General features: G+C 48.5%; 1 protein-coding gene across 4 annotated transcripts; it reads left to right on the forward strand.

The window, feature by feature from the left end:
- The first annotated feature begins 36,658 nt into the window (after positions 1–36,658).
- PRKX (protein kinase cAMP-dependent X-linked catalytic subunit) lies at positions 36,659–96,833 on the forward strand. Of its 4 annotated transcripts, XM_061408235.1 has the most exons (10): positions 37,252–37,313; positions 56,291–56,344; positions 59,258–59,426; positions 71,145–71,408; positions 79,546–79,665; positions 84,735–84,830; positions 86,633–86,690; positions 88,552–88,629; positions 90,474–90,622; positions 91,621–96,833. In XM_061408235.1, the coding sequence occupies exons 2-9, from the start codon at positions 56,323–56,325 to the stop codon at positions 90,597–90,599; spliced, it is 933 nt and encodes a 310-aa protein (XP_061264219.1). In that variant the 5' UTR covers positions 37,252–37,313; positions 56,291–56,322; the 3' UTR covers positions 90,600–90,622; positions 91,621–96,833. The 4 variants fall into 4 exon arrangements, with proteins under 4 accessions (XP_061264218.1, XP_061264217.1, XP_061264216.1 ...); XM_061408233.1 differs by lacking the exon at positions 56,291–56,344 and having other exon boundaries at positions 36,667–37,313; positions 91,625–96,833; XM_061408232.1 differs by lacking the exon at positions 56,291–56,344 and having other exon boundaries at positions 36,669–37,313.
- Positions 96,834–143,745: the final 46,912 nt, after the last annotated feature.

The raw sequence follows: 143,745 nt of genomic DNA on the forward strand, positions 1-143,745 counted from the left end.
GAAGCTACTCTGGTCCCTGATGCTTCCTCTTCTGCTCACTCACCCTTCCTACTGGTAACGTCAGAGTCAAGTTCAGTACCGTTTTTCTAGATTCCGTTTATAATGGGACTGAAGAATTTATTTGCAGGGCAGCAATGGAGAAACAGATGTAGAGAACACACTTAAGGACATGGCCAGAGGGGAGGAGTGGGGGAGAAAAAAAGTCAAGCTCATCGTCAATTGCGCACACCAGAAAGTGCTTTCCTGGCCGGTTCTAAAGTGTCTTTCAAATGGCTCCCATATTTAAAATTGGCTTTGTCACGGGACATCAATCCTGCATAAAAGGTTTTGTTTCATGTTAAGCTTGAAATGGGATTTGAGAAATGGAACATTTCCTGCCGTATCTAGACAGCGTATTAAAAAGCAGAGACATCACTTTGCCAACAGAGGTCCGTACAAAGAAGTCAAGGTTTTTTTTCAGAAGTCATGTATAGATGTTAGAGTTGGACCATAAGGAAGGCTGAGTGCCAAAAAATTGATGCAGTCAAACTGTGATGTTGGAGAAGACTCTTGAGACTCCCTTGGACTACCAAGGAGATCATACCACACTATCCTAAAGGAAATCAACCCTGAATATTCACTGGAAGGACTTATGCTAAAACTGACTCTCCAATACTTTGGCCTCCTGATGGGAAAAACTGACTCATTGGAAAAGACCCTGATGTTGGGAGAGACTGAGGGCAGGAGGAGAAGGGGACGACAGAGGATGAGATGGTTGGATGGGATCACTGACTCAACGGACATGACTTTCAGCATGCTGCTGATGGACAGGGAAGCCTGGCGTGCTGTGGTCCATGGGGTCGCAAAGAGTCCGACACGACTGAGCGACTGAACTTACTGACTGTGTGTACATTAAATGCAAACTCTTAAACTAATTGCAATTCAGCAGAAACCAGCCTTTTTTCCTGTCATTTTGCCCAGATGTTAAAAGCAGACCCATGCAGTCCCTAAGTCATTCTTTGTCCAGAGATAAGCCCTGATATCTCTGCCCCAGATCATTTCTAAGAACTGAAGAAAAAAAAAAAAAGATCTCAGAAAACTGTTAAGAGCTGAAACACCCACCCCCAAGAGCAGGAAACAAGATCCCCAAATGGATAAGCACCCTGACTCCCTCCCTTATTCAAAATATAATCACTGTGGGTTAAATGGTAGCTTTAAAAAAAAAATTAGCAAGCCTCAAAACAATGGCATTTGAAGCAGTCGTTGAGTGACAGTGGTCACGGATTGAGCATCTTGTCTCTCTGGGGACAGAACAATGTTGAATTCACTTCATGGCCCTGGAAGACCTAACCAACCCAGGACATGCTGGAGGAGGCTAGTGGAGACTTTGTGTTCGGTCACTCAGTCGTATCTGACTCTTTGCGACCCCAAACAAGACAGGGTCCTTCACTATGTCCTGGAATTTGCTCAAATTGATGTCCATTGCATCGGTGATGCCATCCAACCGTCCCATCCTCTGTCGTCCCCTTCTCCTGCCTTCAATCTTTCGCAGCATCAGGGTCTTTTCCGATGAGTTGGTCCTTCTCATCAGGTAGCCAGAGTACTGAAGCTTTAGCTTCATAGTTTCAGTCCTTCCAATGAATATTTTATTATCTGAAGCCTAAATATACCTTAGGTGGCCATCTCCCTTGCTTATAGACTAAGACCCGTGGTCTCTCGCTGTACAGCAGGGTCTCTGATGGTGTGTGAACAGAATTTGTGGGGAGACTGGTCCATGAAACCTTCTGAGCCTAGAGTCCCTTTGGTCTTCCGTCTCCAGCGCCTCGTTTTTTTCCGTTTTTGTTTGTTTGCTCGTTTGCTCTAAGTTTTTATTTACTTTATTGACGTCTGGCTGATTTACAGCTGAGTGATTCACTTTTATATGCACATTTGCTTCTTCACATTTTTTCCCGTGATGCTTTATCATAGGATATCAGATACAGTTCCCTGTGTGTATGTGCTCAGTCGCTCAGTCGTGTCTGACTCTTTGTGACCCCTTGGACTGTAGCCTGCCAGGCTCCTCTGTCCATGGGATTCCCCAGGAAGAATACTGGAGTGGGTTGCCATGCCCTCCTCCAAGGGATCTTCCTGACCCAGGGATTGAACCCACATCTCTTGTGTCTCCTGCATTGGCAGGCAAGTCCTTATCATGAGTGCCACCTGGGAAGCCCAGCCTCAGGTGTAGCTTGAATCTATTTCGTTGTTTCCCTCTTGTTTTCATTGAAACCCAAACCCCAAATGAAGGTCTCTCTGTCCCTGGGACCGTTGCTTGGCTTCTTGTAGTCAAGGAAAGGAGACATAGAGAATCAGGACCAATTACCTTGGTGAGAAATCCTAAATGAGAACAACGCACATTTTCAAAATTTCATTGAAAATCTGTGTCTACGGCATACCTTCCGGTTGGTACAAATGCCGCTCTGTTTATAACTGGAACAGTGAAGAAACCCAGATGATTACTTACTCATAATACACTTTAATAGCGACAGCTCTTCCTGGCAATTACAGAGATGCATCGAGTTGAGGGCCGGTTTGATCTATCGCTGCTGCTTCTAGAGAGAAATTTAATTTCTCCTGTGTTTTTCAGAGCGCACGTCAAGAGAAATTCTCTTTCATCCCTTTAGTGGAGTCCAGCCACCCTGGGCACCAGGGAAGAATTGTGGAGGCAAGGAGGGTCCTCCACAGGAAGCAGATGATAATTAAGATTTCCTTCACAGGAGCACTTGATTGATTTTTCTATGTATTGTGCTGTGGGGGAACATAGTCTGAACCAAATGGAAGAGGAAGAGGTTTGTGGCAAACATCGTTTCATAAATGCTCCCTGGGCGGTTCTGCCTTTTTCCTACTGAGAATTGTAACCTTGGAGAATCATGACTGAGAGATTAAAGCACCCTTCATGTCTTCTGTACACGATGTTGCTACTCTTCCTTTTTTTAATCAGTAGATTTTTTTCTTTTCTTTTCTTTTTTATGATAAACCTTGACTGTATTAAGAGAAGGCAGTGGCACCCCACTCCAGTACTCTTGCCTGGAAAATAACATGGATGGAGGAGCCTGGTGGGCTGCAGTCCATGGGGTCGTGAAGAGTTGGACACGACTGAGCGACTTCATTTTCACTTTTCACTTTCATGCATTGGAGAAGGAAATGGCAACTCACTCCAGTGTTCTTGCCTGGAGAATCCCAGGGACGGCGGAGCCTGGTGGGCTGCTGTCTGTGGGGTCGCACAGAGTGGGACACGACTGAAGCGACTTAGCAGCAGCAGCAGACTGTATTAAGAAGCAGACACAGTACTTTGCCAACAAAGGTCCGTCTAGTCAAAGCTGTGGTTTTTCCAGTAGTCATGTATGGATGTGAGCGTTGGACCATAAAGAAGACTGGGCACCAAAGAATTGATACTTTTGAACTGTGGTGTTGGAGAAGACTCTTGAGAGTCCCTTGGGCAGCAAGGAGATCCAACCACTTAGTCCTAAAGGAAATCAGTCCTGGATATTCATTGGAAGGACTGATGCTGAAGTTGAACCTCCAGTACTCTGGCCACCTGATGGGAAGAGCCGACTCATTGGAAAAGACCCTGATGCTGGGAAAGATTGAAGCCAGGAGGAGAAGGGGACGACAGAGGATGAGATGGTTGGATGGCATCACCGACTCAATGGACAGGACTTTGAGCAAGCTCTGGTAAATAATGAAGGACAGGGAAGCCTGGTGTGCTGCAGTCCATGAGGTCACCAAGAGTTGAGCACGACTGAGCGACTGGAAAATACCAAACGAGGCATTGCCGTCTTACCTTCCAGACCAGAGGTAAGATTCCTTTAGGAATCTTTAGGAATCATTTCCTTTAGGACTGAGTGGTTGGATCTCCTTGCAGCCCAAGGGACTCTCAAGAGTCTTCTCCAACACCACAGTTCGAAAGCTTCTTTCAAATTGGTCTTCTTCACGCTCTTTCTGCAGCGGAAATCAGAATCTTAACCCCTGGACAGCCAGGGAAGTCCTCTCCAAGTCTTCTTTCATCTCTTCGAGGCAAGTCATTTGTCGGTTCAGGCAAGCTTTCGACTGCTTACGACAAGAACGTCCTCAAGCAGCCATCAGCTCCTGAATGAAACGTGCCCACAGGGGGCATTCTCTGTTTTGCGTTCTTTGATATCTACACACCAGTATGAGTTGCTGAGAAATTTGTTCTTTTTTTTTTTTAAGGTTTTTTTTTTTTTTAATGTGGACCATTTCTAAAGTCTTTATTGAATTTGTAACAATACTGATTCCGTTTTATGTTTTGGTTCTTTGTTCTTAAGGCGTGTGGGATCTTAGGTCCTTGACCAGGGGTCGGACCCACACCCCTGGCATTAAAAGGTAAAGTCTTAACCACTGGACCATTGCCGGGGTCCAGCCCCGGCTGATCCAGGGTACTCGAAGGAGAGACGGCGTCGGCGAGGGTCAGGATACGATAGTTTCAATTAGATATTGATTAGAGATATAAAGAGTAATAGAATAAGGATAGCTCAGTAGGAAAATTCAGTGGAGAAAAGAGGCTGAGTAGCTTGGTTTACGCGGGGGACCAATAAAACTTCAAGACAAGAAGCTTGCACCACTTACGTAGGCCGCAGGCGTCCTTCCGTTCTCCCGAAGGAGAGGAGACACTGAGGCCTCCCCGGTCGGATCTTAGAAGCCCAGGCAAAATTAGTAAGCTTGGTGGGTTCCGCGCTCCAGATGGAGACTCAGCCAGAGGGAGAGAGAGACATGGGGAGACCAGTATTTTGAGAAACTGATCCCATTCTTTATTTTCCAGAGTCTGTTTTTATACACTAAGATGTTATACAAAAGTCACGTGGGGACAGCAGTCCTGACTTTTATTAAAGTCAGGTGCTTCACACAAATGTATACAGAGGTCTTAGGGGTGTTACATCATCTTCTGGCCAGGGGGGCCTGCTGACAATTTACGACCCTCTCCTTGTGACAGAGGTCAGTCAATCAGGACACTTATTTCTCTAGGGCTGATTATTCTCAAAACAGACGCCACCCAAGTAAAGTTACACTCCTACAGGGTGAGGGTGTAGTGGGTTTTAGTTAAGGAAAGAATTTACTTAGCCTAAGGTCTAACGTGACTAATATCAAAGGTCAATTCTATATATTCATTAATGTGTGTAAGGGCAGGGGATATGGAGACTTAGCAACAAACATTGGCTCAACAAATGAAAAACCCTTCACCAACACAATTTCTAATTAGCCCATTATACTTATACTAATAGTTTTCTAACTTCTCTAAAGAACCTGTTTTTAGAAGGTTTAAAGCATCTCGTGCCTCTCACGGTTGGGAGGCTGTGAGCAATCACATGTGGCCGGACGAGCCTGTCAGGCAGGCCAGAGAACCTTCAGAGGAGTTTGTAGGTTAAAACACTCTTATCACGCCCAGGAATTATTATTAACTGGAGCTCTAGGTTAACTCTTTCTCTGAAAGAGGTGGTGGGGGACAGCCCCCCGTAAAGTCAGAGATGTAGGTGAGAGCACAAAGTAGTAAAGTAGGCAGGCTCTGGTTATGGGGGTAGATGCTCGAGGAGTTCCAGGGGGACTCCTGAGGCTCGATCCCGCCTTTTCGTATGTCGAGCCTCCTTCCTCATGACCTTTGTCACGGGCGGAGTACCTGACTCTGGCCCCCAACAGACCATGAGGCAAGTCCCTCCAAAACCATTTTAATTCACCCACAAGTTCACAGGGAAACATGTGATATCTACCTTCCTTGGTGTCTACACACCAGTATGAGTTGTTGAAAAATCTCTTTTTTTTAAGATTTTTTTTTTTATGTGGACCATCTGCAAAGTGTTCACTGAATTTGTTACGATATTGCTTCTCTGTTACATTTTTGGCTTTTTAGCGGCAGGCCAAGTTTGATCTTAGCTCCCTGACAAGGGATGGACTCCACACCTCCTGCATTGGAAGCACAGAGTCTAACCCCCGGACCAGCAAGGAAAGTCCCTGAGAAATCTTTTTACTTCACCCAAATGTTCACAGAGGAACACTGAGTCACATACACTCCCATAAAGAAAAAGTGTTAAAAGTGAAAAAAGACTGCATAAAAAGAGAAACGTTTTCTAAGCGTCACCAGAGTTGGCAGCGCTGAGCTTCTCCGAATAAAGCCAACGGAAGACCCGGTATCTATTTAGCAAAATAATAATAATTACAAAAAGAAAAAACATTGCAGTTTAAAAGAGCATCAGCGGAACTCCCTTGGTGGCCCAGTGGTTAGAGCTTTGTGTTTCGAATGGAGGGTGCAGTGGGTTCAATCCCTTGCCAGGGAACTAAGATCCCACATGCTGTGCAGTATGGCCAGATAAATTAAAAAATAAAAATAAAAAATAGCACCAAAAAAATTACATCAATGGGAATAATTACAAACAGATACATAAGATGTCTATGAAAAAAACATTGAAATATTATTGATAAAGATAAATGAGAAGACAGGTTTATGCAGGATCAGATTCCGGTACTTCCTCCAGCTGCTGTCATCCGTTCATCATTCCTCCTCCTCTGACCTCTGGGAAATAGATGACATGGCCGAAACATGTTGTCTGAACGCACGGCAACAGCTCATAAGCTGCTTCCACCGCTGAAACATAAACGTGGAGGAAACTCAGTGACTGACCCCTCCAAGGAAGCAGTTACGTTCTTGCACAGTCTGGGGTCTTACATACTCCCAGCTGTGCAGGTCACAGGATGAAGCTTCCATCCAAAATGATACCAATGAACTGATTTACAAAGCAGAAAGAGATTCACAGACCTAGAGGAGGAACTTAGGGTTGCTGGGGGAAAGGATAGGGGAAGGGATACTCAGGGAGTTTGGGATGGACAGGGACACACTGCTGTGTTTAACATGGAGAACCAGCAAGGACCTGCTGGACAGCACAGGGAACTCTGCTCAATACTCTGTAATAACCTTATGGTTCCCAGGGGGAAGGATGGGGGAAGGGATAGTTAGGGAGTTTGGGATGGACATGGACACACTGCTGTATTTAACATGGAGAACCAGCAAGGACCTGCTGGACAGCACAGGGAACTCTGCTCAACGTCATGTGGCAGCCTGCATGCGAGGGGAGTTTGGGGGAGAATGGATACATGTGAATGTATGCCTGAGTCCCTTTGCTGTCCACCTGAAACCATCACAACATTTTTAATCAGCTATACCCCAATATAAAATAAAAAGTTAAAGAAATAAAAGCTCAGATTCTAGATGTGAGTTTGTTGTACCCAACGCTGTAGAGAACAGACCAGAAGGGAAACACAATATCAGTACCATCAAACACTGTCGTTTGGGAAACCTTGCTGTCACAGATTGGGTGTATTTTCATTATCGGTGAGAATCAAAACCCACCACAGTCCATCCTAAAGGAAATCAACCCTGAATATTCACTGGAAGGACTGATGCTAAAACTGAAGCTCCATTCCTTTGGCCACCTGATGTGGAGAGCTGACTCATTGGATACGACCCTGATGCTGGGAAAGATTGAAGGCGGGAGGAGAAGGGGACGACAGAGGGTGAGATGGCTGGATGGAATCACTGACTCAATGGACGTGAGTTTGAGCAAGCTCCGGGAGATGGTGAAGGACAGGGAGGCCTGACGTGCTGCAGTCCATTAGGTCTCAGAGTCAGACTCGACTGAGCCAAGGAACAGCAACAACAAAACCCACCCAATCATGAGCTCACTGAACAATCCCATCAGAGTGCTTAAATAAGACTCACAAATGCGTCTAAGACCGTAGTTTTCAAAGCCGGTTCTTGTATCAACAGCATCAACGCAACCAAGGAACTTGATCCAAATTCAAGTCTTCAAGCCAAATACAAACCACCCCACAAGACCCACTGAAACAAAACCTGTTTTCAGGGCTTCCCTGGTGGCTCAGTGGTAAAGAATCTGCCTAGCAACGCAGGAGACAGGTTCCATCCCAGGGCTGGAAAAATCCCACATGCCTTGGAGTAACTCAGCCCGTAGGCCACGGTTACTGAGCCTGTGCTGTAGAGCCTGGGAGTCACAACTGCTGAATCTGGTGTGGCCTAGAGTCTGTGCTCTGCAGCAACAGAAGCCACTGCGATGAGGAACCACAGCTATGAGCAATGAACCCACAACAATGAACCCCGGCTCATCGCAACTAGAGGAAAGCTTGTACCCAGCAATCAAGGCACAGCGCAGCCAAAACCAAACAAACAAGTAAACAGCCAGAAATAAGTAATTAAAATGACTTAAAAAAAAAGCTTTTCACACATCCCGCATCTTTCTGAACCACCTTGAAGTTCAAGAACCACCGCGTCAGGCATCCCTTTCTCGTAAGTAGGTTCATATCATGTTTTGGGGTCTGGTTTCCGGAATCACATTACTGTTCCAATACAGTCAAAACCACAATGAGCAGAAACCATTCTGGAGATAATGGCTCAGACGTCTGTGTGTCTAATGAGATGAAGAAAAAAAAAACAACAAAACAAAACCCAGACTGCCAGCAGGGAGCCAGCGTGTTTAGGCAAAGATGGATGAGCTTGTCTCTAATCCTGAGACAAGAGAAATTGCCTTTCTGGTACGGAGCATCATCTTGAACATGACATGTTTGTCTTGAACTTGCCTATGAGGGGATTTGGAGGGTGGAGGGTTATCAGGTACGGTCATGGATATGACCTCCTGTATACCATTTTCTTCCTGGGTGCTAACCGTCAGACCTCACCTGGTGTGGTTATCCTAACTTGACTTGGGTGACCGTCCCTCATTTTAAATGAATAAAATGCATGTGTCCCCAAGGAAGGGCTTCCCTGGTGGCTCGGGTGGTAAAGAACCTGCCTGCCAATACAGGAGACCTGGGTTCCATACCTGGGTCAGGAAGATCCCCTGGAGATGGAAACGGCAACCCACTCCAGTCTTCGTGCCTGGAGAATTCCAAGGACAGAGGAGCCTGGCGGGCTGCAGTCCACGGGGTCGCAAAGAGTCGGACACGACTGGGTGCCTAACACACACCCGCACATCCCCAGGGAAAATGAAACGTGTGTCTCAAAGAGATTTCTGCATTCTGATATCCGCTTCAGCATCATTTCTTTGTTTATTTTTGGCTGCTCTGGGTCTTCCTTGCTGCCCTTGGGCTCTCTCTAGTTTTCTAGTTTCTCTAGTTTTTTCTTGCAGAGGCTTCTCTTGCTGCAGATCACAGCCTCTAGGGCATGAGTTGTGGCTCTAAGGCTTAGCTGTTCCGTGGCAGGTGGAATCTTCCCGGACCAGGGATCGAACTTGTGTCCCCTGCATTGGCGGGCAGATTCTTATCCACTGTCCCAGCAGGGAAGTCCCCATTGCATTATTAACATGAGTCATTAACACATGGAACAGTCTAAGTGTCCACTGATGGATGAATCAATAAAGAAATTTTGGTGTATGTATGTATGTGCATATATGTGATGCAGTATTATTCAGCCTTAAAAAAGGAGAAAGTTCAGACATTTCCAACAACTAGAATGAACCTGGAGGACAGTATGCTACAAGAAGTCAACTTATGACCAACTTAGACAGCATATGAAAAAGCAGAGACATTACTTTGCCGACAAAGGTCCGTCTAGTCAAAGCTATGGCTTTTCCACTAGTCATGTATGGATGTGAGAGTTGGACTATAAAGAAAGCTGAGCACCAAAGAATTGATGCTTTTGAACTGTGGTGTTGGAGAAGACTCTTGAGAGTCCCTTGGACTGCAAGGAGATCCAAGCAGTCCATCCTAAAGGAAATCAGTCCTGAATATTCATTGGAAGGACTGATGCTGAAGCTGAAACTCCAGTACTTTGGCCACCTCATGCGAAGAGTTGACTCATTGGAAAAGACTCTGATGCTGGGAGGGATTGGGGGCAGGAGGAGAAGGGGACAACAGAGGATCAGATGGTTGGATGGCATCACTGACTCAATGAACACGGATTTGGGTGGACTCCGGGAGTTGGTGATCGACAGGGAGGCCTGGCGGTCCATGGGGTTCCAGAGAGTGGGACAGGACTGAGCCACTGAACAGCAACAACAGAGAGTGACCTGAGTGGATAGCTTGGAGCGATTTCCTGCCCTCTGGTTTCCAGTGAGTCAGAAAGGAGGGGTTTCCCAGCAGCAGAGAGGAAGGTGAGAGCAGATTGTGGGGGGTGGTGGGTGTTGACCACACAGCCCTCTAAGCCTCCAGGTTCTGGGAACCCTTCTTCCTCCCAGGAAGACATGGTCCTTAATGACGCTAATTTGGCATTCTTTTTTTTTTTTTAATAGTTGGTTATTCCCTGATATACATTTACCTTTTTCTTTGACAGGTCTCATGAAAGTGAAAGTGAAGTCGCTCAGTCGTGCCAGACTCTTTATGACCCCATGAACTGCAGCCCACCAGGCTCCTCAATCCATGGGATTCTCCAGGCAAGAACACTGGAGTGGGTTGCCATTTCCTTCTCCAGGGGATCTTCCTGACCCAGGGATTGAACCCGGGTCTCTCACATTGTAGGCAGACGCTTTACCATCTGAGCCACCAGGGAAGTCCACGACAGGTCTCATAACTCATTTCAAAGCTACATTCAGATTGGATCATCTACGCCACTCCTTCCTTTTACTGTGACTCCTTTTTTTAAAATGTATTTGGCTTTCCGGGTCTTATTTGCACCTCGTGGAGCCTTCATTCATCACCGGCGGGAATCTTTGCTTGTGGCACGTAGCCCTCTAGCTGTGGTACACAGGCTTCGCTGTTCCGGAGTATGTGGGATCTTAGCTCTCCGACCCGGGATTGAACTCGCTTCCGCTGCGTTGCAAGGCAGATTCGTAACCGCAGGACCAGCAGGTAAGTCTCGTGCGTTCTTGCCTGTGTCTTTCCCAGACTTTTCAAATGAATTTCCTGTTTACAAGTCATCCTCAGATCGCAAAACTCAAGGCTCCTGTGTATTCCAACCCGGGCCCACCCGCTTAAGCGTCCCCCACGTTTGGAAGCAAACTTGCTGGCTGGCTTCCGTGCTCAGACGTCGACTGCTCTACGTGACCTTAACCCCGAAATATGAAACCCGCCCACTGTCAGCATGTTCATTTTCTGCCCCGTTTGCGGGTGAGCCTGTTGACCGCGGTTTCTTTCTGACTATCTCAACGACCACAGAAACGCCGTTAGGTGATTTGAGATGATGTTTGAAGAGTGGATTTCAAATGACTGACGGGAGACTCTCGACGAGAAAACGACTTAATGTCTGATGGACGCGGACAGCCCCGTGCCTTATTTACATGCTGTGTGAAACCTGTCATTACGAATGGACTTGATAGTACAATGCTCACTGCAGGGAATAAAGAATAATTTCTACAGTCATGCTCTTGTAATTTAGTTTGGTTTTTAAGACCAATGGGTCACAGGCAGGGAGTCGCAACTTTCTTTTTTTTTTTTTTTAAGATTTTTTTTTTATGTGGATCATTTTTAAAGTCTATTGAATTTGTTGCAACATTGCTTCAAGGCTATGTTTTGGTTTTTTGGCAGCAAAGAATGTGGAATCTTAGCTCCCTGACCAGGGATCAAACCCACACCCCACTGCATTGGAAAGCAAAGTCTTAGCTACGGGACCACGAGGGAAGTCCCAGGACTGGAAATTTTTGAACTAAGCTGAGGGTACCTAGGAGAACTCTTGCTGTATCATGAGATATTTCAGACTGGAGAAATTAGTGCAAACTGAAGCATCGTCCTTTAGTAGAAAAGCTGCTATTTAAAGAGGCTGATTTGGGAAAGGAAGCCTTGCATGTTGGCAAAAATTAATGGCTAGTTCAGGTATTTCCGTCTGGAATGAACCACTGAAACGACTCAGTCCTTGAGTTGCACTTTCCATGTTTCATGGCATTTAACCACTGCATTATAACAGCGTCTCATTGCAGTCAAGTAGCTGTGGGAAATATTGGGAGTGGAGTGGGGAAGGTGAATATACCTGTCCAAGCTTTACACACAGAAAGGGAAGATTTCCCAACTGCTCATTTTTACCTCCAAAGCCGTGGACACAGAGGGTTCTGTCTGAAAGGCAGTGAAGTTAGATCAAATAGAGAAATGTTTTCTTTTTCTTGTTGTTGTTGTTCTTTTAAGTCTTTTTTGAGCTTGTTACAATATTGCTTCTGTTGTTTATGTTCTGGTTTTTTGGGCAGTGAGGAAGCTGGGATCTTAGTTCCCTGACCGGGGATGAAACCCATACCCCCTACTTTAGAAGGTGAGTTCTCAGCTAGTAGACCCCCAAGGAAGTGCCAGCAGATGTTTTCTGCAGCAACAAAATGAACAGCAAAAAAAAAAAAAAAAATGGAGAATAAACGCTTTGGGCTTTGTGGACCATACCATCTCCTTCAAAAATACCCAACTCCGTCATTGTAACAGGAAATAGCCACAGGTTATTGCATACCCATCTACAAATGAATGTATGCAGCTGTGTCCCAATAAAACTTTATTTATAAAAGCAGACCGAGGGCCGGACTTGGCCCACAGTTCATAGCCTGCAGACGCTTGACCTAGAGTAATGCAACCACTCCTAAGAGTTTACTGAGAGCTTACAGCTGATATGTGAACTTCATGTAGATCATCTATTTCCCACTCAGTTACACTTTCCATTTTATTTTCAAAGTACGAATCTCTGCCTCACACCAGAGCTTGATCACAAATCCATTTAAATTCTTAATATGGAAAAGTCTGGAGATTCTCAAGCAAGCACTTTGCTGTTCTCTTTGCCTTCTGCATTACTGACCACAGAAGCCTTCCAAGACAACGCCCTGATCATCACCAGCAACTGAACTTTCCAGCTCTAAGCTTTTCGTACTGAGCAATTAAAGTAAAACCTGTCGAAGGGAACTTGCCTGTGCTCAGGTATGCTTCCAATATTTTTTTTTGTTTAAGATGTGGAGTGTTTTTTTTTTTTTTTAATCTTTATTGAATTTCTTGGGGCTTCCCAGGTGGCTCAGATGGTAAACAATCTGCCTGCAATACAAGAGATCTGGGTTCAATCCCTGGGTTGGAAAGATGCCCTAGAGAAGGGAATGGCAACCCACTCCAGTATCCTTGCCTGGGAAATCCCATGGACAGAGGAGCCTGGAGGGCTACAGTCCAGGAAGCTGCAAGAGTCCGGCAGGACTTAGCGACTAAACCATCACCACTTACTGCATTTGTTACAATATTGCTTCTCTTTTAGGTTTTGATGTTTTTTTTGACTGCAATGCCTGCGGGATCTTATTCCCAGACCAGGGATCAAACCCCCACCCACCTGCTTTGGAAGGAGCAGTCTTAACCACTGGACCTCCTGGGAAGACTGCCTGGGACTCTGCTTCTTAAAATCCATACAGGAAGAATGCATATAGGTATATGTATAACCGATTCACTTTGCTGTACAGCTGAAACTGATAAAACACTGTACATCAAACTCTGCTCCAATATGAAATAAAAATTAAGCTAAAAAAATGCATACACAGTCTGGACCAATGCAGTGTGTGTGTGAGCTTAGCTGCTCAGTCGTATCCGAGACCTTGTGACCCCGTGGACTGCAGCCCTCCAGGCTCCTCTGTCCATAGGATTCTCCAGGCAAGAACACTGGAGTGGGTTGCCATTTCCTCCTCCAGCGGATCTTCCTGACCCAGGGATGGAACCCGCATCTCCTGCACTGCAGAGAGATTCTTTACTGTCTAAGCCACCAGGGAACCAACACAGAGGTCTCAGCTAAACAGCCTCTAGGAAACTCCCAGATAAAACTGTTTGATTCTTCCAGTCTGATTTGCCTCAGTCTCTCTCTTCCTCCCCCCTCTTTTTTTTTTTCCTATAACAAAGCCACTATGGAAGGAGGTCTTAAAAAAAAAAAAAAGGAAAAAATCAGTTTTGTATTCCAGACAGAGCTTTAAAGCCAGGGTAAGAGGAAAAAATTTCAAAAGCACAAATGAACAACTCATCTTAGCTGTCTTTAAGGAATCATCCGTGATGCCCTTCTTTCTGGCTTGTGCTGAAAGCAAGTCATCAGCCCAGCCCCACCCCCACTGCCTGGTTCTGCCAGCGGGTCAGAACCCTCCAGATGAAACCCACTCTCTCTCTCCTTGAACTTCGTCACTCTGCAAACCAGGGCGACTCTTCCCTGCACCATCTCTTGGCTGCTCTTACAGCCCTGCGTTCTAGAACCTTGGACCTTAACCATCAAGGTCTGCAGAACCAAACGAGCCACTGCCTGTTCCCTTTCTACGATGATCACCCCGAGCAGATAAGCCTCTTTGCCAGGCTTCTTTAACCCCATGATGTTGTTCAGTCGCTCTGTTGTGTCCGACTCTTTTTTGACCCCATGGACTCTAGCCCGCCAGGCTCCTCTGTCCATGGGATTCTCCGGGCAAGAATACTGGAGTGGCTTGTCATTTCCTCCTCCAGGGGAGTCTTCCCGAACTCAGGGGTCAAACCCACCTCTCCTGCATTGGCAGCCAGATTCTTTTCCACTGAGCCACCAGGGAAGCCCATCAAGCAGTGTACCAAACATGAAATTTGTAAGTATTATTATTATTATTCAGTGTGCAAAGTACCACAAAACAGATTATTATCGTTATTGTTAAGCAATGTTTATTTCTGGTTACTCACTACACATCAGACGTTATCATAAGCTCTTGACAGGAAATATCTTGTTCTGTTTGCATCACATGGGTTTGTAGCCAGGAAGCAACGTCAGGCTGGTTGGGCTTGAAGGCCAGTTTTCTTAGCCTTGACAGTCTGATAAAAACATACACATTCAATGTAAAACATGCTGCTATTTGGGACTTCTCTGAGTCCAATGGTTTAGACTCTGAGCTGTCAATACAGGGGCCACAGGTTCGATCTCTGCTCAGGAAACTAAGATCCTGCATGTCAAAAGATTAAAAAAAAAAATGCTATTTATCCTGAGTTCGATCCCTGCGTCAAGAAGATCCACTGGAGAAGGAAATGGCAACCCACTTCGGTATCTTGTCTGGAGAATCCCATGGACAGAGGAGCCTGGCGGGCTACAGTCCATGGGGTTGCGAAGAGTCGGACACACACGTATGCATTTATAACTACACCTATTTTAAGAGGTTGTTATTGTTCAGTCGCTCAGTCATGTCTGACTCTTTGTGACCCCATGGACTGCAGCACGCCAGGCTCCCTTGTCCATCAGCAACTCACAGAGTTTACCCAAACTCATGTGCACTGAGTTGGTGATGCCATCCAACCATCTCATCCTCTGCCGTCCCCTTCTCCTCCCACCTTCAATCTTTCCCAGCATCAGGGTCTTTTCTAATGAGTCAGCTCTTCGCGTCGGGTGGTCAAAGAAAAGGGACTCTCCCTGAACAGAAATCTTGATGTTATTCTGGGTCTTATGAGGGATTTGATATGTGCCTTGGGGAGAGCAGTGTAAATTTGCAGAATCAGTGGAAAAGGAGAAGAACTTTCAGGAAGCCAGAGGATATGTTTACAAACAGGAACTTTCACCTGGGAGAAAAAGTGTTTGCATTTCTCCATCGTAAACTATCTCCACCTTCCCTGGTCAGCAGAAAAGAAAGGAGCATTAAATTCAGTTTTGGCTTCAAGGTACACAAAGACAAACAGAGAATAAAAGATGGATAGATGAATGGATGGATGGATGGATGGGTGGGTGAATGAGGGATGGATGGATGGATGGATGGATGGGTGGGTGAATGAGTGATGGATGGATGGATGGATGGGTTGGTGGATGTATGGATGGGTGAGTGGATGGATGGATGGATGAAGGATGGATGGATGGATGATGGATGGGTGGATGGGTGGTGGATGTATGGATGGGTGAGTGGATGGATGGATGGATAATGGATGGATGAATGGATGAGTAGATGGATGGATGGATGGATGATGGGTGGGTTGGTGGATGGATGGATGGGTGGATGGATGCATGGAGGGGTGGATGAGTAGATAGGTGGATGGATGGATGGATGGGCTGGTGGATGAATGCATAGATGGATGGATGAGTTGGTGGGTGGATAGGTGGATGGATGGATGGATGGGCTGGTGGATGAATGCATAGATGGATGGATGAGTTGGTGGATGGATGGATGGATGGATGGATGGATAGGTGGATGGATGCATGGATGGATGGATGGATGGATGGATGGTGGATGGATGGATGGATGGATAGGTGGATGGATGGGTGGATGGATGGATAGGTGGATGGATGGATAGGTTGGTAGATGGATGGATAGGTGGATGGATCAATGGATGGGTTGCTAAATGGATAGGTGGGAGGATGGATGGATGAATGAATGGATGGATGATGGATGGATGGATGAGTAGATGGATGGAAGGGTGGATGAATCAGTGGATGGATGATGGATGGGTTGGTGGATGAATGGATAGATGGATGCATGGATGGGTGGATGAGTGGATAGGTGGGTGGATAGATGGATGGGTTGGTGGATGAATGGATGGATGATGGATGGGTTGGTGGATGAATGGATAGATGGATGCATGGATGGGTGGATGAGTGGATAGGTGGGTGGATAGATGGATGGGTTGGTGGATGAATGGATAGATGGATGGATGAGTTGGTGGAAGGATGGACAGGTGGATGGATGAATGGGTGGATGGATGGATGAATGGACGGATGGATGGATGGATGACGGATGGATGGATGGATAGGTGGATGGATGAGTTGGTGGACGGATGGATGCATGGGATGGTGGATGGATGGATGAGCATCTATCCATCCATGGATGGAATAGCACTATCTAAGAAAAATCATTCAGTCTGTTTCATCAGGGCGTGTGACAGTCCAAAGAGAACCCCAGAGGATGGCTGTGGCCGGCACACAGGTATGGGCCCCTCGCAGTCCCAGCTGGGAGGCTGATGGCGGAGATTAGGGGAGAAAGGTTTCCATCTGAAGGACCTGATAAGACCACAGTCAACAGGATGTGGCGATGACCCGCGTTCAGAAAAAAGAGAACAAAGGCACAGATAACGTCCCCTTTAGGACCCGGCAGGATTGAACGGAAATGTGCATTATTTTTTTTTAATATTGAGAAAAGGGAACTACCAGCTTGAATGGTGGGGGCGTGCGGTAGAAATGAATTCACTTGTTATTTTTGTGATCCTTACTCTAGGCCCCAGGAAGTAATCTACAAGGAAGTAACAAGAAAGAACAGATCATGCTGACTTTAAGATACGTGTGCCTGTTTCATTTATTGATCTGCATCATCTGACATTGCCTTTACTGTTATTATTTTCTAATTTTATTGGAGGGACTTCTCTCGTAGCGCAGTGGTTAGGACTGTGTGCTTCCAATGCAGGGGTCTCGGGTTGAATCCTTTTTTGGGGAACTGAGATCTTGCAAGTCCTATGGTGCCACCAAAATAATATATAAACAGATAAAACTCTAAACGAATGTGTTACAAGTGCATTCTTAAATAACAGTAATTTTAGCAAAATTCAATGTTCACTTTCAGTGGATTTTAGTAAACAATTTTAAAGGCTTTTAATGTTGACCACGAGGATCATTTGTCTGATTATTTTTTAAATTTACTTATTCTTTATTGAAGAATAATTGCTCCCCAATGTTCTGTTGGCCTCTGACATACGTCGGGATGAGTCAGCCACAGCTATACGTGTGTCTTCTGTCTCTTGAACCTGCCTCCTACCTCCCACCCCATCCCACCCTCTAGGTGGTTACAGAGCTCCTGCTTGAGATCCCTGTGTCAAACAGCAAATTCCCATTGGTTATCCGTTTCACCTGTGGGAGAGTATATGCTTTCAAGTTCCTCTCTCCTTCAGTCCCGCCCTCTGCTTCCTCCCTTTGGTCTTATTTTATTATTATTTAACATAATGTACACTGCTGTTCACTTTCCTTTCTGTTCCCAGGATGTGTTTTCTGTTGTACTCTTTGCAACCTCACAGGTCAGACTCTTCTCTTTTCTTCTTTCTGACACCAGTTCTCCCTTCCTGATACAAAGCCTGGACCTTTCCACGGGACCTGTGTGCGTCCCACGGTTTCTAAACCGTTCACATGGGCACCAAGTAGCCGAAAATGGAACTCCCAGATGTTTTCTCAGGAAAACGAGATTGTCCCAGGAAAGAGATGGGCGCAGTTGAGTTCCAAGGACAAACATTTGCCCCATGTGAAGGTCACTCTCTTCTCTCTTCTCGGCGGTAAGTTTGGAAAGAACAGATACTTTTTTTCATTTCTATAATAGAGAGGCATCACTATAAGAGACGTGTGGTTGTTCAGTTGCTCAGTCTTGTTCCGACTCTGCGACCCCGTGGACTGCAGCACACCAGGCTTCCTGGTCATTCACTATCTCCCAGAGTTTGCTCAAACTCATGTCCGTTGAGTCGGTGATGCCATCCAACCATCTCATCCTCTGTCGTCCCCTTCTCCTCCTGCCTTCAATCTTTCCCAGCATCAGGCTCTTTTCCAATGAGTCGACTCTTTGCATCAGGTGGTCAGAGTATTGGAGCTTCAGCTTCAGCCTCAGTCCTTCCCATGAGCATTCAGGACTGATTTCCTTTCGGATTGACTGGCTTGATCTCCTTGCAGTCCAAGGGACTCTCAAGAGTCTTCTCCAGCACCACACTTTGAATCGACAACATTCCCGGAGCCCCTTAGGGGAGACCTGTATTTTTTGAACAAAAGAAGCAGGCAGGCAGATCTCCCTTCCTTTTGCCCTTGCTAAAAGCATCTGTGACCGTGTGACTAGGTGACCCAAAATAGCACAAACAAGACCCAGAGGGAAAGCACGGAAGGGAATTCGTTTTCACGCCTGTGTCTTTGCACGTAGATGGCATGATTCATGAAAGATGCTACAAGCTTCTGAGAATCTTCTGCGTGGAAGAGATGGTGGCTTGTTTGTGCTGATTTTGAAGACGGAGGGTGATTGAGACAGTGTCCCTCCCTGCGCAAGCCCCCTTCTCTTTAAATATATATATATATATATTTTTTTTTTAATTGAGGTATAGTTAATGTTGGATGGCGGATTCAATAGACACGAACTTGGGCAAACTCAGGGAGATGGTGAAGGACAGAGAAGCCTGGCGTGCTGCAGTCCATGGGGTCGCAAAGAATCGGACGCAACTGAGTGACTGAGCAACAACAACAAAATATTCATGTACAATCTAACTCTCAGACGTACAATATGAAGTGACGAGAAAGTTGCGAAGTTGTGTCCAAGTCTTTTGTAACCCCCTGGGCTCTAGCTTGCCAGGCTCCTCTGTCCATGAGATGCTCTAGGCAAGAATACTGGAGCGGATTGCCGTGCCCTCCTCCAGGGGAACTTCCCGACCCAGGGAGCTAACCCACATCTCTTATGTCTCCTGCACTGGCAGTCAAGTTCTTTACTACGAGACATAAGAGACACAAGTTTGGTCCCTGGGTCAGGAAGATCCCCTGGAGGAGGGCATGGCAACCCACTCCAGTATTCTTGCCTGGAGACTCCCACAGACAGAGGAGCCTGGCGGGCTACAGTCCACAGGGTCACAAAGAGTTGGACACAGCTGAAGCAACTTAGCACACACGCAAAGTACAACAAAACCCACCTTCTTTTTTCCAAACCACTGTAATAGCACTATAATTACTAATGCAAACACACACACAGACACAGACACACACATACACACACACATTCCTTTCCTTGCAAAGAATGTGGTCCCATTAGCTGGAAACCTTCAGATTATACTTAACTATATAGTAATTAGGCTTGTAATGGCACTTTTATTATGCACTGGATTAGATGGTTAGCATAATTATAGCAACAGGTTCAGTCTGTATCAAAACCATGTAATTGCTTGGTGGGGCTGAGTGATACAACACAGAGCCGATGTTCCTTGAAAAACATAGATGTTAAATCAATTCTCCCCCATGTCCTTAAAAAGTCCTTTTCAAGCATGGTTGTTTCTGAAAAAAACAAAAAACAAAAAACCAAAAAAACAGCTATTTAAAAAGAATTGAAAGGTAGCTCAGAGTTCCCTTTCTTGGTAAAGCATGTTGTTGTTCCGTCACTAAGTCACACCCAACTCCATTTATCCATATTCTTCCATCCATTTATCCATCCATCCTTCAGAGTAAGGCTGAAAAACCCCAAGATAGCATGAGAGACTGTCGAATTGTCTATCTAGTTATTCTGGTGACTCAGATGGTAAAGAATCCACCTGCAATGTGGGAGACCTGGGTTCGATCCCTGGGTTGGGAACATCCCCTGGAGAAGTGCATGGCCATCCACTCCAGTATTCAAGCCTGGAGAATCCCCTGGACAGAGGAGCCTGGCGGGCTACTGTCCATGGGGTTGCAAAGAATCAAACATGACTGAGCAAGTAAGCACAGCATTTATTCTATCCATCCATCTATCCATCTATCTATCTATCCATCCATCTATTCATCCATCCATACCTGCACCCATCCATCCATCCATTTATCCATCCATCTATCCTTCCACCCATTCATCCACCCATCCATCCATCTATCCATCTATCCATCCACCCATTCATCCACCCATCCATCCATCTATCCATCCATCCACTAGGATGAAGTTGAGAAATCTGGAGTTAGCATAAGAGACTGTCTCATTATCTACTTATTCTACCCATCCATTTATCCATCCATCCATCCATCCATCACAGTGAGGTTGAGAAGTCCTGAACTAGCATAAGAGACTGTCTGGTTATCTATCCACTGAGTCTATCTATCCGTCTATCTGTCTATATATATCCATCCATCTATGTATCCATCCATCCACCCATCCATTTATCTGCTATGGATGTGGTTCTCATCCAGGGACGACTTTGCCCTGAGGGGACATATGACCATATCCGGAGGCATTTTTAGCTTCCAAAACTGGGGGAGGGGGTGCTCCTGACACGTGGCGAGTGGAGGCCATGGACACTCCTCCACACCCCACAGGGCCCACTGACGCCCCACAACAGAGACTCATCCAGCCCCAGACGTCAGACAGGCTGAGGTTAGGGAAGAGTGATTTCACACGCGGTCACATCAGTGTATTTTGGTTTGGGGGCAGGGGGAATGAGCCACAGACAGTTTCTCTGGGCTCACGTCTCATCTCTTAAGCAAGCACTCTGTTTTAGATCTTCTTGTCCAGAAATAAAACGTTTGCGAAATTTTCTCTATCGCTTGCCAGAGAACAAACACGGAATCGTAAAACACCTTTCAAATGGACCATACAAGCATACTTCACATTTCAGTTCTTAAGGATGTATCCTTCCAGTTCAGTTCAGTTCAGTTCAGTCGCGTCTGACTCTTTGCGACCCCGTGGACTGCAGGCTTCCCTGTCCTTTACACTTTAGACCTTTTAAAATTATTTTTGGCTTCATTTGTTTGAAGCATTTTATTCCACTCCAATATCCAAACTATATTTTCAGTTCAGTTCAGTTCAGTTCAGTCGCTCAGTCGTGTCCGACTCTTTGTGACCCCATGAATCACAGCACGCCAGGCCTCCCTGTCCATCACCAACTCCCGGAGTTCACTCAGACTCACGTCCATTGAGTCAATGCCATCCAGCCATCTCATCCTCTGTCATCCCCTTCTCCTCCTGCCCCCAATCCCTCCCAGCATCAGAGTCTTTTCCAATGAGTCAACTCTTCGCATGAGGTGTCCAAAGTACTGGAGTTTCAGCTTTAGCATGATTCCTTCCAAAGAAATCCCAGGGCTGATCTCCTTCAGAATGGACTGGTTGGATCTCCTTGCAGTCCAAGGGACTCTCAAGAGTCTTCTCCAACACCACAGTATTTTAGGAAATGCATTTGGGTTTGCCAGTGTGTTTTTGTAATACAGGTAAGTGCCTCGGGAGTAGAGCTCATGACTGTATTTCTCTAGCTAAAAATAGCAGATCAGACCTCTTAGGAGAATCAGAGGCTATTCGACCGTATGGAATAAACACAGGAGTCTCAGGTATCTCAGGAAAATTGAGAGGATGAAAGCTAAGCTCAGCACTGAAATGACAGCATATTTCAATTCCAACTTAAATCAATAAAGGAGGTTTCATTTTAGCTTCTAATTCTACTTTGGCCACCTGATGCAAAGAACTGACTCAGTGCAAAAGACCCTGATGCTGGGAAAGGTTGAAGCCAGGAGGAGAAGGGGACGACAGAGGATAATTGGTTGGATGGCATCACCAACTCCCTGGACGTGAGTCTGAGCAAGCTCCGGGAGTTGGTGATGGACAAGGAAGCCTGCTGTGCTGCAGTCCATGGGGTTGCAAAGAGTCGGGCATGACTGCGCGACTGAACAACAGTAACGACAATGGTTAGGAAAACATCCAGCTCACCTGTGTCTTCATAAAATTCCACTTAAATAGTACAGATGTACTGACACATTGTCTCATGTTTTTAAAAACCCTTTATGAAAACAATCAACGTAACATAGCTGATTCCTCTTCCTTTTAAAAACTATACACATCACAGTGTATAAAAGAGAAAGCCAGTGGCATTTTTCCCTTGTGGCTCAGACAGTAAAGATTCCACCTGCAATTCAGGAGACATGGGTTCGATCTCTGTGTTGAGAAGATCCCCTGGAGGAGGGCGTGGCAACCCACTGCAGTATCCTTGCCTGGAGAATCCCCATGGACAGAGGAGCCTGGCAGGGCTCCAGTCTATAGAGTCAGATAGAGTGCAAAGAGCCAGAAAGACGATATAGTCCATGGAATTCTCCAGGCCAGAATACTGGAGTGGGTAGCCTTTCCCTTCTCCAGGGGATCTTCCCAATCCAGGGATCGAACCCAGGTCTCCCGCATCGCAGGCAGATTCTTTACCAGCTGAGCCACCAGGGAAGCCCAATAAAACTGGAGTGGGTAGCCTAACCCTTCTCCAGTGGATCTTTAATGAACATTTAAGTTAAATGAATATCAAATTAATTTAATATTCATTAGAATATTTACTCTTAATAAAAGATTAAATGCATTCATATTAAATGAATACAGCAGCACCTCTCTGTTCATACAACTGGACTTTCTCCATTTTTTTTTTTTTCCATTGTTAAAAGGACCTCCAGGTCAATCAACAACCTGTGAGTCAGACTCCTGATCCTAGATTTTTCCTTCTGAGTCACTGTGAGTTTAGCCCTAATGTCAGGAACAGTAAGATCAGCTGACATAAACCCTCTCAACCCCCAGGAAAGGCAGAGACTCGTCAGACAGATAAGATTAGAATTCCATAGACGGAGCACCCTTTTCCTTCTAAGTCCCGGTGGCTCCGTTTAAACCAAACACCACGAACCAAGAGAATATGGGCGTATCTATGGATGCCTTAGGGGTGCTCAGCTCCAACATTTTAAGTTTTCGCATTTAGGCCTCGAGACATGGGGGAGTCTTAGCTGCCCTACCCGGGAATCGAACCTGCACTCACTGCCTTGGAAGGTGAAGTTCTGACCACTGACCTTGCAGGGAAGTCCCGGAAACATTTTAAAATGCCTCAAAAGTCAGTACCAGTGTCTACGTATTTTGTAATAGTCATCGTTATTTGGCTTCAAACTCATTTTAAGCTGTTCACATGAAGGGAAAGTGAAAGCGTTAGTCACTCAGTCGTGTTCGACTCTTTGTGACCCCATGGACTGTACCCCGCCCAGCCCTTCTGTCCATGGGATTCTCCAGGCAGGAATACTGGAGTGGGTTGCCATTTCCTTCTCCAGGGGATCTTCCCAACCCAGGGATCGAACCCCCGGTATCCCACTATAAAAAGGAAAAAAATGGATGGATTAAGTGCTTGTGTTTGTTGGTTTTGGTCACTGTGATTTCCGACTGGATTTCTAGCTGTACTGTCTTCTATGGAAATATTTCAGCTTCCCTACATGGAGCCTCTTTCAAACTGGAGAGTCTCTCAGAGCATGAGAAGTCTGCCCGCCTCCCTAAAACACCCTAAATAAAATATTTCATTGAGTTTTTATTGTCTGAGGGCAGATACGGGGCTACTAGCTAAGTCAGTAGAATCATTATTTAAGAATAAATGGAGACAAATAAATTTTACAGTTTTTTTTTTCCCCCAAAATGCCAATTGCAAGGCACTTCCCTGGAGGTCCAGTGGTTAAGACTCCATGCTTCCAATGCAGGGGGCCTGGTTTTGAGCCCTGGTCGGGGAATTAGGTCCCGAAACCACAACAAAGAGCAGGTGAAACCCAGGAAATAAATTAAAAAAAAAAAAAAAATTAACAGAGAGAACACTGCAGCCAAATTTAAAAAGACAACTTTGGGCTCCCCACCCACCCTCCCCCCGTCACTCCATCTATCTACCTATCTAATTTGTCTTATTATTATACAATAAATGTCTGAACATAATTTCTCTCTATCCACCTTCCCAGATGGTGCTACTGGTAAAGAACCCACCTGCCAATGCAGGAGATGTGGATTTGATCCCTGGGGCTAGAAGATCCCCTGGAGGAGGGCATGGTAACCCATTCCAGTATTCTTGCCTGGAGAGTCTCATGGACAGAGGAGCCTGGCGGGCTACAGTCCATGGGCTCGAAAAGAGCTGGACACGACTGAAGCGACTTAGCACACGCAAGAACCTTCCATCTATCATCTATCTATTCACCTATCAATCTACCTATCTGTCAAAGCCTATTTAACACAGGCACATACAGAAACTACAAAAAACATACAAAAAATACTTGCTCCTTGGAGGGAAAGCTATGACAAACCTAGATAGTGTATTAAAAAGCTATCACTTTGCCAACAAAGGTCCGTACAGTTAAATCTGTGGTTTTCCCACTAGTCACATATGGATGTGAGAGTTAGACCACAAAGAAAGCTGAGTGCCGAAGAATTGATGCTTTTGAACTGTGGTGTTGGAGAAGACTCTTGAGAGTCCCTTGGACTGCAAGGAGATCCAACTACTCCATCCTAAAGAAAATCAGTCCTGAATATTCACTGGAAGGACTGATGCTGAAGCTGAAACTCCAATACTCTGGCCACCTGATGGGAAGCACTGAGTCACTGGAAAAGACCCAGATGCTAGGAAAGATTGAAGGCGGGAGGAGAAGGGGGCGACAGAGGGTGAGATGGTTGGATGACATCACCGACTCAATGGGCATGAGTTTGAGCAAGCTCCTGGAGATGGTGATGGACAGGGAGGCCTGGCGTGCTGCAGTCCACGGGGTCGCAAAGAGTCAGACATGCAAAGAGCAACTGAACAACAACACCAAAATTGAGGTATAGCTGCTGTACAATACTGCATTAGTTTCAGCTGTACAACATGGTGAGTCACAGGTTTTTAAAACTGATACTCCATTTATAGTTACTATAAAATATTGGCTATACTTCCTGTGCTGCTGTGCCACACCACACATCCTTGTAGCTTATTTGTTACAAAGATAACACTTTGTACGTCTTCCTCCCCTCCCACAGGGGCCTCTTCCGCCTCCCCTCTCCCCACTGGTCTCCACTACTTTGTTCTTTGCTTCTTGGGCTTCCCTGGCGGCTCAGTGGTAAAGAATCTCCCTACCATGCAGTAGACCCAGGTTTGATCCCTGGGTCGGGAACATCCCCTGTGACTCAGCTTCTTTTCTTGTTATAGTCACTAGTTTGCGGTATTTTTTTAGATTCCACATATAGGGGATAGCCTCAAGTATCCCCTGAGGGATACCCTCGGTCTTTCTCTGATCTGTTTCACTCAGCCTCCTCCAGGTCTATCCCTGTTGTTGCAAATGGCAAAATGTTGCTCTTCCTTTTTTTTTTAATGGCAACAAAACATTTTTTTCAAAAGCCCCTCCCGAACCCCTCCAACTTCAGAGCACACACTGTTGACACATCCAGATTTAGAAACACATCCCGATAGCTTTTGATTGCAAACCAAAGCTGGGAACGTCAGGGGCGGGGCTGGGTGTGGGTGGTCCGAGTGGTCTGACAGGTGAGGTTGTCGCTATGAAGAAGCAAAGGGTATCAGATGCCCGCCGTGGCTTCCCTGGTATGTCCTGGTCGACGCGATGCATCTCAGTGGACTCCTTCCAACGGACGACCTCATCTTTCTCCACGGTCCCTGAGAAACACCCATGATTGAGGTCTGCAGTGGGTTGCGTGCTCCAGAGGTGACCCGACACCTCCTGTGCTCCTGTTTTTATCTCCCCACGCCTCCAAGAAAAAAGTGAAACGCTTAGTCGCTCAGTCGTGTCCAACTCCTTGCGACCCCGTGGACGATAGCCCACAGGTTTCCTCTGTCCATGGGATTCTCCAGGCAAGGATATGAGAGTGGGTTGCCATGCCCTCCTCCAGGGGGTCTTCCCGACCCAGGGATCAAACCCAGGTCTCCAGCATTGCAGATGGATGCTTTATCATGTGAGCCACCAGGGAAGGCCAATATACACATATGTATACCCCAGAATGTATATATGTGTTCTTTCTGGTTACGGCTTATCCCAGGCCATAGAATATAGTTTCTTTTGGAAATGTGAAACTCTTTGCTCCACCTCTGGACAAGCCCACACATCTAGTCCTCACTTTTAAAACTTAAAGAGCTTGGGAAGGAGGTTCAAAAGGGAGGGAGATTCAAGACGGAGGGGACATATGTATACCCATGGCTGATGCATGTTGATGTTTGACAGAAAACAGCAAAATTCTGCAAAGTGATTATCCTTAAACTACTATATATATATATATATATATATATATATATATATATATATGTAAAACTAAAGCACTATGTCTGAAATTCAGTGAACTCCAGGTCAGCCTAAGTTAACACAGCACATCAGATTCATTTCTAACTTGTTGTCGGTTCTGTGTCCCTCAAAGCTTCCACACCACTTGAGGTCCCTATCCCACGAAGGTCGTTTTCTCTCTGTATTTACCCTCAGGCTTATCAGCCACACTTGCATCATCTCTGTGTTCCACTGAGAGTTCAGGTTCAGTCGCTCAGTTGTGTCCGACTCTTTGCAACCCCATTGACCGCAGCATGTCAGGCTTCCCTGTTCTTCACCAAGTCCCGGAGCTTGCTCAAACTCATGTCCACGCAGTGGGTGATGCCATCAAAGCATCTCCTCCTCTGTCGTCCCCTTCTCCTCCTGCCTTCAATCTTTCCCAGCATCAGGGTCTTTTCCAATGAGTCGACTCTTTGCATCAGGTGGCCAGAGTATTGGAGCTTCAGCTTCAGCCTCAGTCCTTCCCATGAGCACAGCAAGCCAGGCCTCCCTGTCCATTTATTCAAACTCATGTCCATTGAGTCGGTGATGCCATCCAACCATCTCCTCCTCTGTCATCCCCTTCTCCTCCCGCCTTCAATTTTTCCCAGCATCGGGGTCTTTTCAAATGAGGCAGCTCTTCGCATCAGCTTCAGCATCCATCCTTGCAATGAATATTCAGGACTGATTTCCTTTAGGATGGACTGGTTTTTTCTCCTTGCTATCCAAGAGTCTTCTCTGAGAGGGCAGCCATCAACTGAGCAAAATTCTAAACACTGGAAAACAAACTGTTGTTTTGTCATAAAGTTCCATGGTTCATTATACACTTTGTCGTGAAGTGGTTGTGCTGGGGACGGTGGCCCCAGACAGACCCCATCTGTGCGTGATGGATATGACCTGGGGTGTCTTTTATCCTGCACACAGATCTTTCATGTTAACTCCAGGCATCAGGTGTTGCTGGCATTCTTGATTTCTGGAGACATGTAGAATCAGTCCTGATTATTCATTGGAAGGACTGATGCTGAAGCTGAAGCTCCAATCCTTTGGCCACCTGATGCGATGACCTGACTCCTTGGAAAACGCCCTGATGCTGGAAAAGATCGAAGGCAGGAGGAGAAGGGGACAACAGAGGATGAGATGGTTGGATGGCACCACCGACTCAGTGGACATGAGTTGGAGCAAGCTCCAGGAGTTGGTAATGGACAGGGAAGCCTGGCGTGCTGCAGGCCATGGGGTGACATAGAGTCAGACAGGACTGAGTGACTGAACTGAACTGATCCAAGACTCTGTTCCTCCGCATTATGGGATATGATGTCTGAATGTTTCTTTTGGAGTACATTACCTGTTTTTATTCAAGTCTATGCACATTTTCTGGGCTTCTCTGGTGGGTCAGATGGTAAAGAATCCACGTGCAGTGCAGGAGACCTCAGTTCGATCCCTGAGTCGGGAAGATTCCCCTGGAGGAGGGCATGGCAACTCACTCTGGTATTCTTGCCTGGAGAATCCCATGGACAGAGGAGCCTGGCGGGCTACAGTCCATGGGGTCGCAAAGAGTCAGACGTGACTTAGTGACTTACCATTGCAATGCAGAGTACATGGGTTCAATTCCTGGTCTGAGAACTAAGATCCCATGTGCTTTGTTTGCAGTGCAGCCAAAAAAACCACCAACCAACCAGAAACAAAAGCCAAGACTTCTCCTTTCACAGAGAGTTCCAGAATCCCATTCCTGTCTCTTATCTGGCTTCCCTGGTGGCTCAGAAGGGAAAGAATCTGTCTACAATGCAGGAGACCCAGGTTCGATCCCTGGGTAGGGAAGATGCCTTGGGGAAGGAAATGGCAACCCACTCCAGTCTTCTTGCCTGGAGAATCCCTTGGACAGAGCAGCCTGGGGGGCTACAGTCCAGGGGGTCGCAAAGAGCTGGACACGACTGAGTGACTAACACACACATCTCTTATCTGGCAGCTTCCAGAAATCAGCAAAGCCCTATTCTAATGGAACAAACATTGGATACTTTCAAAAGTTTCCCGTATCTTCTCGGTTCAGTTCCACATCCCAGAAATGGCACAAAGGGTTCAGTTCTTGACTCTCTTTCCCAAGTGCAGAGCTGGGTATTACCTTAAAAACCAGCCACATATATTCCTTAGAAAGACATGAAGAGCCCCCAGTTTATTTATTTCTCTGTGAGTGTCTTCTCTCCCATCCTCCATCTCAAGGCATCTTATGTGCTGTGCTTATAAATTAAAAAAATAAATAAACAGCAATTAGTGGCATGATTTTTTATAGCCCATCATTTTGGGTCTCAAGTGGGTTGGCCTAATTATACAGGAGAAATCATAAAAAATACAAAATTAGAGCCACAAGAGCATTAAATGCATCCAGTATGGACTAGGTGGTTTTATACCCTGTCTTTATTTCAGGTGTTTTTTTTTTTTGCCTCCATCTAATTCATACATACAAACCAAATCGTAGGAACAACACAAATTGTCCTAATTATGGGTCTGGGTGTAGTTTTCTTGTTCTTCTTCAGTCGCTAAGTCCTGTTCAGCTCTTTGCGACCCCATGGACAGCAGCACGCCAGGCTTCCCTGTCCTTCACCATCACCCAGAGTTTGCTCAAACTCATGTCCATCGAGTCGGTGATGCCATCCAACCATCTCATCCTCTGTCGTCCCCTTCTTCTCCTGCCTTCAATCTTTCCCAGCATCTGGGTCTTTTCCAAGGAGTCAGTTCTTCCCATCAGGTGGCCAAAGTCTTGGAGCTTCAGCTTCAGCATCAATTCTTCAGGACTGATTTCCATTAGGATGGACTGTATTGATCTCCTTGCAGTCCAAGGGACTCTCAAGAGTCTTCTCCAGCACCACGATTTGAACATGCTGCTGCTGCTGCTGAGTCTCGTCAGTCTTGGCCAACTCTGTGTGACCCCCATAGACGGCAGCCCACCAGGCTCTCCCGTCCCTGGGATTGTCCAGGCAAGAACGCCGGACTGGGTTGCCATTTCCTTCTCCAATGCATGAAAGTGAAAAGTGAAAGTGAAGTCGCTCAGTCGTGTCCGACTCTTCTCGACCCATGGACTGCAGCCCACCAGGCTCCTCCGTCCATGGGATTTTCCAGGCAAGAGTACTGGAGTGGGGTGCCATTGCCTTCTCTGCAATTTGAACATATTATATTTCAAATATGAAATATGAAAACTTTCTTCATATTTTATTTTTTAAATTGAAGTGTATTGATTTAGAATGTTTATTTCTGCTGTACATCTGTGACTCAGTTATACATGTGCAATGTATGTATAACATATAATATGTATAGGCATAAGTTGTATATTTTATATATGTTATGTGTGTTCAGTCACCTCAGTCATGTTTGATTTTTTGTGACCCCAGGGACCGCAGCCTGCGAAGCTCCTCTGTCCATGGGATTCTCCAGGCAAGAATACTGGAGTGGGTTGCCATTTCCTGCTCCAGGGGATCTTCCCAACCCAGGGATGAAACCGGAGTCTCTTATGTCTCCTGCATTGGCGGGCAGGTTCTTTACCACTAGCACCAAGTAGGAAGCCTCTAGTTCACCTGAAGGAGTGGCAGAGATGGCAGATGACTGCTTCTTCCATCTTACCCTCCCCCCTGCCCCCTGGTCATCAGCAATCACTTTGGGGAGGGCAGGGCTGGGGGACAGCATTCGTTTGGTCGAAGGCATTGTGTAGCGTTTTGGGAGGCCTCATTCACGTTTGGAGGCCAGGAATCACTCATGGCTGTGACCTTTCTTGCTCACCAATACAGCAAGAAATAGTTTCATTTCATGGACTTCCCCGGTGACTCAGTTGGGGAAGAATCTGCCTGCAATGCAGGAGATCTGGGTTTGATCCCTGGGTCAGGAAGATCCCCTGGAGAAGAGAGAATGGCAACCCACTCCAGCCTTCTTGCCGGGAGAATCCCATGGACTGAGGAGCCTGGTGGGCTACAGTCCACAGGGTCTGCAAGAGTTGGACACGAATGAGCAACTGACTCTTCATTTTCATTTAACCACCAAACCTCTGAGGGATTTACTGTGGTGGTCTGTGGCATTGGCCTGAATCATGCATGAAGGGAGAATTCTAGCCACAGATGCCTTCCTCCAAGGTCTGGGGACTGTTTCTACTTAGTCATATCTTCCTCACATCCTTTAGGAGTTTTCAAGTTTCGTCTTTGTACCCATTAAATACTGATGACCAGTGACAACAATCTTTCTCAGATAAGGATTAATAAATGTTCTTGATGTCCCTCCTGGAAGTTAAGATAAACTACAGAACCACAGTTTCTGAAAAAGACCTGAAGATAACTCTAATCCATCACTATTTAAAAAAATATATAAAAAAGCAGGTTTCCAAGCATTTTCCATCTGTATCTCCTGTGAAATCTTGTGTATTCCAAAACCTGTGTCCTCAGAATCAGATAATCTGCACAATAGAAAATTTACTGTAAAGGTTTTTCTAATCCAGATAAAACTTTTTGGATATTTTCCTACTTTTTGGGTGGGTGAGTCTTCTTGTTATACAATGAAGATCAGAGTCTGTTAGAAAATGTGGATGACTATAATACTCCATGAGCTTCCCTGGTGGCTCAGACAGTAAAGAATCTGCCTGCAGTGTGGGAGACCTGGGTTCAATCCCTGGGTTGGGAAGATCTCCCGGAGAAGGCAATGGGAACCCATGCCAGTATTCTTGCCTGGAGAATCCCACGGACAGAGGAGCCAGGTGGGCTGCAGTCCTTGCCAAGTTGCTTCAGTCGTATCCGACTCTTTGTGACCCCATGGACCAGGCTCCTCTGTCCATGGGATTCTCGAGGCAAAGACTACTGGACGGGGTTGCCATTGCCTCCTCTAGGGGGTCTTTCCAAGGCAGGGATCGAACCCAGGTCACTGCAGGCAGATTCTTTACCATTTGAGCCATCGGGGAAGCTCACTCAGTCTCAGGGCTGCAGTTCATGGGGCTGCCAAGTGTCAGACAAGACTGAGCAACTTAGCATGCAGGCCATCCTGAGAGAAGTGTCCAGCTGCACTCCCAGACCACCCGTTGTCTCTCTCCTCTCTTCAACACTGCCTACACCTGTTATGGTGTTGAATTGACACCTCATCCTTGCTAGAGGTGGCTGTCATTCCTTCTTGATTACAAAGCTCAGTAACTCCCTGTCCCCGATCACAACCTCAAGCTCATCACAAAGGTGGTTATGACTGTATAATGCCTTGCTTAAAAGGCTTCCCCCCCACCCCCTCTCTTTTTGCTGTGGTTGCTGAATTTTTATGAACCGTGCACATGACAGCTGCTTTGTTTTCAAGGTGTGATGAGACCCGCCCAGGATATTTATAGCAACAGGTAGGTCCCTGATCACTCCCCTGGACCGGAGAGCAAGGGTCAGATCCAACCCGCAACCCAGACTTTAATCCTCAAAGTGTCTCTGTTAACAGTTTTCCTCCTGGGATATCACTGCTGCAGGGAGAAAGCCAACTCTGACTCCAGGTTGGAAACCTGTTTGTCTAACTTGCTTTAATTATTATAATCATACTCAGGAGCTTGCCTGGAGGACCCTGCCCCTCTGCTGGACTGGAAAGTAAAGTGCTTTTGTTCAGCTCAGCAAGACATGGTTTGTCTCTGCCCACCTGTGAATACGTGAGATTCAGTTCAGGTCAGTTCAGTCACTCAGTCCTGTCTGACTCTTTGTGACCCCATGAACTGCAGCACGCCAAGGCCTCCCTGTCCATCACCAACTCCCGGAGTTCACTCAAACTCATGTCCATTGAGTCAGTGATGGCATCCAACCATTGCATCCTCTGTCATCTCCTTCTCCTCCCGCCTTCAGTCTTTCCCAGCATCAGGGTCTTTTCCAAGGAGTCAGTTGTTCACATCAGGTGGCCAAAGGATTGGAGTTTCAGCTTCAGCATCAGTCCTTCCAGTGAATATTCAGGACTGATTTCCTTTAGGATGGACTGGTTGGATCTCCTCGCAGTCCCGGGGACTCTCTCAATAGATGAGATGAACACACCCCTCCCTTGGAGATGTTTTTGCAAGACTGAAGACCCTTTCTCTTGACTTCCCCAGTGCCTCTCCCTCCGCGCTGCCTTCTTACTTTAGCTCCTGATTGCTTCTTTTTCTCGGATCTATAAAAGAACCTGGCATCCAGACCCCAATAAGATGCTTATTTGGAGGCGCTAGCCTGCCCTCCTCTAGATCTTCCGGCTCCCAGATTTAAAGTCGCTTCTTGCCTCAACACCTCCTCGCTCGGATTCACTGGCCTGTCCTGCCGTTGAGCTGGAGAAGGAGATGGCAACCCACTCCAGTATTCTTGCCTGGAGAATCCCAGGGACAGAGGAACCTGGCGGGCTGCCTTCTATGGGGTCGAATAGAGTCCGACACGACTGAAGCGACTTGGCAGCAGCAGCCGTTAAGCAGAGAAAGCTTGGACTCAGAAGGGGAAGGCGTGCCTTTCCCGGGGTGTAAAACCCCAGCCTTGACCACCGACATTCATCAGCCAGTCAGACCCCCAGGCGATCCCTCTGCGGGACAGAACCTGGCGGGTGGTCTGAGCTCCGGGGCACCGGCTTTTGTCTAAACCAGCCGCGGGGGCGAGCAGCCCTTCCCCTCGCCCCGCCCGCTCCCGGAGCGCATTCTTTGCATTCCAGCCCAAGGACTGGCAACCTGACCAGAGCAGGCGTCACGCCCGGAGGTAAAAGCCACCCACAAAAGGAACAACAGGGCTGAGGTGAGGCCGGCAGAAAAGCCACACCCAGAGTCGGTTCTGATTTCCTGCCTCGCGCTCCCAGCGGGCCCACGCCTCCTTTCTGAAGTTCTTGCCGCTGCGATGGGCGGTCCCCATCCCGACCCCTGCGATAGGCGGTCCCCACCCCAACCCCCAGGACGCAGGGGCAGGACACTCCCTTCCTAGGGCGGAAGGGCTGGAACTGCGCCAAACTATACACTGGCACGGTGCTCAGATTGTGGGCCGCGGATTTGCGGCCGGCTGAGCCGGGTTGGCGGAGGCCTGGGGGTGAGGGTGCGGCGGGGACGGCTCAGAAAGGTTCATTCGAGGCGTTTCTAGTTGGGCCAGCCGAGCTGCAGCTGGAGAAGACTCCTCAGAGTCCCTTGGACTGCAAGGAGATCCAACCAGTCCATCCTAAAGGAAATCAGTCCTGGATGTTTATTGGAAGGACTGATGCTGAAGCTGAAACTCCAATCCTTTGGCCACCTGACACGAAGAGCTGACTTATCGGAAAAGACCCTGATGCTGGGAGAGATTGAAGGTGGGAGGAGAAGGGGACGGCAGAGGGCGAAGTGAGATGGTTAGACAGTATCACTGACTCAATGGGACTTGAGTTTGAGTAAACTCCAGGAGTTGGTGATGGACAGGGAGGCCTGGTGTGCTGCACTCCACGGGATTGCAAAGAGTTGGACAGGACTGAGCGACTGAATAACAACCAGAGAAACTGGCTGGCTGGTACAAGTGGTATAGCTATAATCACAGATGGCCTGAGACAGACTTCCACTAGGGAAAAAGAAAAGAGAACAAAAACTATCCTTGTGTGTCTGAAATTTTAATGTATCTGATCATCTTGCATGTCTTTCCCCAAATCATCTCAGGTGTGTTTAAACCAGCAGCCCATCAGCTCCCATGCACTGCTCTTGCTTGTTCTATTATCTGCCTCTTAGTATTTTTAAAAATAGTTCTTTTGAAATAATTAAAGATTTATCAGGGATTTCCCTGGTGGTGCAGTGGTTAAGACGCTGTGCTCCCAATGCAGGGGACCAGGGTTTGACCCCTGGTCAGGAAACTAGATCCCATATGCTGCAACAAGGACCTGGAGCAGCCTAATAAATTAAAAAAAAACAAAGATTTATCTGAAGCTGCCAAGAAACCCTCAAGAGAGGTCCCTGTGCAGCTCCGCGTTTCCCCCACTGTGCACATCTTTATAACATCACTTTTGTCTGGCAAGGCTGGGCTGAACTCACCCCAGTCCCGCTGATTACTCGCTGGATCTGTCTACTGCCTGTTGTGGACTAATGGGCATGGCGTAGTCAGCTGAGCACTTAGTCAACTCCAGTTTTATTTTTTAGTGTAAAGTGATAGTCGCTCAGTCGTGTCCAACTCTTTGCGAACCTGTGGACTGTAGCCCACTAGGCTTCTGTGTCCATGGACTTCTCCAGGCAAGAATACTGGAGTGGGTTGCTATTCCCTTCTCCAGGGGATCTTTTCCATGCAGGAATCAAACCCATTGTCTCCTGCCTTGCAGACAGATTCTTTACCAACTGAGCTATAAGGGAACGCCAAGGGAGCCACCAGGAAAGCTCTTCAAAAAAGTTATTTTTTTTAAACTTTGAACCACACCCTCAGACTCCTGGGCCGGTGACACCTCTCACGCCCACGAGTCTCCCAGAGGAGCTTGGCAGGGACTCCACCCTTGGGGTCCCCCGGGATGTGGAGGCCAAGTACACACCTCCCCCTATGAACACCTGCTCTCGCTTGCTCCTTGGAAAAAAAGCAATGACAAAACAGACTTGTAGACAAAAGCAGAGACATTACTTTGTCTGGAAAGGTCCGTACAGTCAAAGCTATGGTGTTTCCAATAGTCATGTACAGATGTGAGAGCTGGACGATAAAAAAGGGCTGAGCACCAAACAATTCATGCTTTGGAGTTGTGGTGCTGGAGAAGACTCCTAAGAGTCCCTTGGACTGCAAGGACATACAACCAGTCCATCCTAAAGGAAATCAGTCCTGAATATACATTGGAAGGACTGATGCTGAAGCTGAAACTCCAATGCTTTGGCCACCTGATGTGAAGAACTGAATCACTGGAAAAGACCCTGATGCTGGGAAAGACTGAATGCGGGAGGAGAAGGGGGCGACAGAGGATGAGATGCTTGGATGGCATCACCAACTCGATGGACATGAGTTTTAGCAAACTGCTGGAGTTGGCGAGGCCTGGCTGCAGTCCACGGGGTCGCAAAGAGTCGGACATGACTTAGAGACTAACATAGGTACATGGACGTAAGCGGCCTTTTCACTGGTGTGGAGGGTCGCGTGGGCAGCGGGGGAGGGAGTGGTATCCAGCGTCTGGGCGGGGCGGAGGCGGGGTGTAGAAGAGGCGGGGCTTAGCTGAGGCGAGCAGCGGCGGAGGCGGGGCTTAGCAGAGCGCCGGGGACCGGGCGTGGAGGAAGAGGGGCGAGGCGGAGGCGGGGTTTAGGGGAGACTTGTCGGTGGCGGAGAGTCGTGGAGGCGCAGGGGAGGCGGGGCTTAGCGGAGGCGGGGCCTGTCGGGGGCGTGCCGTGGTCGAGGCGGAGCATAGCAGAGCGCAGAGGGGGGGACATAGCGAGGCAGAGGCGTGGCTTAGCGGAGGCGTGGCGGAGACGGGCCATAGGCGAGCGCAGACAGGGGACAGGGGCTAGAGAAGGCGGGGCTAGCCGAGGTGGGACGGGGCGGAGGCAGGCTACAGACGAACGTAGAATAGAACGGGACGAGGCTAGCGGAGGCGTGGCTAGCAGAGACAGGCCGTAACCGAGCGCAGAGGAGGGCGGCGCTGGAGGGCGTGGCTAGCAGAGGCGTGGCCAGCGGCGGTGGGGCGGGGCGGAGGCGAGCCGTAGTCGAACGTACATTAGGAAGGGGCGTGGCTAGCGGAGGCGGGCTACGCCCGAGCCGCGCGCGCAGGGTCGGATCGACGTAGTCGGGGGGAGGGTGACGGGGCGTAGCCGTAGGCAGAGGGGTCGTAATTTAGCAGAGGCGTGGCTTAGCGGAGGTGGAGCCAGTGGAGTCGGTGCTAGAGGAGGCGGGCCATAGCCGAGCGTACAGTACGAAGGGGCGGGGCTTATAGGAGGCGTGGCCAGCGGAGGCGTGGCTGTCGGAGACAGGGCTAGCAGAGACCGGCCGAAACCGAGCGCAGAGGGGGCGGGGCTTAGCAGGGCGTTGCCAGGGGAGGTGGGACTAGCGGAGGCGTTGTCACCGGAGGCGGGACCAGCGGAGGCGGGCCATAGGCGAACGTAGAGTAGGAAGGGGTGTGGCTTAGCGGAGTTGGGGCGTGGCGGAGCCGGGCCACAGGCCAACATAGGGTAGGAAGGGGCGTGGCTAACGGAGGCGCGGCCAGCCGAGGCGGGCCTACGCCCGAGCCGCGCGAGCAGGGTCGGGGCCGGCGCCCGGGGCGGGCTCTGGGAGCGCGGTCGCGGCCCCGCCCAGCCCTCTTCCGCCGGCTCTTCCCTCCCTCCGAGTAGCGCGCTCGCAGCGGCCGGCGTTAGGGGCGGCGCTCGCGTGCCCCGAGGAATGCACTCGCAGCCCGGCTCCCGAGGCCTCCGGGACCCCGCCTCGCCGCCACCGCCGCCGCCGCCGCGCGCCCCGGCCGCGCCCCCGCCGCCCCTGGAGGCCGGGGGCTGCTCCCTCCAGCCGCCCCTGCCCTGAGCGCCGCGCCGCGCCGCGCCTTTGTCCCCGGCGCGCTCGGCCGCCCCCCGGGACGCGCATGGGGGGGCCCGGCTGATGCCGCCGCCTCCGCGCCGCCCTCCGAGGCTGCGTCCGCAGGAGCCCGGCCCCGCGCGGACCCCTCCCCGCGCCCCGCGACCCCCGGGATCTCTGCGCGCCCCACATGGAGGCGCGCGCGCTGGCCGAGGCGGACGCCGCCGGCCCCCGAGAAGGACCCGCGGAGCCCACCGCGGGCGCGCCGGAGCCCGAGCCGCTCGCCTACCGGCCGGACGACTTCCACATGCGGGCTACCGTGGGTGAGTTCTGTGCGCCGCCGCCGCCCCCGGGGGGGACTCGGGCCGGCACACAAAAGGGTCGCGTGCGCTCGCCCCTCTAGCGCCGCCTCCCCGGGCGCGCCCTTCTGGCGCGGTCCCTCCCCGTCTGCCTACGCGGGGGTCCCCGAGTGCCCCTACACTTGGAGAGCTTCTCCCCGCCCCCCCTACCCCCCGGTCCTGGAGAGCCTTCCCTCTCTCCCGATCGTCCAGACTCTTTATTTACATCTCTCCCCACCCCCCGAGCCCCCCACCTCCCAGCAGTCTTGCCGTTGTCTGGACTGCCCCCCTACCTCCCGAGCGCTCCTCTGTTTAGAAGGCCTACCCACCTGGTCCTTAAGAGCCACTCCACCTGCGGGCACTCTCTCAGGATCTTTCAAAGTCTCTTTATTGCGATTTCCCGCCCGGTACACCCGTCCCCCCAACCTCCCCAGCAACCATTCCTTTCTCTGGACTGTCTCCCCAGCACTCATAGATTTAGAAGGCTCCCCCCCAACCCCGCCCCTTGAGATCTCGTCTCCCCACCTGCGGGCGCACTCTCTCGATCTTTCAAAGTCTCTTTATTGAGATTTCCGGCACCCCCCCCCCCCCAACCCCCGCCCCAGCACCGCGCGGTGCCCCCCCAGCAACCATCTCCTTGTCTGGCGGCTCTCACCCGCCCCCCCATCCCGACGTCACAAAGCCTGCCGGGGATCAGTTCACACTGGTGGTCTCGCGCGGGCCCTCCCCACCCCGCCGCCCACCCGGGTCGGGACTCTTGGGCACACAGGCAGCTTCTGTGGAGACACCTGCCGACTTCACTTTGATTAGTCTCCTCTTCCCCTGTCCAGCAGCAGGATGCTCCCGCTTGGACTTTAGAATTCTGGGGTGCCTCCCTGGCGTTCTGGGGGGAAGTTCCTTACATCGCAGTTCTTTTCCTGTGTGCATTTGAACATCTGGGGTGGCCCGTGAAGTTGGGGCGGCATTGGACGGCACTGGAAGTAGATGACAGCCGTGGTACTTTTCCTGTGTACCTTTGAAACTTGGCATTTCTTTTTTTTTTTTTTAATGCAACACTAACTTTCCACCTCCACCTTTGTACCTGACCACTCCCACGCAACTGAATAGGTTGCGCCTCGGTCCCCAGACATGTTGGTTTCTGGAGTCTGCCCCGGAGTGGTTAGAATGTCCCAACCCCACAAGGACGCTTCATTCAGCCCCGGGGGCTCAAGCCAGCCTGTGACTTCTTGACAACTCTTTGTTGCTAAGGGCCTTGTGCCAACCTGTCCCTCTTTTGCCTTTTTTTCATATTGTTGTGGCGTTGTGGAGAGACAAGAATAGTGGAGTGGTTGGCCAGTGAAGGACAGGGGAGCCTGGTGTGCTGCAGTCCATGGGGTCACCCCCAAAGAGTCAGACATGACTTAGCAACTCGACACCCACCACTATCTCCACCCTCTTTTTCAAGGGAGGAAGCACTGAGTTCAGGGTCACGCTTGAGGCTTCATAAGACCAAAGGGCACAGCCAGAGTGGCCTTGAAACTTCCCCTTTTATCTGAAACCTCTTGGCCATGTGTAGTCAGCAGTGAGGAAAGGGTCCCCAGGAAGCCTGGTTTGGGATAGAGTGAATCGATGGCACCCTCCGTCTGTCCTGCCGTTCACCTCCTCTCCCTGTCTGCCCGGTTCTTCTCTTGCTCCTTCCTTCTTCTCTGTCTCCATCTGTCTCTTCCCTTTCCTGTCTCTGTCCCTCCTCAATTTCATCTCTCTCCCGTTTTCACTCTCTGTGTCTCTCACCTTCTCTGTCTTCTCTCTCTCTCTTCCTCTCTCTGGGGCACTCCACTGGGCTGATTTAAGAAGCTGCCCGTGTTATTTTTTTTTTTTTTGCAGGCAGCAGAGGAGGTGAGAAACCCCAGATCAAGGGGCAGCCATCCCCCCACCCCCGCCGCCCCCTCTAGCTAAAACACACACCAGCAATGGAAAGTTAGTGGAGGCCCCGCCGGCCCCTTGGCACACAGCTCTGGCAATTGGATCTGTTTGGGGCACTGAAGCCAGTCTCTCGTGAAAGATGCCAGGGCATCCGGCGGGGCCCCCTGGGGGCAGGTGGGTGGACTGCGGGCCCTGACGTAGCCTGGTGTCTGCAGCCCCCTGGGGACACTCTGGGCGCTTGCCTGGTGGGCATGGGGAGCCCCGGTGAGTCATCTGGTCCTTAAAAATAGAGCGCCACCACTTCTGGGGACGAATGGGGCCAGGTAGGGTAAGACGAGCTCTCTTTGCCTTTCTTAATGAAGAAGATGCTTATGCTTCAAGGATAACTTCCTGTGGGCTCCAAGGGTATGAAGGGAGAGCCAGGTCATCCATATTCAGGATGTTGGACTAGCTCAGGTGTGGAACCAGGGTGTGTGTGTGTGTGTGTGTGTGTGTGCCGCTTTGGAGCTTTGCTGACTTTTTTTTAAATTTATTTTTTTATTGAAGGATAATTGCTTGACAGAATTTTGTTGTTTTCTGTCAAACCTCAACTTGAATCAGCCATTATTGGTATATTGCTGACTTTTTGTTTTGAAATCACCTTTTGCCAAGACCTTTTTCTTTAATGTTAAAAAAGATTCGTGTGAGAGAATTTTTTTTTTTTTTGAGAATCTTTTAACATTAAAGAAAAGTCAGGCAGACGCACTGCCTGAGATGCTAAGAAAGTCAGAATGAGCTTGAAAAAGTCCTAAGTCCTCCGGAGGTGTCACAGTTTCCAGTAACTTGATATCATACGGTGTCTGGGACAAAAGTGAGAGGCTGCCTGCTGTTAGAATGCAGTCCAGACTAGCCTGCTGTCTCTTCATCCCAAGTTTCCACTTGGGGAAAGTACAGTTTCCCTTTTCAGTGGTCACGGACCCATGCCTCACCAGCCCCCATCACAAACTGGTTCCCCTGGTGTCTATGAACTGTTTGTGCGCACTCTTCCATCTGAGGAAGGCCTTTCTGCATGCCATGAAAGGAACCCACACACAAAACACAAACTAACCGCTCCCACAAGCCTCTCAGCCTTTATCACGGGCCCCACCCCCTCGGAAACTTCCAGAATGAGTCAGGGTGGCCGGACCTGTTCCCCAGCCTGAATGTGTCACTCGCTGTGTTGTGTCCGACTCTCTGCAACCTCGTGGACTGTAGCCCACCAGGCTCCTCTGTCCAGGGGGATTCTCCAGGCAAGGATACTGCAGTGAGTTGCCACTCCCTTCTTCAGGGGGATCTTCCCGACCCAGGGGTTGAACCCGGGTCTCCTGCATTGGCAGGCACATTCGTTACCAACTGAGCCACCACCCTGAAGGGTGTATTAGCGCCCAGGCCTCGCATAGGGAGGCATTTTCAACTGGTCTCGTGTCCACTCCAGTGGGTCAGCTCTTCTGTTTTCTTACCAACACACTTTTTTTTTTTTCCATCTTTTCGTTTCGCCTGTGGGCTGAGCCCCGGGGGAGTGACCTGTGGGACTGAATTTCTGACTCACCATCCCCCAAGGATGGTTGTGCTGACGTTTGATCTCTCAGCGCAGGTGGAACATGGCAGGTGTGGGCACAGGTGTGCTTCATCCTGATTTAGCAAAAAAAAAAAAGGGGGGGCCAGGGCTTCTCAGATGGTGGGACACCCTCCTTGGCCCCCCAGCCTCCCCGGTGTTGGGCGGAGGGACCATGACCTCAGAAGCCAGCTGGCAGCAGATGGCCCAGTTCTTGGGGAGTCCACAACATCTTGGAGAGCTTGACTAAGGAGGACAGTCAGTGATCAGATGCTCTTGTTCTGTGCTCCTGGATAAACCCTCTCTGGGAAACTGTCCAGAATTGTTGACGAGTTCTCCATGAATTCAAACAGCTTGGAAGAAAGCTCAGCTTGTATTGGTGAAAAATCTCACAAAGGGCATTTTTCTTTATTTATTTTAAAAATGTTTATTTGGCGGTACCAGGTTTTAGCTGTGGCTCGTGGGATCTAGTCCCCCGACCAAGGAGTGAACCTGGGCCCCCTGCATTGGGAGTGTGGTGTCTTATGCACTGGACCCCCACGGAAGTCCATGAAGGGCATTTTTTAAAGGGCTTGGAGTGGTGGGGGTGGGGTACCATCTTGGCTAAACTGATTTCCTGGATTGGGAAACTCAGGCTCAGGTACAGCAGGAATGGTTTGCAGCCACGCTTGATTTCTTGCCATGAGCACAAACAGTGGTTCTATGAAAAAGAAGTGTTTTGGAATAATAGCAGGTGCAGGGGATTCCCAAAACCCACACCTAGGCTCGTGTATCAATCACAAAGCTTTGCCTCCTGTGACATCTTCTTTAGCTATCATACGATATTAAAACCAGGATGTTGGCTGTACATACGGCTATACTTAAAGTAGATAAGCAACAAGGACCTGCTGTCCAGCACAGGGAACTCTCTGCTCAATGTCATGTGGCAGCCTGGATGGGAGGGGAGTTTGGGGGAGAATGGATGCTTGTATATGTATGCCTGAGTCCCTTTGCTGTCTATGTTGTTGATCAGCTATATTCCAGTATAAAATATAAAGCTTTTTATCTTTTATTTTTTTTAGAAAATGAACCAGGATGTTGGAATGGGTTCCATATTGTGTTGAGAGAGCATAGCCCCGATCACTGTGCCCACTTTTCATGGAAGCTCTTTTGAGTGTGTGAGGAGGGTGTGTGTGTGCGTGTGTGTGTGTGTGTAGTTCTCTGCAGTTTTATCCTGTGCGTCTGTCTGGGCAGCCCCCTCCCATGTCTGAGATCGAGATCAAGGCACAAAACTCATTCCCTGACCACGGGAGTGTACTCACACCTGACTTTTTTTTTATTTTTTTCGTTTTAGCGTAGCATCACACTGTCAGAAAGCTGTGTGTTCTTACGATCTGGGAGTCCTTCCGTAGTGAATAATTAAACCCGTACTCTTCTCTCTTACGATTGTTTTCCTCTCAACTGCTACGCCTCTTGGTTCCCCAGAATCGACCGTACTCTTTCTCCCTCCCACATGGACCAGCTCCTGCTCCCAAACCACAACACAAACATAACCTCCGTGGCCGGTGGAATCCTGCCGGGCGAGATCTCCCATGCTGGTGAATGACGCCTTGTCCGGGAGGTGTTGACAGGAGCTGCCATTAGGAGGGATTGTGGTTTCTTGTCCCACGATAATGTTCGTGTGCCCCTTTTAATCTTAACTCACCTTGCGTGGGTGCGGATGATAGTTTCATCCTGAGAGCATCACGGCAACTTCGCAAGCTAGGTAACAGACCAGAAAAAAAATATTGCTTCTTACAGAAGTCCTGCAGGCTCTTTGTCCTCATTAAAAAAAAAAAGTTGATTTATTAATTTTTTTTTACCCTTTGGCCATGCTGTGTGGCTTGTGGGATCTTAGTTCCCTGACCAGGGATCGAACCTGTACCCCCTGTGTCGGAAGCATGGCATCTTGACCCCTAGACCACCAGGGAAGTCTCTGTTTCTTCTCATTTTTTTTAAAGACTGCAGTGACATTGATGTGACATAAAAGGAACTGTTTTCAAGAGAACTGTCCACTGGCCTTTTGCATATTCAGAGTTGCGTGGCCCTCGCCTCTGTGAGGTTGCAGAACATTTTTGTCCCCCGCAAAGGAGACTCTCTCCCAGTCATCCCCGCCCCGCACCCCAGCCATTTCTTGCTCTTCCAGCCGCTGAGAACCCCCTGTCTGCTGTCTGTCTCCATGGTTTTGCCTGTTCCGTGTTGTCATCTTCACACAGACTCTGTTTCGTCAGGTTCCATCTCTGCGGGGCGGGGCCTTTGTAAACTTTTCATCTCCAAGGGTTGTAGCTCAGCGGATAAAGAAGCCACCTGCCGATGCAGGAGACCCGGGTTCGACCCCTGGGTCGGGAAGATTCCCCTGGAGAAGGAAATGGCAACCCACTCCAGTATTCCTGCCTGGAGAATCCCATGGACGGAGGAGCCCAGTGGGCTAGGGTCCATGGGATTGCCAAGAGTCAGACATGACTGAGCGGCTGACACTTTGCTTCAAGAGAAGCTTGGGAGGTGCAGAGGCGATGGTTCCCTGTTTGGGAGAAAGAAAAGGAAAACTAGCCTGAGGAAACAAAAATACCGGAGTGGGAGGACCATCCAGGAGTAGAAATGTGCAACGAAAAACAGTTGCATTCTCGTTCTCACTTGGGGAAAGAGGGGGACAGGAATGAATTAACAACCCACAGGTACGTCCACACAAAGCCTGTGCTCCTGGGTAGGCTACACCCTCGGCCACGGACACACACACAAATCATGTCCCCTCACAGTGGGACCTTACTTTGAAACAGGGTCTCTGCAGACATGGTGGAGTGAAGGGTCTGAGATGAGGTCCTCCTGGATGGGGGTGGCCCTAAACCCCAGTGACAGGATTCTTATAAGATACACAAGAGGAGAGACACGGACGCAGAGGAGAAGCCACATGGAGACGGAGGCAGAGACGGGAGGGAAGTGGCCACCAGCCCAGGGATGGACACTCGGAGCCCCCAGAAGCTGGAAGAGGCGGGGAGGACCCTCCCCTGCAGCCTCTGCAGGGAACTCAGCTCTGGGACACCTTGACCTCAGACGTCTGGTCCCCAGGGCTGGGGCTGGGTGGATGTGTGTGGTTGCTAAGCCCCCACGTTGTAGGAGCCCCAGGAAGCTCATACAACTACCAGAAAGGACTGCAGAGTAGCTTTCTACGTGACTTTGGAGCTCAGTCCGTGAAAAATGAGTTAGGCTGAATCCTTGGAGGTCGAGGACCCCCGGTTCCATGTCAGACGAGTGTTTTCCAAGGTTATTCTTACCCCACGCAGAAGGTGTCTGAAGCCAGAAATCCACGTGTTCATTTCAGAGGACTGTGCGTGCATGCTCAGTCACTTAGTCATGTCCGACTCTTTGGGACCCCGTGGACTGTAGCCCGCCAGGTGACCTCTTTGCATGGCCAGAACACTGGAGTGGGTTGCTGTTTCCTTCTCCAGGGGGATCTTCCCGACCCAGGGATGGAACCCGCGTCCTGGACGTCTCCTGCATGGGCAGGTGGATTCTTTACTACTAGTGCCACCTGGGGAAGCCCCTTCAGAGGATGAGGCGTCCCTCATTCACTGTTTGGCAGAGCTCCATGGGGCAGAGTCTCCACCAGCTTCCTGTGTGGTCAGGCCCACGGGTACCATCTTGAATCCGTGCCGACCCTGGTGTCTTGGTGGGGCATGGGCCCACCAGGAACACCATCCGTGGGGTATCTTATCAGCAACACAGATCAGCTTCTCACGGTTCTGGGGGCTGGGAGTTCAAAGTCAGGGTGGTTGGATTTTGCTCTGAGATGTCTCCTGGGTTGGCTTCCAGCAGCGTCCTCAAGGGTGCTGGGTAGCAGGAAGCTCTTCTAAGGATGGTAATCCCATCCTCGTGAATTCTTCTCAGCCTCATCCCCTCCCAGAGAGCCACTTCAAGACACCATCACGTGTCCGTGGGTGTGTGGGTGTGTGTGTGGGTGGTGTTTGGGCTTCCACCTGAGCATCTTGAGCGGACATGCACATTCAGTCCACAAGACCGGGCTTGACGTCTCCCGGCATGTTGACCTACCTTCCCTTGACATCAAAGGTTGACCTGCCTTTGGGGCTACAGGTGGCTGTCTCCAGCAGCACCTTCACGTTGCCACATCCTAGAATCCTCCCAGGAGAACACCTGTCCCCCTGGGGCTGGGGACAAAGCCTCCTTGACGCCCTCCCGGGTCATCCGGTACATCAGGACACGGTGGGTGATGCTGATGTCAGCCTTGCTCCTGGGGTGGGTACCACCGAGGAGGTCGCGTCTGTCTCTAAGGAAAGGGCCAGAAGAGTATGTGGCACAGGCGTGACCATCCCCTCCCTGGGTCACTTGAGCCTTGTAACCACCTTGTCCTTCCTGTTGGGGAGAGAACAGAAAAAAAACAGCCGCATTCACAATTCTCAGGAAACCTTCCTCATTCGCTTTGGGCATCGCGCTGTGGGGCTTTCCTGGTATTTTCCCCAAGTTTTTTTTTTTTTAGACACCCACATGTCACCACCCTCAGAGCATTCGAAAATGTTTCCCTTTGTCCTCTTTTCGCTGAAACTGCAAGTGCTTTTTCTTGCCGGGAAGAACCAGTCAATACCGGGAAAAAGCAAGGTTCACTCTTTGAGAGCTCCGGTCCCAGGGAAGGCCACAGGCATCTCCCTGGATTTTCATGGGAGTCTCTGGGAGGAAAGGGAGGCGACCAGGGCGTTTCGGGGTGTCCTCCCCAGACGCTCAGGATGTGAGCTGATTGGGGTTTGCGAAGAGAGCATGTGGCTCCTGGTTTGGCAGACAGCTGTGTTTGTGCTGTGTCTACAGAGAGAAGGAAGTGTCATCTCTGGGGTCTCCTCTTCTGAGGACATGTAGACGGGCCCTCCTGGATTAGGGCTCCACCCTAAGGACATCCTTACTCCTTAGAGATTTCATCTCCGTTTACCATCCCACCAGGATGATGAGTCGTGTCCAACTCTCTTGCAACCCCAGGGACTGTAGCCCACCAGGCTCCTCTGTCCGTGGGATTCTCCAGGCAAGAATCCCAGAGTGGGTTGCCATGCCCTCCTCCAGGGGATCTCCCTGACCCAGAAATGGAACCTGAGTCTCCTGCATTGCAGGCCGATTTTTTTACCATCTGAACCACCGGGGAAAGCCTTGGGACAATTTAAGACCTGTTGCAGCTAAATAAATAAATACTTAAAAAAAAAAAGCTCTTCCTTACGACAAATGGGAAACATGATGACCAAAAGATGGGGCTGGAGGTGTGCTTGTGTGCGCAGTGGGGAAGGTATTCATGACCACTTGAGGCTGTCGGTCTGTACTGGAGTGTCCACTAATTGCCACCTCCACCAGGCAGGCCCCTCGCTGGTGCTGGACAAATAGAACCAGTTCTGAATGTTACAGGAGGGCCCCAGCCCCAGGACTGCTCCTGGACAAGACGCAAAACCTTCCCTTTGAGGAGGAGCTTCTGGCTCTGGGATGCGCCTTTAGACACGCAGCTCTGAGCCATGGGTCTTGGAGTGGGGACGTTGGGCAGGCAGCTGCGTGGAATCCCGGAAACCACACTTGTATCCGTATCAGCCGGGCGGCAGAGACGCGGCTGATGGAGGGGAGGCTTGTTCGCAAGGAGCCTTTAGAGTGTCGCTTGATTGAACATCATGAGTCCATTTACTTCCCTTTTTTTTTTGGTAAGCTTTGTTCAGTCGGGAAGTCCTGTCTGACTCTCTATTACCCCGTGGACTGAAGCACTCCAGGCTTCCCGGTCCTTGACTGTCTCCTCGAGTTTACTTAAACTCATGTCCATCGGCAAACTCAGGCTGTTTTTATTTTTCTGAGGCTACCCTTTGAAGAATAACCAAACCAACACTACAGATACTCTTGTGCTTCTGTGTCAGTGGCTCAGTCGTGTTTCACTCTTTGCGACCTCATGGAGTGTATCCCACCAGGCTCCCCTGTCCATGAGATTCTCCAGGCATTCCCTTCTCCAGGGGATCTTCCCGACCCAAGGATCGAACCCCAGTCTCCTGCCTTTGCAGGCGGATTCTTTATGGTCTGAGCCACAAGGGAGATTAATGAATGCTTGTAAGCTACTCTTAATTGCAGAAATAGCCTTCCCCACATTTCAGGGCTGGGATCTCCGATGCTACGGTGGATTGGGTGGACAGAATGCGGCATCTTTTGCTAAATTCCTGAGGCTGAAGTGCCAACACTTGAGCCACCTGATGTGAAGAGCTGACTCATTGGAAAAGACCCTGATGCTGAGAAAAATTGAAGGCTGGAGGAGAAGGGGAGGACAGAGGATGAGATGGTTGGATGGCGTCACTGATTCGATGGACATGAGTTTGAGTAAGCTGCGGGAGTTGCTGATGGACAGGGAGGCCTGGCGTGCTGCAGTCCGTGGGGTCGCAGAGTCCGACACGACTTGAGTGAGTGAACTGAACTGAGGAGACATTTCTAAGTATGAGGTGAGGAATGATCAGCAGGTACACTATGCTTGACTTTATCTTACAATCTGTAAACAATACATTAGAATACGTGAGTCGACACCCCTTTTCTGAAGGAATACCCAAGAGAGAAGTAGCAATAAAGTCATAATTGTGAGTCATCCATCAGATGAAATAATTCAGTTCAAGCGTGTCTCTTTCCAAGAGCCGGGGACTGGGCATGTGGTCAGGAAGGAAATACAGTGTGCTTTTTAACCTTGTATGAGAAATGGGGTTCAGTTCCGTGTTGCTGAATGTAGTTGGGTTTCTGCTGGTCTCTGAATTCTCTCCTTATGGTTCATGTGGACACTTGCTTGATGAAGCAGCTCATCGAAGGGGAGGAGTTTGGAGGGAAGCCTCCCTGGGGTTCCTGTGAAAAGGCGGACGATGACTTGAACGGATGGCTTCACCCTGCTGGTTCCTTCTCTGGGGAGCCTCTTCGCGGAACAAAGGAGCCAGCGCCTCTGAGGCTGGGTGTGGCCAGCGGGGCTCCGGCTGCAGAGAAAGCCGGCCTTTGTAGTGGTGAGGGCGCCCGGAGTCTGAGTGTGGAGGGACAGATGGAAGCAGGGCTCTGTGTTCCTGAGCGGTGTGTGTGTGTGTGTGTGTGTGTGTGTGCGCGCGCGCGCGCGCGCGCGCGCATGCTTAGCCCTGAGGCTTGCAGGAAGCAGGGAAGAGGTGGACAGGGAACTGGCTTATGTTTGGGAGCAATTCCTTCCCCCGCCTCAAAAAAATAAAATTATTTAGTTCAGGTTGAAAACTCAAGCTTGGAGTCTAAAGTAAACTAAAGTGTTACTCGCTTAGTCGTGTCCAACTCTGTGCAGCCCCATGGACTGCAGCACGCCAGGCCTCCGTGTCCTTCACCAACTCCTGCAGCTTGCTTAAACTCATGTGCATCGAGTCGGTGATGCTATCCAGCCATCTCATCCTCTGTCGTCCCCTTCTCCTCCTGCCCTCAATCTTTCCCAGCATCAGGGTGTTTTCCAGTGAGTCAGCTCTTTGCCTCAGGACCTATTGTATAACACAGGGAACTCTGCTCAATACTGTGCAATAACCTTATGGTTGCCAGGGGGAAGGATGGGGGAAGGGATAGTTAGGGAGTTTGGGATGGACATGGACACACTGCTATATTTAACGTGGAGAACCAGCAAGGACCTTCTGGACACCTCAGGGAACTCTGCTCAATACTCTGTAATAACCTTATGGTTCCCGGGGGGAAGGATGGGGGAAGGGATAGTCAGGGAGTCTGGGCTGGACATGGACACACTGCTGTGTTTAACATGGGAAACTACGGTTTCATTTTTTGGAAAGTCTACTTGAGTGACAGTTTCCATTTATCCTTAACACCTTCATAAAAAAAAAAGCAAATTTACTGTTTGTTATTAAAAAAAAAACAACCCACCAAGGAGTCAGAGGATTACGTGGATGCTTGAATGTAAATAGTTACTGTTGGGATGTGATTTTAGTCACAAAGACGTTCATTTACTTGATCCTCAAAAAGATTAGTTAGCTTTTTTTTTTGGGTAACAGATTTTGGGGTATTTGATGTGTTGACTCGTTGTATTCCTAGTTTTTTTTTTTTTTTAAGGGCTCTTCTTAGTGTTCTCCCAGAAGCCTGTTTCTAAGAGGTGTCCATTTCGGGACAGTTGGCACGGCTTCCTTTAAAAGCAAAAGTAAAACTGCCCGGGACGACTGCTTTCGACGACCCTTAGGATCGCTGTCTGGCACCTGGGATGCTGTTCACGGCTGGGTGTGTGGTCGGGTGGACTTGGCTCTCGACCTCCTGGGTAAGGTCTGCCTTTGTGCAGGAAGAAAGCGGCTGCTTTTCATTGTCCAGCGATTTCGTGGGCTTTTCTTTCTGCCCACACGAGTTGGAGCACATACCCGTATATGTAGGAAGGTTTCTGGCCAAGGGGGGGTGGGGGTGGCGTGCAGAACAGTCCCCAACTTCCCTAACGGTTCTTTGCATGTTGACAAATAACTCTGGACGAAACCTGAAGCCCGCTGCCTCTTAGGATGGGAAACCCATCCTCTGCTCTGGGACTCAGTGCCTGGCTTGACTGTTGAGTCAGCTCGAAGGTAGTTCCTACCTGGGCAGCTAGTTCCCAGGTGTGTGTGTGTGTGTGTGTATGTGAAAGTCACCCCGTCATGTCCGACTCTTCGCAGCCCCATGGACTGTACAGTCCATGGAATTCTCCAGGCCATAATACTGGAGTGGGTAGCCTTTCCCTTCTCCAGGGGGATCTTTCCAACCCAGGGATCAAATCCAGGTCTCCCGTATTGCAGGCGAATTCTTTACCACCTAAGCCACCAGGCAAGTTCCCAGGTAGACAGTCCCAAACCTGCCCCGGAAGGTGGGTTGTTATTTGTCTCTTTAGAACGTCTTAGTTTGGAAGCAGTGTGACCTCTGAGAGTCGGGGTTCCAGGCTTCTGCGTTCGCAGCCCAGAAAAGACGCCAGTGAATGGTTTCAAATGCGTTCGCAGCCCAGAAAAGACGCCAGTGAATGGTTTCAAACATCTCGCAGTGATACGAGAACAGAAGACTGCATTAGTGTAAAATTAGGATATCAGCCCCGGAGAAGGCGATGGCACCCCAGTCCAGTACTCTTGCCTGGAAAATCCCATGGACGGAGGAGCCTGGTAGGCTGCAGTCCAGGGGGTCGCTAAGAGTCGGACAAGACTGAGCGACTTCACTTTGATTTTTCTCTTTCATGTATTGCAGAAGGAAATGGCAACCCACTCCGGTGTTCTTGCCTGGAGAATCCCAGGGACGGTGGAGCCTGGTGGGCTGCCGTCTATGGGGTCGCACAGAGTCGGACACAACTGAAGCGACTTAGCGGCAGTGGCAGGATGTCAGCCCAGCCCACGAACCACCCAGCCACACTGAGAGCAGGTGGATTCTTATAGGAAGGCAGATTGACAGGCGGGCTTTGAAGATGGAGTGACCAGGTTTTATTAGGACTCTTGAGGAATGACTGGGGTGGTTCTAGGGGTAACATATCCAACCTGCCACGCAGGAGACCTGGGCTCAATCCCTGGGTTCGGAAGATCCCCTGGAGAAGGGCATGGCAACCCACTCCAGGATTCTTGCTTGGAGAATCCCACGGACAGAGGAGCCTGGTGGGCTACAGTCCACAGGGTCGCAGAGAGTCAGACACGACTGAGCAAACCAGCACACATTTTCGGTAAACTTGAGGAATGGAGATGTCGTCTTTCAGTGGCTTTTTATTAGTTGCCGGTGTTGAACTTGACTTTCCCAAGTGGCTTGGCGTGGCATCGCCCTTTGAAAACAGACCTCTGGCGTGTCCAGACTCTGCACCAACCCGCCGTGCCTGGGCTTGCAGAACAGTGTGTGTGTCCTGGTGATGACTGCGCTCTTTGGCTCCGGCCAGGGGCGTTTGGAGACACATTGCTGTTTGTTTTGCCTCATAGATGTACAGATCCCATGGGCTTGCCCAGAACACGGTTAGCATGCGTTGGGCAAAAATGAAGGCTGGGTGCTTACCCTATCCGGGGTCATGGGGGACTTTTTTGTTTAATGTGCTTCAGCATCTTTAAAAAAAAATTACTCATTTATGTATTTATCTGACTGCACCAGGTCTTAGCTCTGGCATGCGAGCTCCTAGTCACGTGGCATCTGGTTCTCTGCTGTTCTTGTTTTAGTTGCTAACCAGTGTCTGACACTTTGCGACCCCATGGACTGCAGCACGCCAGGCTTCCCTGTCCATCAGCATCTCCCAGAGTTTGCTCAGACTTGTGTCCATTGAGTCGGTGATGCCACCCAACCATTTTGTCCTCTGTTATCCCCTTCTCCTCCTGCCCTCAATCCCTCCCAGCATCAGGGTGTTTTCCAGTTAGTCAGCTCTTCGCATGAGGTGGCCAAAGCATTGGAGTTTCAGCTTCAGCGTCAGTCCTTCCAATGAACACCCAGGACTGATTTCCTTTAGGATGGACTGGTTGGATCTCATTGCAGTCCACGGGAATCTCAGGAGTCTTCTCCAACACCACAGTTCAGAAGCATCAATTCTTTGGTTCTCAGCCTTCTTTATAGTCCAGCTCTCACATCCATACATGACTACTGGAAAAACCACAGCTCTGACTAGACAGACCTTTGTTGGCAAAATAATGTCTCTGCTTTTTAATACGCTGTCTAGGTTGGTCCTAGCTCTTCTTCCAAGGATCAAGCGTCTTTCAATTTCATGGGTGCAGTCAGCGTCCACAGTGGTTTCAGGCCTCAGGAAAATAAAATCAGCCGCTATTTGCATTGTTTCCCCATCTATTTGCCATGAAGTGAAGGGACCGGAATCCGTGATCTTAGTTTTTTGAATGCTGGCTTTTAAGCCAGCTTTTTCACTCTTAGTTCCCTGACCAGGGATCAAACCTGCGTGTTAGAAGGCGATATCTCAACCACTGAAACACCAGGGAAATCCTTTTTCTTGCCTCCTTAAAAGGAGAAGACAAGCAACCTAACTGTGATCGGTACGTTGACAACTGTCCGAGACATCAAGATAGCAGAAGGCTTGGGATCCCAGAACAGACGAAGAATTCAGGGAACCTAAGAGACGATAAAAACCAAGAGGGGAACCTGAGAGGAATTTTTTTTTTTTTAACAAGTCTCACTTTGAGTCCCATTTTCAGAGCAGTTTGACAAGATACTATGTTGAACAAAAGCAGGAGGTGGCAGTAAGTCACAGTCAGTTTTTGGCAGGCTGGATGGACATGACAAAGGGAGGAGGGTCTTATTCATTATGGTGAATTTTGTTCTCGTTCTGGACATGGGGGCTCCCAAAGGCACCGCTTTCATCTACAGCTTTCTCTTGTGGGCTTGAGGGGGTATCCGCAAGGCGGTGCTTGCTGGGGGTCCGTCTCTCTCCGTGAACATCCAGGGGTCCCCTTGTGTTGGCTTCCTGGAGCTGTTGTTACAAACCATTAGTAACCAGGTGGCTTAAAACCACACCCATCCATCCTCCCCCAGCCCTGGAGACCAGATGTCCGAGGTCAAGGTGTCCCAGAACTGAGCTCCCTGCAGAGTCTCCAGGGGAGGGTCCTTCCCGCCTTTTCCAGCTTCTGGGGGCTCCAGGCGTCCGTCCCTGGGGCTGTTGCAACCTTCGTGACCTTCCATAGTCTATAGTAACAGATGAAACCTGGGGTTTGAAACTACAGACATCCATCCCCCCTGTACCCTGGGTCCCGGGGACCAGAAACCCTGAGTCCTGGGGACCAGACGTCTGAGGTCAGGGTGTCCCAGGGCTGGGCTCCCTGCAGAGGCTCCAGGGGAGAGTCCTTCCCGCCTCTTCTGTCTTCTGGGGGCTCCGGGTGTCTGTCCCTGGGCCGGTGGCCGCCTCCCTCCCGCCTCCGCCTCTGTATCCACGTGGCTTCTCCTGTGTCCGTGTCTCTCCTCTTCTGTCTTATAAGGAGCCTGTTCTTGGGTTTAGGGCCACCCCCATCCAAGAGGAACCTCATCTCAGACCCTTCACTCCATCATGTCTGCAAATACCTTCTTTCCAAGTAACTCCCCATTCTAAAGTTTGGCGGCGGGGGTGGGGGGGAACTTCCTGGATGGTCCAGTGGCTAAGACTCCGTGCTCCCAGCGCAGGGGACCTAGGTTTGATCCATGGTCAGGGAAGTAGTTGCCACATGCAGCAGCTGTGACCAAGTTTCAGCCAAGTAAATTAAAAGAGTGTGTTAGTCGCTCAGTCACGTCCGACTCTCTGGACCGCATGGGCTGTAGCCCCCCCAGGCTCCTCTGTCCCTGGGAGTCTCCAGGCTAGAATACTGGAGTGGGTTGCCATTCCCTCCTCCAGGGGATCTTCCCCACCCAGGGACTTGAACCTGGGTCTCCCGCTTGGCAGGCGGATTCTTTACCAGCTGAACCAAATTAAAATAAATAAATATTAAAAAAAAAAAAAAAAGGGTTGCAGGCGGACGGGAATCTTGTTTCGGGCCCAGACAACCTTCCAGCCACCATATCCCACACCTTCCGCTTGTCCGGAGGCTCCAGCACAGAACTTGTCGCCAGCTTCTCCCCAAAACAAAGCAACTCCGCAGACCCCTCTAGACACCCACCAGGGTTCCCCTATCTGCGAGGGGACCGTCAGGACCTTCTCAGATGCTTTACCCACCCCCTGTCGTCCTCCCTGCCCTGGCTCCCTCTGCCAGCCCCATCCCCGCCGATTCCCAAGCAGCATTTTCTCTTTGAGTTTGCAAGCTCCTCTTTTTCGGTTCTTCTCGCTGCCTTCTGTGGCCACAGGGAAATCTCTGAAACAAACTGAAAACACACTAGAGCTCAGATCAGCCAGGCCACTTCCCCTGTGTCTGCCCCGTGACTTCCTGGAACTGCCTCTCCCAAAGAACTTGGTGGAAGGCTTTCGAAAGGCCGGCCCTTCTCTGCCCTCGTTTCCTCCGCCCCCTTGAATCTCAGCTCTTGTCTGTGGCTGTCACCAACGCTCATTTCAACTAGACCGCAAGCTCCAGTCTCCTCCCTCCTCCCCAGTTTCCACTGCAAACTTCAGTTGCTCAGTTGTGTCCGACTCTTTGCGACCCCATGGACTGCAGAATACCAGGCCTCCCTGTCCATCACCAGCTCCCGGAGTTTACTCATGTCCATCTAGTCGGTGATGCCATCCAGCCATCTCGTCCCCTTCTCCTCCTGCCTTCAATCTTTCCCGGCATCAGGGTCTTTTCTAATGAGTCCGTTCTTTGCATCAGGCAGCCAAAGGATTGGAGTTTCAGCATCACCCCTTCCAATGAATATTCAGGACTGATTTCCTTTAGGATTGGCTTCCTCCAAAGACAGTGTCTTGGGAGTTCCCGGGTGGTTCAGTGTTAAAGACTCCACGCTCCCAGTGCAGGGGGACACAGGTTCCATCCCTGGTCAGCTAACTACATCCCACACGCCATGACTAAATATACTGTGTGTTCAAACTGAGGCACAGTACAGCCAAATGTAAGTCTAGCCTCCGAGAGGGCTTCCCTGGTGACTCAGTCGATAAAGAATCCGCCTGCAATGCGAGAGACCTGGGTTTGATCCCTGGGTCGGGGAGCTCCTCTGGAGGAGGAAATGGCAACACACTCCAGTCTTCTTGGCTGGAGAATCCCATGGACAGAGGAGCCTGGTGGGCTGCAGTCCATGGGGTTGTAAAGAGCCGGACATGACAAAGCACGGACCACATGACATTGTCACGTCCCACCCTGGATGCAGCTTCGACTTTTAAAGTGGCCAGCTCGTGTTATCAAATTACAGAGACCAACCTTTGCCTCTGGGTCAAGAGTTACCAGGCGAGGTTCAGAGCAGCTCATATCTTCTCTCAGGGAGCCCAGTGCAAGAGCAGGAATTCGAGGCATCTCCTTGTGTAACATTTGTTAGCAGTGGGAGTTGGGCTGGCAACTTCCCTTGTTCCTGGTTTTCTTTTGTGATTGCACACTTTGTATCTTTGATAGGAGACAGCGTAACTTAAATAGCCCGTGACTAGAAGAATTGGGAGGGTGCTGTGAAGTATCTGTTCTATTTTTATCTTTTAAAAATAAGTATCTTACAGAATGAAGGAGGTGACTGTGCAGTGGAATGCGGCTTGACTCCGCAGCATTTTGAGGGAATGACTGGTTTTTGTTTTTGAAAGCCTGTCTAGACGAGTGGACTCACAAGGGCGGTCTGCCCCACCCAGCGCCCAGCTGAACTGTGTCCAGCTTATTCAGCTGATCTTTGAAGCTGAAGATTCTAAGCTTAAAAAAAAAAAACACAAAAAAACTTCATGACTTTATCCAAAGCACACATTTTTTTGAGGGTAGATTTTGCTTATTAAGAGAGAATTCCCAAATCAATAAAATTCACCTGTTGGAAGGGTCCAGTTCCATGGTTTTAAGTTTAATCAAAGTTAGCACACATTCTTTACAGAACTCCTGAAGGTTCCCCCGCCCCCAGTGAAACAGGAGTTGGTACTGGTTTGCAGCCATAATTTCCAAAAGCCAACTTTTATTCTGTGTTTCTTAATCTTTTTTATTTTATGCTGGAGTATAGCCGATTAACAATGTTGTGATGGCTTCAGGTGGACAGCAAAGCGACTCAGCCATCCACACACATGTACCCGTTCTCCCCCAACTCCCCTCCATCCAGGCTGCCACGTGATACTGAGCAGAGTGCCCTGTGCTGTCCAGCAGGTCCTTGCTGGTTCTCCATGTTAAACACAGCAGTGTGTCCATGTCCATCCCAGACTCCCTGACTATCCCTTCCCCCATCCTTCCCCCTGGGAACCATAAGGTTGTTACTGAGTATTGAGCAGAGTCCCCTGTGCTGTCCAGCAGGTCCTTGCTGGTTCTCCATGTTAAATACAGCAGTGTGTCCATGTCCATCCCACACTCCCTAACTTATCTCTTCGCCCTGGCAATCATGAGTTTGTTTTCTAAGTCTCGTGCGTCTCTGTTTTGTTATGTTCATTTTTCTCTTGTTGACATGCAGTGGTGTGCTAGCTTCAGGTATATAGCAAAGTGAGTCAGTTATACATATATCTCCTCTATTTTTAAAGATTCTTTCACATATAGGTCATTACAGGGTACTGAATAGAGTTCCCTGCGCTATATAGTACGTCCTTGTTCAAAATCTATTTTCTGCATCGTGTGTGTGTGTGTGTGTGTGTGTGTGTGTGTGGGCGGGCGTGCTCCGTCATTCAGTCCTGTCTGACTCTTTGCGACCCCATGGACTGTAGCCCACCAGGCTCCTCTGTCCATGGGATTCTCCAGCCAAGAAGACTGGAGTGGGGTGCCATTTCCTTCTCCAGGGGGATCTTCCCAACTCGGGGATCAAACCTGGGTCTCCAGCATTGAAGACACATTCTTGACTCTCTGAACCACCAGAGAAGCCCGTTTAAAGCACAAACTAGGGCATTTTCAAGGAACCAGGGCTATCGGGGTTGGCCAAAAAAAGTTCGTTTGCCTAGCAAACCGATTGTTCTATAAAATTCTTGGTGAAAATGAAAAATGTTTTTCACTTTTACTCAAAACAGGATGAACTTTCTGGTCCACCCAGTGCTTATGAATGTCTGAAACAGGAAGAAAAGGTAATTTCTCATCAGGCGAAAGACATAGTCCAGTTCCCTGTTTTTCAGCAGAACACAGGAGATTAAATTCATCCGTCTAGGATCTTCTTGTACGTTTAGCCAGGCTTTGGTAAACCTCTGCCTTGGTGGGATTTCCATGTGGACTCTAAACTCACCGGTTGTTACCATCATCCTGTTGTTTGACCACGTCTTTTCCTTTATGTGTGAAATAATGTTTCTTTTTAAATGTGTCTTCAGATGGTTTGTTTCTAATCTTTTCATCATCAAGGTCATGACAGGCCACTCCACAAGTCTTGCCTGGAGAATCCCATGGATAGAGGAGCCTGGTGAGCTGCGGTCCGTGGGGGTGGTAAACACCTGGACACGACTGATCGAGTAACACTTCCGTTAGTCTCATTATACTTTGATCATGAAAGAGTGAATATGTCCTTCAGGACGGGGTCTTTTCGTTCATAAACGCAAGAGAGAAATATGTAAGAAAATGCTACTGGTGGCCTCCATGATGTGGAACCATTAAAACCAATGCGATTTCTTCCAAATTGTGTCACAGGTATCTAAAAATAAAAGAAAGATACAGTGTCATCACATATTTGATTCCTGCAGTCTCAAGGATAAAAAATACAGTTATTGGGAAGCAAGACTTTATGTCTTAAGAGAAGTGTTACTGTGTCCATTTTCTGCATGAGATACCATGCATAGGTACAGTTAGAAACATTTTCTTATAACATGAGGAATCCTTTCCCTTCCACTAATTAAAATGTACAGTGCAAGTGAAGTTCATAAAAAGGAACGTGGACTGTAGCAGTCTTTTTGGAGAAACTTCTTTTAGGAAGTCTGAGAGTAATTCCCCTTTCTAGCCAGGCTGTGTTCCCAGTAAGGACTGCCCAGGGGCTTACCCCACGGGTAGCAGAAACTCAGCAGCGTTTCCTTTGCCAAGAAAATGTTATTATTAGCCAGAAGCAGACACACTGTTTGTGCGTACTTCTTTTGATAAGCTTTTGCAAACTTCATCACTTTTCCAGAACAGGCTGGCTTCTCTTTTTATGATTTCTCATTGTCTTTCTTGCACATTTGTCCTCATCAGCGTTAATCTGGACAAAGACAATTGAGCGTGGTGTCCTCACCACTGGCCTTTAATTTCCCCAAATTTTCCCAGACCACGTCAGCGTATCCAGAGACCTGAGCGGAGCTCCATTGGGGCACTTGAAACATGTACATTTCCATGTCCAGACCTGTTCTCAAACAGGAGGAAGATTAAAGTTGTGTTAGGTTCTATCCGCAAAGACATGAACGTGTGGTATTAAGTGATTAAACAACAAGGATGCTCGGACAATTCCTGAGCATTGTTTGGTTGAATTCGTACCGCCTGGTGCGGCCATAACAAATTTCCACCAAACTGGGAAGCTTGAAACTGTAGACATTCATCTTCTCTGAACCCTGGGGACCAGACGTCTGAGGTCAGGGTGTCCCAGGGCTGAGCTCCCTGCAGAGGCTCCAGGGGAGGGTCCTTCCCACCTCTTCCAGCTTCTGGGGTCTCCAGGCGTCCGTCCCTGGGCTGGTGGCCGCCTCCCTCCCGTCTGCCTCCGTCTCCATGTGGCTTCTCCTCTGGGTCTGTCTCTCCTGTCCTGTGTCTTATGAGGACCCTGTCCTTGGGTTTACGACCACCCCTGGTGACTCAGACAGTAAAGAGTCTGCCTGCAATGCAGGAGACCGGGGTTCAGTCCCTGAGTCGGGAAAGTTCCCTGGAGGAGGGCATGGCAACCCACTCCAGTGTTCTTGCCTGGAGTATCCCCATGAACAGAGGAGCCTGGCGGGCCACAGTCCACGGGGTTGCAAAGAGTCAGTTCGGCAGCGAGAGTTAATTACAGTGTTGGGTTCGTTTCAGGTGTACAGCACAGTGAGTCAGTTACGTACCTGTTCTTTTTTTACATTCTCTTTCCATACACGGTCATTACGAGATGTGGAGGAGAATTCCCTGTGCTATCCAGTAGTAGCTTCTTGCTTGTCCGTTTTCCACGTAGTCGTGTGTGCTCTGTTCGTCCCAAACTCCGCATTTAACGCTCCCCCAACCCTTTCCCCTTCAGTCGCCGTAAGTTTGTTTTCTGTGTCTCGTCCTGATTTAGAAAAGTGTCAAGAAAAAGACACGTCAAAGGAATGTATTTGGCGTGCTTTCCCATTCTGCCTTTACCTACGTGTGTGTTTTCCCTGGGATGACTCATTTCCAGAAACGATGGTCAGTCACTCTCATCAAAGGACAATTCAGGGGCAAGTTACGCTTCTTGTCCTTCAGCTGCTGATTCATGTCCGTCTCTCTGCGACCCCATGGACTGCAGCTCGCCAGGCCTCCCTGTCCATCAGCGACTGCCAGACTTTATCCAAACTCATGTCCATCGAGTCAGTGATGCCATCCAACCATCTCATCCTCTGTTGTCCCCTTCTCCTCCTGCCTTCAATCTTTCCCAGCAGCCGGGTCTTTTCCAGTGAGTCAGCTCTTCCCATTAGATGGCCAAAGGATTGGAGTTTCAGCTTCAGCATCAGTCCTTCCAATGAACACCCAGGGCTGATCCTTTAGGATGGACTGGTTGGATCTCCTTGCAAGGGACTCTCAAGTGTTTTCCAGCCCCACAGTTCGAAAGCATCAATGCTTAAGTGCACTCAGCCTTCCTTATGGTGCAGCTCGCACGTCTGTGCGTCGCTCCTGGGAGAACCACAGCTGTGACTCTTGGTAGCTTCGTCGTAGTCAAGTGATGCTGTGTGTGCATGAATTTAACTTGACTGTTGCAGAGGAGTGTCTGTCGCCTGGTGTCTCGTAGGGAATGGAGTCGTCTGACCTGCCAGGTTGTCCGACATTCCTGGTGGGGGGAGCCATGGTCACTGAGCACGCCTCTCCCCCACTCTGCCCTCCGCATGCAGGTACAGGGACGTTCGGCCGCGTGCAGCTCGTCCAGGAGAAGACAAGCAAGCATTTCTTCGCCCTGAAGGTGATGACCATCCCCGACATCATCCGCCTGAAGCAGGAGCAGCACGTGCACAATGAGAAGTCGGTGCTGAAGGAAGTCAACCACCCTTTCCTGGTCAAACTGTAAGTCCTTGGCTCTGGGTCCCTGCCTGCCTGCTCGCCCGCACCCCCCAGTGTGGGAGTCTCCTATGTGTGCTGGGGACGGAGCGTGTTCCCGCTGGGTCCTGACGCACCTCAGGCTCCCCATCTTAACACAAGAGAGGATGCTGTTCCCACCGAGTGCCTGCCCAGGGTCGGTGGGGAGAAGGGGTGCCTGTCTGCCCCAGCAAGACATCCACGTGGGCTCCCCGCCTCCCATCGCCAGAGCTCTCATCTCCTGGGTTTTCCTGGGACCTCAGTCACCCGCTCCCCTCTGCCCACTCCCATCCTCTCTGGGGTGTCTCGTGGAGTCTCGAGTGTCGTCACATGGATGTATCCTGGCGTTGTCCAGTTGATGGTGCCCGGCATGCAGCGCATACATGCCTCTGTCTCCCACACTCTTTGAAGTTTGCTTTATTGGTTGATTTATGATTTGGGGGCTGAGGTGCATGATTATTGGGCTACCCAGGTGTTGCTGGTGGTGAAGAACCCACCTGCCAATGCAGGAGATCCGAGAGACATGGGTTCGATCTCTGGGTGGGGAAGATCCCCTTGAGGAGGGCATGGCAACCCACTCCAGTGTTCTTGGGTTTCCCTGTTGGCTCATAGGGTACAGAATCTGCCTGCAGTGCAGGAGACCCGGGTCCAATTCCTGGGTTGGGAAGGTCCCCTGGAGAAGTGCATGGCAACCCACTCCAGTATTCTTGCCTGGAGAATCCCATGGACAGAGGAGCCTGGTGGGCTACAGTCCAGGGAGAAGGAAATGGCAATCCACTCCGGTATTCTGGGGTTTCCCTGGTGGCTCATTGGGTACCGAATCTGCCTGCAATGCGGGAGACCCGGGTTCAATCCCTGGGTTGGGACGGTCCCCTGGAGAAGGGCATGGTGACCCACTCCAGTATTCTTGCCTGGAGAATCCCATGGACAGAGGAGCCTGGAGGGGTTACAGTCCACGGGGTTGCAAAGAGTCGGACACGACGGAGTGACTTTCACTCACTGCCCTGCACGGGCCGGTGGAGTCTTTCCCACTGAGCCACCAGGAAAGCGGCTCTCCTACGCCCTTTGCTACTGAAGGGTACGACCCTGGCCCACGGCCCAGACGTGTAGGCGTCCACAGCAGGCTGTCTGTCCCCATCCCTGGGGGGAGGTGGGGGGGAAGCTTCTTTCCTGGCTCCCAGCTCCTGCCTGCACTGTATTCCTCTCAATCCCCCTTGTCCCCCAGCCCAGCCTGTGCTCGGAGTTAACAGCTGTTCTGGCTTCCCCGACCTGACTGCTTACAAGGCACCCTTCACTTCCCTGCAGTCATCGGGGTCCACCCACCCCACGCCGTGCCTCGCCAGCCATCTGCGTCTGTGTTTGCAGGTCCAGAGAGAATGATCCCAGGGGCTTTATTTAGTGGTGTCCTCGAGACGGCTGGTCACGGGCTCTGGCTTTGTCCCTGGCTTTGACTGTTTTTCGGTCTTAACACCTGGCTCAGTGGGTAAACAACCCAGCTGCCAGTGCAGGAGACGTGGGTTCCATCCCCGGCTCTGCAGAGATCCCCTGGAGGAGGGCATGGCAACCTGCTCCGGTGTTGTTGCCTGGAGAATCCCCACGGACAGAGAAGCCTGCGGGCGGCTACAGTCCACGGGGTTGCAGAGAGTCGGACACGACAGAAGCGACTGAGCACGCAGGCACGGTGACCCTTTTGAGATGCCCTTCCCTCCATCATCCCAGCACAGTGACCGCAGTGGAAGGTGGGGGTGCCAGCCACATGGTCAGCCCAGGATCACGCCTCCACTGCGATGCTCGCTTCCTCTGCCTTGCCCTGCCCCTCACCACCTCCCAACTCAGCCATCCACACCTGCCTTCTGCGATCCACTCGCCCAGGCAAGCAGACACAGGACTGTTTACTATGGTCTCGGAGCATCTTGCGTGTCCCCCCCTCCGCCCCCACGCATGGACAAAAACACCCGTAAACTCAAAACCACCAGAGCAATGTCTCCAGACGAGTAGAGGCATGTTTGATGGGGGACAGAAGGGAGCAGCTGGCTTTTTTGTGCGTGTGTCTGACTTTCCTTTTACGGAGCCGAAGGGCAGTGTGGGGCCCGTGTGGACGGGTCACTAGAGCCTCGTGCTTTTGAGTCATCAGAACAGAAGTCATTGGTGCATCGGAGTCAACCCCCTGAACCCAGTCAAGTCTGAGCCTCCAGGTGGCTGACGGGAAGACTTGTAGACAATGGAATGCGCGTGTGTCTTCCTCTGCAACAAAACAAAGCTTCTTAACGGTGTCTCTCCTGTGAACTCAGAGATTCTGGGAAGGCACTCCTGTTGCCCAGCGGTTTTCGATGAATCTTTTATAAAGGGGATGTGGACTGCTCTGTCTGTGGCCAAGGCATTCTCACGTGATTTAGGAGAACTGGCTTGAGCCTTTTTTTTTTCTTTTAAACCAAATACAGGAAGTCCTCAAACCGGAACCCCAGGGTGTGTCCCCAAGGGTGCTTCGTGGCCCAGTTTTCCCAGGAAGACAGGCCTCCTGGTGGCCGGATTCCTGTTTGTTCTGGAGACCTAGTGGTCTGTTGAGCTGCTGTGCTAGCTTATGTGATGGTTAGAGAATCTGCCTGCAGTGCAGGAGACTCGGGTTCAGTCCCTGGGCTGGGAGCAAGAGAACGAAAGGCAGCCCACTCCAGTGTTCTTGCCTGGACAATCCCATGGACAGAGGAGCCCGGTGGGCTATGGTCTGTGTGGTCGCAAAGAGTTGGATACGACTGAGCGACTAACACATGGAAGAGAAGCAGATAGACTTGATGGTGAATAGGAAAAGTCCGAGATGTTGTTGCTGAGAAGACAAGAGTTTGGAAAAGAGGCAAGAAGCCGGTGGGAGAAGCTCTTTTCAGGGCTGGGAGTGGCAGAGTGGAGATGCTGAGTTGACCTCTTGGCTTGTGCTCTGGACTCAGGAAACATTGGGGTGATGCTCTTGTGAGTCTTGCGCTGCGGGGGCTTCCAGCTCTGGATATCCCACCTCGTTCTGGGTTTGTGTTTGCCTCCCCAAAAGATGGGTCTTCCCTGGTGGCTCAGACGGTAAAGAATCTGTCTGCAATGCAGAAGACCTGGGTTCGATCCCTGGGATGGGAAGATCCCCTGGAGAAGGAAATAGCAACCCACTCCAATGTTCTTGCCTGGAGAACCTCATGGACACAGGAGCCTGGTAGGCTACAGTCCATGGGGTCGCAAAGAGTCAGTCACACATGACTGAGCAACTAGCACCCAAGCCCAGAAATATACCATAAGTACCTGTGAAAGTGACCTTGTTTGGAAATTGGGGCATTGCAGGTAGAATTAAGTTGTTGAGGTAGAAATGTGTTGGTCATCCGATTTGATGGGTGGCCTTATACCAAGAGGCCTAGGTTGGGAAGAATCCCAGGAGAAGGAGATGGGGATTTTCCCTTGTAATTTAGTCTACACAGCTGTGCCTCTCTGTGTGCCTGTCTCCTGACCTCTTTCTGTATGGACCTCAGTCCTTTGGGATCAGGACCCGCCCTAGTGACGTCATTTTACCTTTATCCTCTCTTTGAAGATCCATCTCCTAATACAGTCATATTCCTAGGTCCTGGGGGGTTAGCAGTTCAATTTATGGATTTGGGGTGATGCAGATGGTGTATATATATATATAAATCTGCCTGAAATGGCAGGAGACACGGGTTCAGTCCCTGGGTCGGGAAGATCCCCTGGAGGAGGAAATGGCAACCCAGCCCAGTATTCTTGCCTGGAGAATCCCATGGACAGAGGAGCCCAGCGGGCTATGGTCTGTGGGCTCACAAAGCTCAGGACATGTCCGAGTGACTGACACTTTGACCATCCAGCCCAGAATACCTACTTACTAATTTGCTCAGTGCAGGTCTTTGAGCCCATGAGGGTGTTATTATAAGGTCCTTGAGGTTTGGGATGTTTTTCCGTGCATTATCACTTCAGAGACCAGGTTGTGTTTGAAAACTGGGATTGCGTTGATCCAGGGCCAGCAGGCTTTGGATGTGTCCCCGTACAAAGAGCAGTGGGGAGAGGGATCTGTGTGACCAGCCTTGGGAACAGACGGCAGGGGACGCCCGCGGCCACGGGGTGAAGCATGCAGTTGAGTGGGAAGAAAACCAGGAGGTGAGCAGCTGTTGAATCCTCCCAGCTGTGCAGTTTTCTCTTGGAAGTGAGTCACTTCTCCTAATATCTGCCTTTTGAAACACTGTCCAGAAACCCCAAGTGGGTTTTCCTTGTATTTACATGAAGCTGTGTGGAGCACGGAAGATCATGCCGAAGGAAGACTCCAGTCTGAACTTCTGCTTGAACGGGTTTGGCACGTTCGCCCAGGGTGTTATCAGCAAGTTCGGGATTTGAAGTGCTACTGGTTGCATTTTTCTGAAAGCCAGCCAGGAGGTTCACTACATAGATAGAGGACAGAACTTTTCTGTTCTGCAATAAAGCCATTCCGAAGGTCAGTGCAGCCAGCGGAGAGATAATTTTAGAAGAGCTGAGTAACTCAGCGTCCAGGGTGTTGAAGGATTGTGACACAGTCAAGATTTCCCAGGGGAGGATGGCTTCGGTCCTGTCTGAAGAAGGCTACCCTGTGTCTGCTCCCTGTCCTTTCTGCTGTATAGAAATTGCTGGCATCTAAGAGTGGGACCCGGAGAAGGCGGTGGCACCCCACTCCAGTACTCTTGCCTGGAAAATCCCATGGACAGAGGAGCCTGGAAGGCTGCAGTCCATGGGGTCGCGAAGAGTCGGACATGACTGAGCGACTTCACTTTCACTTTTCACTTCCATGCATTGGAGAAGGGAATGGCAACCCATTCCAGAATCCTTGCCTGGAGAATCCCATGGTCAGAGGAGCCTGGTGGGCTACAGTCCATGGGGTCGCCAAGAGTCAGACACGGCTGAGGGGCTTCACTTTCACTTTTCACTTTCCTGCATTGGAGAAGGAAATGGCAACCCACTCCAGTGTTTTTGCCTGGAGAATCCCAAGGGTGGGGGAGCGTGATGGGCTGCCGTCTATGGGGTCACACAGAGTCGGACACGACTGAAGTGACTCAGCAGCAGCAGCAGCAAGAGTGGGACCTGGAGAAGGGAATGGCAACCCACTGCAGTATCCTTGCCTGGAGAATCCCAATAGTCAGAGGAGCCTGGTGGGCTACAGTCCATGGGGTCACAAAGAGTCAGACATGGCTGAGCGGCTAACACTTTCTGTTCTTTTGAGAGTGGCACCATGACAGGTGTTCTCAGCGCCGCTGACATTTTTAGGACTTAAGCCCAGGAGGCAGCATCTCTATTAACCCTGAGAATTGCTCTGAGGAAGCAGGATGGGGTGCAGGGAGCCAAGTTATACAGACGTTTTGCAACAGAGAGCAGGTAGTGTGAACAGAAGATGATTGTTAGTGAAGGAAATCAGATATCCGAATATAAGGAATTTAGTGCTTTTCTATGTATGGATATGAGTGTTGAACCATAAAGAAAGCTGAGCGCAGAAGAGTTGATGCTTTTGAACTGTGGTGTTGGAGAAGACCCTTGAGAGTCCCTTGGACTGCAAGGAGATCCAACCAGTCCATTCTAAAGGAAATCGGTCCTGGGTGTTCATTGGAGGGACTGATGTTGAAGCTGAAACTCCAATACTTTGGGCACCTCTTGCGAAGAGCTGACACATTGGAAAAGAGCCTGATGCTGGGAAAGATTGAAGGCAGGAGGAGAAGGGGACAACAGAGGATGAGATGGTTGGATGGCATCACCGATTCTATGGACATGAGTCTGAACAAGCTCCAGGAGTTGGTGATGGACAGGGAGGCCTGGCATGCTGCAGTCCATGGGGTTGCAGAGTTGGACACGACTGAGCAACTGAACTGAACTGATGTATAGGAAGATGCAAGAATCTGGACTCACTGAAGTCATTCCTTTATTCTGCATCTCAGCTACCTGGGGCCAGCGTCCCGTGTGTTCACCTCGTGAGTTTCCTCAGGGCTCACCATGGGGAGTGGCTGCTAGAAGTCAAGTGTTGTTTCCTGAGTTCCTTCAGGGCTAATGGACTCACTCCATCGTGGTTGCAGTCACTCATGGCTGTGACATCCTTGGTTTACTGATATGGCTGGAAATGATTCCATTTCTCATGAGTTTCTGTAGAGGTTCATTGTGCAGGGTCATCAGTCAGGTGTCATTGGGACCCTAGAAGAAATTTCCCCATCAGAAAAGCGCTCGCTGGGTGCTAAGCTCTCCCAAGAAAGAACAGTGAGGCTGTCGTACCTTTGGGATTCTGTGTGCTTCTCTTTGAGCATCACGGCAAGAAACAGGCTAGCTAGACCCAGACATGTCATGATGTGACCCAGAGAAGGAGTGCGTGCAGCCCAGAGAAAGAGACTTGTCTCGATTATAAATGATGGAAAAAAGACGGGCGTCTGGTCACCTGGTTTCTCTAGACAGTGATGCCGGGGAGGAAGACATGTTCCTGATCCTTCCAGGCTCTTCTGGCTGGTCTAAGAATGAAATGGACCTGAGACAGATGAACCAGGAGAAAAAGCACACAAAAATTTAATCTCACGTATACATGGGAGACAGCTACGAAAATGGAGTCACTCCTGAAAATGGCCCAACGTGTAGCCTGCATGCTCACTTGTGTCCCAGGTCTTCACGACCCCCATGGACTGTAGCCCTGCCAGGCTCCTCTGTCCATGGGATTCTCCAGGCCAGAATACTGGAATGGATTGCCATGTCCTCCTCCAGGGGATCTCCCCAACCCAGGGATAGAACTCCTGTGTCTCCTGCTTCGGCAGGCGAACTCTTTACCCCTGAGCCAACTGGGACTCCCCAAATGGCCCTAACACTCCCCTTAAATACCGTCTCCAGCTGAAGACAAAAACAGGATGTTGGGGGTAGTGGTTTGAGATATCAAAGAGGAGGAAGGGCAGTTGACATAGAGACGGAGAAAAAACAAAAGTTTTATAAATAAATGTTTGCTGGTCCAGGAGAGATATAGAGACTCTGTGAACTCTGGTCTCCAGGCTTTGTTTGCCCCACCACAGAGGGGCCCATATCCTATGCAGACATCTCTGCTGAAACTAGGGAGTCCAGGAGCAGCTCCTCTATGTTCTTTTAGGCAGTTCAGGGAGGAGGTCCAAGTTTTCCCTTGCGTCTGCTGGACCTTGTTTGATTTCAGCTGGAGATAATCTGCATGCCAGAGAGATACTGGGGGAGGGCAGGTTTTGTTCCTTTTCCAGTAACAATAGCCACAAACCACCCCCACCCCACCCCAAGCCCTCTTCCTGCCTCCTATCTTCTGTCACATCTCAACACTGCAGATCTCGAGCCTTGAGACTGGGAATGGGAACTGGGGGAAGAGAAACCCCTAGAAGAGGCTGCCACTGTGCCTCCTAAAGATGGGGTCCCTGGGCAGCCCTGGCCGCAAGAGGCAGAAATCTAGCAATGCAGAAAGAAAGGCATTTATAGGAGTGTAACAAAGTGAGGAGAATACATCACTTAGCATGCAGCCCTCAATGTACATCATTACCCTGCACCGTTACTAGGCAACAGGTCCTGCTCAGCCATTGGTCAGCTCTGCAGCGGGTCCCGCCTACAAGCAACCAACTGTCCATAAGAGACCCTGAGTGGTCCTGCTCAGGCATGGGTTGAGGCCTCAGTGGGCTCAGCCCACCGGCAACCAACTATGAATGAGCGCCCATGAGTGGTCCCACTCAGCCGTTGGTCAGTGCTGCAGAAGGACCAGCCCAGAAACAGTCGTCAATAAGTGACCCTTAGTGGTCGTGCCCAACCATTGGTTGATGCCTCAGTGAGCTCTGCCCACTGGCAACCAACTATGAATGAGAGACCGTAAGTGGTACTGCACCTCCATTGGTTGGTACCTCAGAAGGCCCCGCCCACAAGCAACCAACTGCCAATGAGCGACCCTTAGTGCTCCTGCTCACCCAGAGGCCAGCACCTCAGTGGGCCCTGCCCACAAGCAACCAACTCCCAATGAAGTCCTGGTGATGGTCCTGCTCAGCCGTTGGGCAGTGCCACAGTGGTCCCCAGGCAACCAACTGTCAATGAGTAACATTCTTGGTGCCACTCAACCATTGGTCATCTCTGCAATGGGACCCGCCCAGAAGCAAACTTCCAATGAGCGACCCTTAGTGGTCCTGCTCAGCCATTGGACAGCACCTCAGTGGGCCCCACCCACAAGCTACTGTCAGTGAACAACCTTTCGTGTTTCCACTCAGCCATTGGTCGGCTCTGCAGTGGACACCGCCCACAAGCAGCCAACTGCCAATGAGCGACCCTTAGTGGTTCTGCTCAGCCATTGGACGGCACCGAGTGGGCCCCACCCACTGGCAAGGAAGCGTCAATGAACAGCGCTTAGTGATGCTGCTCAGCCATTGGACGGCACTGCAGCGGGCCCCGCCCACAGGCCAGCCGCTGTCATTCAATGCCCCTTAGGGCTTTCATCCAAAGGTGTGTGAACTGATGGTCATCAGGTGGACGCAGAGTCCAGATACGTGTCCTGGCCTTACCCCCAGGGGCCCTCCAGCTTACCCAGCCTTGGTCCAGTGGGAGAGCCCGGAGGGCCCCGGGAACAAGCTGGGGATTATGGCTTGGGGGGCTCCAGGGTGCTTGCCAGGGCCACCCACTGTCTGGACCCGGGGCTTCAGGCCACGGTGACCGTCTCTCCCCGTCCTGGGTTCTGTGATCTAACTAGAGCGGGCGTCTGTCCTGGCTACCCTGCCGTCAGGGACCCCCATGGGACCTCGTCTCCCCCGTCTGGACACACTGAGAAGCCTGGGGGTCTCCCCCATCCTTGGGTCTGCGATCTAACTACAGTGGGCGTCTGTCTTAGCTACCATGCAGTCAGGGATCCCTAAGGGACCCCGTCTCCCCTGACCTGGGCACCCTAAGAAGCCCGAGGGTCAGTTCAGTGATGACAGCTGGGCGGGGTCTGGGGACCTGGCCCTCAGGGAACTGCCCGCTGAGCTCTTTCCCTTCTGAGCCAGGCCTGGGACCCTGAAGGGTGAAACCTGTGCCTGGTGACCTGGCCCTTTGTTTTCAGAACAGAGAATATAACACGTGTCTGGTAGAGATTTAGCGCAACCTTGTCCACTGACCGTGACGGGACCTCAAGAGCAAAGGATGTGTGTGCGTGTGAATGTGCTCAGTCGTGTCTGACTCTTGGCGGCCCCGTGGACTGTAACCCTGCCAGGCTCTTCTGTCCGTGGGATTCTTCAGGTGAGAACACTGGAGTCGGTTGCCGTTTCCTTCTCCAGGGTATCTTCCCAACCTGGGGATCGAACCCAGGTCTCCTGCATTGCAGGGGGATTCTTCACCCCTGAGCCACCTGGGAAGCCAAGAAGTTGTCAGCAGCTAACCACGCCCATCCCTCACCTTCAGTACAAAAGGGCTTTGCTGAAAGCTTCCAGTAACTTTGGGTTTCTTAAGGCTTGATGCACCCATCTCCTTGTGTGGCCCTGTAACAAACTTTTCTGTGTTCCAAATTCCAGTATTCTAGTATTGTTTGGTCTCACTGGATGTCAGGCAGATGGACTTGCGTTTATGGTAACAGCAGCTCTGTCTGAGCGTAGCGGGCTCCCCAGGTGGCCCAGATGGTAAGGAATGCTGCTTGCTGATGCAGGATACACAGGTTCAATCCCTGGATTGGGAAGATCCACTTGCAGAAGGGAATTGCAATCCAGTCCAGTCTCCTTGCCTGGGAGTCCCATGGAGAGAGAGGAGCTAGAGGGCTACAGTCCATAGGGTTGCCAAGAGTAAGACAGGAGTGAGTGACTAAGTATGCGTCTGAGGCTAGCCTCAGAGAGTGTTCACATTTAAATGCACACTTAGAGAAAGCCTCTTGTATGCAGGACCCATACTTTGCTCTAACTGATAACCGCAGTGATGAGTGAAATAGACATTCATTTGAACATCAGAACCGTATGTTGTTTTTTCTTTTTGAAAGGCTTTCCTTGGACATAGAAAAGTTTTTCTTCTCTGCAGCCCGTCTTTTTTCTTTTTTTAATTTGGCCACCTTGTGCAGCTTGTGGGATCTTAGTTCTCACAGCAGGCATCAAACCCATGCCCTCAGCAACTGAAAGCGCAGGGTCCTCACCGCTGGACCACCAGGGAATTCCCTCATCTTTTTGTTATTGCATAAAGTTATACTTCCCTGGGAACTTCCCTGTTGCTCACACGGCAAAGAATCTGCTTGCAGTGCAGGAGACCTGGGTTTGATCCCTGGGCTGGGAAGATCTCCTGGAGGAGGGCATGGCAACCCACTCCAGTATTCTTGCCTGGAGAATCCCATGGACAGAGGAGCCTGGCGGGCTACAGTCCACGGGGTCACAAAGAGTCAGACACGATTGAGCGACTAAGCACGTGTACTTTCCAGACCACTGCACTTGATTTCTTCTTTCTGATTTCCCTTCCAGTTACGTTTTGGGTCATTGCACGCAATCTCCTCCAGTGCTTTGTGTATATATTGGTAACAGTTTACTATATAGGCAGACCTCAGAGAGAGCGGATTCAGCGGCGGAGCACCTCAGTAAAGCAGAGAGTGTCATAAAGCAAGTCACAAGAGGCTTTTGGTTTCCCAGTGCGTATGAAAGTTTTGTTTAGGGGACTTTATCATTCTTTTTTAGATTCTGCGTATAAGTAACATCATACAGTATTTCTGTGATTCTGTCTGGCTTCACTTTGTATGACCATCTCTTTCTTATGGGTATCTTTTCCAGGGCCGTATCTTATACAATTGTGTTTATTCCAATAGATGGAGAAGGGAATGGCAAACCACTCCAGTACTATTGCCTGGAAAATCCCATGGACGGAGGAGCCTGGCAGGCTACAGTCCATGGGGTTGCAAAGAGTCAGACACATCTGAGCGGCTTCACTTTTCATGACATGTGTATGTAGACACACATACGTGTCTCTGACCGTGTGTGTTGTTCAGCTGGTCAGTCGTGTCCAGTGCTTTGTGCACCCAGGGACTGCAGCGCCTGGTTTTCTCATGACTGAGGGCCTTGTGCTGGCTGTTGAATCTACCAGTGTGTTCTTTTCTTCTCTCTCTTTCTCCAACGCCTTTCTCACCTCTGCTTAGAGTCTGTCACTTTCCTATGTAATGAAGACAGCACTTGCAGAACCAAGGAAGTTGTTCAGTTGCTCAGTCGTGTCCGACTCTTTGCGACCCCATGGACTGCAGCACGCCAGGCTTCCCTGTCCTTCAGCAACTCCCGGAGCTTACTCAAACTCATGTCCGTTGAGTCCGTGATGCCATCCGACCATCTCATCCTCTGTCGCCCCCTTCTCCTCCCGCCCTCAATCTTTCGCAGCATCAGGGTCTTTTCCAATGAGTCTCAGCTCTTCGCATCAGGTGGCCAGAGTATTGGAGCTTCAGCTTCAGCATCAGTCCTTCCAAAGAATATTCAGGACTGATCTCCTTCAGGATGGACTGGTTGGGTTTCCTTGCAGTCCAAGGGACTCTCAAGAGTCTTCTCCAACACCACAGTTGGAAAGCATCAATTCTCAGACGCTCAGCCTTCTGTCTGGTCCAGCTCTCACATCCACACGTGACTGCTGGCCCGCCCTTATAGATGTTTCTTCGCATGACCTGTTCGTGTACCATGAACTCAGTCCTCTCCCCACCTCAGCCTCTGTCTGTCCGGCCGAGGCACAGCGCTCAGTCTCACTGTGATCCCCCCGCCTTCCCTGGTGCAGGTTCTGGACGGGCCATGACGACCGCTTCCTGTACATGCTGATGGAGTTCGTGCCGGGCGGTGAGCTCTTCAGCTACCTGCGGAACCGTGGCCGCTTCTCGAGCAACACCGGGCTGTTCTACGCGGCCGAGATTGTCTGTGCCATCGAGTACCTGCACTCCCGGGACATCGTCTATAGGGACCTGAAGCCAGAGAACATCCTGCTGGACAGAGACGGCCATGTCAAGCTCACCGACTTCGGGTTCGCCAAGAAGCTGGTGGACAAGTGAGTGACCGCTGCTCTCCCCGTGTTTCTCCTTTTCCTCTCCCTCTGCCTCTGGCAGCCTCCACTCCATCTTCTGTGCTGGTAGATCCTTTCTGTTGAGATTCCGCATCTCAGAAGAAGTGATGGGTGGCTTCCCTGGTGGCTGAGACAGTAAAGAATCTGCCTATAATGTGGGAGACCTCGGTTCGATCCCTGGGTCAGGAAGATCCGCTGGAGAAGGGAAAGGCTACCCACTCTAGTATTCTTGTGCTTTCCTAGTGGCTCAGATAGTAAAGAATCCACCTGCAATGTGGGAGACCTGGGTTCGATCCCTGTATCAGGAAGACCCCATGGAGAAAGGAAAGACTGCCCACTCCAGTATTCTTGGGCTTCCCTGGTGGCTCAGACAATAAAAAATCTGTCTCCAATGCAGGAGACCTGGGTTCGCAAGATCCCCTGGAGAAGGGAAATGCTACCCACTCCAGTATTCTTGCCTGGTGAATTCCATGGACAGGGGAGCCTGGAGGGCTATAGTCCATGGGGTCACAAAGAGTTGCACACGACTGAGCACGCACACACAGCAATATACATGTAGATATACACGGGGTTTCCATGGTGGCTCCGTGGTAGAGATTCTGCCTGCCAAGCAGGAGACACAGGGTCGATCCATGAGTCAGGAAGATCCCCTGGAGAACGGAATGGCAACCTACTCCACTATGCTTGCCTGGAGAATCCCATGGACAGAGTAGCCTGGCAGACTACAATTCATGGCAGAGAGTGAGCCGTGACTGAGCAACTAACACTCTCCCTTATAACTGACATTGTGTAGCTTTTGTCTTTGTCTGACGGACTTCACGTCATGTGCCCGTCTGTAGGGGCATCCATGTTGCTGCAAATGGCATGCCTTCATTCTTTTTCATGGCTGAGTAATATTCCATCTCATCTGTACTCCATCTCCTTTATCCTTTCCTCTGCTGATGGACAGTGAGGTTGTCTCCACGCCTTGGCTATTCTCTGTAATAAGGATGATGAACTTTTAAGAGGTACAGGTGTGTGATTTTGCCCCCACAAGCCCAGTACAATCTTAGAAGACAGCCCCAGGGCCCAGTCCTTCTGACACCGCCTGGGGTCACGAAGAGTCGGACCCACCTTAGCACACAGAGGAGCATACAGTACCATATTTCCCAGGACAAAGATGTGTGTTCCCTTCCTCTGCACGATTTTACTAATTTAACTTCCTAACGTTGCTATCGAGAGCATTGCTGTCCAAAACAAATTCAGCACAGATCTGTATTATTTCACGTTTTTAACAGGCCTCGTTTCAAAAAGTCAAACCAGGCATAAGTGATTGCATTCGAACTTGATTTAATTTAGGATGTCCCAGATGGGACCATTTCAACATAGTGTCCATATCAGCGTTGACAGACTCTCCGTGAATATTTTTTGTCCGCACCACACGGCGTGTGGGATGTTAGTTCTCCAGTCAGGGATGGAACCTGCATGCTCCCTGCTTCGGAAGCGTGGAGTCTGAACCACTGGACCTCCAGGGAAGTCCTCCGTGAATCTTTGGTACTCAGGTTTTGAAATTCCAAACACCATTTCTCTTTTGTTGAGTCTTTAAGGAGGGAACTGATTTCCCATATGAAACACTAAATGTGTGTATATTGCCCGTGACGCTTGAAACAGTTGGAGAGAAAGCAGATTCACGTGCATTTTTCAGTCCGTGCATTGAGTGTGGGTTGTTACATTTAAATTCAAATTAAAACGGGTTAGAATTTCACTCTGTGCAGTGAAAGGGCAACTGATGACTCCCGTATCAGAAGCTAGATCTGGAACACATGCCCATGGTGTCCATTCCTGTGGTGAGCTGGGGTTTGTTCACGTGGGTCCTGTTCCTCACGCTGCAGAAACATCTGTTTGTGGCAAACAGTTGGGGAGCAGCTTTACATTCAAGGAAGTCAGTCCTCAAGGAAATCAATCCTGAATAGTCATTGGAAATCAGTCCTGGGTATTCATTGGAAGGACTGATGCTGAAGCTGAAACTCCAATCCTTTGGCCACCTCATGCAAAGAGCTGACTCATTGGAAAAGACTCTGATGCTGGGAAGGATTGGGGGCAGGAGGAGAAGGGGACGACGGAGGATGAGATGGTTGGATGGCATCACCAACTCAATGGACATGAGTCTGAGTGAACTCCGGGAGTTATCGATGGACAAGGGAGGCCTGGCGTGCTGCGATTCATGGGGTCGCAAAGAGTCGGACACGACTGAGCAGCTGAACTGAACTGACTTAACATTAAATAGTTCATGTCTGATGGCTTTTAGACAGGGGCCATCCTGGGATTACGTTCTCTGATGCGGGTAAAGTCAGTATCCTTTTCCCCTGTAGAATTTCATCACTTACATGGCTAAGAATAAAATGGGGTACTTTGTATCTTAGCTGGAAAAGAATCTGCCTGAGTGCAGGAGACCTGGGTTCTATCCCTGGGTTGGGAAGATTCCCTGGAGAAGGGAAAGGCTCCCCACTCCAGTATTCTGGCCTGGAGCATTGCATGGACCGTATAGTCTGTGGGGTCACAAAGTGTTGGACACAACTGAGTGACTTTCAGTTTATGTAGAAAGACTGCTGCTGCTGCTGCTAAGTCGCTTCAGTCGTGTCCGACTCTGTGCGACCCCATAGCCGGCAGCCCACCAGGCTCCGCTGTCCCAAAGAGTACACAGGTAGCTTTAAACCTCGGTTTTAGTCGATGATAGCGGTGCTGCCACCTATTGGCAGTGTTGGGTATAAAGTCCACCCTTTAAAAAAAAAAAAAAATTGTTCTACGCTGTACTGGGTCTTCATTGCTGTACTTAGGTGGCTCAGCTGGTAAAGAATCTGCCTGCAATGGAGGAGACCCCGGTTCAATTCCTGGGTCAGGAACCTCCCCTGGAGAAGGGAGAGGCTACCCACTCCAGTGTTGTTGGGCTTCCCTGGTGGCTCAGATGGTAAAGAATCTGCCTGCGATTTGAGAGACCTGGGTTCCATGTCTGGATCAGGCGGGTCCCCTGGAGGAGGGCATGGAAACCCACTCCAGTGTTCTTTCCTGGAGAATCGCCATGGACAGAGGAGCCTGGCAGGCTATCGTCCATGGGGTAACAAAGAGTCAGAGACGACTGAGCGACTGAGCAGAGCACACAGGCTTTTCTCTAGTTGTGGCGAGCAGGGGGCCCCTCTCCGGCTGTGATCCGCGGGCTTCTCACTGCAGTAGCTTCTCCTGTTGTGGAGGACGGGCTCTAGAGCAGGCTCACTCACGTGGGCACGTGGGCTTTCCACTGCCCTGTGTAATGTGCAGTCTTCCTGGACCAGGGATGGGACCCAGGGGACAAAGCAAGGGAGCAGGGGTGATGAGAACCTGTGACCACCCCCAGCGGTGGAGTCCCGGACAAAGCAAGGAAGCAGGGGTGATGAGAACCTGTGACCACCCCCAGCGGTGGAGTCCCAATCTCTGAACTTCCAGGGGAGGCCAGCTTTTTGTTTTTTAATTAGTTAATTAATTTTGTAACAATGTATTTATTTATTTATTTTTGCTTATACCAGTCTGTTGCTCCCCACCCATCTCCCTGAACCCTCATGCATGCGTGCTCAGTCATGTAACCCCATGGGCTGCAGCCCGCCAGGCTCCTCTGTCCATGGACTTGTCCAGCTAAGAATACTGGAGTGGGTGGCCGTTTCCTTCTCCATGATTTTTTTTTTAACTGAAGGATAATTGCTTTACAGAATTTCATTGTTTTAAATTTATTTATTTTTAGTTGAAGGATAATGGCTCTCCAGTATTGTGTTGATGTGTACCACACATCAACATGAAAGTCTTCTTTTTTTTTTCCCAAAGTCATTTTGTTTGGAAGCCTGATTGCAACAAACGGTCAGTAAAATGCTTCACAGATTCTCTGGGTGATTAGTTTGCCCGACCAGCACCAGTTCTCAGCTGACAAATCTGTGGTTCTAAGAGGTGAGACGGTCTGCCCGTGTTCCCACGGTTGCCAAGCGAGAGTGCTTTATGAGTTTCAGGTTAAGTTTATTTCCCTTACCAAGAGGCTCTGTTGGTGGAAGCGCCTCGGAGGGGCCTGAGGAGTGAAGGCTTGCTGTGGGGACTGCTTGTCTGCGTAGGACTCGTGTGTTTGCCCGTTTCTAGAGGGTCGGGTTGAGTGTGTCGTAGGCTGTGGTCACTCCTGTGTTCCTTGCGTTGCTCATCTCATCTGTGAAATGAGAGCTGTTCCTACCCTGTGGGGTGACAGGTAAGGATGGCTGGATCTGCTCATTGGAAAATGTTTCCTAAAAACAGTCTGATCAGGTAGTGAATGTCGAGTAGAGAGTCAGTGCTTCTGAGTTTATCACGTCCACTCTCACGGCACCAATGTCGTCTCCACAATGGTCACCTTCGCTTTCATCACCACTTCCATCGTCATCGGCATCAGCACCATCATCACCATCAACATCACGGCCGTCATTATCGTCACCGCCATCATTAACATCACCACCATGCTTATATCGTTATCACCATGAACAGCACCACCATCATCAACATCACCATCATATCAGTATCACCACCATCATATCATTATTACCATCAACATCACCACCATCGTTAACATCACCACCATCACCATAACATCGCCACCAACATCACCACCACCATTAACATCACCACCATCACCATATCATCATCACCACCACCATTAACATCACCACCACCATCACCACCAGCATCGTGATCACCCTCCTTTGCTGTGGACTGCATTTATGTTCCTCCAGAGTCCATGTCTTAAAGCTCTACCCCCCGTTGTGACTTTGTTTGGAGATAGTCTTGTTGCAAGGGAAATTAAGGTCAGGTGACGTCATGGCAGTGCGGTCTTAGAACTACAGGACGTGTGACCCTGTGAGCCGTTTATTACCCTGCCCGGTTCTGGAAGTCCACAATCAGCCTGCTGGCTGACCTGAGTTCCTGATGACCGTCTCTTCCCGGCTCATTCTCACCATGTCCTCCTATGGTAAAGAGAAATCTCTGCCCGCCTCCCTCTTCTTACAGGGACACGAGTCACTGGGTTAGTCCCAGTCTTCTCTTGATTACATCTTGCAAGACCCTGTTCCAAGAAAGATCACATTCAGCCTTTTGTTAGGACTTTTGGGTGGAACTCAGCTGAACCCAATATGGATGCCATGGTGGGCACTTGGGAATATGAATGTACCACCAGCTGGACGTCTGTTTTACAGACCAACTTCTCTCTCCTACCCGCTGAAAGTATTAGTCGCTCAGTCGTGTCCGACTCTTTGCAACCCCATGGACTGTAGCCCCACCAGGCTCCTCTGTTCATGGGGATTCTCCAGGCAGGAATACTGGAGTGGGTTGCCATGCCCTCCTCCAGGGGATCTTCCTGACCCAGGGATTGAACCCGGGTCTTCCGCACTGCAGGCGGATTCTTCACTGTTTGAGCCACCCAGGAAGCCCCATGTCATAGTGGAAAAGATAACACTGAGAAAAGTAACACCGGTGGATATCCCCTTGCCTTCTCTCCATGAGCTGAGTGACTGAAAAAGAGAACACCAGAGCATTGATGATTCACAGCCAGGACCAGCACTTTCCCACCAGCATCGATAGCTGTCTGTCTGTGTCTTTCCATAGTTCCTGCAATCAGAAGCTTGTTTCTAACAATGTATGCCTCTGTGCCCAAGAGGATTAGGAAAATTTTTTAAGTATAAAGAGAATTCTCTTAAAAGAAGAAGACAACTGTTCCCGCTTTTCAGTAACTGTCTGCTACGAACGGGGGTGTACACAAGTCTGTTCAGCTCCCAGCTTTCAGTTTTCTTTGGGGATATTAAGTGAGGACTGACATTTCCGGGGCTTATGGAAATTCTGTTGCAACATTTCACGGAACTGCAATTCTGCTTTGAGATGTAAAGTTTTAAGAAGGTTTGCTCTATTCTGAAGCTCTTTCTAGCAATTCATGCCTCTCTAGCTTCCAAGAAGCATGGAGTCTTTTTGGTAAAAGCTTTTGCTTCAAAAAGATATGGAGAAGGACATGGCAACCCACTCCAGTGTTCTTGCCTGGAAAGGCCCATGGACACAGGAGCCTGGTGGCCTGCAGTCCGTGGGGTTACATGACTGAGCACGTGTGCCTGAGGTTGGAGGGACATGGGTTGGTAGCAATAAACTGGTAGAGCTAAAAAAACAAAAAGGTGTCAGGCTACCTGAGTCTTCTTGGAAAACTGCTAAGTCATACAGCCTTTGATGTATGGGCCCCTCACCTGAGGTTGCAGCCAGACAGACTCAACTTTCCACGCGTAAGCGGAGAAACCACCCCTGGCAAAGGGTATAGTTACCTGCTACCGCCTCCAGCTGGTCTGGACCTCACAGCTGAGGCCCAGGCTTCCAGCCGTATTCAGGCAACCTTGGATGTGCCCCCAGGCTGGAAACCCAGCTCTGACGGGATCGGCCAGCAGAACTAAAGAATTTCGTGAGCCAAAGCAATGAGGTGGTGATAGTGGTTTTTTTTTTAAATTGCCTGCTGCTGCAGCAGACTGAAGGGGAGACAGTTTCTCTGCTGGGTCCGTCTTCGCTGGTTGGATCTCCGGCTTTCAGCCTGATGTGCTGTGTTGTCGTTCACTCGCTCAGTCACGTTCGACTCTTTGCGACCCCATGGACTGCAGCACGCCAGGCCTCCCTGTCCATCACCAACCCCCAGAGCTTGCTCAAAGTCATGTCCATCGAGTCGGTGATGCCATCCAAGCATCTCATCCTCTGTCGCCCCCTTCTCCCGCCTTGTCTTTCCCAGCATCAGGGTCTTTTCCTGGCTGTCCTCTAGGTGGGGCCAAAAGCTAACTTTTTGCAGGTCTCAGCTCATCTGGGGGAGAAAATCCATTCCAAAGTTCTCAGCCCTGTTTCTACCCCAGACATCCCAGAGCCCCTCAACCTCAAGAGTTTAAATGCCGCTGCTGACACTAACGTGTCAGTGAACCCACAAAAGCTCAGCACACACTTCAGACCTTTTGCAGAGACGGCAGAAAAGATGTTTCACTGATGTTTTGCTTTTCCTCTGAGAGAAGAGAACCAGTTCATTTATTTATAAAGCAGACATATGGGTTCCTGATAGTCACTCCCAGGTACAGCGGGCTTCACGAGTCAGTGGCTTGAATCTGTTTTCATAACGTTTTATTGGAAAACAGGACTGTGGGGGTTTTGCTTCTGAGCAGCGAAGAGAAACACCAAGAACAACATACGGCCGTGATAACGGGACTGTTAACTTCGAGTCTGTTTTGCTTAATTAGTGTTTATAAAAGGCAGCAGGGCTTCCCTGGTGGCTCAGACTGTAAAGAATCTAGCTGCCATGCAGGAGACTCAGGTTCGATCCCTGGGTCAGGAAGATCCCCTGGAGGAGGAAATGGCAACCCGCTCTGGTATTCTTACTTAGAGAATCTTCCTTGGAGAAGAATTACTCCAAGAATCCTTACTTGGAGAATCCCAGAGGAGCCTGGTGGGCCACAGTCCATGGGGTTGCAAAGAATTGGACGTGACTGAGTGACTTTCATCATTTCGTCATGATCATAAAAGGAAGAAACTCAGGGGAGACAAGGTTATTGTCTTTATGTATGGGGTAGGATAAAGACAAGGACCTGCTGTCCAGCACAGGGGACTCTGCTCAGTACTCTGTAATAAGCTTATGGTTCCCAGGGGGAAGGATGGGGGAAGGGGTAGTCAGGGAGTCTGGGCTGGACATGGACACACTGCTGTATTTAACATGGAGAACCAGCAAGGACCTGCTGGACAGCACAGGGAACTCTGCTCAGTGTCGCGTGGCAGCCTGGGTGGAGGGTTAGGGTTAGGGAGAATGGGTACATGTGTATGCGTGGCTGAGTCCTTCGGTGTCCTCCTGAAACCATCATAACATCGTTCGTCGGCTATATGCTAATACGGAGTAAAAGTTAAAAACCTTAAATTGAAAAAAAAGTGTCTATAAAAGGAGCAGCATCACAGAGGACAGCATCGCCGTGTTTATCTATGGGGTTGTGGTCTAAGGCTCCACGTAGATTAATTCAGTGATGTAGCCTCCCCGCTCCTGAGGTGCATGCATCGGCCAATGACAGCTGAGTTCTGTGGACCCCACCTCCTTCTTTTCTTCCCACAGGACGTGGACCCTCTGCGGGACCCCCGAGTACCTGGCCCCTGAGGTCATTCAGAGCAAGGGCCACGGCCGAGCGGTGGACTGGTGGGCACTTGGCATCCTGATATTCGAGATGCTCTCAGGGTGAGTACCGCTTCTGTGAGGAAGATGCCTGCAGCTCCCTGTCCTGTTCGCTTGCTCTGGGGTGCTCAGCCCCTAGGATTTGGTGCAGGGGGTCAGGGATGCACACGCTTGGAGTGGGGTCTCCCACAGTTCCCAGGGTGCGCAGCCCCCAGGATTTGGTGCGGGGGGTCGGGATGGACATGCTTGGAGTGGGGTCTCCCACAGTTCCCCAGGCTGCGCAGCCCCCAGGATTTGGTGCAGGGATTGTCAGGGGATGGACATACTTGGAGTGGAGTCTTCGAAAGTTTCCCACTGTGAGTGATGATGGTATGAACTGACCATTCGGCTTGCTTTCAAAAGAAGAAACAGCAGGAGCTTGGAGGACCAGCAGGGTGTGTCTCTTGAGATCTTTTGTCTCTGAGTGTCCCTGTCTGCCAAGAATATACGATTCATCACACACCGATCACTCCGGACTGATTCCCAGAGCTGGGTGTATATGTTAGTGATTGAGTCGTGTCCAACTCTTTGCGACCCCGTGGACTGTAGCCTACCGGGCTTCTGTGTCCATGGAGTTGTCCCAGACAAGAATACTGGAGTGGGTTGCCATGCCCTCCCCTAGGGGATTTTCCCGACCCAGGGGTGGAACCCAGTCTCCTGCATTGCAGGCAAATTCTTTGCCATCTGAGCCACCAGGGAACCCCGAGCTGGGTAGCGGGCATGTTGGATAAAGAAATGCTCTTTCGGACATTTGGAAGGAACAGCGCTACAGAAATGAAAGAGTGCGTTCTTTCCTGAAAACCCCAGACGTGCCTGGGAATGTTTGGAATTCCATTTACCTCCCCGGTCCAGATTCCAGAGAGATGCACCCTGTATCAGCGTGATTAACTACTTAAGTCTGGCATTTTCGTGAGGTGTTGCTAGGAATTCCGTGCGGCGGTAAAGAATCTGTCTGCAATGCAGGAGCGGAAAGAGGCGGGTTCGGTCCCTGGGTCGGGAAGATTCCCCTGAAGAAGGGGAATGGCAGCCCACTCCAGTGTCCTCACCTGGAGAATCCCACAGACAGGGGAGCCTGGCGGGCTACAGTCCACAGGGTCGCAGAAGAGTCGGATATGACTGAGCACGCACGCACACCAGGTTTCCCCACACTGGGCAGACAGCAAGCGTCCTCCCCGTAGCCGTCCGTGGACCCGCTGCTTCCTGGCCGTCCTGTGCTCACAGGGCTCTTCTGTTGGGTGCTGTGCTTGGCCGGCAGGCAGGGGAGGGGTGGCGGTGTCCGCCCAGGACTCCTCCCCACCCCCACCTGCCCCTCCCCCGTCCACTTGCCCTTCTTCTGTTCTCTCTGTCTCTCTGCCCTCTGTAGTCAATCCCATAGACCAAAAAAAAAAAAAAAAAAAATCCCTTCCCGTGCACCCCAGCCCAGGAACTCCCGGTCAGAAACACAAGACTGAAATGCATTCCCTGCGGTATCAGAAATGCAAGATGTAAAAAGAAATGCAAGAAGCGTGCATGTTTCTGCGCCTGTGTTTGATCAGTGCTCCAAACATGTCCCAGCCACGGGTGGCTGTGTTCCTTCCTGAGCATTTCTGACCAGCAGAGGGTAGCGTTGCCTGAGAATTGAATCCCGCTGCCCGTAAGACGTTTTGCTAGAATGGACTTCCTGTGTCTTCTGGTTTTTTTTTTGTCTGTATTATTACGGGGGGAAATATGTAATTTCACGGAATATAAGAATATGGAATAATGTAGCAGAGATAACGCTGCAATATAGTATACGATTGGAAGATATGTTGTTGGAAGATAATGGCATATTATTAGGACATATGGGGCTTCCCTGGTGGCTCAGACAGTAAAGAATCCACTTGCAATGCAGGAGACCTGGGTTGGATCCCTGGGTCGGGAAGATCCCCTGGAGGAAGGCATGCCGACCCACTCCAGTGTTCTTGCCTGGAGGATCCCATGGACAGAGCAGCCTGGCAGGTTGCAGTCCACCGGGTCAGAAAGCGTAGGACACGACTGAGCAGCTATGTTCTTTTACTGGGGGAACCTACATATTCTATAGTGTATTTAAATATACTACAGTAGAAATTAAATTAAAATACAAGAGAGTAGAATTAGAATACAATATAGGATATATTAGAATGATTATTGCAGTTATTATGTAAAGATGATTATTAGAAGTCTATTATTTTAATACACTGTATCCCAGTGGTCAGACACGACTGAGCAACTGAACTGAACTGATCCTGGGAGTATCGTAATAGGATGTGTGCTATCTGTTTGCTAAGTATACCTTCAGTCGTGTCTGACTCTGCGACCCCATGGACCGCAGCCTGCAAGGCTCCTCTGTCCACAGGATTCTCCAGGCAAGAATTCTGGAGTGGGTTGCCATGCCCTTCTGCAGGGGATCTTCCTGACCCAGGGTTCAAACCCGGGTCTTCTGCATTGACAGGCGGATTCTTTACCTTCTTAGCCACCAGGAACATTGAGGTAGGTCAAAGATGTCTATAAAAAAAAGATCACGGATAGGTGATGGAGGGAAAAAAAAAATTGCAAAATTGGCATATATATGTATTTTGTGGCGGGTGGGCACGGGTTAGATACTCTGAGGCATGTGGGATCTTCCCGGGTCAGGGACTGAACCCGTGTCTCCTGCATTGGCAGGCGGATTGTCTACCACTGACCCACCGGGGGAGGCCCTGATGTGCATTTTTTAAAAAGAACACTTCTTTGGCTGAGTTGGGGGTTGGTTGTCGGTTGTAGCCTGCCAGCTCTTTCACGGCGGCCTGCAGACAGTCTGGTTATGTAGCTTGGACTCCGTGGATCCAGCACATCGGGCTCACTTGCTCCAGGGTCTTAGTTCCTCGACCAGAGATGGAACTGGCGCCGTCCGTGTTGTAAGGCGGATTCTCAACCACTGGACTGCCATAAAAGTTCCCGGCCATGCATTTTCTAAGATGACATTCTTGAGCTTGCCTTCGTGGGGCAGTACAGGTGGTCCCTTCTGTCTACAGCTCACCACGGCTGATGTCAAGGTGGAAGTCGTGCCCACGTGCGTGAACGGCACTCACTACCTGTTTTATTAAAACCATCGCCATATTGTCAAGTAATTATCCTCCAGTTCAGTCGCTCAGTGGTATCCGACACATGGTGCAGCACACCAGGCTTTCCTGTCCATCACTGACTCCTGGAGCTTGCTCAAACTCATGCCCATCAAGTCAGTGATGCCATCCAACCATCTCATCCTCTGTCGTCCCCTTTCCTCCTGCCCTCAATCTTTCCCAGCATCAGGGTCTGTTCCAATGAGTCAGTTCTTCGCATCAGGTGGCCAAAGGATTGGAGTTTCAGCTTCAGCATCAGTCCTTCCAATTATTCAGGGCTGATCTCCTTTAGAATGGACTGGTTGGATCTCCTTGCAGTCCAAGGGACTCTCAAGAGTCTTCTCCAACACCACAGTTCAAAAGCATCAATTCTTCGGCGCTCAGCTTTCTTTATAGTCCAACTCTCACATCCATACATGACTACTGGAAAAACCATAGCCTTGACTAGATGGACCTTTGTTGGCAAAGTAATGCCTCTGCTTTTTAACATGCTGTCTAGGTTGGTCATTCTTTAGTTAAATTAGTCAAATAAAGAAAAAAAAAAAGGCTTAGAAGGAGGGAGGCTTCCCTGGAAGTCCAGTGGTTAAGACTCTGAGCTTCCACTGAGAGCAATGTGCCTTCTGTCCCTGGTCAGGGAAGGAATACCCCGTATCCTGTTCCATGCGGCCAATAAATAAATTATTCGAAGGTTTCCATTGAATTAAAGATAGACACTTGAAGATAACTTTCAAATCTGGGCGGGCTTCCCTATTGGTCAGTTGGTAAAGAATCCGCCTGCAATGAGGGAGACCTGGGTTTGATGCCTGGGTTGGGAAGATTCCCCTAGAGAGGGGAAAGGCTACCCACGCCAGTATTCTCGGCCTGGGGAATCCCGTGGACTGTATATATAGCGGAGTGTATATATAGTCCATGGGGTGGCAAAGAGTCGGACACGACTGAGCGGCTAACACAGACGTGAGATCCGGGCGCCGTCTTTGGCCGCTTTCCGCACTCCGACGTCTCGGATGCGCGCTCCGTCTGGTTTTTCTCTCAGGCTCCATCTGTGAGCGCTGCCTCGGGATGACTTTTTTCCGCTCGTTAAAGCCACCGCTGGCATACCTTTCCCGTGACGGCGGCGTCTCACGCCAGCTTCCTCGGGGCTCCGTATGCCGTGTTCTCCGGGAGCCGTGGAGGAATGTATGACGCGTTTTCTCCCGGGCCCGTTTCTGAATGGAAACCGTCCCGCGCGTAGCCTCATTCACGGCCACCGCCCAAGGCAGGGATACGAACCCCCGGCTGCTGTTGGAACCGGCTTCTGGCTCAGGGGCGGAGGGCCGACTCGGGGGTTTATTCACTCCAAGGCGTTCACACTCGCCGACGGCTGGGCGTCTCTTGGCCGCGGCAGGTTCACGATCCATGGAAGCTGGTTACTCTAGAAGTTCAGCTGGCCGGGTTAGTTGTAGTTCTGAGACCATAATGGGCTTCTCAGGTGCTCTCAGGGGTGAAGAACTTGCCAGCCAAGATAGGAGACGCAGGTTGGATCCCGGGGTTTGGAAAGATTCCCCTGGAGGAGGAAATGGCAACCCACTCCGGTATTCGGGCCTTGGAGGATCCCATGGACAGAGGAGCCTGGTGGGGCTACAGTCCATGGGGTCACAAAGACTCAGAGACTGGGGCGGGGGGGTGGGACACGACTCAGAGACTAGACAACACACAAGTGGCTGTGTGTTGTCTAGCTGGTCACATAGCCTCGTGGTCATGGCCTTTTCTAGACTTGCCCGTCCTCTGTAGTTGGGACAAAGTGCTTGATGCTTGGCTTCTTGGAACCGTGCTTCCATAGCTGGTCCTGAGTCATCCGTGACTCCAGGGTGAGAGGAGAAAGCGCACTCCGCAAAATAAAATTCTCTTCTGCCCATGGCAGGCGGAAGGAAGCCATCCTTATAAAGCCTGGGGGTGGTTTTTTTTTTTTCCCCCCACACTGGCCACTAAAAATAGACGTGTTTATCTTTCTAACAGGTTTCCTCCGTTTTTCGATGACAACGCCTTTGGCATCTATCAGAAGATTCTTGCTGGCAAGATAGACTTCCCCAGACACCTGGAGTTCAGTGTCAAGTAAGTCAGCTGTCTTCTCTGGTCATCGGAGGTGTTTATTTCTAAAGCCCGTGGCAAACCCCCAAGTGCAGGCGTCCTGCCCAGCTGGGTCCCATCCTGGTTTGTTCCTCTGAGCTGAGCTGATGCTCTTTGGCTGGGTCATCTTGTCCCCTCAAAAAGGGGAAAGCTTTTCATGACTCTGCTGGGATGACACTTCACCTCTTTGTGACTTGCAGCCGTATTTTACATCTTTTGAGATAGTGGTGTATTTATCATCAGTGAATAAAGGCTGTTTGTGATCATATTGAATAAGGAAGCAGCTTTGTTATTCGAGAAGAAGGCCCTTGTTCTTCCCAGCTAGTTTGGTGGGTGGTGTGGGCATCGATGACTTTGCATGCTAAGTTGCTGCAATTGTGTCTGACTCTCAGCGACCCCATGGACTGTAGCCCACCAGGCTCCTCTGTCCGTGGGATTCTCCAGGCGAGAATACTGGAGTGGGTTGCCATGCCCTCCTCCAGGGGGTCTTCCCGACCCAGGGATCAAACCAGGGTCTCCTTCATCTCCTGCGTTGGCAAGCAGATTCTATACTGCTGAGCCACCGGGGAAGCCCTTGTATAATGTGTAAGTACTGTGAGCGATTATGTTACTTAAATAAAATTTTTAAGTGGGAAATAAAAGGAAATGATTTCTTGAAACACGCTTTGACGTAATTGTGTCGAGTCCTCCTCTGCTGTGTGAACGCAGACTTCTCTCTCTTTCTGGGTTGTGATTTTTTTATTGTTGTTCAGTCGCTCAGTCATGTCTGACTCTTTGCGACCCCCTGGACTGCAGCACGCCAGGCTTCCCTGTCCATCACCATCTCCCAGAGCTTACTCAAACTCATGTGCATCGAGTCAGTGATGCCATCCAACCATCTCATCCTCTGTCGTCCCCTTCTCCTCCCACCTTCAATCTTTCCCAGCGTCGGGGTCTTTTCTAATGAGTCACTTCTTTGCATCAGGTGGTCAAAGTCTTGGAGCTTCAGCATCCGTCCTTCTGATGAATATTCAGGGTTGATGTCCAGTGAGTCAGTATTCTGATACCGTCTGCTATTTAGAAGGGAAATCTCAGTGACCCAGCACACACAAAAATACTTGCCTTGCTTCTGGGAAGGCAAGGAGTCCAGACAAGAATCCCACAGATAAGCAGACCCACCGGGCAAAGCGTGATGACTGATTTTGATAGAATCACACGTAGTGTAGTTGGCTGGGGTTGGCCTGGCTGGTGTATTTGAAATGAAGGTCAGACATCCCCAGGGCAGACAGGGTTTCTTCTGCTCATGTTCAAAGGCTGTTCATCTCTACGATGATCTGACCAACCTCTGCGCCTTAGCTGGGTTGCAACTCTGCATCGCGTAAATTGTTTAGGTTATTTAGAAACAGATAATGGTGAGAAAGGGCCTTCCCAGGTGAAGCTAGTTGTGAAGAACCCGCCTGCCAATTCAGGAGACATAAGACACGCAGGTTCCATCTTTGGGTCGGGGAAGATTCCCCCGGAGGAGGGCAACCCACTCCAGTATTCTTGCCTGGAGAATCCTATGGACGGAGGAGCCCGGCGGGCTGCAGTCCATGGGGTCGAAGAGAGTCAGACAGGACTGGAGTGACTTAGCACTCAAAAGTGGTGAGAAAGGCTAGAAGACGCTCAGTCATCGTGAAGACTGAACCACGGGGCGGGTGTCCTTGTCGCGTGGTGTGGGTTTTATTGCTGTTGACCTGCTGTGTTTGCGTGGGTCTATATCAACATGTCTGGTTTCTGTCTCCTTGCCCCACCCCCGGCCCAAACAGAGACCTCATCAGGAAACTGCTTGTTACCGACAGAACAAGGAGACTGGGAAATATGAAGGTGAGTGTTTGTATCCCTGTGTGTGGAACGGTAGCGGCTTCCCACGTGAGGTTCGTGGTAAAAAGCCCGCCCGCCAGTGCAGGGGACATAAGAGACTGGAGTTCGATCCCTGGGTCGGGAAGATCCCCTGGAGGAGGGCATGGCAACCCGCTCCAGTGTTCTTGGGCTTCCCTGGTGGCTCAGCTGGTAAAAGAATCCGCCTGCAATGTGGGAGACCTCAGTTCAGTCGCTGGGTTGGGAAGATCCCCTGGAGAAGGGAAAGGCAACCCACTCCAGTGTTCTTGCCTGGAGAATCCCCCTGGACAGAGGAGCCTGGAGGGCTACAGTCCACAGGGGTCGCAGAGTCGGGCACGGCTGAGTGTCTTGGCACGCATTAAGTGGTACTCAGTTTAAATGCCTCTCATCTGACTTCAGACGTGTCAACAATGGCACAACAGTCTTACCGTTTCATTGGCCAAACTTCAGATTTGATTCACCCAGAATTGAGTCTCCTTGTCTCTCCAAAGAAGTCAGTGACTCAGCAGTGATCTATAAGTTAACTAATAGTCGCTTTCTTTATTTACTTACGTATTTTTTTTTTGTTTCTGAATATTTTTAAAATTTTCATTGATGGATAATTGCTTTACGATATTATGTTGGTTTCTGCCACGAATCAGCCCGAATCCACCATAGGGATACCCATGTCCCCTCCCCCTGAACCTCCCTCTCGTCATTCACACGCCATGCAGTTTAGTCCTTTGAATCCGACAGTTGGGTGGCTTTCGATATGTTTGCAAAATGATGAACTCATCACCACAGTTTTAAAGAACAGGTTCGTTCCTTCCAAAAGAACCAGTAACGTGTAGCTACCACTTCTGTGAAGTTTCCGACTTCCCTGGCGGCCCAGTGCTTAAGAGGCCAGGCTTCCACTGCAGGCGACGCGGTTCTTACCCCGGCTTGGGGAATTAAAATCCCACTCGCTGCAAAGTCTTTAAAAAAAAGCAAAACCCACGTCTCAAGTGTGACATCCTCGAGTTGCATCGTAGTCACATGACTTAATCTCTGGCCCAAAGTGAGCAAATGACATCATTTTGTGAACCTCCTTTTATACGTTTGTAAGAGTAGCTCAGGTGGTAAAGCTTCCTGCCTGCAATGCAGGAGATCCGGGTTCTATCCCTAGGTTGGGCAGACCCCCTGAAGAAGGAAATGGCAACCCACTCCAGTCTTCTTGCCTGGACAATCCCCATGGACAGAAGAGCCTGGCGGGGCTACAGTGCATAGGGTCGCAAAGAGTTGGGCATGACTGAGCGACTGACACACTCACACACACACACAATGAGGAAAGCTTCAGCTGCAGGAAATTGTCAAGGTGAAAATACCGCTTTATGTGGGGAGGGCCTGAACCATAATCACCCTTTGGTCTTTGTGGTGCAGAGCAGGATACGCGTGAACAGCGTATTGTTGCTATTAGGTCACTGAGTCGTGTCCGACCCTCTGCAACCCCATGGAGTATAGGCCACCAGGCTCCTCTGTCCATGGGATTCTCCAGGCAGGAACACTGGAGTGGGTTGCCATGCCCTCCTGCAGGGGCTCTTCCCCGACCCAGGGATGGAACCCACGTGTCCTGCCTGGGCGGGCAGGTTCTTTTACCCCTGAGCCACCAGGGAAGCCTGAACACCACGACTGCATTTCTTCCTATAATGAGCAAAAGCATATAATGATGCTCACATGCCTTCCTTGGTGGTTTGTCTGGGGACCAAGGCTCGAGTCAGAGCGAATCACTGTTTCTCTCTATGTGGAATCATCCAGAGCTTCTCTGGGCTACGCACTTTCCTGTCCTGCCGGCCTTCTCTGCGCTGACGACGGCTGTTCCTTTTTGCAGAACGGAGCCGAGGACGTCAAACAGCACCGATGGTTCCGGGTCGTGGACTGGGGCGCAGTCCCCGAAAGGAAGCTGAAGGTACGGCCGTTCGTCCAGTCTGCCGGCTCGCAACCGGAGCAGCCGCAAGCTGTCCTGAACACAGACGCGGGCCCTGAGTCTGTGGCTCGGTTCCTTAGGATGAGTGCCTAATGAAGTGATTCAGACACAGACTCGGGCTCTGAGTCTGTGGCTTGGTTCCTTAGGATGAGTACCTAATGAAGTGATTCAGATCATGAATAAGTGAAGTTCACAGTGTTGAGAGGGAAGACCTGAGCTGAAGAGTCGGGCTTCCCCGGTGGCTCAGTTGGTAAAGAGACCTGTGATACAGGCACCCCGGTTCGATCCCTGGGTCAGGAAGATTCCCCTGGAGAAGGGACTGGTTAACCACTCCAGTGTTCTCGCCTGGAGAATCCCATGGACAGAGGAGCCTGGCATGCTGCAGTCCATGGTGTGGCAGAGAGTCTTCAAGAACATCTATACCTTAATTGAAAAATTACAAAACAAAACATACCAATGTCAGTGGTTACATCAAAGATCAGTGGTCCCAGATCAACCCAACAAGTATAATCATAAAGTTTGAAATGTGAGAATTATCAGAAGGTGACACAGAGCAAGAAGTCTGGTGGTGTCGTTGGAGTCAGGATGCAGATAGATTTGCTCGATGTACAGTTTCTGCAAAGCTTCAACTTGCAAAAAACACCGTATGTACAAAGTGTAATTAAATGTTCAGTTCAGTTCAGTCGCTCAGTCGTGTCCGACTCTTCAAGACCCCATGAATCGCAGCACGCCAGGCCTCCCTGTCCATCACCAACTCCTGGAGTTCACTCAGACTCACATCCATCGAGTCGGTGATGCCATCCAGCCATCTCATCCTCTGTCCTCCCCTTCTCCTCCTGCCCCAATCCCTCCCAGCTTCAGGGTCTTTTCCAATGAGTCAACTCTTTGCATGAGGTGGCCAAAGTACTGGAGTTTCCGCTTCAGCATCATTCCTTCCAAAGAAATCCCAGGGCTGATCTCCTTCAGAATGGACTGGTTGAGGCATGCCTAAGTGGAACGACTTCCTGGGTCAGACTTGCTCCGTGCAGGGTTTCTGCAAAACTTTGATTACATAAAAAAACAACAAAAAAAGGGTATGTACAGTGTGTGCGCTTAAGTCACTGAGTCGTTGTGTCCGACTCTTTGCAGTCCCATGGATGCAGCCCACCAGGCTCCTCTGTCCGTGGGGATTCTCCACGAGAGAATACTGGGGTGAGTTGCCATGCTCTCCTCCAGGGGATCTTCCCAACCTAGGGATGGAACCCAGGTCTCCTGCATTGCAGGCAGATTCTTTACAGTGTGAGCCACCAGGGAATCCCAAGAACACTAGAGTGGATAACCTATGCTTTCTCCACGGGTTCTTCCCAACCCAGGAATGGAACTGGATTGCAGGCGGATTCTTTACCAACTGAGCTGTAAACTGCAATAAAACTAGGCGTGCCTGAATGTAACAATTTCCTGGTGCAGACTTGCTCCCTGCAACGTTTCTGCAAAGCTTTGATTTATCAACAAAACAAAACATAGTTATCTGAATAGTGTAACAAAACTAGGTGTACCTGAATGTAATAACTTCCTGATACAGACTTGCTCCATCCAAGGTTTCTGCAAAGCTTTGATTTAAAAAAAAAAAAGAGAACAAATACAGTGTTAAAAGTGTGATAAAACTGGGCTTGCCTGAATGTAACAACTTCCTGGTGCAGACTGGCAAGGTTTCTGCAAAGCTTTCATTTATTAAAAAAACACAGTATCTGCAAATTGCGGGAAAGCTGAAGCGTGGCTGAAGGTAAGATTACTGGTGAACACTGTTCCTCTGTAACCACGGCGCTGTATCTCTGCTGGTTCCTCAGCCCCCAATTATCCCCAAGCTGTGCAGTGAGGACGATACCTCCAACTTCGAAGCCTATCCTGAGAACGACTGGACTTCTGCCCCGCCGGTGTCACAGAAAGAGCTGGATGTCTTCAAGAATTTCTGAGCTCTGGACTCCCCGCCTGGAAGGTATATCTTTATTTTATGTATTGATTTTTGACATATCAAGGCACCCTTTATGTCATGCATTCATGATATCACTTGAAAGTATACGAAAGTGAAAGTGTTAGTCGCTGCGTCGTGTCTGACTCTGTGTGACCCCGTGGACTGTAGCCCTCCAGGCTCCTCTGTGCATGGGATTCTCCAGGCGAGAATACTGGAGTGGGTTGCCCTGCCCTTCCCCAGGGGAACCTTCCCAACCCAGGGAATGGAACCCGGGTCTCCTGAATTGGCAGGCGGGTTCCTTACCATCTGAGTCACCCGGCAAGCCGGGTATCAGTTGAATTCTGTTTATTTTTAAATTTCTTATATGTATATATATTTTTTCATATACGTGTATTTCTTCTTTTTCAAATTCTTTTCCCATATCGGTTATGAGAGAGTAGTGAGCAGGGTTCCCTGTGCTATACGGTGGGTCCTTGTGGATTGAACTGTTTTCCAAAACAGAAGCAGAGTTAGATTGCGGATCTGGACCCTGCAGTTTTTTCTTCATCGTAAAATGTTTTGTCTGATGGTGAGGTCCTATGGCAGAGTACCAGGAAACGGGGACCCACTCTTGCTTCTGGGCTAAATCTCTTCAAATTGTGGACGAGGTTGGGCTAGTTCTATGGAACATGGAGAACCCACCACCTCTTAAATGAATCTTTCAATGTACTTTATGCGGCATTCTCACTCCACAGAATTCAGGCTTGTGGGTCTTTGCAATAAGAGTGTGAAAGGAATCTTGGGCTTCTTTTTTGCTGCGGTTGTTGTTGTTACTATTAAGATGACAAATGGTGCCCAGGTGTTTTGAAAACTTAACAAAACCCAGACTTCCCTGCAGTCCGCGGCTAAGAGTCCATGCTTCCAATGACGCAGGTTCAATCCTTGCTTGGGGAACTAAGATCTCGTGTGCCACACAGCGCAAGCAAAAGATAAAAAAGAATAAACATTTAGAAAAGTAACCGAATCCTCTGTTTTATTTCAAGCCAGACACAGGGTGATCTGAGCCTGCCTGGGATACACAGTGGCCCCCACGCCGACCCAAGGAGGCAACTGTCTTCTTCTTGGAGTAAGGATGCTTCCTCGTGTGTATACACCTGGATGTGTGTAAAGAGACTGCAGAGCTGTTGACCTTCGTGGCCCTGGAATTATTTAATCTACTGGAAATCGGCTGCACAGTAGGACACTTTGAACATTCGTTTGGTTGCAGGTTTTCTTCTTTCTAGCCTTGTGTGTTCCTGCTGGAATATCTTGGGTTTCGTTTTTTTTTTTTTTCCCTCATAGACTTGACTTTTTAAGTTTAATCTCAACTTGTTCAGATATAACCACAAATGGTGTGTGTGTCTGTACGTTTGCTCGTGTCTGTGTATAAAAAAAAGGCGGTATGCTTGGAGCACAGAAATTGTGATGTACATGTTCCTACTTTCCAGAGATTATATTTATGTTTCAGATTTTTCTTTTTTTTTTTTTAATGAATCTGTTCTCTTGCTGGACAACATTTTAAAAGTTATGATATATGCATTTTTTATCATCTTCTATGCATTTTATGGGTATATCCTATGACAGTCTGTATGCAGGATTTTTAATGCTTTGTGTCTGGTAGCCTGAGGTCTTGAAACCAGAAGGCAAAGGAAGGAGATGTGAGTTTGAATTTTAGTCCAAGACTAGCCGCTCACCGCAAATGCTTTTCTCAAGGTATTTTGTCTGTGGCATTAAAAAAAATTTCAGACTCTGTAGGGAGATGGCTAGCTATTCGTATTCCAGGTTCAATCCCTAGACCAAAATTGCATCTCCCAATACAGAAGAGTCTTTTTTCAGCATTGGCTCGAGGAACTTAACGCACATGATTTTCTTTCCCCCTTTGGTTTTGGGAAAAGCAAGGAACGGAAGGGGCACGATGGAACCGTTTGAACCCTCCTTGTTTCTGCTTGGTTTTATTTCTCTTCAGCAGTGTTCGCTATGCTTCTGGTTTCACAGACCTGCTGGGCCTGTGCCGGACAAGCCTGGGCTGAGCTTTGCTTTCCCTTTGGGTCCGAGGGTTGGGTGAGGACCGTGAACCCTGTCGATCCCGAAAGCCAGGTGTCGAGCGTGTGGCCGTGCGCAAGTGTTGCTGTTGAAGTTTGCATCTTCCCAGAAGCAGGACGTGGTCAGAGGTGCTGGGCATCCTCCTTCACTGCCTTCTTTACCCTCTTTCCCTTCTGCTTTCTGATTCTAACCTTTGCTGTGGGAAAAAAGCTAAACGGGACTCAGCTGGAAAGGCCAGAGTGGCTCAAACCCGTTGTGTAAAATCCAGTCGTAGGGTCCAACCACATGCCCTTGCCCGGCGCAGGTCTGTGCATTTAAGCAGTGGGTTCTAGAGCCTTCAGTGGCTGCGGGGGATCAGTCAGTAGACCTCCCAGGCCCCTCCCTCCCCCCAAGCCCTTCATCGTCCCTTTTCCAGCCCAGAAAGGTTCAGCTCCTTGGACCTCAGGGCTCCAGGCAGTGTGTCCTCGGGATATGTTGCTAGAAAGGCTTGGGTGCGCCCTCAGCTTTCAACTCTTCTCAGGTCTCTGCAACTCAGGTATTCTTGGGTCACCTGGTGAGTTCTTTGCTGCCGACACTGTTTCCTTCCTGTGCTGGGCCAGAAGAGTGTGTCTTTCCCAGCTTTTGCTTCCCCCGCTTCTGCAGGCACATCTAGGGATGTGGAGAGCTGATGTTTGGGAAAAGTATCCGGTTTTTTTTTTTTTTAAACATAGCACAAATGTCAAAGGACATACATGTATTTATCACATTTGACCATTTGCACCCTGAAGAATGGGTACTTTTGAACTGTGGTGTTGGAGAAGACTCTTGAGAGTCCCTTGGACTGCAAGGAGATCCAACCAGTCCATTCTAAAGGAGATCCAACCAGTCCATTCTAAAGGAGATCCAACCAGTCCAATCTAAAGGATTTCCTAGGTGTTCATTGGAAGGACTGATGCTGAAGGTGAAGCTCCAATCCTTTGGCCACCTGATGTGAAGAGCAGACTCATTGGAAAAGACCCTGATGCTGGGAAAGATTGAAGGCGGGAGGAGAAGGGGACGACAGAGGATGAAATGGTTGGATGGCATCACCGACTCAATGGATATGAGTTTGAGCAAGCTCTGAGAGTTGGTGATGGACAGGGAGGCCTGGCGTGCTGCAGTCTGTGGGTCACAGAAAGACACAACTGAGCAGCTGAACAACAACAGCAACTCCTGGATCAGAAGACAAGGGCTGTGTGTGCTTGAAGGAGATGTGAAGAAAAATGACACCTATAAAAGCTTCGAGCTGAAGGCACTAAATCACCCCCTTCTCATAAATGACCTCATCTTCAAAGAGCGGTCCATTCCGTAGGTGAGAGTGAGTCCAGGATTAACTAAAACGGACCTTACAATGGGCAGCTCATTAAAAATTTACTTTCAAAGGGTGCACTTGGATAAACGTTCCCAGAGAACTGTTATTTTGAGTCTGTAACTTTTCAATCACCACATGCTCTTTGGATTAAACGGTGAGCCAACTGGGACTAAAGTTTTATCATGCCGTTTCTGAACTGTTACATCACTGAATGTTAGAAGGTTAAATGAGCAGCGCGAACCTGTGCAGAGATACAGCCTCCACGGGGAAACGCATTCAGTCCTGTGTCCTCTGACTATAAAAATAAATGAGTATTCTTTGGAGCCTTATGCTTGAGAAAACACGAAATAAATGAAACACCTTTCTTGAACACAATACAAAAAATTGTAAATACACATGTTGATCCTGATGCATATTTTTTTGGCTTCGTTCTTCCTCTCTAGTAATTTCTGAGATGAAAACAGCACAAGGACGCACATGTGTTGCCTTAATTTTGAAGATGTATGCAGGGAAAACAAAGGTTCAAATACCACGGATGGCTCGCTTCTTTATAAGAGCATGGTCGTTGACCATCAGCCATGCAAAGCACATTGTGAAGGAAGAGGAATTCCAACACTGCCAGGCGGGCTTTACCTCACCTTTCACACCCCTGCCACGCGTTTACTTATTGAACGCATTATGTGCTGGTGGCTGGGCCGTAGATTAAATGGTCTGACGTCATGCAGTGCTGGGCGCGATCAAAATGAGTCTTGAACACATGGATGGCTCACCGCATGCAACCAGAAAAGCGTGCACTGCCTGGAGGCATTCTGTGTTGTTCGAGTCTCGGATCCAAAGTACTCAGAGTGTGCAAGGTTTAGAAGACAGTTCACGGCCGCCGTGACAACATTCCGAACCGGAAAAGGAGAGATCTGTTTTTTGTTTGCTGCCGTTTGACAAGTCGGCAATATCTCCTTAAGTGACAATACTCTAAAAAGTCTCGGGACTCCCCCACCACCCCCCGCCCTGGTGGCCTAGTGGTTAAGACTTCACCTTCAAGAGTTGGTGGGGAGGTGATGTGAGTTTAACCCCTGGTTGGCGGAGCTGAGATGCCACAAACCTTACTGTCAGAAAGCCAAAAATACGAAACAGAAGCAATGTCACAAATTCAGTGAAGACTTTAAAAATGGTCCTTATTCCACCCACCCTCCCCCCAAAAATATCTTGTAAAGTCTTTAGGAAATGCATTGATTTCAAGAGGTGGATCGGGGTGGGTCTTGTTTTCCTCAGGGAAGAATAAAGCCAGCCTGGTTTGAGAGCCATCTGTAAAACTCTCAAGGAGATAAAATGCTAGCCGGTCATAACGGCATATTGTTCGTGGTCGTGGCCGTTGGGATATCCTGCTCAGCAGACCTGTATCATTGGCCAGCAATGGGAAGAAAAAAAAAAAAACCCATGATTTCTGCTGTCGATTTGTCAAAATACGCAAAGGAAAAAACCCCGATAACCGGCACGCACGTCACACCATCATGATACTTTAAAACTCCTCCCATTCTTGCTCCTCGGGCAGGTCTGACATCACCTGTTTTTCACCATCTCCGGTGACGTTTGGTTTCCTTCTCTGCATCTGCATTTGAGGACCAGCCTGCCACCCATCCGAGTCACCGGCAGCCCCATGCAGTTGAGTCATTCGACTTGCGTTCGCCGTTTCTGCCTACGACCCACGTTGCCTCTCGATGGGAAACCACTGTTAGCTGTGAGATTTGGCTCCATCCTGTTCATGCAGGACCCTGATGCCCTGCTCTGCAGGCACCGAGGGCCACCCCACCTGGGTGAACCCTGCAGACTGCACTCGCTCCCCGTCGTAACAACAGAATCCTCGCCGTAGCTTCAGGTGCTGGAAAGATTGGAAATTTTTCTTTTTGTCCCCAGTCCTCTGATTTTGCATCACAAATTGACAGCATCATGCAAGTCTCTTGATCGCTCCCAGTGGAGATTTGAAGTGAGATGCCCATGTTCTTTTTTTTTCCGGTGGTCCATCTGCCTGGCATGTGTTCTAAACCTCCTGAAACATCTTGTATGCTGTTTCTTATCTGTTTCTGACTAATCGGTTTAACTCGCGTGGGCATTGCTGACTCACCAAGAACAAAGAGAAAAAGCACGTGTACGATTGTCTTAATTAATATATTTGAGTCTGTGTGTGTGTGTGTGTCTGTGTCTTGGTGGAGGTCGAGTGGTGGGCCGATGCTTCCACCAAGCATCATGTTTTCATACCGAGCTTGTTCCTGCTGACCCCGTGTGGTCACCACCACACATGCAATCCTTGATAATCAAAAAGGAAATATTCTGGAACCGTTCCCTCTAAGTTATTGTGTCTGGAGACCTTCTGTGTTGATATTCTCTTTGCTGTTCCATGGTGGACTCCTGTGTTATTTAAATAAAACTCACGGCACGTGTGGTGTTGTGCAACTGGGATCAGAAGCGTTTCTGCTCACCAGCCGCCTTTCCTGGCTCCCTGAGATGCTTTCTCCGGCTCTACAGGGCGGTCGGAAATTCCTTCTTTCTCAAGGGATGAAGCATCCAGGGCTGGTGTGCCACCTTCCTGCTCGAGTCATACTGGGAGCCCGGCCCTGATCGTCTCAGCTTCTCGTGGTTTAAAAAAGAAAGAAAAATAAAAAAGCCTGTTTCTACACCTCTCCATTCCTTGCACAATGAAAAATCACTGTGATTTGTGTATGTATGTGTGTGTATACATACACACACACACACACACACCCTGGGAAGATTTTACTGCTGTCTAATTTATGGAATGATACCATTGATTCCAGGTTTGTTTAATAAAACTTTGTATCTTTTAAGATAAAAGTCTGACTCTGGTTTGTTTCTTTGGTCATGGGAAAAGCTATAGCTTCTCTGGTTTCATCTAGCCCCCAGTGGCAATCTTTCTTTTAAAATTTTTATGTTTTGCTGAGATGTAAGTGACCACAAAATTATCTTTGTTTCTGGTTTACAACATACGTCATTCTACATGTGTATATAAAGCAAAACAGAGAAACAAAAAAGATTCTAGTACATCTTGGTAGCATCCATCCCCTTACACAGTTACAAAATGTTTTTCTTGTGCTGAGATCTTTCACCTTCTACTGCTTTAAAACAAGCTGTAGGTATATGATACAGCACTGTATTTTCTTCTGCAGAGGGCCAGATGGCCCGTAATTTTGGCATTCCCTGTGCAGTGTGCAAAACCAGCCTCAGGCAGTGTGTAAAATGAAGGGGTGTGGCTGTGTTGAAATAAAGTTTTATTTATAAACGGAGGCTGGGGGGCTGGGTTTGCCAGCCTCTCATCTGGTGGCCTGTGGTGTCTTTACTTAAAGTCACCTTTGCAGCTTGTTCAAAGTGTTCCTCATCGTTTACAAAATTTACAAAATTACAAAAATTACAAAAGTATTTTAAAATTTCCTTCTCCTCACTCACTCACATAGCGTGGCTTGACACCCAGCTGTCCAAGTCACCTTTGCAGTTTGGTTTGAAAAAAAAAAAAAATCCTGCCTTTTTCACTGTAAGTCAAACCCGTGTGTGATTTATAGCACTTGAATCACATTGTTGCAGCTGAGTATCAGACTTCACAGGGATTCTCTGATGGCTCAGACCATAAAGAATCTGCCTGGGATGCAGGAAACTTGGGTTTTATCTCTGTTGGTAAGATCTCCTGGAGAAGGGAATGGCATGCCACTCTAGTATTCTTGCCTGGAGAAGCCCATGGACAGAGGTGTCTGGTGGGGCTACAGTCCTTGGGTCACAAAGAGTCGGACGTGACTGAGGCACTCAGTAGGCACAGAACCCTTGATAACCACCATTTCACTCTTTTTTTTTTTTAATTAGCCTTTTTAGATTGCACGTATAAATGAGATCATACAGTGTTTGTCTGTCTGTCTAACTTATTTCAGTTAATAATACCCTCCAGGTCCATTTCCGCAGTGGAAAAATGGCAGGATTTCCTTTTTATGGCCGAGTAATATTCCGTGGCATGTATCTACCGCGCCTTCTTCATCCATGCATCTGTGTACAGACACTGAGATTGTTTCCGTCTCTTGGCTGTCGTGAGTCATGCTGCCATGAACACGTGGCTCCAGATCTCTCTTTCCAAATGGAACTCAAACCCACCGTGAGGTGTTAACTCACACCCGTCAGAATGGCTTTTATCGCCAAGACGAGACGTGACAAATGATGGTGACCGTGTGGAGGAGAGGGAACTCGCGTGCGCCGTGGGTGGGAATGTAGAGCGGTGCAAAACGGCACGGAGGGGCCTCAAACATTAAAAGTAGAAGTATTGTTGATGTGTGCAGTCACGTCCGACTCTCTGTGACCCCACCGACCGTAGCCTGCTGGGCTCCTCTGTCCCTGGGAGTCTCCAGGCAAGACCACTGGAGTGGATTGGCATTTCCTTCTCCAGGGGAATCAAGAACTACCATGAGATCCAGCAATTCCACTCCTGGGCGGACGCTATGATTTAACATTTAACAAATGCTTATTTTCTCCTCCCCCTGTCTCCTTTAAAGGTAGTGAAATGGAGGCTGAGAAAGACTTAAGTTAGTCACGCCGAGTCTCGTAGTTAATAGATCTTGGAGCTGAGATTCAAACTCCCATCCGATCCGCACTCATTCCATTGTACCGCACGACATCTCAGTAATAAAAATACTACATGAAGAAAGGAGAAAGTAGGTTCTCAGTATTCGGCATTGGACGCCGAAGACCCCCAGTCACTGTACTGATACGGAGAATTGCACGCTTTGGTTTGCCTTAAGGCAGAAAGCCCTGAGCTGCTGGAACCCGGGTCCGTCAACCCAGGTCACATTTATTACCGGCAAATTACCTTCCAAAAATATAGACCAGAGGCTGTTTTAGAACCTGGTAAAGCTACAAGTTCAGAGAAACTTAGGAAAAAAAAATTTTTTTTAATTGGAGTATAGTGTGAGTCTGAGTGAACTCCGGGAGTTGGTGATGGACAGGGAGGCCTGGCGTGCTGCGATTCATGGGGTCGCAAAGAGTCGGACACGACTGAGCGACTGATCTGATCTGATCTGATCTGATAGTTGAGTTACAATGTTGCAGTAGTTCCAGAGAACTGAATCAGTTATACATGTAAAGTAAGACAAGCGGCTGAGAAAGCTTCTGACATAGACATCAGAAGGGGGATGGAGAGTTGCCCCAACCCTTGATACTGTTAGCAAGGGAGTTATACACTTTTTTAATTGGTTATTACAATAAAGCAAAAGAATGTCTCAAGGTTGTAAAAAAATTGTACCAGACCCACTCCCACACTTTACCTTTTAAGATGGGAGGATTGGAACTTAACAATAGGAAGATCTTACCAGACCCACTCCCATCATACACATTCTGAGATATCAGGATTAGTCAGAAGGTTTTCAGGAAGGAGAAGCTGTCCTCAAGCAGGATGCACTGGTTTATATAATCCTTAGAGCAGAATTAAACTGAGTTGTTTGTTGTGTAACCATTAATTCCCAGCTTAGTTTTATGTGACTAAGACAAAGGAATGTAGGAAAAAAAAAAAAAAGGCGTTTGTCCTTTCCTCCTCCCTGAGAATTCCAGACCCCTGTCTCCTCTTTGAAAGCCCCAGACCCATCTCCTTCTTGGGGACCCCCGACACCTTTCTCCTCCTTGGGGACCCCAGACTTATCAATCTGCCTAGGAATTGACTCGCTCAATCCCCCCTTTTCTTTTAAGAGAATTATGTTGCCAAGGGAAAGGGGTGTCGTTTTCATTCCATAACTGCTTCCTGCTGTTGAGGGGCATCATCCCTAAATTGTTGAGGCAACATATTCTCCTGACCCTCATGTTGAGGGTCTCTGAGCCAGGGACCCCAAGATGATAAGTTGAAGGAGGTTGTGGCACTCAAAGGAGCCTGGACAAGCACTTGTGACTTCAAAGCTTTCAGTTACAAACAAACCACATTATACAGTTACAGATGTAAGGCAAAGTAGTCATTAAGCCAAGTTAAAACATAATCAAAATGAAAAGTTACATTATATCCATAGTTAACGTACAATATCTTAGGATTGTTAGATGTCATCTTGGAGTTGAGGAAAGTCCTTTACTTGAGGTGCAGAAACCCACCATGGGAAGCTTTCAATTGATGGGTCAGTTGAAAAGCTGAAAGCTGAGTCACATAGTTAATTTTAAGGCGTCAGGATCTGTGACAATATCTGCTCACGAAAGCGTTGTGTCATAGAGACAGTCCCTTCTTAGGAACAATTTGAGCCCTCATTAAAACTACTGGTGAAACTTGGAAGCAACTTTCTTGTGTATCCCGAGTTAGCTTACGCAGATGCCTCTTAATCATGTAATCAGCCTTTTTAGCTTTTCCTGAAGATTGGGGTCTCCAGGAACAGTGTAAATGATATTCTGTTCCTAGAGGTTTTGACATCCCTTGAGTTACAGTAGCTTTAAAGGTGGAACATTGTTGCTCTAAACTTGAGAGTTGAAGATCCCACTTCCATTTTGAGAAGTCAGTATGGTAAGATTTTGCCCATTAGTAAACTTAGGAACTTTCAGTTCAGTTCAATTGCTCAGTCGTATCTGACTCTTTGTGACCTCGTGAACCGCAGCACGCCAGGCTTCCCCGTCCATCACCAACTCCTGGCATCCACCCAAACCCATGTCCATTGAGTCGGTGATGCCATCCAACCATCTCATCCTCTGTTGTCCCCTTCTCCTCCTGCCCTCAATCTTTCCCAGCATCAGGGTCTTTTGACGTGAGTCAGTTACTTGCATCAGGTGGCCAAAGTATTGGAGTTGCAGCTTCAACATCAGTCCTTCCAATGAACACCCAGGACTGATCTCCTTTAGGATGGATTGGTTGGATCTCCTTGCAGTCCAAGGGACTCTCAAGAGTCTTCTCCAACACCACAGTTCAAAAGCATCAATTCTTCAGTGCTCAGCTTTCTTTATAGTCCAACTCTCACATCCATACATGACCACTGGAAGAACCATAGCCCTGACTAGATGGACCTTTGTTGACAAGGTAATATCTCTGCTTTTTAATATGCTGTCTAGGTTGGTCATAACTTTCCTTCCAAGGAGTAAGTGACTTTTAAGTTCATGGCTGCAGTCACCATCTGCAGTGATTTTGGAGCCCAGAAAAATAAAGTCTGACACTGTTTCCACTGTTTCCCCATCTATTTCCCATGAAGTGATGGGACCGGATGCCATGATCTTCGTTTTCTGAATATTGAATTTTAAGCCAACTTTTTCACTCTCCTCTTTCACCTTCATCAAGAGGCTTTTTAGTTCCTCTTCACTTTCTGCCATAAGGGTGGTGTCATCTGCATATCTAAGGTTATTGATATTTCTCCCGGCAATCTTGATTCCAGCTTGTGCTTCTTCCAGTCCAGCGTTTCTCATGATGTACTCTGCATATAAGTTAAATAAGCAGGGTGACAATATACAGCCTTGACATACTCCTTTTCCTATTTGGAATCAGTCTGTTGTTCCATGTCCAGTTCTAACTGTTGCTTCCTGAGCTGCATACAGATTTCTCAAGAGGCAGGTCAGGTGGTCTGGTATTCCCATCTCTTTCAGAATTTCCCACAGTTTATTGTGATCCACACAGTCAAAGGCTTTGGTAGAGTCAATAAAGCAGAAATAGATATTTTTCTGGAACTCTTGCTTTTTCGATGATCCACCGGATGTTGGCAATTTGGTCTCTGGTTCCTCTGCCTTTTCTAAAACCAGCTTGAATGACTGGAAGTTCACAGTTCACATATTGCTGAAGCCTGGCTTTGAGAATTTTGAGCATTACTTTGCTAGCGTGTGAGATGAGTGCAATTGTGCGGTAGTTTGAGCATTCTTCGGCATTGCCTCTGTTTGGGATTGCAATGAAAACTGACCTTTTTCTGGTGAAAGAAATCAAAGAGGACACTAATAGATGGGGAAATATACCATGTTCATGGATTGGAAGAATCAGTATAGTGAGAATGAGTATACTACCCAAAGCAATTTATAGATTCAATGCAATCCCTATCAAGCTACCAACGGTATTCTTCACAGAGCTAGAACAAATAATTTCACAATTTGTATGAAAATACAAGAAACCTCGAATAGCCAAAGCTATCTTGAGAAAGAAAAATGGAACTGGAGGAATCAACCTGCCTGACTTCAGGCTCTACTACAAAGCCACAGTCATCAAGACAGTATGGTACTGGCACAAAGACAGAAATATAGATCAATGGAACAAAATAGAAAGCCCAGAGATAAATCCACGCACATATGGACACCTTATCTTTGACAAAGGAGGCAAGAATATACAATGGATTAAAGACAATCTCTTTAACAAGTGATGCTGGGAAAACTGGTCAACCACTTGTAAAAGAATGAAACTAGAACACTTTCTAACACCATACACAAAAATAAACTCAAAATGGATTAAAGATCTCAACGTAAGACCAGAAACTATAAAACTCCTAGAGGAGAACATAGGCAAACCACACTCTGACATACATCACAGCAGGATCCTCTATGACCCACCTCCCAGAATATTGGAAATAAAAGCAAAAATAAACAAATTGGACCTAATTAACCTTAAAAGTGTCTGCACATCAAAGGAAACTATTAGCAAGGTGAAAAGACAGCCTTCAGAATGGGAGAAAATAATAGCAAATGAAGCAACTGACAAACAACTAATCTCAAAAATATACAAGCAACTCCTACAGCTCAATTCCAGAAAAATAAATGACCCAATCAAAAAATGGGCCAAAGAACTAACCAGACATTTCTCCAAAGAAGACATACAGATGGCTAACAAACACATGAAAAGATGCTCAACATCACTCACTATTAGAGAGATGCAAATCAAAACCACTATGAGGTACCATTTCACGCCAGTCAGAATGGCTGCGATCCAAAAGTCTACAAGCAATATATGCTGGAGAGGGTGTGGAGACAAGGGAACCCTCTTACACTGTTGGTGGGAATGCAAACTAGTACAGCCACTATGGAGAACAGTGTGGGGATTCCTTAAAAAACTGGAAATAGAACTGCCTTATGATCCAGCAATCCCACTGCTGGGCATACACACTGAGGAAACCAGAAGGGAAAGAGACACGTGTACCCCAATGTTCATCGCAGCAGTGTTTATAATAGCCAGGACATGGAAGCAACCTAGATGTCCATCAGCAGATGAATGGATAAGAAAGCAGTGGTACATATACACAATGGAGTATTACTCAGCCATTAAAAAGAATGCATTTGAATCAGTTCTAATGAAGTGGATGAAACTGGAGCCTATTATACAGAGTGAAGTAAGCCAAAAAGAAAAACACCAATACAGTATACTAACGCATATATATGGAATTTAGAAAGATGGTAACAATAACCCTGTATACAAGACAGCAAAAGAGACACTGATGTATAGAACAGTCTTTTGGACTCTGTGGGAGAGGGAGAGGGTGGGATGATTTGGGAGAATGGCATTGAAATATGTATATTATATGAAACGAGTTGCCAGTCCAGGTTCGATGCACGATACTGGATGCTTGGGGCTGGTGCACTGGGACGACCCAGAGGGATGGTATGGGGAGGGAGGAGGGTTCAGGATGGGGAACACAGGTATACCTGTGGCAGATTCATTTCGATATATGGCAAAACCAATACAATATTGTAAAGTTAAACAATAAAATTAAATTAAAAAAACAAAAAAAAGAAAACTGACCTTTTCCAGTCCTGTGGCCACTGCTGAGTTTTCCAAATTTACTGGTATATTGAGTGCAGCACTTTCACAGCATCATCTTTCAGGATTTGAAATAGCTCAACCGGAATTTCATCACCTCCACTAGCTTTGTTCGTAGTGATGCTTTCTAAGGCCCACTTGACTTCACATTCCAGGATGTCTGGCTCTAGGTGAGTGATCACACCATGGTGATTATCTGGGTCGTGAAGATCTTTTTTGTATAGTTCTTCTGTGTATTCTTGCCTCCTCTTCTTAATATCTTCTGCTTCTGTTAGGTCCATACCATTTCTGTCCTTTATCGAGCCCATCTTTGCATGAAATGTTCCCTTGGTATCTCTGATTTTCTTGAAGAGATCCCTAGTCTTTCCCATTCTGTTGTTTTCCTCTATTTCTTTGCATTGTTCGCTGAGGAAGGCTTATCTCTTCTTGCTATTCTTTGGAAGTCTGCATTCAAATGGGAATATCTTCCCTTTTCTCCTTTGCTTTTCACTTCTCTTCTTTTCACAGCTATTTGTAAGGCCTCCCCAGACAGCCATTTTGCTTTTTGACATTTCTTTTCCATGGGGATTGAAGCAATAGCCTATAATGCCCAAGAAACCTCTCAATTGTCTTAAAAGTCATAGGTACAGGGTAATTTAGTATAGGTTCAACTCTAGAAAGCAAGCTTCAAATCAACGAATGAAAAATATTTGGCTCGTTCAGGAATTTCAGACAATAAAGTATAAAGATTAGACCCTACTTATTCGTAAATCTTGAATAAGTCTCCATTTATCAATTGACTTTTTTACACCCCAAATAGGAGTGTTGTAGGGACTGTTGGAGGGAATTAATAGCCCCTGTTCCTTTAAATTTTCAATGATGGTTTTAACCCTTCCCTAACACTTCAGCCTTTAATGGATACTGCTTTTGATGTGAAAATAAGAGGGTCATTGAGCGAGGTAAGGACAGAAACAGGGTTTTGTGTTCCACCCACAATTTTTCCATCAGGCCACACTTTAGGATTTATGTTTTGTTCAACATATATCCACTGTTTAAAATTATTTTTCCATTACAGAGTACTGAGTACAGTTCCCTGGCCTATACAGTAGACTCGGATTGCCTGTTTTATGTACAGTAACGTGTATATGATTAAACTTTTTAAATTAAGCTTCTTATTTTATGTTGTTTAGTTCAGTTCAGTCGCTCAGTCGTGTCCAACTCTTTACAACCTCATGAATCGCAGCACGCCAGGCCTCCCTGTCCATCACCAACTCCCGGAGTTCACTCAGACTCAGGTCCATCGAGTCAGTGATGCCATCCAGCCATCTCATCCTCTGTCGTCCCCTTCTCCTCCTGCCCCCAATCCCTCCCAGCATCAGGGTCTTTTCCAGTGAGTCAGCTCTTGGCATGAGGTGGCCAAAGTACTGGAGTTCCAGCTTTAGCATCATTCCTTCCAAAGAAATCCCAGGGCTGATCTCCTTCAGAATGGACTGGTTGGATCTCCTTGCAGTCCAAGGGACTCTCAAGAGTCTTCTCCAACACCACAGTTCAAAAGCATGAATTCTTTGCCTCTCAAGCTTTCTTCGTGGTCCAACTCTCACATCCATACATGACCACTGGAAAAACCATAGCCCTGACTAGAGGGACCTTTGCTGACAAAGTAATGTCTCTGTTTTTTAATATGCTGTCTAGGTTGGTCATAACTTTCCTTCCAAATAATAAGCGTCTTTTAAGTTCATGGCTGCAGTCACCATCTGCAGTGATTTTGGAGCTCAGAAAAATAAAGTCACTGTTTCCCCATCTATTTCCCATGAAGTGATGGGACCAGATGCCATAATCTTAGTTTTCTGAATGTTGAGCTTTAAGCCAATATTTTCACTCTCCTCTTTCACTTCATCAAGAGGCTCTTTAGTTCCTCTTCACTTTCTGCCATAAAGGTGGTGTCATCTGCATATCTGAGGTTATTGATATTTCTCCCGGCAATCTTGATTCCAGCTTGTGCTTCATCCAGTCCAGCGTTTCTCACGATGTACTCTGCATATAAGTTAAATAAGCAGGGTGACAATATACAGCCTTGACGTACTCGTTTTCCTATTTGGAACCAGTCTGTTGTTCCATGTCCAGTTCTAACTGTTGCTTCCTGACCTGCATACAGGTTTCTCAGGAGGCAGGTCAGGTGATCTGGTATTCCCATCTCTTTTAGAATTTTCCACACAGTCAAAGGCTTTGGCGTAGTCAATACAGCAGAAATAGATGATTTTCTGGAATTTTCTTGCTTTTCTGATGATCCAGCGGATGTTGGCAATTTGATCTCTGGTTCCTCTGCCTTTTCTAAAACCAGCTTGAACATCTGGAAGTTCACGGTTCATGCATTGCTGAAGCCTGGCTTGGAGAATTTTGAGCATTACTTTACTAACATGTGAGATGAGTGCAGTTGTGCGGTAGTTTGAGCATTCTTTGGCATCACCTTTGTTTGGGATTGGCATGAAAACTGCCCTTCTCCAGTCCTGTGGCCACAGCTGAGTTTTCCAAGTTTGCTGGCATATTGAGTGCAGCACTTGCACAGCATCATCTTCCAGGATTTGAAATAGCTCAACTGGAATTGGGGTGTAGCCAATTAAGTATATTATGATAGTTTTAGGTGGACAGCAGAGGGACTCAGCCAGACATACACATGTATCCATTCTCCCCCAAACTCCCCTCCCATCCAGGCTGCCACCTGACACTGAGCAGAGTCCCCTGTGCTGTCCAGCAGGTCCTTGCTGGTTCTCCATGTTAAATAGAGCAGTGTGTCCATGTCCATCCCAGACTCCCTGACTGTCTCTTCCCCCGGATAAGCATAAGGTCTTCTCTAAGTCTGTGAGTCTGTTCCTGTTTTGTAAATAAGTTCATTTGTATAATTTCTTTTTAGACTCCACATAGTGTTTACAGTATTTCTCTTTCTCTGTCTGAATATGTCCTCGTTTTTTATTTTTGCTTATTTCTCGTTAAAATTACCTGAAGTGTTCCTACGATTTTAGGAAAGAATCAGTAAGGAACACATCACATGAGATCTACCCTCAATAAAGTGTTGAGTGTTACGTATTTTGTTGTTGTTCAGCCAGTAGCTTGTGACCATCTGTTTGCGACCCCATGGACTGCAGCAAGCCAGGCTTCCCTGCCCTTCACTATCTCCCGGTGCTTACTCAAACTCATGTCCGCTGAGTTGGTGATACCTTCCAAGCGTCTCATCCTCTGTTACCTGCTGCTTCTCCTGCCCTCAGTCTTTCCCAGTGTCCATCTTGGTGTTTTCTAACAAGTTGGGTCTTCACATCAGGTGGCCGAAGTATTGGAGCTTCAGCATCAGTCCTTCCAGTGGGTATTCAGGGTTTCGTTTCCTTTAGGATGGACAGTTGTTAAGTATAGATGTTACTGAACACAAGTTTATGTGCCCGACGAGTAGTGAGGCGAAACAAACTTAAAAATGTCAGACTTTGGAGCTGAGAAGGGTTTTATTGTGGCGCTGAGCAAGAAGACCAGTAGCTTGTGGTCAAAAAAATCCCCCTATCTCCTGGAATGGTGTCAGCAAAGCAGTTTTAAAGGCAGGAGGAAGGGAGAGTGTGCTTACTTGTTGCAAAAGTCTTGGTGTTGGAATCCTTTGTTCTTGGGGCTGTCCACAGTGGGTCAGGGCCCCGTGTTCCTGTAAACCTCCAATGGGACAAATGTTATGGTCTGTTCTGCAACGTTTTATCTCTTTAGGAGTGGAGCACTGTTACACTCTGAAAGTCAAGAGCCTTGAGGATGTGCTACTATGTATATTTCAGGCTAGAGACAGAATTCTTTTACAGATGGTGCAGAGACAGCCCGAGAAAGCAGAGGAAACACAAAAGTTAAAAAAGAACAGATTTAATATGGAATCAGATTTGCCTCTTCCCTGTTACATAGACCGGTGTGTTGGCCAGCAGCTCTTGAGGATCCATTGTACTCAGAACTGAAACCTTATATGAGTGACCCGTTCTCCCCCCCGCCCCCCCCTTTCCTCTCTACCCGCTGACCCTGGCAGCCACCACTGGGGCCGGGTTTCACATTTCCCCAGAAACCTTTTTCAGTTCTCAAGAACATCGTGGAGAATAGACTCCAGCTTTTGGTATCTGGGTTACAAAGGTCTGGCTTGGAGCCGGCTGCAAATTCAGCGTTTACGGTTCCCCTGGGGTGGGGGTGGGGGGCGGGAGGGCCGTGTCTTGGAAAGCCACTGGCTGAACAATCATTCTTCCTCATGAATCAGAGTCTGTGTGCAGGCTGTTTAAACACCAGTGTCTTAGAGGAAGGTGTGGGGGGGTGGGGGGTTGGGGAAGAAATCCAGAAAAGGCAGCGCTTTTTAAATGATGTCATTCCAGTAAGTGAGGGAGGAACAAAGAATAATTTGGCCCAATGAGTTCTGAATTCTGGCACTTCTTGTGCACTGTGCTTACTTTTGTCCACGTGGAGAATCTCGGCCCAGATGCCTGAAAGGTAGGAGGGTAGGATTCACTTCTTGCAGAGTACATCCTGATACCCAAGAGCTCTGCACTTCCCAGTGGCCAGATGTTTAGCTCCTTGGCTTTTTTTTTTTTTCCTTGGAATTTCTTGTCTTTTCCTGCTACCCCGGAGGAAGGGGGCCTCTGGTATCCTCATAGTGAGACTTTTAGGCTGTTTTTCAGAATGTCATTTTAAAGAGAATCAGGGCTCTGTTAGTTCAGTCGCTCAGTCGTGTCCGACTCTTTGTGACCCCGTGGACTGCAGCACGCCGGGCTTCCCTGTCCATCACCAACTCCTGGAGCTTGCTCAGACTCATGTCCGTCGAGTCGGTGATGCCATCCAACCATGTCCTCTTTCCGTCGTCCCCTTTATCAGAGAACCCGTAATTCGTGCTTTCCAGACCTCTCACTGTGGTCCCGGTGAAAGACCGCTTTGGCACATTGGGCAGAACCGTTCCGGACGCAGGCACGGACTTTGGTTTGTGTTTGTGGCAATGCTCTACGTGACTGCTCCAGATCTTTTTCTCTTCCCACATAAAATCCAAGCTCTGTGTTTCCCGTTTCACGAGGGACCGAATGGTTGGGAGGGGCTCGAAGAACGCTGCGGGCTTCCTGGGTGGCACTGGTGGTCAAGAACCCGCCTGCCAGTACAGGAGACGCGGGTTCGATCCCTGGGTCAGGAACATCCCCTGGAGGAGGGCATGGCAACCCACTCCAGTATTTCTTGCCTGGAGAATCCCACGGATGGAGGAGCCTGGCGGGCTACAGTTCATGGAGCTGCTGAAGAGTCAGACACGATTTTGGCAGCTTAGCATGCGTGCAGAAGGCAACCGAGGGTCTCTTTTCCAGCACATCTGTGCATTAAAAACGTGATCCTTTTCTTCTCTTCATTCCCATTCTTCACCGTGACACGCACCAGTCATCTGTGCATTTTACAGCATGTTTATGACCGTGCTGTCTTTGTGGGGAGTCATGGTTTTCTCCAGCCTGTATTCACAATCTCTCAACATTTGTACTTTGACCAAAAGTTGGTCCAGGGTTGGTTTTCTTTTCTTTTTTTTTGGTGGGGGGAGTTAGTTCTGTTTTTTTTTTTTTTTTCCTTCTTTTACAACCGTTGGGTCAAAATTGCCAGGGCCACAGCCTGCGGCCGTTAATGTTTTACGACCCGCTCTGGGATACTGGTTGGATGGATTTGCCTTCCTTACGGTGGTGGAAGGTCTTTGTCAGCTCTTGGCGGCCGGGGACAGCCAAGGGGCAGCCAGCCCCTCCAGGAGAGGTCTCCAGCTCTCACTGAAGATCTGTGCAGACCTTGGAGTGCTGCATGCCTGGGAGGGTTCTCTTTTCTTTTTTTTTTTAATTAATTTTTACTGGAGTATATAGTGGCTTTACGACGCTTTGTTAGTGTCTGCTCTGCGGCAGAGCAAGTCAGCTGTACATATTCATATGTTCCCTCTCTTTTTTGGATTCCCTTCCCATTTAGGTCATCACAGAGCATTGAGTAAAGTTCTCTGTGCTAAACAGTAGGTTCTCATTACTTACTTATTAGGTGGTACGAGGCTTCCCTGATAGCTCGGTTCATAAAGAATCGGCCTGCAATTCAGGAGACCCTGGTTCGATTCCTGGGTCGGGAAGATCCGCTGGAGAAGGGATAGGCTACCCATTCCAGTCTTCTTGGGCTTCCTTGGTGGCTCAGCTGGTAAAGAATCCGCCTGCAATGCAGGGAGACCTGGGTTCAATCTGTGAGTTAGGAAGGTCCCCTGGAGAAGGGAAAGGCCACCCCCTCCGGTATTCTGGCCTGGAGAATTCCATGGGCTGTATAGCCCACGGTCTTGCAAAGAGTCGGACATGACTGAGTGACTTTCACTTCACTTCTTCAGGTGCTGCTGCTGCTGCTGCTGCTGCTAAGTCGCTTCAGTCGTGTCCGACTCTGTGCGACCCCATGGATGGCAGCCCACCAGGCTCCTCCATCCGTGGGATTCTCCAGGCAAGAACACTGGAGTGGGTTGCCCTTTCCTTCTCCAATGCGTGAAAGTGAAAAGTGAAAGTGAAGTCGCTCAGTCATGTCCGACTCTTTGCAACCCCATGGACTGCAGCCCACCAGGGTCCTCCGTCCATGGGATTTTCCAGGCAAGAGTACTGGAGTGGGGTGCCATTGCCTTCTCTGTCTTCAGGTGGTACTAAGCGATAAAGAATCCACCTGCCAATGCATGGGCCACGGGTTCGATCCCTGGGTGGGGAAGATCCCCTGGAGGAGGACATGGCAACCCACTGCAGTGTTCTTGCCTGGAGAATCCCATGGACAGAGGAACCTGGCGGGCTACAGTTGATGGGATCTCAAAGAGTCAGACACGACTGAGCCACTGAACAATGACATATATATACATACTTTTTCTCAAAATATTTATGTATCTTTGTGTATCTCTGCATGCATGTAACAACATATATAATTCTAAAAAATTTAACTTCATCAAATTTATCTTTTCTCACACTCAGGCGTTGCTTAGGGTTTCATCCAAATTATTGTATGCTCAACATGCTTTCTGGTTTTATTTATTTTTACATCAAAATGCTAAAGCCTTTGTCATTCATTGATAGGTGAAGTATGGTAGGGATTTTTTTTTTTATGATGGATGGATTTTCCCAATCCACTTACTAAATAGTGCATCTTTTCCCTGTTGTGTAAGGAACCAACTTTTTACACATTATAGCTTCCCAAAGTATTTAAGTCTCTGTATTTGCTTCCATGAGTCTGTCTGTAGTCTGTACCCTTAACACATCTGAGAGTTCATTTCTCTTCACTCAAATGGAGTCCTGTTTTGGAGCAAATTTTTTTTTTTTAATTATATTTAAGTTTATTCAACATAAGATTCATAGGTTGCTGTCAGTTTAAAGACAACCTACATTTCACACACAAAACCGTGTTTTCATATGGTTGAATATAAGTATATGTCTTTTTTTTTTTTTCCCTTAAGGGGAAAGAAAATGTGTATTGACCAATTTAGGGTACACCAGTACTTTGGCCACCTCATGCGAAGAGTTCACTCATTGGAAAAGACTCTGATGCTGGGAGGGATTGGGGGCAGGAGGAGAAGGGGACGACAGAGGATGAGATGGCTGGATGGCATCACCGACTCGATGGACGTGAGTCTGAGTGAACTCTGAGAGTTGGTGATGGACAGGGAGGCCTAGGGTGCTGTGGTCCATGGGGTCGCAAAGAGTCGGACACGACTGAGCAACTAATCTGATCTGATCTGATCTGATGAGATAGTCTGTAATTGATAAAAGAAAGTCAGTATAGTAATGGAGAAGGCAATGGCACTCCACTCCAGTACTCTTGCCTGGAAAATCCCATGGACGGAGAAGCCTGGTGGGCTGCAGTCCATGGGGTCACTAAGAGTCAGACACGACTGAGCGACTTCACTTTCACTTTTCACTTTCCTGCATTGGAGATAGAAATGGCAACCCACTCCAGTGTTCTTGCAGGGACGGGGGAGCCTGGTGGGCTTCGGTCTATGGGGTCGCACAGAGTCGGACACGACTGAAGCGACTTAGCAGCAGCATGAGATAGTCTGTTATTCATAAAAGAAAGTCAGTATAGTAAAAACCAGTTTAATGAATGAAACTGCAAGTGCCTCAGTCATGTTCAATTATTTGCCATCCCATGGAGTGTAGCCCACCAGGTCCCTCTGTCCATGGAATTCTACAGGCAAGAATCCTGGAGTGGGTTGCCATTTCCTTCTCCGTTGGGGCAAAAAATTTTTACAGAAATCATTAAAAGTCACCTTTCCCTGTTTCTTCAACTTCTGAACTTGGCAAGTAATCCCATGGAAAGGGGCTTTCTTGTTATTTTAGGTTATTAATGCCACATAAAACTTGTATTAATTTTATTATTTTTTTTATTACTAGCACCCACTTTAAGCTTTTTACAGTCCATGAGCAGCGTTTGAATACACGTGAGCAGACGTAGGTCTAAGATATTTCTATAACGTGTGAAGGTCGGCTAGCAGATGTTTTCAGACATGGTATCGTTGTTCCTGCCGATTGTTCCGAACAATGGAGCTCACAGTGTATTCTGTTCTATATTGAGACTATTCCTGTTCTCGAGTTGACTCTTCTGTTTTCTGTTGACCTGAAAGCTGCCCATGGGAGGCAGCTGCCTGCTAAATTTACAGGGAAGGTCTTGGGTCTTCTGGTTTGGTTTCCGAAGCTTTCAACAAACTCAAAAGAGTGTTTCCTGGAAGGCTTCTGCGAGTTTCGTTCCTCATTTATTTTTCCACAGTCCCCACCATCTGCCACATCCTGATCACATTTAGAAAACCATGTAGTGGCTTTCCAGGCATCAGATCAGTCTCTCAGTCGTGTCCGACTCTTTGCGACTCCATGAATCGCAGCACGCCAGGCCTCCCTGTCCATCACCAACTCCCGGAGTTCACTGAGACTCAAGTCCATCGAGTCAGTGATGCCATCCAGCCATCTCATCCTCTGTCGTCCCCTTCTCCTCCTGCCCCCAATCCCTCCCAGCATCAGAGTCTTTTCCAATGAGTCAACTCTTCGCATGAGATGGCCAAAGTATTGGAGTTTCAGCTTTAGCATCATTCCTTCCAAAGAAATCCCAGGGCTGATCTCCTTCAGAATGGACTGGTTGGATCTCCTTGCAGTCCAAGGGACTCTCAAGAGTCTTCTCCAACACCACAGTTCAAAAGCATCAATTCTTCAGCGCTCAGCCTTCTTCACAGTCCAACTCTCACATCCATACATGACCACAGGAAAAACCATAGCCTTGACTAGACGAACCTTTGTTGGCAAAGTAATGTCTCTGCTTTTGAATATGCTTTCTAGGTTGGTCATAACTTTCCTTTCAAGGAGTAAGCGTCTTTTAATTTCATGGCTGCAGTCACCATCTGTAGTGATTTTGGAGCCCAGAAAAATAAAGTCTGACACTGTTTCCACTGCATAAGGAATGCCATAAATACTCCCCCGCTACGTAATTATTGTGGGTTCTCTCAAGAACTGAGAATACAGGATCCTACTGCACGGGTGTTACTGAAGTCAGGCTCACTGATCAAAACGCAGAACTCAGGAGATACGTGCTCATTGGAAGGAAACTTTGGTTTAATTTTGCATGCTGGCCACCTCAGGGAGAAAACAGACTCAAGTCCAAAAGCCATCTCCCCTCTGCCCAGCAGTGGACAAGAACTTTGAAGGGGAGTTTCAGGCAGGCCACCAGCAGAGGTAGGGGGCTCCTTGCAGAAACAGCACAGTCAGCTCTGACAGTCATCCTGAACTTGGTCATCGGTGCTCGGACCAGCGTCGTCTGGATTGTTTTAGGTACAGTTAATCATGACTTGTTGCCTTTGAACAGTGATCTTGGGGAAGATTCTTGAGCGTCCCTTGGACTGCAAGGAGCTCTAACCAGTCCATCCTAAATGAAATCAACCCTGAATATTCATTGGAAGGACTGAGGCTGAAGCTCTAATACTTTGGCCACCTGATGCAGAGAACGGACTCATTGGAAAAGACCCCGATGCTGGGAAAGGTTGAAGGTGGGAGGAGAAGGGGACGACAGAGGATGAGATGGTTGGATGGCATCACCGACTCGATGGATGCGAGTTTGAGCAAGCTCTGGGAGACGGTGATGGACAAGGGAATCCTGGCATGCTGCAGTCCATGGGGTCGCAAAGAGTTGCACACGACTGAGGAGCAATAACAATCTTCTGTTCCAGAATTGGTCTAAATTCTGCACCCAGAGATCGAAGCTGGGCTCTTGTCAGCAAAATCACAAGAGTCCTAACCACTGGACTATCAGGAAATTCCCTTGATGGGCATTTAAAACCATTTTTATTTTTCTCTCAAGTGCTTTCTATTTTAATTTTTACATTTTATACAAGTTTTAAAGGTTATGCTCCACTTACAGTTATTTCAGAAGATTGGCTCCGTTTCCTGTGAGGCACGTGTCTCACCTGTATTTCCTGTGATATACAAGGTATATCCTTGTAGCTTATGCAGTTTACACATCGTAACTTGTGCCTCCGACTCCCTTCCTGCTGTGTATCCCCTGCCCCTTCCTTCTCCTCCCTGGTCACTGCGAGTTTCTGCTCTGTATCTCTGAGTCTGCCGCTTTTCTTTTCTATTCATGAGTGTCTTGTGTTTCTTAGATTCCACATATACGTGGTCGGTCAGTTCAGTCGCTCAGTCATGGACCACAGCATACCAGGCGTCCCTGTCCATCACCAACTCCTGGACTTTACTCAAACTCACGTCCGTTGAGTCGGAGATGCCATCCAACCATCTCATCCCCCTTCTTCTCCCGCCTTCAATCGTTCCCAGCATCAGGGTCTTTTCCAGTGAGTCAACTCTTCCCATCAGGTGGCCAAAGCATTGGAGTTTCAGCTTCAGCATCAGTCCTTCCAGTGAACATTCAGGACTGATTTCCTTTAGGATGGACTCGCTGGATCTCCTTGCAGTCCAAGGGACCCTCGTTTGTCTGTGACTCATTTCATTCATTCAGTGTCCTCCAAGTCACTGATGTCCTTTCTTTTGTTTGTTTTGGGGGGTCTTTTTTTTTTTTAATATAAATTTATTTCTTTTAATTGGAGGTTAGGGGCGGTCTTTTTTATTTCTCCCTGTGTTCCTGAATTGTCTTTCCCGTTTGTCCATTCTTACGGATATCTGTTACTCAGTTTCCGTACCATACTCAGTTTCCATGTCGTCTGACGTTCTGTCCCACGTTCTGTGATCCTGTCTTCTGCTGTGTGTGTGCTCAGTCACGTCTTAACTCTTTTGTGAACCCATGGACTGACTATACAGCCCGCCAGGCCCCTCTGTCCGTGGGATTCTCCAGGCAAGAATACGGCAGTGGGTTGCCATTTCCTCCTCCGTGACGTACGTTTTTAGATGAACCGCACTGCCCATCTGTAACATATAATTTTGTTCATGTGGCTTTTAAAATCGGTGGAAAGCCATCTGCTCTTTCCGTTAATTATCTTAATAATTGATGTATGGAAAACATATGATAAGGAAGGGATTCCATACAGTTGGAGTTTTCTTGCCATGGGCGTACACGACTTATTTTTAACAACGGCAGCAAAAATGTCTCTGTAATGCAGTCGCCGTAGAGCTTGAGCTCTTTGACTCTTTTGTATCAAACATACTGAGAAATAGACTAGCAACCATAAGAAGAAAAAAGTGGCCTGAGAAATAATCATACAATTAGGATGGGATTTGAAAATAAATCAGAGTGTAACCAATGTACAGAATAAACTTCAAGAGTTTAAAAAAACATTGGTGGAAGCCCTGTATTTTGAGGGAAGATTTCTAAGACATACTGGTATGTCAACAGGCAACTTGCAGAATAATGACTGCAGTGTTTGGGGGTAACAGTGATATGTCTTCGGAAACTACACATTTTTCAGCATCTGCATGGGGGTTGGGGGGCTTCTCTGGTGGCTCGGTCTTCTCTGATAGCTCAGTTGGTAAAGAATTCACCTGCAAAACAGGAGACTCCGGTTCAATCCCTGGGTTAGGAAGATCCCCTGGTGAAGGAATGGGCTACGCACTTCAGTATTCTTGCCTGGAGGATCCCATGGACTACAGCTCATGCCATCACAAAGATGGTTGGACATGACTGAGTGGCTCAGTGGTGGAGAATCTGCCTGCAGTGCAGAAGACGTGGGTTCCATCCCTGGGTGGGGAAGATCCCCTGGAGCAGGGCATGGCAATCCACTCCACTCTTCTTGCTTGGAGCATCCCATGGACAGAGGAGCCTTTTGGGCTACAGCAGTGCATGGAGTCGCAAAAGAGTCAGACATGAGTTACTGACTGGAAATGAAATAGCAGGATGTGTCTGTAGACCCAGATCCGTAGGGAAGATGTAGGAGGATACACATGGAGCTAGGGGAAAATTGAAGGCAATCGTAAACAGAAATGCTTGGCTTATTCCCTTTTATGCCTCTGTGGCTTGAGTTTGGAAAGCAAACCCCACATTAAAATACGCCCGCCAGAATTTATACCGCCCGTGGTCGCATTTTCGAAGGGCCTGTTTTCACGTCTCTGTTTTTCTCTGGCGGATTCGTTTCTCTTGGCACGTAGGATTCCAGAGTGCAGCTCTGCTGGTGCCTGGTCATCTCCCAAGAGTAGATAACCTTTCTTGGTACAGCGTTTTCCTTGCCTTTTAATTTGAGTGTCTTTGTTTTTAATCGGAGGATAATTGCTTTGTAATAGGTGTTGCCTTCTACCATGCACCAGCTTGCATCAGCCACAGGGAGGCCCAGGTCCCTGCCCTCTTGAGCCCCGCTCCCAGCTCCCTCCCCATCCCAGCCCTCTGGGTGGGCACAGAGCCCCCTGGTTTGAGGCAGACAGCAAATGCCCCCGGCTGTCTCTTTTGCACACTGTCCCGTGTATGTTTGCATGCTGCTGTCTGGATTCGTCCCACCCTGTCCTTCCCCCAGAAGGTCCTGTTGTCTACATCTGCATCTCCACAGCTGCCCCACAAGTAGATCCGTCCATGCCACTTTGCAGATTCCTTCTTGAAGTCCAGTTGCTTTCCAATTTGTCGCGTTTTTCCATGAAGCCTCCCTTTGTGTTGAAATACGCGCCCTCGCCTTCAGCGGCTCCTTCACCACGACCCTGCCAGGCTCGCTCTCTCTCTCTCTCTGTCTCTCTCTCGGAGTTGGATTGAGGGCTGTTTGTCTCGGATTGAAAGCTTCTTCCCGGAAGATAGCACTTCCTTCTCAGCCGTGTGGCCCCTGCCTCGCGCTGGGAACCCCTTGTGCGTTCTAAAAATACCCTGTGCGTTTACTTTGATGACTTGTTTTGTTCGGTGTTAGCAGAGTTGAGTTGAACACCTACTTTTTTTTTTTTTTTTACAGCCCTGTCATCTTCTCAGGGGGGTGGGTGGGGGGCAAAGATTGAGAGACACACATGTGTTAGGCATTATAATCATGCATGCGTAAAGAAATTTAAAAAAAAGAGGATAAATTACAATGCTTAAAAATAGGCATCAGACCCCTCTTCAATCACAATAATAGGAAAATGACTATTATTAAAAATTTCAGTCCAAATAATGACAGATTCCACGTAAGAGGAGACGGTTTGCAACCCGCTTATTACAAATTGTCGGGGGGTGGGGAGTGATTCCATTCTGAGTTTTGGCTCACGAAAGAAAATTATTATTATAGGTTTTTACGATTTCTAATTTTTTTTATGGGGCCATCGCATCTCAAGTCTGCTCATTATTTCATAAATGCCTCTTGCCCAGACCGTTGTAGGATCTGTTTAGAGGTTACAGTGTGGTGTCTGTGGCCTGTGAGACACGTCGCATGGTTTGATTTATTTCTGAAAATTCTGGAATGCCAAGGCATCGTATATTTCTGAAATACGTTTGACTGCATCTCAAGCCTTCACTCATGTGGTTGGAAGATGTGGTTTTCTCCTCGCAGTGCTTGAGCCAGCCCTCTGAGATGTGAGTGAAAAATTGACGTGGGCTTGGGCTTTGAGCATATTCCGAATTCCACCCTTTTTCGCAGATGAGCACACGCACGGTTTAGGTGTAAAAAAACCCAAAATATGTGAGATCACTTTCTGAGTTACTATTACCTGGAGAAAGGGACTGAAATTTACACATGTCAGTATGTAATTGCTCCACGGTATCTCTTATTGGGGAACTGGATAGAAAAGCCTTTATTATTATTTTTTTTTAAAGTTTTATTTTGTATTGGGGTATAGCCGATTAACAATGCTGTGGTGGTTTTAAGTGAACAGCAAAGGGACTCAGCCATCCATACACATGCACCCATTCTCCCCCAAACTCCCCTCTCATCCAGGCTGCCATGTGACATTGAGCAGAGCTCCGTGTGCTGTCCAGCAGGTCCTTGCTGGTTCTCCGTGATAAATCCAGCAGCGTGTCCATGTCCATCCCAAACTCCCTAACTATCCCTTCCCCCATCCTTAACCGTGATGACCATAAGGTTATTACCGAGGATTGAGCAGAGCTGCCTGTGCTGGACAGCAGGTCCTTACTGGTTCTCCATGATAAATCCAGCAGTGTGTCCATGTCCAGCCCAGACTCCCTGACTATCACTTCCTCCCACACTTTTCCTCTGGCAACCAAAATTTCTTTCTCTAAGTCTGTGACTGTGTTTCTGTTTTGTAAATGAGTTCATTTGTATCATTTCTTTTTCCATTCTGCATATAAGGGATACCTCACGATATTTCTCCTTTCTCTGACTTACTTCACTCAACGTGACAACCTGTAGATCCATCCATGTTGCTGCAAATGGCATTATTTCATTCTTTTTAATGGTCAAGTAATATTCTGATGTATATATCTACCATGTCTTCTTTATCCATTCCTGTGTCAGCGGACATTTAGATTGTGTTGGCTGTTGTCGGTGAAAAGCCTTTCTTTTTAAGCCAAGCCCAGCTGAGCAATTAACAGTCAGTAGACAATGAAGACAACTTCAAAAGAATATTTACCAGCCAAGTGAAAGTGAAAGCCACTCAGTCGTATCTGAACCCATGAACAGAATTATCCAGGCCAGAGTAGTGGAGTCAGTAGCCTTTCCCTTCTCCAGGAGATCTTCCCAACCCAGGGACCGAACCGCACTGTAGGCGGATTCTTAACCAGCCGAGCCACCAGGGAAGCCCAAAATATTGTAGTGGGTACCCTTTCCCTTCTCCAGGGGATCTTCCCAACCCAGGAATCGAATCACCTGCATTGCACGTAGATTCTTTACCAACTGAGCAATCAGGGGAGCTGTTACCAGCCAAAGGAATATGCAGAGCTTTCCATGATTGAATTTATCATCTTTCACTGGGCAAAAGAACCTTCCTAACTACAGTTCTCTTCTGCCCCATTCACTGGATACAAAAAAACAAAGACTGGACTTCCCCCGCAGTCCAGTGGATAAGAATTCTCCTGCCAGTGGAAGGAACTTGGGTTTGATCCCTCATCCGGGAAGACTCCACATGCTGTGGAGCAACTAAGATGGTGCACGACTTCTGAGCCCGTGTGCTGCAACTGTGGAAGTCCGCACGCCTAGAGCCCCTGCCCTGCACCTAGAGAGTAGCTCCTGAAACCTGAGAGTAGCCTCCGCTCTCTACAAGTAGAGCTAGTCATGCGCAACATCAAAAACCCAGCACAGCGCCCCCCCACAAAAGAATAAAGACCAAACATCGGTCAGAGAGACCAGAATCACAGTTATTGAAAAATAAAACAGCAGTGCACTATTTGTGGGGTTCACGGACAGGGCTGATCCCAAGAGGTCTGTGTAGCTAATTTCAAAAGGATTAGCCGTGACCAGGAATTGAAGGAACTGCCCCAGGCTGCTAGGGGCAGAACGTAAGTAAATAATTTCAACATCACCCGTATATCCTATCATTATTTATAAATGTTGGCAACATGCTGGTTTTTTCCAGTGCGTTTGGGAATCCAGAAAAGGCTCGAGGCGTATTTCTTCCACTCAGGACTGGATGATTAGCTGGTGGTGGCTGGGCGCATGTTCCCAACATCTTGCGCACGTCATTATATAACAATATAAGACGGGAACCAAAGCCCCATTTCTCCCCTGTTTCATTCGAAAAATCTGCTCTTTGTCATCGGATCCAATTCTAGAAAGCTTGCCCCTGGAAGGCCCAAAGCAGGGTTTCCCCGTTTAAGAATGAGAAGCTTATTAGAAGTATCTCTGTTCCATTTATTTGATCTACCACCGTCCAGTTTATTTCAGCAGCTCAGTCGTGTGCTATGGTCTGCGACCCCATGAACTGCAGCACGCCAGGTCTCCCTGTCCATCACCAACTCCCAGAGTTTACTCAAACTCATGTCTGTTGAGTCAGTGATGCCATCCAACCATCTCATCCTCTGTCGTCCCCTTCTCTTCCTGCCCTCAATCTTTCCCAGCATCAGGGTCTTTCCCAATGAGTCAGCTCTTCACATCAGGTGGCCAAAGTATTGGAGTTTCAGCTTTAGCATCAGTCCTTCCAGTACACTCCCAGGACTGATCTCCTTTAGGATGGACTGGTTGGATCTCCTTGTAGTCCAAGGGATTCTCAAGAGTCTTCTCCAACACCACCGTTCAAAAGCATCCATTAATCGACACTCAGCTTTCTTTATAGTCCCACTCTCACATCCATACACAGAAGCAGACAAAATGATTTAATGTGTTTGGGTCCAAGAAGAGAATGCAGATCAACTGACGTGAGTCTATTTACTCTTGTCCCCGTCAAACCAGCCTTGGTCAGATTTTATCCCTCTGCTGTGAATGGGTTGCCATGGCAACCAGGCTCAAGGGGACAAGGCATCTTCCAAGTTCTTTATACTTCCATCGCTGCCTCACCTCCTCCAGGAACCTCTGCAGTGGGGGCTGTCATCAGATGTGTGTGTGTTTGTTTGTTTTTAATTTTAAGGTAATTCATTTATTTATCTGGCCGTGCTGGCTCCCAGTTGCGGCTCGTGAGATCTTTAGGTCCAGCATGTCTTGTGTTGAATGCTCAGTCGTGTCCGACTCTTGGCGACCCCATGGACTGTAGCCCACTAGGCTCCTCTGTCCATGGGATTCTCCAGGCAAAAATACTGGAGTGGGTTGCCGTTTCCTTCTCCAGGGGATCTTCCCAACCCAGGGATCGATCCCACGTCTCCTGCATTGGCAGGTAGGTTTATGAACTCATAGTTAACGCATGTTCGATCTAGTTCCCTGAGTAGGGATGGAACCCAGGTCCCCTGCATTGGGAGCGTGGAGTCTTAGGCACTGGACAACCACGTGTGTATTTGAATCTAGCTCAGAGTCCCAGGGACGGGGGAGCCTCGTGGGCTTCGGTCTATGGGGTCGAACAGAGTCGGACACGACTGAAGCGACTTAGCAGCAGCAGAGTCCCTTAGACTGTAAGGAGATCAAACTAGTCAATCCTAAAGGAGATCAACCCTAAGTACTCACTGGAAGGACTGATGCTGAAGCTGAAACTCTAATACTTTTGCCATCTGATGCGAAGAACCGACTCACTGGAAAAGACCCTGATGGTGGGGAAGACTGAAGGCAGGAGGAGAGCGGGCTGATAGAAGATGAGATGGTTCGATAGCATCACCGACTCAATGGACATGAATCTGAACGAACTCCAGGAGATGGTGAAGGACAGAGGCGCCTGGCCTGCGGGACTCCATGGGGTCATAAACAGGTGGACACGGCTTAGCGACTGAACAACAAATCTGCTTCTTAACAGAAAAAGTAAAAGGAAAAGGTATTTTTTCAGTTCATAGAAGTACGGGAGCTCAATAAAAATACAAGAAACTTGCTTACGTTTCAAGTTGGGGTAAATGGTGAGTGATTTATTTTTAAACTTTTTACTTTGTATTGGAGTATAGCTGATTATCAATGTTGTGATGGTTTCAGGTAGACAGGAAGGGACTCAGCCATACATAAACACGTATCCATTCTCCCCCAAACTCCCCTCCCATCCAGGCTGCCACGTGACATTGAGCAGAGTTCCCTGTGCTGTCCAGCAGGTCCTTGCTGGTTCTCCATGTTAAACACAGCAGTGTGTCCATGTCCATCTCAAACTCCGTATCTCTTTGAATGAATTTTTAAATCCTAAGTTTGTCCCCGATTCACATACGTGCTTAAAAAAAAATCGTTCACTGTTTCATCTCCTCTTCAAATTTAACTGGTGGTCACCACTGCTGATAAGTGCTGGTGTGTCCTACATGCAATATCGGGAACAGACTCGCCCCCGCGGACGGGAAACCAGCCGCTGTCGGTATAGGGCGCTCCTGCTGCTGATCGTCTGTGACAAGATGCATAATCATGTCGCCGTCCCCAGATGCTTTTACTCAGAAGGCAGTCTCAGTAGGATTGCCTTAAAACAAACCTTCACAAGTGAGAGAACAAGGCTCCCATTCATCGCAAGAGAGGCGACTGGCAGAGAAAGAAAGAGTCCTTTAAAATAGAAATGACATCGTCAGTCCACCCAAGATACCCTCACGGTTCTTGGCTGACAATCTCCTTCTCTTCTGTGAGTTGGTGTTTACCCCGGTCGGCAACACTCTGAATGCCAGAGAGCAAAAAAAAAAAAAAAAAAAAAAATTTTCACTGGGCTTCAGTTCCTGTCGGGGCCAGCTGTTCGCTGAGCCCGACACAGTCCTACCCAGGAGAAACCATAAGTGGTTTCAACATCATATACAGTGAATACCAGATGATACATCTGGGCTATGGTACCGATTTTGTAACTATTCCTAGCCACGTAGACTCTCTTGTCTCATCCTGCCATCTCAGAGGCTTTCAAGTGTTACTTCATGTTGAAAAATAAACGCAACATTCTTCTTCCCGGTGTCCTGAAGACTCTCTTAATGATAAGTAAACAGTCGTGTCCTGGCCATCTAATATTTACACAGGTGGGAGTTGTTTCTTCAGGCAAAGGAAAACGTTTTGAATGAACGCATGCGAAGGCTTTCCATCTTCTGAGATGTTCTGTTTTCATGAAGCAGCGGCCTCGAAAGCAAAAGTCTGTGTTGAGTCACACGGTTTTAGCATTTTGTCTCGAAACCCCCAGCACCTTGCACCATCTCTGCAAACCCAGAAGCACACAGGTCATCTCTTAATACTTTGTGACCCCACAGAGTGCAGCAAGCCAGGCTGCCCTGTCCTTCACCGTCTCCCAGACTTTGCTCAGACTCTGTGTCCATCGAGTCAGTGATGCCATCCAACCATCTCATCCTCTGTTGTCCCCTCCTCCTCCCGCCTTCAGTCTCTCCCAGGATCAGGGTCTTTTCCAAAGAGTTGGCTCTTCGCCTCAGGTGGCCAAAGGATTGGAGCTTCAGCTTCAGCATCAGTCCTTCCAGTGAATATTCAGGAGCGATTTCCTTTAGGATGGGCTGCCTGGATCTCCTTGGAGTCCAAGGGACTCTCAAGGGCTTCTCCAGCACCTCAGTCTGAAAAACCATCAATTCCTTGGTGTTCACCCTTCTTAATGATCCAGCTGTTACATTGTAGCAAACGTAGTAGAAATGCACCAGGTCCTGGTTGCTAAATTTTGTAGGTTACCTGTTCTGGTTTGCTTTGCAGTCAACATCACTGGGACGGAGAAAACTGTGTGTATCCACGGGACTCTGGAGACAATCAAGTTTTCATTGAGATTCTAGGAAACAGGGAAGCCAGACAATAGTAGGCACCTTCCTATTGTCTGTCTGCCCACCTTCCTGCTCTTAATAAAAGGAATGGAAAGGAGATAAATATTGGTGAGAGGTATTCAGGGTCTGGGGCTTCCCATGTGGCACAGTGGTTAAAAAAAAAAAAAAATCCACTTACAAATGCAGGAGACGCAGGTTCTGTCGCTGGGTGGGGAAGATCCCCTGGAGGAGGAAATGGCAACCCACTCCAGTGTTCTTGCCTGGAGAATCCCATGGACAGAAGAGCCATGGGACACTATAGTCCATGCGGTTGCAAAGAGCTGGACACGACTGAGCAACTAACACACACATACTCCTAAATGTTCATGGTCTAGTTGACATGATGGTCTTGATTCATGAACATCCAGAATTTCGTGGGATGAACAACGTAAGGAAGCGGACGGTGAATGTGCCAAGGGAACAGTTAGTGTCACCACTGAGAGAACTTCCGTTCATGGGTTGAAGGATTCAGAGTTTTGCATCTGGCGCCAGGCTCTGTATTCAGGGAAACTCCTTACGGATGACCATCGCCCATGATGGTTTTCTGTAGACAGGCACGCGCTGAAATGCCTTCTTGGGGACCGCACTGGACTCTGTAACTGCCTTTTCTTGGAGATCCCCTACCGGGGAGACATAGGGATTTCATGGCTCAAACACCAAAAACATGGTTTAAATGAACAGACAGGAAGCTTGGGCCTGCAGTAATGGGATCCGTCCGCCTTTTGGTTAATTACCTTACATTCCTGCCATTTCTGAACCAGAGGACACCGGGTTTTCTAGGATTTATGATGTCCCCATACTTTATTTGCTGTTGCGGTCCTGAGTCCCAGAACAGACTCTAAAATATGACACAGATGAAGTTACTGATGAAACAGAAGCAGCCTCACAGACATAGGAACCAGACTTTTGGTTACCGAAGGGGAGAGGGGAGAAGAAGAAACTAGGAGTTTGGGGTTAATGTAAACAAACCACTATATGTAAAATTTGTATAAGATCAACGAGATAGTGAAGGACAGGGAAGCCTGGTGTGCTGCAGTTCGTGTGGTCGCAAAGAGTCGGACACGACTTAGCAGCTGAACATCGGGAGCATGTATAAAATGGGCTTTCCTCGTGGTTTAGTGGGAAAGAGTCCACTTGCCAATTCAGGAGATGTGGGTTCTATCCGTGAGTTGGGAAGATCCCCTGGAGAAGGAAATGGCAACCCACTCCAGTATTCTTCCTGGAGAATCCCATGGACAGAAGAGCCTGGCGCGTCTACAGTCCGCGGGGTCTCAAAGAGTCAGCTATGACTTAGCAGCTAAAAAAGAATAAACACCAGATGTATACAGTAACCCACAAGGATGTACTGTATGGCCCAGGGGACTGTACTCAGTATCTGTTAAATCGCCTAGAGTGGAAAACAATGTGAAAATACACATATATTTATATATCTGACTCATTTTGCTGCGTAGCTGAAATTAACAGCGTTTTAAATCGACTGTACTTTGGTCGAAAAATTAGTCTTGGAAAATTGAAGGAGCAGAATCTTTCTAACCTAGGAGTAGGCGAATATTTCTTTTTTTTTTTTTTTTAAATATATTTACTTATTTCACTGAGCTGGGTCAGTTATAACATACAGGATCCTTTACCTGTAGCATGTGAGGTCTAGTTCGCTGACCAGGGATTGAATCCCCGGCCCCCTGCATTGCGAGCTTGGAGTCTTACTCACTGAACCACCAGGCAAGTCCCTTGGTGGGATTTTATCAACAAAATCATAACAAAAAGGTAATGAGTAAAGAAAAAAAACAGAGGCATTTCACTTAATCCAACTCAACATTCAGAAAACTAAGATCATGGTATCCGGTCCCATCACTTCATGGCAAATAGATGGGGAAACGGTGGCTGACTTTATATTTTGGGGCTCCAAAATCACTGCAGATGGTGACTGCAGCCATGAAATCAAAAGACGTTTGCTCCTTGGAAAAAAAGCCCATGAGCAACCTAGACAGCATGTTAAAAAGAAGCTATGCTTTTGAACTGTAGTATTGGAGAAGACTCTTGAGAGTCCCTTGGACTGCAAGGAGATCCAACCAGTCCATCCTAAAGGAAATCAGTCCTGAATCTTCATTGGAAGGACTGATGCTGAGGCTGAAACTCCAATACTCTAGCCATGTGATGTGAAGAACTGACTCATTGGGAAAGATGCTGATGCTGGAAAAGATTGAAAGCGGGAGGAGAAGGGGATGACAGAGGATGAGATGGCTGGATGGCATCACTGACGTGATGCACTGAGTTTGAGCAAGCTCCGGGAGTTGGTGATGGACAGGGAGGCCTGGTGTGCTGCAGTCCGTGGGGTCGCAGAGACTTGGACACGGCTGAGTGACTGAACTGAACTGAATTAAAATGAAGGCTTTCTGTGAAGCGCATCATAAGCAAAGTTTAGTGGCTGGTTGAGAGGGTGGTTGGTACCTGTTATTTGTGATATCCAAATATATAAAAGGAGGATTCCCTGCAGGTCTGGTGGTTTGGACACTGTGCTTCCACTGCAGGGGATATGGGTTCAATCCCTGGTCAGGAAACTAAGATCCCAAAGGCTGCGTGGCACCACCATAAAAAATTAATAAATGAGCTCAAAAAATAAAAACAGAAAAAGAGATTCTTGTCTAGAAGACACGTGAGACTACTGCAAATTAATGGGGAAAGAACACTGGAAGCTCTATTAAAAAAGAAAAGAAAGAAACAGGTGAAGTATAGGAATTGTTGTTTAGTCGCTTGGTCGTGTCCCAAGTCGTCTGTGACCCCACGGAGTGCAGCACGCCAGGCTTCCTGGTCCTTCATCATCTCCTGGAGTTTGTTCGAACTCCTGTCCATCGAGTCGGTGATGCCATCCAACCATCTCATCCTCTGTTGTGCCCTTCTCCTCCTGCCTTCAATCTTTGCCACCATCAGGGTCTTTTTTAGTCAGTCAGCTCTTTGCATGAGGTGGCCAAAGGATTGAAGCTTCAGCCTTAGCATTAGTCCTTCCGATGAACATTCAGGACTGATTTCCTTTAGGATGGACTGGTTGGATCTCCTTGCAGTCCAAGGGATTCTCAAGAGTCTTCTCCAATACCATAGTTCAGAAGCATCAATTCTTTGGCGCTCAGCTTCCCAGGTGGCTCAGATGGTAAAGTGTCTCCCCTCAATGCGGGAGACCCGCGTTCAATCCCTGGGTCGGGAAGATCCCCTGGAGAAGGAAATGGCAACCCACTCCAGTACTCTTGCCTGGAAAATTCTATGGACAGAGAAGCCTGGTAGGCTACAGTCCATGGGGTTGCAAAGAGTCAGACATGACTGAGCAACTTCACTTTCACTTTCTTTATAGTCCAACTCTCAGACCCGTACATGACTACTGGAAAAACCATAGCCTTGAGTAGACGAGCCTTTGTCAGCCAAGTAGTATCTGTGCTTTTTAATACACTGTCTAGGTTGATCATAGCTTTTCTTCCAAGGAGCAAGTGTGTTTGAATTCCATGACTGCAGTCACCATCCACAGTGGTTTTGGAGCCCAAGAAAATAATGTCTGTCACTGTTTCCACTGCACAAAAGAATAAGCCCTATTCAATGCGTTAATGAGCAGAGAATTGCAGAGGAAAGCAACAGCGAGAGAGATTTTTGTGCACCTTGATGTTGCAAGATGTGAACAATGGAAACACATCTGATGTTCTCAAGGGCCTGAGAAGGTGAGAACACCCCCACGCTGAGAGTGACAGTCAGCGTCACAGCTGCCCTCCTAAAGAGCGTTCCGGCCAGACTTTAGATTTTCCCCCGAGTGGACTGTCTCATGACCCAGCCATACCCAGTGTGGGTGTAAAGCACAGAGGAATTCTTGACAGACCTGTGTTCAGGAATTTTTAACAGACACATCTCAGGTCTCTCCCATGGCTTAGGGAATTCCAGGCTGCCTGGGGGTGGTCCTCACCCCATGACCCTCGCAGAGCGTGTTAGACAGATACTGCAGATGGACGTTGAGCCCCGCAGATGGAGGCTCGGCTCTGTGATGAGGTCCTAAAAGCATTTTGCTGAGTGAGGGACATTTAGCAAACACTGAGATTTACAGCACCATCCTATTTATATAAATGAGAACCACATCCTCGCAGAGCAGTGTGATGGGGTTGACAAGCCACAGGCATCGTGGAAGACATGTGTCAAGCAGACTGCAAGGCTGGGGGAGGGAAACGTAGGCTGTGCGGGCTGACGGGAGGAATCAGGTGAAGGTTGAAGACAAGTCAACAAGGGAATGATCTTGCCACGGGTGGTGGCCGTTTTAAAAATCTACTTGTTTTTCCTTGAAGCGTAATTAATTGCTTTACAAAACCGTGTTGGTTCCTGCCATCCATCCACATGAATCAGCCATAGGTATACACATGTCCTTTCCCTCTTGAACCCCCCTTCTGCCTTCCACCCCATCCCACCCCTCTAGGTTGTCACCGAGTCCTGGTTTGAGTCCCCAGAGTCATACAGGAATTTCCCACTGGCTGGGTGTTTTACAGATGCTGTGTGTCCTTCTTTCCCTGCTAGTCTCTCTTCATCCCACCCTCTCCTTCTCCCGGCATGTCCATAAGTCTGTTCTCTGTGTCTGCATCTGCATCACTGCCCTGCAAATAGGTTCATCTTTCTAGATTCCATATATATGTGTTAATATATGGTAATTGTTTTTCTCGCTTACTTCACTTTTTTATAATAAGGTCTGCATTTATCCCTCTCATTAGAGCTGACTCAAATGTGTCCCTTTTCATGGCTGAGTAATATTCCATTGTATATATGTACCACATCTTATTTATCCATTCATCTGTCAATGGACATTTAGGTTGCTTCCATGTGCTAGCTCTTGTAAATAGTGCTGCCATGAACATTGCATTATATATGTCTTTTTCAATCCAGTGTCTTTTTCACTGGATTATATATGTCTTTGTTAATGGTTTCCTCAGGGTATATGCCCAGTAGTGAGATTGCTGACTCATATGGTAGTTTTATTCCTAGCTTTTTGAGAAATCTCCATTCTGAGTGGTGGAAAATTTAAAGGATCATTCAACTATTGACTTCCCTGGTGGGTCAGACGGTAAAGCATCTGTCTACAATGCGGAAGACCAGGGTTCAATCCCTGGGTTGGGAAGATCCCCTGGAGAAGGAAATGGCAACCCACTCCAGTACTATTGCCTGGAAAATCCCATGGACAGAGGAGCTTGGTAGGCTACAGTCCACGGAGTCGCAAAGAGTCAGACACGACTGAGCAACTTCACTTTCACTTTCAACTCTTGAGACTGTGGTCCAGCTGATGACAACCACAAAAATATATGCATAACTGGCATTTAGCCAGGTCAACGCAGAATGGAGGCAGAAAAGAGTTGAGAGGTTAAGATAGCATGAGAGATCTAGTTCAGGGTGTTTCTACCTTGGAACCTCTAATGTTTAGGGGCTGGATAATTCTTTACGGGGAGGAAGGTCTGTCCTGTGTGTTGTGGGGTGTGGAGCAGCATCTCTGAGCTCTTCCCACGAGGTATCAGGGGAAACCCCTGCCCTAGTTCTGACAGTAGAAAATGTCTCCATGCCTTGTCATACGTCCTCTGAGGGGCATGGTCATCTCCAGTTGAGAACCACAGCTATAGACACATAGATAGATATAAAAATAGACAAATAGGTAGACACATGGATAGATGATAGAGAGATACATAGATAGATTGGTATATTAGGTAGATGACATATAGATAAGTAGGTAGTAGAGACAGGCAAATGGATAGGTGATAGATTACATAGATTGATAGTAGAAATAGGTAGGTAGCAGAGACGGATGGATGGATAGAGAGACATTATAGACAGATGGTTGAATGGGTGGATAGATGTATGGATAGATAGTTGATGGGTGGCTGGATTGATAGATAGAAGTGGTAGATTGATAGGTGATAGTGCAGATAGATAGGTTGGTCGGTGATAGAGGGTAGAGGCAGACCGATTGATAGATGGTATGTTGGTAGTAGAGATAGACGGTGGATAAATAGTTGAGATAGATGATGGATTGGCAGGTTGTACACACAGATAGATGGATAGGTTGATTGTGGACGTATAGATAGATTGATGCGAGATGATAGGTGGACGATGGGTGAACGGATACGTAGATAGTCGGGATAACTGAATGCGTAGATAGATTATGGGTGGATGGGTTCATAGAAATGGTAGGTCGATAGATGGTAGATAGAGATGGATTCATAGATGATAGTGGAGGTAGACGTTAGATAGTAGACATGGGTGGATGGATAGATGATGGGTGGATGGATTGATGGAAATGATAGCTTGATGATAGGTAGTACAGCTAAATAGCTTGATAGATGGTAGATTGATTGATAGTACAGACAGATGATGGATACGTGGTAGAGATTGGTAGATGATAGATAGTAGAGATCGATGATGCATGGATAGTAGACATGGGTGGATGGATGGATAGATACTTGATGGGTGGGTGGGTTGATAGAAATGATAGATTGATAGATGATAGTACAGCTAGGTATATTGATAGCTGATTGATTGATGGTACAGATAGCTACATAGATAGATAGTAGAGATAGATGATGGATAGATGGATGTATCTACATGGATGGATAGATAGATGGATGAATGGATACATAATAGAGATGGATGGATGGATAGATTAGATAGATAAAATCTTGGCTTCATGCTCAGTAAAGCTTTCTCAGCCTCACTACTACTGACATTTGGGGCTGGACAGCTCTCTGATGTGGGGCAGAATTGATGGATTTCTTATTTCTCACTTTTTAAAATTCAGTGGACGTCTGTCTTCTGTGTGTTCATGTCTGCCAACTCAGGAAGATTTTCTTGGATTATGCTTCCTGGACTGTCTTTTGGTTGAATAGGCTTGTCTTCTTGAGTGATTCCTCTTACATGGAGGAGCTCAATCTCTTCTCTATATTCAAACAAAACAGCAGCAAATCTCTTCCCATTTTCACTGCATTAAACATTTCCTCTGGGTTGTACGTTTTCATTTGAGTTTGTCTTCTGCCTCTCGGAGGTGATTGTCTGTAGGATGTGATCTGAGATGTGTGCCGCTCCATGCTCATTCATTTTCGAGTGTCTGGGTTTTCATGTGGCAACCCACTGTGGTATTCTTGCCTAGAGAATCCTGTGGACAGGGGAGCCTGGTGGGCTGCCGTCTATGGGGTTGCACAGAGTTGGACACAACTGAAGCGACTTAGCCTGCGTACATGTGCTCCATCCCATTCTCAGAACATTTCTCATGCTTTTCCAGTAGATGGGTTGCAGAAGTAACCAATTCTTCTCACCTTCTGAAGTCCTTCAGCAACCCCTTCTCCTTTGGATGGGGAGTGTTTTTTTGTTTGTTTGTTTTTCTTCCTCTGTTTACAGAATTGGTTGCCAAGGGAGCTTTGTTAGGGCTATCTTCACCCAGAAAGTACATACCACTATTCTAGGAACTTCCTTGGTGGTCCAGCAGATAAGAATCCATCTGCCAGTGCAGGGAACACAGGTTCGATCCCTGGTCGAGGAAGATCCCACACGCTGCGGAGCAGCTAAGCCCGTGCACCACAGCTGCTGAGCCCACGCCCTAGCGCCCGCAAGCTGCAACTCCTGAACCCATGTCCAAAAACTAGTGAAGCCCGTGTGCCTGGAGTCCGTGCTCCACAACCAGAGAAGCCATTGTAAAGAGAAACCTGAGCATCACAACTGAAGGGTAGCCCCCGCTTGCCGCAACTACAGAAAGCCTGCTCAAAGGAAAAAGACCCAGTGTAGCAACAATAGAAGACACCACTGTTCTAGCCTTTGGGTGTCTGCGTGTTCACCCCATGCTTGGTTCTTTTCTGCAGCCTCTCCAAACCACCTTGTGTACAGTTTTATCTGCCAAGTTCTAAACCCTGTAAATTCTTTGGCATATTGGAAATAAGGCTGTTGCAATTCTGCCCACTTCGATATTTGAGGGTCTTTAGGCTTGTATACCCAAACTCGTGCTTATTAAAATTTTACGTAGAAGTTGGTTGATATTTTCCTAGGAACGTCTCCCTATGAAAGCGAAAGTCGCTCAGTCGTGTCTGACTCTTTGCGACCCCATGGACTGCACCACCCATGGAGTTCTCTAGGCCAGAATACTGGAATGGGTAGCTGTTCCCTTCTCCAGGGGATCTTCCCAACCCAGGGATCGAACCCAGGTCTCCCACATTGCAGGCAGATTCTTCACCAGCTGAGCCACCAGGAAAGCGCTTATCTCCCTATATACATTACAAATTGGGCTTCCCAGGTGGCTTTATTGGTGAAGAATCCCCCTGCCAATGCAGAAGGCGAAAGAGATGCATGTTTGATCCCTGGGTCGGGAATATGCCCTGGAGGAGGAAATGGCAACCCACTCCACTATCGTTGCCTGGAGAATCCCATGGACAGAGGAGCCTGGTGGGCTACAGTCTATGGAGCTGCAAAGAGTCAGAGACCACTGAGCAACTGAGTGCGCATGTGTGCATACACACACACACACACACACACACACACACACTACAAATTATGTCAACTTCTATTCTTATGTTGATTCCACACTGTGCCCAAGATGAGGCAAGGCTTGATAATTATTTGTCCTTTGAACTTATCTACAAAACAGAAATAGAATCACAGATGTACAAATCAAGCTTAAGGTTGCCAAGGAGGGGAAGTGGGGAGGGATAAATTGGGAGATTGGGGTTGACATACACACTATATATTAATTAATTAATTAATATGTCAATAGATTGATAAAATGGTTCATAAAGACCTACTGTATAGCATGGGGATTCTCTTGTAACTCAGTTGGTTAAGAATCCGCCTGCAGTGAAGGAGACCTGGGTTCAATTCCTGGGTCGGGAAGATCCCCTGGAGGAGGAAATGACAACCCACTCCAGTGTTCTTGCCTGGAGAATCCCATGGGCAGAGGAGCCTGGCGGGGCTACAGTCCATGGGGTTGCAAAGAGTTGGACGCGACTGAGGGACTGAGCCCACACGTACAGACTACAGTATATAAAGTAGATAACTAATAAGGACCTACTACTGCATAGCATAGAGAACTCTACTCAATCCTCTGTAATGACGTATGTGGAAAAGAATCTAAAAGAGAATGTGCGTGTATATATATATTCGTTTTTAGTGAATTAGTGATATATATCTATACATCTATATATTACTAATTCACTTTGCTATATATCTGAACTAAGTATTGTAAATCAACTATACTTTTAAATAAAACTTTTATTTTATAATGCTAAGTCACTTCAGTCGTGTCCGACTCTGTGCGACCCCATAGACGGCAGCCCACCAGGCTCCCCCGTCCCTGGGATTCTCCAGGCAAGAACACTGGAGTGGGTTGCCATTTCCTTCTCCAATGCATGAAAGTGAAAAGTGAAAGGGAAGTTGCTCAGTCATGTCCGACTCTTCGCAACCCCATGGACTGCAGCCTACCAGGCTCCTCCGTCCATGGGATTTTCCAGGCAAGAGTACTGGAGTGGTTGCCATTGCCTTCTCCGTCATTTTATAATATGTGTATTTAAATATGTAAAATAAAAATATATAATAAAACTTTTTAAAAAGAGATAAAAATATTATTATTTGTCTCTTAATTCGGCTTCAAAAAGGCAGATATCCTTGTAAGCAGCGGACCAAACAAACAGGAATATATCCCACCTCACCCTTGTATTTGACGAAAAGCAGCATGTTTTTGATGAAATCCTTCTGTGGAGAAAGATGCTGATGCTAATAAAAAACTGTTGCTTTTATTACTTTCTCTAATGAAGGAGATTACTTCAACAGTTTGCTAAAAAGAGGAAAACTAAAAATAGGGCTTTTTTTTTTTGGAAAGAGTATCCTTTTCTCCAAATTGATCCAGTATAAATGTAATTTTTTGTGTGTGTCCAATGGGATGACCTTTGTGTGCTGGGACATGAAAGCTGCAGGCTGGCCCCTAAACTTGAGGAAACGAGCTGCAGGAATGGAGCCTGAGGGAGCATGATGACACCCCGAAAATGCGGGCGATGCCTTTAACGGCAAACAGCTGTCTCCTCTGCAGACCGCCGAGCCACAGTCACCAGTTAGCAAATGTTAGGTGTGGTCAGTCCTGAAAAAGGCATCATGCTGACTTTGTTATAAACCACTCTTGGGAAAGGTCAGTGGCCATATGCAAGGAGAAGGACCCAGCATCTCACCCTGATTGCAGACAGCACTCTGATTTCCTTTTGTGCTGTTTGCAGTGACTTTATTTTCCTAACAACGGCATGAGTCCCGCCATCTGTGTTTCCCCATCAGCTGTAACATCCGGGTGTGAAACCCACAACTGTCTTCATCCGACATCCTGTGAGGCTCCAGATTGCCCAGGAAACCACAATTGATCCTCCCCTCTGGAAGAATGTGGATCCCTGTCTGCAGAGCGAGAGAGCTGCCTCGGCCAGATACCATCCCCTGAAATATTTCGGGAGGCTGATCGGACTAGGATTTGATCAATCCCGTGTCATGGGAGAGACTGAAGAGACCGTCGTCAGGTACAGATGTGAGAGCTGGAACGTAAAGAAGGCGGGACACTGACGAATTGACGCTTTCCAACCGTGGTGCTGGAGAAGACTCTTTCGAGTCCCTTGGGCTGTGAGGAGATCCAACCCGTCCATCCTCAAGGAAATCAGCCCTGGATGTTCATTGGAAGGGCGGATGCTGAAACTGAAACTCCAGTCCTTTGGCCACCCGATGCGAAGAGCTGACGCATCTGAAAAGACCGTGCTGCTGGGAAAGATTGAGGGCAGGAGGAGAAGGGGACGACAGAGGATGAGATGGTTGGATGGCATCACCGACTCAATGGACATGAATTTGAGCAAACTCTGGAGATGGTGGAGAGCACAGGAGCCTGGTGAACTACAGTCCATGGGGTTGCAACAGAGTCGAACATGACTTAGAGACTAAACAGAAGCAACAAATGGATAGAACGTGTGAATGAGTTTACAAGCACCGTGTCTTTCTCACGTCTTTCAAGAAGATGACATCTGGAGAAGACATTGGCATGTTAACTCATCATTGACTGGTGGATTTTTGCAGAAACTGACGTCCGTGGCTGGCGGTTTTTATTTTGGTCAGCCAAAAATGTAATTCTGTTATCTCGCTAACACCTTCCTCTGTCTCATTTCTTTTTTAGATTCCGCGTATAAGCGATGTCATACGGCATTTCTCCTTCTCTGCCTGACTGACTTCACTCAGTGTGAAAATCTGTGGGTCCATGTTTATGTCGCTTCATATGGCACTACCTTGTCCTTCTTCATGGCTGAGTAATATTCTGCTGTGTCTGTGTATTCTCTTCTTGATCCATTCGTCATTATGATTGACAGTGATATGACATACGATATTCCTCGTATGAACAGCATATGATTGCAGTCCCCTGCACTCTGGGACACCTGAATTAGATGGTTTTGCTTCTCCATAAACGTTATTTCATGCCTCGCGTAATTCACAGCATGAGTTTTTCTCACACTGCTGATTCTCTGGGTCTTGTCTACCAATGAAACCCAGCTTTCAACACTTGAGTGTGAACGGCCGTTCCTCTGAGGACCCATCTTGGACAATTTCCATTTCCCACTGTGCATGGTTTTCATATATATACCCCACACCCAGCTATTACCTGCCAGCTTCTAGGACCTCGTTTGCGCAGTTGACTGTGAACCCTGCATATGTTCATGGCCAACAGGACAGCCCCAGAGTCCCACCAGTTGACACCATCCAGGTCAGAGCCCGTCTCTACGTTCTTCTGGACACATGGTACCCAGATGCAGCAGCTTGAGCTTCCATTTTTAAATCTTGCTTCCACGGCAGAAATGAACACTCAGAAGGCTGCCACGGAGGGGGAGCCTGTCTGTCGCCAACAACGTGGGTTCAGCTACGTAGAGAGATGGCTTAAATCCGTTAAACATAACGCACGTCCGCACAACCCATGAGCCCAGCATGGCGGCTGCTGCAGTCCTGTCTGTTCAACTCCCCTCTGCCACGTGGAGGCTCTTTCAAAACAGCTCCTGTCTAACCTCCTGTAAAGAGATCCCTTCTCTGTATTAGACAAAGGGCTTCCCTTCCAGTGTCTCCGTGGTAAAGAATCCCCCTGCCAGTGCAGGAGACGCGTGTTTGATCTGGGGTTTGGAAGATCCCCTGGAGAAGGGCATGGCAACCCACTCCAGTATTCTTGCCTGGACAGTCCCATGGACAGAGGAGCCTGGCGGGCTACGGTCCGTAGGGTTGCAAAGAGTCGGACACAACTGAGCAGGCACATAATTCACAAAACCCACAGTATTCCTTCTCTTTTTCTTTTTCAAGAGCCCTCTGGTTTTTGTGTTAGACCTAATTGTGAGAGTTTCCTCTCATACTGGTCGTGTCATGAATCTCAGGATCAAGAAAAGGAGGACTAAAGTCTAGACTTGACTCTGCGTGTGTCGTCTGTACCTTGAGCAAAATCGAATCCTCCCCGGGTAGCTACGTTGCCTTCGTTTGGACGAGCATCATGAGTTCAATAGAGGTAGTGTGATAAGCACGCGCCGTCCACGTTTTAATGGAAAAAACCGTAAGAATCACCTGCCTTCGGTTTCTCATGCCTCCCGTTTTTGGAGGACATTTGATCTAGAATGGAGCTTCAAGGACTTTTTAAAATTAATTTGTGTCCAAGTATAGTTGGACTTCCCAGGTGGCGCTGTGATTAAGAACCCGCCTGCCAACGCAGGAGATGTAAAGAGACGTGGGTTTGATCCCTGGGTGGGGAAGCGCCCCTGAAGGAGGGCATGACCACCCACCTCAGTACCCTTGCCTGGGGAATCCCATGGACAGAGGAGCCTGGGGGGCTACAGTCCATGGGCTCGCAAAGAGGCAGACACGACTGAGCAACTCACATACTGTTTATAATTAATTCGAACATGGACGAGCAGTCGCCACTGGTCTTGAAGGGACGTCATGATGGCCCTGGGAAGCCTGTTGGCAGGTGGAAGCTGGTACGTTCATGGGAGGTCGTGTCTCTCCAAAGTGGCCGTGTTGAACAGTCGAACCAAGGTCCGCTTCGATTTCTGGAGGGATTTCCTTAGACTAGGGGACGTTGGACCATGGGGAAGGAATGTATGCATTTCAGATGAGATTTTGTTTATCACTTGACTTGGATAAAGTCATCAGATGACTTTGTGGCTTAATCCAACCTGCTTACCCAGCCAGGTCTCCCCTCCATGTACGCATGATTATGATCTCACCTTGTGTAGGGAGCAGAGACATGGCCACCTTGGTTTTTGTTTGGAAGTTGGGCATCTGAACCATAATGAAAGCTTTTGAGGTCTCTCTCTTTGCATATTTGATATGTTTTCATTGATCTTCTCCATGAAAGATGAGAAGGTGTTGCTCTTTGGGTAGCTGATATTTTTTTATTGATCTTTTTTTTTTTTTTTTTTACCCTTCCTTTTCTTAACGCTGAAATGCTTGTGTAATCTCAGGGAGAATCAGCCTGTTTCTGATTTGTATTAACTCACTGAATATTTTTTCTATGTACAAAAAAGTCTTCTGAGAGCATTTAATATACTATTTTGATCTTTCTTAGTTAAAAGCATGAAGCCATATTCCACCCCCCCCCACAAGGGTACAAATCTGGAAGAAATTTAAATTATGATCAAAACAGCAAACTCATCAAGTTTGAATGGTTTCTAAACTTGGAGAAAAGAATTTCTCGAGTCCCTTTTATTTCAGGAGAATGTCAGATTTGGGTTCCTTGGCATCGCACGAAATGTACACACGTTTGTTTTTTTCAATCTACATATGATTCTGTTACACGAAGCATCGATTTTTCTTATGAAATCCTGTGTAACCTCGTGAAAACATGTCAGAAATATGTAAATGACCTCGATGATTTTAAACATTTTTTCTCCTGGCATGAGGAGACACTTAAAAAGAGCTATAGGATCTCAATCTGGTGGTGATGTTTCAGAAAAATTGAATCATGTTTCTTCCAGTGAGAAAGTAGAAATTGAACCAAGTGAGGAAAAGCAGAGATAGGAAAAGGAATTTCACATCCAGTTCTTTGTCCATGTGTCAGTGGGAGAGGCACACAATTCTCCCCCCCTTCCACTTTTTTTGTTGTTCAGTCGCTCAGTCGTGTCCAAGTCTTTGCAATCCCATTGAGTGCAGCACAGCAGCCTTCCTTATCCTTCACTATGTCCTGGGGCTTGCTCAAATTCACGTCTGCTGAGTCGGTGATGCCATCCAACCGTCTCATCCTCTGTCGTCCCCTTCTTCTCCTGCGCTCAATCTTTCCCAGCATCAGGGTCTTTTCTAATGAGTCAGTTCTTCGCATCAGGTGGCCAAAGGATTGGAGTTTCAGCATCAGTCCTTCCAATGAATATTCAATGTTGATTTCCTTTAGGATGGACTGGTTGGATCTCCTTGCAGTCCAAGGGACTCTCAAGAGTCTTCTCCAGCCCCACCGTTCAAAAGCATCAATTCTTCAGCGCTCAGCCTTCTTTATGGTGCAGCTCTCACATCCGTACGTGACTACTGGAAAAAAATAGCAGAAAATTCCCCCAAAGCAGCCCAGTACTTGCACACATATGCCAGGAAGCATTGCAACAAAGCATCTTCACTTCCTTTGCCCTGAAATAGAATCAGATGCCGTGGATTCGCTGTGGCAGAAGGTCTGGTTGAAAAAAACATCGCAGGGCTTGTCTTCTATTGCATATTATGCTCAAGGGGGCTTCCCTGGTGGCTCAGATGGTAAAGCATCTGCCTGCGACGCAGGAGACCCAGGTTCGATCCCTGAATTGAAAAAATCCCCTGGAGAAGGGAATGGCAACCCTCTCTAGGATTCTTGCCTGGAGAATTCCTTGGACAGAGGAACCTGGTGGGCTACAGTCCATGGGGTCGCAAAGAGTTGGACACGACCGAGCGACTTCACTTTCACTGTCTATGCTCAAGGAACTTTGAGGACTAAGCTGCCTTCAGCATCCTTCTCAGCTCTTCTCTGGGCCTAGAAACACACTCCCTGTGTGTTGCGGAATGGCTCTCGGGTGGAGAGTCAGCAGCCTCGTCTAGGACTCCTTCAGTAGCAGCTGTGAGGAGAGGTGAGGAGTCACAGCATTTGCCTGGACGTTCGCAGAGCGGTCGTCGCTGCCGGCGTTGGTCACCAGCCGTGGGGACCGCCAACGGAGGAAGACCCACCAGCGTCTGGGAGCTCTCTGAGGGCTGGGAAGCAGCGGTTCGGGAAGGATGGACATATAACCAGCAAACAGAGAAGATGTGATGAACAGTGGAGCCACATGTGTTGAAGGGCCAGGGAAGGTGGCCGGTTCTGCAAAACCAGGCTGGCCAGGGGGTGGGTGGGGGAATGGGAGCCGGGCACGGTGGGCAGAGGGAGCAGGGCACGCTGTCCTGGAGACGCCCCCACCCCTGCTGGTGCCTGGCAGTGCCGGGCACAAGAGGGAATCCAGAGGGAGTCAGATCCACCCCTGGCTGAGTCCTCCCAAAGCCATTTCTACCCTTACTATGTTACTCACTGTGCCCCGTCCCTCCCAAAGGTGTTGCATTTCAGGTACTTGTACATTTTACAAATTGTCTGTCTATCCATTCATCTATCTGTCTCACCTATCTGATACAAAAATCAGTCAGTTCAGTTCAGTCACTCAGTCGTGTCCGACTCTTTGCGACCCCATGAATCGCAGCACGCCAGGCCTCCCTGTCCATCACCATGTCCCGGAGTTCACTCAGACTCAACGTCCATCGAGTCAGTGATGCCATCCAGCCATCTCATCCTCTGTCGTCCCCTTCTCCTCCTGCCCCCAACCCCTCCCGGCATCATAGAGAAGGCTAAATAGAATAGATAAGTCATGATATACAGTATGAAACAGAGGAGTTAGATTAGATAAACGGTAGAGACATAGTGACCTGGAGGAGGGCATGGCAACCACTCTGGTATTACTGCTCGGAGAATCCCCGTGGACAGAGGAGCCTGGTGGGCTACAGACCACGGGGTTGCAACGAGTTGGACACGACTGAAGCAACTTAACACACACACACACACGAAGTGAAAGTGGAAAGTGAAAGTGTCAGTCGCTCAGTCGTGTCCAACTCTTCGAAACCCCATGGACTGCAGCCCGCCAGGCTCCTCTGTCTGTGGGATTATCCAGGCAAGAATACAGGAGTGGGTTGCCATGCCCTTCTCCAGGGGATCTTCCCGAACCAGGGATCAAACCTGATTCTCTTACGTGATCTGAGTTGGCACGGGGGTTCTTTACCATCGAGCCACCTGGGAAGCTGCAGCCATTGCCAAGTGTCCCCTGGAGGTTCCTTCATCTCCTTCAAGGACCGTCGGGTCAAGGCGAACAGAGTGAGGCCCCTTTAGAATATGATGCATTTTGTCTCTTCTCTGTCACTCACTGCGCCCAAAAAAAGACAAAACAGAGCAGGACCCTCTTTCTCATAGTTCTTGCATCCGAAATGTTCCTTTCCAACACTTCAGAATGTCCCTGGCTCTCCAAGTGGGCTCACATTCAGCGATGAAGTATTACGAAATACTTTTTCAGTTCCGAGAAATGCTTGTGGAACCAGGAATAATAATAATAATAAATCAACCCTGAATATTCACTGGGAGGACTGATGCTGAAGCTCCAATCCTTTGGCCACCTGATGCGAAGAACTGACTCACTGGAAAAGACCCTGATGCTGGGAAAGATTGAAGGCAGGAGGAGAAGGGGGCGACAGAGCATGAGATGGTTGGATGGCATCTGTGACTCGATGGACATGAGATTGAGTAAGCTCCGGGAGTCGGTGATGGACAGGGAGGCCTGGCGGGCTGCTGTCTATGGGGTCGCAGAGAGTCGGAAGCGACTTACAGACTGAACAACAGCAGCCACCAAGCAGGAGAATGTAGAAACGGAAAACCCTGCCCCTCCTCTGTCTGTTGCCTTCAGGGGTCTTTGCACCTCTCAGGGTGCTTCTAGTCATTGTTAAAAAACTTCCGCACAAACTCCAGGCCTGATTCTGTGGTTTTTGATGGATTGTGGAGCCGCTGTCCGATCTTACAAAACTCTGCAAAAATAAGTACACCCAGCAGGTTTAAACATGGCCAAGTTGCACATTGAAAGAAAAAGAAAAAAAATACATCATTGCCTAATCTCCCCGCAGAAAGGAAGAAATAGTTTACTCGAGAGTCATTTGAACTCCCAGCGTATCAGTCGTTTGTATACAAAGAATCTGCTGACGGAGACCATTGTGGTTTTGTGCCTGATTAAAACAACTATATAAATTAACGAGAAAGACAAGCAGAGTTCTCTCTTTATGCAGGAAACAACCCATTCGCAATTGAAAACTATTTTGTGTCACAGGCCTGAAGGGTCTTTTTTTTTTTTTTTTGGCTCAAATCACGTCCAGGAAAGGGCAGATGAGAGTCTTTGCCCGGGGCGGGGGGATTTGAGAGGTGTTTTTACGTGTTCAGCAGATGTCAGCCAGTCTTTAAGAGTCACTTCCTTACTAGGTCTTCGCTGGAAGTCCAGCAGCTAAGACCCTGCTCCCAATGCAGGGGGCCTGGGTTTAATCCCTGGTTCAGCGAACTAGATCCTACATGCCACAGCTAAGATCGAAAATCCTGAATACCTCAGCTGAGTCCAAGCACAACCAAAGAAATAAATTTGTTGTTGCTGTTGAGTCGCTCAGCTTTGTGCAACTCTTTGCGACCCCGTGGACTGCAGCACACCAGGCCTCCCTGTCCATCACCAGCTCCCGGAGTTTGCTCAAACTCGTGTCCGTTGAGTCGGTGATGCCGTCCAACCATCTCATGCTCTGTTGCCCCCTTCTCCTCCTGCCTTCAATCTTTCCCAGCATCAGGGGCTTTTCCAACGAGTTGGCTCTTTGCATCAGGTGGCCAGAGTATTGGAGCTTCAGCATCAGTCCTTCCAGTGAATATTCAGGACTGATTTCCTTTAGGGTGGAGTGATTTGGGAGACATAAATAGTTGTTGTTTCAGCCCCCGTCATCTGGAGTACTTTATCATGACAACTCTGGCAATATCTCCAAGCATGGTCTCCGTGCCCCCAGGAATTCGACCGTTTTGTGGCTTCTTAGCTTATTTGGCAATAAAGCGATGCTTGAAATAATGTTTTTCAGAGACTTGGTGCTGTTGCGGAGGAAAGACCCGACCTTGAAGACCTTCAAGGTAGCCAGTCCCTTCCTTCCAGCTGAAATGAGGACCAGAAGTTTTGACGCTGCCTGGAAATCTTATGTCTCACCTGCAACCCCGGCTCATTTTCTTTGCATTTAGGCATCAACTGAGAAGCCATGGCTGGCTTCTGATTTTTCCATTCTGCCTGTACTTCATGAGATGCTACGATGAACTGATGCAAGTATTTTTCTTGGTGCAAAAAAAAAATTTTTTTTTTCTTTAAATATTTAATGCAGTTTCTAGTCTGGCTGAGGAAAGTGGAAAATTTTAGGCGGTGGTCCCAGCGTTTCAGACCATTTCCAAACTCTCACTCTTGAATAAAAACGGTGTAGGGTCCCTATGTTATTTTCTTTTCTGTGATTGTTCCAGACTAGCTTTCCCTTTTCATCACATTCTCCGGGTCATGGATGGTGCTGAACTTTCTTTGCATGTCTGCCGCGTTTTGCTACCTTCAAAACGTGTTCTTAGTGTTTTCACGTGAAGTGACATTTTGAAAAAGCCCTGCTTGGAATTGGCCTGTCCGCGTTTGCACATGTGCCCCTGGGGAGGGTCTAGGCGTCTGGCAGCGCCTGGTTCTTCTCTCACCTGGGATGCGCTTGTGTTGGCTGGGACGCACGGACCTCAGCAGGACAGGAAAGCAGCCTTTTGCCAGTAGAATAAACGCCCACGTCTTTCCAGTTCACTCGTGCGTAGGATTGAAGGTGGGCGGCTTAAGACGCCTTGCCCAAGCTCATCAAGTACGAGACAGATGGACAGAGTCATCCAGAGCGTGTGAGAGCATTGCTACATTACTGCAAAAATAATAAAAAAAAAAAACCCACAAAAACGGGATACTCTCGATTCAGCACGCATGTGCTCAATTTGTGTTTCGTTGACATCTGTCTTCCATTATTTTCCTTCTAAGAACATCAATTGCAATAAACGTGCGTTACTTTATCGGGCGCTCAGACCTGAGCGCCACATCCACCGGAGATTCAGACGGTCCGATGGAAATTGCACTGACGTCTATTGGACATACACACGGTCCGATGGAAACTGCACTGGTAATTTAAACGAAGGCGGATGAGAGCTGCAAGAGTAAGAAAAGCACAGAGAGAAGTCTCTTTCCCCTGAAGTCTCTGGGGTGCTCCGCAGGGAACTGGTGTGCTCCACCGTCTTTGCCATATTGCAGACCTGTTCTCGTAAGGATGTCTGCACTTACTGCTTGTGGAAAGGTGGCCTCGTTACCTGATCTCGGTGCTTCTGTTCCCTTAGGCATCGGCGGGAGATGGTACAAGCCCGTCCCAGGATGTCGGTACAAGCCCCTCCCAGGATGGAGGTGACTTCACGGCGTACCCAGTCTCTTAGAGGTTAGTGACGCGTCTTTATATACTAGGAAGAGCCAGGGGCTGCTGTCTCTCTGTCGGTCTCGTCTGTCTCTCTCTCAGCATCTTAGATTCTGCCATCTTGTTCACCTAAGAAAGTGTGGTTTGGTCAAAATTCACAGTAGAGAAAAGTCTTGCCGTTTTTGCAAGCTTTACTGAAGTGTACAGTTGATGTATGTGTTCATTTCGGGTGTACAGCAACCTGATTTACTTCTACATTTCAGCGGGTAAAGGACCTGCCTGGAATGCAAGAGACCCGGGAGACCTGGGTTCGATCCCTGGGTTGGGACGATCCCCCTGAAGGAGGAAATGGCAACCCGCTCCAGTATTCTGGCCTGGAGAATCCCATGGACAAGACGCCCCTGGAGGGCTACAGTCCACAGGGTGGCAAAGAGTCAGACTCGACTGAGAGACTGAAGAGGAACAGTCAACCTAACACTTTGCTTACATCCCAGCTTTCTCAACTCCTACTAAACCCAGCACCCATTTATGTCAGAAACAAATCTTCCCCATTTTTGACTCGGCTCTTTGAAGTGAAATGTGACGCATTTGTCCAGCGGATATTCTCCTGGAGGGTACAGAATGATTTCTTGTTTTCTTTTGGAAATGTGTGCTCGCCAGCTATGCTAAATCATGACTTCAGCCCATGACAGTGGGGAGCTCTTTACACACTCGGCGTGTTGAAACATCGTCCACTGAATGTGTTTCCACACATTCCAGTGTCAGGCAGAGGATGAACACAATACCCTGAAATGTAACAGTGCATTAAAAGGCATCAGCAAAGCCCTGTGCGTGCATGCGTGTTGATTCCCTTCAGTCGTGTCTGACTCTGAGACCCCA

This window comes from Bos javanicus, chromosome X, assembly GCF_032452875.1.
Source record: "Bos javanicus breed banteng chromosome X, ARS-OSU_banteng_1.0, whole genome shotgun sequence".
In the NCBI taxonomy this organism is placed as follows: domain Eukaryota; kingdom Metazoa; phylum Chordata; class Mammalia; order Artiodactyla; family Bovidae; genus Bos; species Bos javanicus.

What these genes read in the sequence shown, in the direction of transcription:
- PRKX (XM_061408233.1), top strand. Translation starts at nt 37,181, where the DNA reads ATGGAGGCGCGCGCGCTGGCCGAGGCGGACGCCGCCGGCCCCCGAGAA. An exon ending in CCACATGCGGGCTACCGTGG is followed by an intron (nt 37,314 to 59,257) that starts GTGAGTTCTGTG and finishes CTCCGCATGCAG; the next exon opens with GTACAGGGACGTTCGGCCGC. An exon ending in GCCAAGAAGCTGGTGGACAA is followed by an intron (nt 71,409 to 79,545) that starts GTGAGTGACCGC and finishes TTCTTCCCACAG; the next exon opens with GACGTGGACCCTCTGCGGGA.